Raw genomic sequence first — 142,457 nt, 5'->3', positions numbered from 1 at the left:
AAGCCATTAAGTACAGACAAAAAAAAAGTGACTTTGTTACTTTTGTAATAAAAAAATCCCAATAACATATTTCTTAAAAACCTCTCTGATGCCTCTTGTAATTCTAGCATAAACTCTAAATTTCTCAGCACGGCATTCAGAGCCCTCTTACATCACCTGGGCCACACTTAGCAGACTCCTTCCTCCTCCCTGCACGTTGCTACAGCCACACTGAATGTCCATTGCTCCCAAGAACTCCCCACATCCGTGACTTTGTGCATTCTGGTTCCTCGTCCTAAATGCCCTTCCTGCTCCTCATCTCATCTCTACAGCTGCTACTCAAAAGTCATTTCCTAGAAGCCTTCCCTCCTGGCCCTGGGTAGTCACCCCTTTTCCTGCACCCTTGCTGCCTCCAGGCCTCTTTTAGAGCAGGCGCTGTGCCTCTGGTGGTTTATCTCATCTGTATTCACTTTTCCCTTTAGACCAGGAGCGTCTCAGGGGCAGGGACTGTCTCTCGTTGGTTCATGTCCTCCAGCACTCATGCTAACACCTGTTACACGGTAGGTACGTACGTAGTAGGAATGTGCCAGACGCTCTCTATGAGCATTGTCTTATTTAATTCACATCAGCCTATCAACAACCTCAGATATGCAGATGATACCACTCTAATGTCAGAAAGCGAAGAGGAACTAAAGAGTCTCTTGATGAGGGTAAAGGAGGAGAGTGAAAAAGCTGGCTTAAAACTTAACATTCAAAAAACTAAAATTATGACATACAGTCCCCATCATGGTGAATAGATGGGGGAAAAGTGGAAACAGTGACAGATCTTATTTTCTTGGGCTCCAAAATCACTATGGAAGGTGACTGCAGCCACAAAATTGAAAGACACTTGCTTCTTAGAAGAAAAGCTATGACAAACCTAGACAGCATATTAAAAAGCAGAGATATCACTTTGCCGACAAAGGTCTGTATAGTCAAAGCTATGGTTTTTCCAGCAGTCATGTATGGATGTGAGAACTGAACTATAAAGAAGGCTGAGCAATGAAGAATTGACACTTTCACACTGTGGTGTCTGGAGAAGATTCTTGAGAGTCCCTTGGACAGCAAGGAGATCAAACCAGTCAATGCTAAAGGAAGTCAATCCTGAATATTCATTGGAAAGGCTGATGCTGAAGCTGAAGCTTCAATACTCTGGTCAACTGATGCAAAGAGCTGACTCATTGGAAAAGACCTTGATGCTGGGAAAGAATGAAAGCAGGAGGAGAAGGGGATGACAGAGGATGAGATGGTTGGATGGCATCACTGACTCAATGGACATGAGTTTGAGCAAACGCTGAGAGATAGTGGAGGACAGGGAAGCCTGGCCTGCTGCAGTCCATGGGGTCACCAAGAGTCAGATACAACTCAGTGACTGTACAACCCTGTCAGGTCAGTGCCATCATTCCCCATTTTACAGGAATGGGTGGAATGCTGTGTAGTGGTCATAGACCAGGAGCCTGCCTGGATGCAGGTAATAACACTGAAGCAAATTTCTTTTCTTCTCTTAAAAATGTATTTATTTGACTGTGTTGGGTCTCAGTTGCAGCACATGAGATTTTTGATCTTTGTTTCAGCACACAGGATCTTTAGTTGCAGCATGTGGGATCTAGTTCCCTGACCAGGGATTGAACCTGGGATCTCTGCCTTAGGAGTGCCATGTCTAAACCACTAAACCACCAGGAAACTCCCACAAATTTCTCTCTAAAGCCTCAGTTCCACATCTGTAAACTGGAGTTCATGATACCTGGTGGCACTCAACAAATGGTGGTGATTATTGACTGTCTGATGTCTGAGGCCACAATCTTTCTCTCCTCCCTTCTTCCTGTCTTTAGCCCTCCTCTAGTCAGGAGGAGTCACGCTGCTCACATTCTTTGCCCAGACCTGCGACCAGGTCCAGGACAGGTCAGGTCAGCCCCAGCCTAATGTCCCACCAGCCCCAATGTGGAAGCTGGAGGAACAAGGGGAGAAGGAGGAGGACAGAAGTGTGATGTCCCTCGAGTGGTCTCAGCCTCCTCCAGCTCGTCTTAGAGCACAGCTCTCTGGGCAGAGCATCTTTGCTGCTGCCTTTGGTTCCCTTTCACCTCCGGGACCTTGAGTTACCCTCCTGGGAATGGGGTGAGGCACTGGGGCACCTGCGGTTCTCCAGGACCCTGAAGAGAACAGATATCCGAGACTCTTACCCTGTGACCCCCAGTGCCAGTCAATGCCCACCTTGGCAGCTAACCCCTACAGCCTCTGACCTGGCTGCCCTCACCCCCATCCTTGGGCACCCATTCCCTGCTCTGCCACCCCAGGAGGAGAAATCACCTGAACTCTAGGGAAGGACTTCCCTGGTCACTCAGACAGTAAAGTGTCTGCCTACAATACAAGAGACCCGGGTTTGATCCCTGGGTAGGGAAGATCCTCTGGAGAAGGAAATGGCAACCCATTCCAGTATTGTTGCCTGGAAAATCTCGTGGATGGAGGAGACTGGTAGGCTACAATCCATGGGGTTGCAAAGAGTTGGACACGACTGAGCGACTTCACTTTCACTTTCACTTTCTAGGGAAGGGACACACAGAGGCTCCCCATTTGTTGTTCAGTTTTCAAGTCGTGTCTGACTCTTTGTGACCCCATGGACTGCAGCACGCCCTCACCATCTCCTGGAGTTTGCCCAAGTTCACATCCATTGAATCAGTGATGCCATCCAATCATCTCATCCTCTGTCACTTCCAACGCAGAGGAACAAGGTTCTATTCTACTCCTGGGAACCCTGGGAATCCAGCCTGTAGATGACCCTAACTGAGCTTCACACACACACACACACATCAGCAGTGACACCCCTGGGGACCCTACAGCTCCTCCACAGTGTCCCGTGATCAGAGGGCATCAAGCCTCTCACCCTCTCCCCGTAAATAGAAGCCTTGAGAAAATGTCTGCCCCTCCTTTTCCTCTGGCTTCTGCTGTGTCTAGAATCAGCGTCTCATTCAGTGAGACCTTCTGGACTGAGTCAGGTGGCAGTCGGCAATCTGTTGAACCAGGCCCCAACACTGGTCACCGCCCCCCACGCCCACACCCACACCCCAGACCTGAGTGGAAGTGTTTGGGAGGCAGGAGGTCGGGGACTGAGCGCGGGGGACTCTGGAAGGATTCTCCATGCACCTCCTCGGGTGCCTAGTGGGCTCTGAGGCTGAGTCCTGCGAGGGCAGGAGGGGGCTCCTTCTCCTCTCAGGGTTTGGGAGGGGAGTCACTGGGCAGTGGCCCTTACTAGGCTGACCAGGACACTTCAGGGTTCTGGGTTCCAAAGCCCCTGCTGCCATGTGTCACCCCCCCTTTTTTTTTTTTTTTTTGCCACTCATTTCCCTGCTTCTGAGACTGCCTATTTTTTTTCTTTTTGGCCTCACTGGGAGTCTTGTGGGATCTTAGCTCCCCGACCAGGAATTGAACCTGTGGCCCTTGCCGTGGAAGCACAAAGTCCTAACCAACGGACCTGCAGAGAAGTCCCCCTGAGACTGTGTCTTAGGGCAGGCTCCTAACTGTCCTCTAGTCTCCTCCCTCAGACGGGCTGGGTGAGCTAGGTATAGAAACCTCAGCCTCTTTTACCAGAAAAGGGCCTCCTGAAGGCCAGAACTGCGACCTCCAGCAGATGAGGAACTGGCAAAAAGCTGGGAGAGGACCCGCCTCCCGCCACGCGGGGGAGGGGGGCGGTCTCAGTCCCTGAGGTTGAACTCCAGCCTCAGGGGCGCTCAGTTGGGGAGGGGTGGCTGGGGGAGAGGAGGCAGGCGGAGCCCAGTGTCTCTGCCCTCTGCCCCCCTCCCCCCTCCCCAAACTGCCTCCTTCACCTTTCCCAGGTTGTGTTTACCTTGGCCTCCTCCTCTGCCCTGTTCTCCCAGCCGATCTGATTGCTGTAATTAGTTAATCAGTAACTGGCATAATTTCCCCCTGATTAATGCAGGAATAATCACCCGCCAGGGCTGCCAGCAATTTGCTTATCAGAGTCACTTTGAAACAGCTTTGAAAATGAGCGATTGGCACCTTCCTCAGGGTTAAAATTAGAGCCAGAGGAGGCCGCCCTCAGCCTTAGGCGTCTGGGATGTTGGGAGGGGCCGGCAGGGGAGCCCCCACCCCGCTCCCTGTGTCCGGGCCTCCGACGGCCTGTAGAGCAGACTTGGGGCGCCCCAGGTCTCCTGGCCTCCCTCAACCCTGAGCAGTCACGGCTGCTTTCCAGGCTCAGGTTGGCACTGGGCTCCGCTACGCCCCAGGCGGCCTGCGGCCTCTGGAGCCGGCTGCGGGTTCCCACGGCGTCTGGCTCCACAAATATTTGCTGAATGGATGGAGGAGAGATGCGGTTCCTGTCTCCTATGCGCCGAGTACGCGGGGCTCCGGGGGACACCCGGAGACAGGGCACACATACTCACGTCATTTACAGCCAGGAGGTCGTTTCAAGGGCGACGGCAGTGCTGAGGAACTCTCTGGGATGGAGCTCCTGTGTGGAAGCCAGGACTGGAATCCTGTCCAGAAGTAGGAGTCTGTGGATCAGGGCGGCAGGAGGGGCCTGCTCTTCAGTTCAGTTCAGTCGCTGAGCCGTGTCTGACTCTTTGCGACCTCATGAATCACAGCACACCAGGCCTCCCTGTCCATCACCATCTCCCGGAGTTCACTCAGACTCACGTCCATCGAGTCAGTGATGCCATCCAGCCATCTCATCCTCTGTCATCCCCTTCTCTTCCTGCCCCCAATCCCTCGCAGCATCACAGTCTTTTCCAATGAGTCAACTCTTCTCATGAGGTGGCCAAAGTACTGGAGTTTCAGCTTTAGCATCATTCCCTCCAAAGAACACCCAGGGCTGATCTCCTTCAGAATGGACTGGTTGGATCTCCTTGCAGTCCAAGGGACTCTCAAGAGTCTTCTCCAACACCACAGTTCAAAAGCATCAATTCTTCAGCACTCAGCCTTCTTCACAGTCCAACTCTCACATCCATACATGACCACTGGAAAAACCCTAGCCTTGACTCGACCGAACTTTGTTGGCAAAGTAATGTCTCTGCTCTTCAATATGCTATCTAGGTTGGTCATAACTTTCCTTCCAAGGAGTAAGAGTCTTTTAATTTCATGGCTTCAGTCACCATCTGCAGTGATTTGGAGCCCCCAAAAATAAAGTCTGACACTGTTTCCACTGTTTCCCCATCTATTTCTCATGAAGTGATGGGACCAGATGCCATGATCTTCGTTTTCTGAATGTTGAGCTTTAAGCCAACTTTTTCGCTCTCCTCTTTCACTTTCATCAAGAGGCTTTTGAGTTCCTCTTCACTTTCTGCCATAAGGGTGGTGTCCTCTGCATATCTGAAGTTATTGATATTTCTCCCGGCAATCTTGATTTCAGCTTGTGCTTCTTCCAGCCCAGCATTTCTCATGATGTACTCTGCTAATAATAATAGTAGCAGTAGCAAACCACAGCCTGCCCGCCCTTTTCTAGAGTGTAGGAATTATACTAGGTTCTTTACATCCATTATCTCATTTAATCCTATGGGATAATAATAAACACTTAACACCCTTAATAAACATGCAGTATATGCCCTTTCTACTTCTTTATAATTTTACTTTTAATTATGGCAATTTCCAAACAAACATAAAGAGAGAGTTGCAATGATAAACTTTTCTGTACACAGTATCCAGGTTCTACAACTTACTGGTTTTCTAAATTTGCTCTATCTATTCTACCCTCCCTTCTTGTGCTTGTTTGAGGATCTTAGAAGCAATCCCAGACGTTGTATCATTTCACCTGCAAAATGAGATGCAGATTGCAAGAGAATAATTCTCACAGGGTTGTTGAAGGATTGAAGGACACCATAGTCTTAGGACACATATCACTTGAGAGATATTGGTAATTATTACAGAAGTGGGAGATTTATTATTACAAATCTTCTCTATATCTGCAGGGTCTAGAGGAGAAACAAAAGGCGGAGCTAGGGGTGTGAAAGCCTTCAGGTGCTGGGAAGGGGTCTCTCAGACAGGTTTTGGGGGTGTGAGGCAGGGGAGGCTGGAGTGATTGTTAATAACATTTCCCATGAGGGACTTTCCTGGTGGTCCACGCTCTCAATGCATAGGGCCCAGGTTCCATCCTTGGTCAGGGAACTTGGTCTCGGAACTTGGTCTCATATGCCACAATAAAGATCCCACATGCTGCATGTAAGACCAGGCATAGCCACATACATAAATTAAATTAAATTAATATTAAAAACATTTCCTATGAGTGTGAGTCCCGTATGGAGCTGTGACTGGGGACTGAGATCGTAAGGGATGCTGTGGCCTTATAGCTGAGCCAGGGTCCCTGCATGTTGACTTGGCTCATCCGGTACATGCTTCTCTCTCCAGCTCTCCTTTAGTGGCTGAAAGAGCTGAGAGAAAGAGGCAGACAGGTAAGCAGGGGCTCTCAAGGACCAGCTCTAACTGTCTCAGAGGTGAGCATCGTAGCATCCAGTTAGGGAACTCCAAGGGGTCCTTTGAGGACCTCCGTGTGCTGGGGGCTGTGGATGCTCTGTTGTTGGACTTGCTCCTAAGTACACCACTGGGTAATGGGAAAGAGGTGGTGGACACCGCTGCCCCTGGCCACGAGGAGGCTGCAGGCTGGCTGGAGCACAGCGAGTTAAGCCATGATTTCTAACAAGACACACACTGTCACATGGTGGGGCATGATAGTCCTAATCAGTTCCCAGGCCTGACCTCCTGGGGCCCTGACCCCGAGCAGGGGGATGTCCATGTGTGCACACACTGGACTCACACTCCTGACGCATAAATTCCCTGTCTCGCACACGCATTGTCAAGGCACACCTGTCCCAGAAGCTTTTGTCAGTATGAGAAATAACATGTTCATTTAGAAACATTTCTTTGCCAAATAGGTGAGACTGTGTGATAAGTTGCATTAGGAAAATAATTTAAACTCCACAAAAAAATTAAAAAACAGGCTTTCTTTTTAAAGAACCAAGCTGTTTTCCATGCTAGGGCAGCTGCCTTCAGCCAGTCTGCAGAGAGTGCAGGAAATAAGCTTGATGGATTACGCATGGCAGGGGGTGTTTGCATTTCTCAAGGTGAGACTGCTCCCCTCCCCTTCCCCACATCCCACAATGTCACCGTGGGTAGGTCCCACTTTCTGCCAGCAGGTCTTCCTACTCCCTTTTCACAACATTGATGCTTGGTGTCCATCTACTTCCTTCGTTGAACTCTCTCTCCATTTTGCTGACACTGAACTCATTCCCTTCTCCTCCTACTTCTTAGGCGACTCCTTCTCCTCCACTCATCCTCTCTCTGTCTTCCCCTTAAGCACAATCAGCTGCTCTGAGACATCATCACCAGTGGAGATCGCTTCTGGCACCACAGCCCCCTGATCCTGCCCTGATCTCGTCAACCCTCTTGTCTTCGACTCTTTTATCTCCACCAACCAGACTCCCCAATATATCCCTACCCCTCGTCCTGATATTTCTCCAAGGACGCCTGGCCGGCAGTTCCTCTTGTGTCCTGGACACTTCCACTAGATGCTCATTCTGGAACCTCAAATTCAATTTGTCTGTATCGATTTGTCAGAATCTTCGTCTGCAAATTAAATTATCCTCTGCAAATCCCAAACCTTCAACCGGCACTGCAGCCCCTTCAGTCCCTTTATCCAGAAACTTGGGAGCTACACCCAGACCATAACCATGTGGATCCAGGGGGTTCCACCCTGAATATCTCTTCCTTTTACTTTCTCCTCATCATTCTCACTGACCGCCCCTTGGGCTGAGCCTCCTCCCTCTCACAGGGGTCTCTTATCTTGCTCTATCTCCCACCCACCCTCCAAACTCTAACCAGAGTATAAAGGTGGCTCAGGAAGGCATATGTGAACTCACCATGATTGTTCCCAACCAACTTCTTCCCCTTCACCTCCCTGTGCTCACTTCCCTTCCCTGAATGCTTTGTGCAAACATCACCCTGGGTGTGACAGCTTTCTCAGAAGATACCAGGCACTCACATACATTTGTCCCTCACCCGGGAAGGCCCTACCCTGCCCATTTCTGATTTTTACTCATTCTATTTCTATTCACTTTTCTTGTAGGACCTTAATTCCGTTCCCAGGGATTGAACCTGCACCCTCGGCAGTGAAAGCATTGAGTCCTAATCACTGGACCACCAGGGAATTCCCCTTTCTTTATTGGTCAACATTAGGCTTAGCTTCAAATCACAGGTGTGTGCTCAGTCACTCCTGAAGTAATAATAGACTCAAACAAGATAGCTGTTATTTCTCTTTCCTGCAGAAGTTCAGGTGGAGCTCTGCTCCATAAAGTTCTCAGGGACCCAGACTCATTCCAGTTTATTGATTTGTCAGAATCTTTGTCTGCAAGTTAGATTTTTGCTGTTATAGTCACTCAGTCATGCCCAACTCTTTGCGATCCCATGGACTGCAGCACGCCAGGATTCCCTGTCCTCCACTATCTCCCAGAGTTTGCTCAAACTCATGTCCATTGACTCAGTGAAGCCAGCCAACCATCTCATCCTCTGTTGCCCCCTTCTCAGCCTGCCCTCAATCTTTCCCAGCATCAGGGTCTTTTCCAATGAGTCGGTACTTCACATCAGGTGGCCAAAGTATTGGAGCTTCAACTATAGCATCAGTCCTTCCAATGAGTATTCAGGCTTTATTTCCTTTAGAATTTACTAGTTTGATCTCCTTGCTGTCCAGGGGACTCTCAAAAGTCTTCTCCAACACCACAGTTTCAAAGCATCAGTCCTTTGGCACTTAGCCTTCTTTATGGTTGAACTCTCACATCTGAACATGACTACTGGAAAAACCATAGCTTTGACTATATGAATGTTTATCAGCAAAGGGATGTCTCTGCTTTATAATACACTGTCAAGGTTTGTCATAGCCTTTCTTCCAAAGAGCAAGTATCTTTTAATTTCATGGCGGCAATCAGTATATGCTGTGATTTTGGAGCCCAAGAAAATCTGAAGATCCTAAACCTTAAACCTGCACCATAGCTCCTTCAATCACTTTATCCAGAAACTTGGGACTGCCAACCCAAGACTGTGATCCCCATCCTCATGATCTAAGATGACAGCTAGAGTTCCAGCCATCACCTCTGTGTTCCAGGCAGCAAAGAGGGCCAAAGGTATGTGTGACTGCTTCTAAGGAAGGCTTCTAGACTGCATCTCCACTCATCTCCCATTGGCCAGCTGCAAGGGAGGATAGGAAATTTAGTCTTTATTTTGAATCATGTGCCTGGCTAAAAATCTAGTCTCGAAGAAAGAGGATATTGGAGAATAGCTGTAAGTCTCTGATGCCTTCAGACAGAGGCCCATTTAAATGCCTCTCCCTTTAAGTGCCCTCCCAGAGCCCCAGATGGAATTAACCACATTTTCCCCGGGCCCCTGACTATAGTACTTACCAGAAATTCCCTCTGCCATCTCTTACAGTTAGTTCTGGAGTTGTCTTCCCTCCCAGACTGTGAGCCCCTGGGGGCAGGGGCAGAGTGTTCTACAACCTTGAGCCTCCTTATGGCCAGACTCAGGTAGGACAGAGAAGGTGCTTGGTGAGTATGTTTCGAGCAAATTAAGCCCTTGAGCACCTCGGATTCTTTCTCCCTGGGGACTTAAGCCTTCGGAGGTGACTAGTCACTGTTGGGATCGCTGTTGACAGCTGGTGCACTTGGGGAACTACCTTGTGGCTGTGATGGGTTTGCTTTTATGTAACAGGGTTTTATTGAGGTCTGTATACATATAGAGGTATATGTACCATTACTGAGGTATATATACCATAAGTGCCCTAATCTTAAGTCTCAGTCAATAACTTCGAGTCATGATGTATCACCACTCAGAGCAAGAGAGAGAATGCTAATATATCTCCCTTTACCTCCTGTAAAGGGACCTTGGCTTATCCTGTAGTGTGGATATCCTTATCCTCTAATAATAGAGTTTCCCAAACTTTCTTTTATTAAAATTTATTCATTTTTTTAATTGAAGGATAATTGCTTTACAGAATTGTGTTGGTTTCTGTCAAACATCGACATGAATCCCAAACTTTCTTGACTCATGGTATCCTTAATGTCTTAATTTTTTTTCACGATTCCCCTAAATGAAAAGAAATGTTAACACTTCCATTTATTAAGCAGTTATATCCAAACAGCTTAATCAGCATCAATGTCCTAACAACTTAGCAGCTGTTAGAAGAAATAACACACATACATTAGAAAAAAGAAAAATTTCACTTTACTCTTAACCACAATTTCTTACTTGTGGGGTGTGTATACCCGTTGGGCACCGCACAACTTCCCAAACCTTGACATCAGAGTGGAAAACACCAGCCTCTTCCTCGGCTCCTGTTCCACGCTGATTTTCACATGGAGGAAAACCTAGCTTCACAAAGATATGACGTTGAAAAAGAATTGCAGCACAATCTAGCGTTTAGTTGAATGAGAACTATTCAAACTAGTCGCTTGTATGTTACACAATAGAGGTTGTGTTTGCTTTGAAAATTTTAAATATCCCACAGTGCCTCTGTGAATTCACCGAGGTATCCCAGGGCACCTTGACTCACAGCTTAGAAACCCTGAGCCTGATACATGGAAGGGACTCAACAAATGGTCATTAACTGAATAACTGGCTGCTTGGGTGAATGAATGAACCATGACGGGATGGGAAGCCCAGGAAGACCCCAGGGAGCTCTGAGTGGAAAAGCCCCTCACTTCTCCCCCAGCTCAGTGGCTCCAGAAGGCGATCAGAGTCCAAACAGGAAAGCAAAAGCCTCTTTCAAACAGTAGGAACTCAATACAGGGGATTGGTTTTACAAGTGGTGCAAGAATAGAGAAGCTGAACAAAAGATGGTGGGGTGACTCAGAGGTTAGTGAGAGCAAGATCTGCTATTACCCCTGGTTTGTAAAGAGGAAGGGAGGAAGTTATTTCTCAGGCGTCAGGGGAAACACAGTTGCCCTGTTGAGCAGGACTTGCTGCCTGGAAAGAGATGTGAAAGCTGCTAAAAATGTCAACAGAGGCACAGAGAGAAGGGGCAAAAATTCCCTGGCATTTCCCTCCTTCTTGCCTTCCAGTCTCTCACCAATGCTTTCTGTAAGTCCCAAAGAGCAGGAAATGGGTTGGCCTAGAGCCTGATAAATATAGCCTGCAGGGTCAGTCCGTTATAGAAAAGAGTTGGGGGAAGGATGGGTTGAAAAACAGACCCAGGATATGCTCAAGACTGGTCAAAAGAATTGTTTACCTATGAAACAGAGACTGGACTGGGAGGAGCGTCACTTCACCCAGGCCCTTACCCTGACTTGGGAACAAGCCAGCATGTCTAGGACTGGGCAAAAGTGGACATCCTGTGTTCCCCTAGACACTGGGGAGACTCTTCCTCATCAAACTGGAACTGAGGCCAAGCCCACAGAGCTTTGGAGACAGTCTGACAGTGATTTCCATCAGGTCACTCAACCATTCTGAATTCTGGTCTCCTTACTGTAAAACAAGGGCTTGGGCAAGATGATCTATTGCTTTCCTCCTATCGTCAGCATCTTTCAATGAATGAGTAAGCCGGACTTTGAAGGGGGAAGATGTCCCAAAGGGCAGCCTGAAGATGGAGGAGTGGGTGGGCAAGAAGGTGGAGACAGACTCTATCCATTTATCAAGTAAAGCAGGGGCGGGAGACAGGTCACCAGCAGATTCGTGCATCTGAACCTTCTGGCAGGATCTGGGGAGTTGTCTTCTCCCTGGAGGCACTGCGCAGGCCCAGGAGTTTTCTTCAGAGGGAGAAGAGACTCAGAAGAGTCTACACCTTGGCCTCACCTCTTAAAGGGTGGAGAGAGCTTGGCATCTGGGAGAAGGGATCGTCTAACTCTGGAGGCATCTGCAGTGATCCCAGGGAGGGAAATAGAGTTTGTGAGAAAGATTCAAGGAACCCGGAAAAGCTGGAAAAGGGATGGGGAGGAGAGAACTGGACCCGAAGCTGTCAAATGGCTCATAGAACTGGAGAGGTTCAAAACCAGAATATGGCTGACATATTATCTGCTGCAGTCCTGTCACTTTACCCACAAGGAAACTGAGGCCTGGAGAGAGACAGCAACTTGCCCAAGACCTCCTCACATGTTCCAGCCAGTCTTCCAAATCTCAGCCTGGTTCTTTCCTGAGCTGCAGCCGTCTTCCTCATCACCAAGAACAAAACCGACTGGATGTGCGTCCTATTACCTAAGGGCTCTGCTCTGGGCTTTCTGTTGCTCCAGAAAGTGAACTGAGTGGTGAGTCTTTATTAAAACATGAGTCTAATATGTGGTCCTACTAGAATATCAGCACCAAAGACAGATGTTATCTGCTTTGTTTCCCGCTGTGTCCCCAGCACTTAGAACAGCATCTGACAGTGAACACGCTTACGAAATAGACGACTAATAAGAATCTACTGTCTGGTGCAGGGGACTCTACTCAACACTTTGTGATGGCCTATATGGGAAAAGAATCTAAAAGAGTGGATATATATACACATATATATGATTCACTTTGTTGTATACTTGAAACTAACACGGTATTATAAATCAACTATACTCCGAGAAAATTTTTAAAAAGAACAGTGCCTAGCATGTTATAAGAACTATCTTATCAATCCCACTCTGAAATTATAGTCTACTGGGGATGATATTCCAGGTACAAAGAGCCCCAAATGGTGGACTTTTCAGGCTTTGGTTGGGGGGAGCTATATGAGATTTTTGTTTTCCCCTGAACACCTGCCCTATTGGCCCCTGGGGAGACAGTTTTATCCTTCTTCAGCCCCCTCTGCCTCAATATTCCCATCTTAGGATTTCTTCCATTGGATCTGCTCTATCACAGAGTCTCTCCCCTCTCTTTCACTTCCTTCTTCAAAACCTCTTGTGGAACTTCATGCAGGAGATTAGGAGGACAGCACATAAGACCCTCCCTCCCTCTTGGCCCCAGCCTGGAAGACGTCAGTTCCAAGCTCCAAGCCCACATTCTCAAACTCTCACTAGGCCTCTCCTCCTGGATGGTTGTTGTAGGTGGAATTGTGTTCCCTAAAAAGATATGCTGGGGATACCCATGAATGTGGTCTTATTCAGAAATAAGGTATCTGCAGATGTGAACAATGCTAGTCCCTAAATCCAATAACTGGCATCCTTATAGAGGGAAATTTGCACACAGACACAGAGAGAACGCCATATGGGGACCTAGTAGCTATGCCTGGCCACCTGCTTTGATGGCAGATGAGTCCACATTTGTAGGGGCAAAGGATGCTGAGAATTTCTCATAAGGCATCTGGGAGCCAACTGGGATTGGTCTGTAGTCTTTCCAAAGGAATGGACCAGCAGATGCCCAGAGATTGATGGCAGATGAAATGGTAGCTGGAGGGTGCCACATGCACCTCAGGGAACGATGACAGGTGAGAAAGCCCAGCAGTGAGCTGGGTTGGGGTGGGGGGAGTGCCTTTAAAGAACCTATGAAGGTCCCCTTGTGAGGAGGAGGCAGCTGAGCCCTAGGAGACCTCCACTAGAGTATGAGACAGTACCAGGCAAGTAACACCTTTCCTGCTCCCCTCATCCCCAGACTTTGGGGGGGCAGAGTGGCCTGGTGATTGGGGAAAGAAAGTGGGGCTCTCATGGGGAAAGAGACTAGAAGCAAGTGAAACACGTCAATCCCCTTCTCACAGCAGCGGGCTGGCCACCTTGGGTGGGCAGCTATGAAGAGCCTTCCAGTTTGTATGAATGTGCCGCTCTGGAAAGACGTAAACTGGACTTTAAACAGACTTTATTATGGAAAAGTCTAAACGTATCCTCAAGTGGAGAAAATTCTGTAATGGTCTCCTGTGGTCCATTGCTCAGCTTCAGCTGTTCTCAGCACATGGCCAGTTTTGTTTCATCTGCACTCCCGCCCCCTTTTTACCCCCTTAATGGACTGGACGTTTTAGTTACCAAACGAGACACTTTTTGTTTCGTAAGCAAAATGAGAACTTTTCACTTGCAGTTGTTTCTGCAAGGAGATCAAATGAGTCAATCCACAGGAAATCAGTCCTGAATATCCATTGGGAGGATTGAGGCTGAAGGTAAAGCTCCAATACTTTGGCCACCTGATGCAAAGAACTGACTCACTGGAGAAGACCCTGCTGCTGGGAAAGATTGAAGGTAGGAAGAGAAGGGAATGACAGAGGATGAGATGGTTGGATGGTATCAATGACTCGATGGACATGAGTTTGAGCAAGCTCCGGGAGATGGTGATAGACAGGGAAGCCTGGTGTGCTGCAGTTCATGGGGTTACAAAGAGTTGGACATGACTGAGCGACTGAAATGAACTGAAGACTTGTTTTGGTACTGTTTAGTCTTGTGATTTGGAGAAGGCAATGGCAACCCACTCCAGTATTCTTGCCTGGGAAATCTCATGGATGGAGGAGACTGGTAGACTGCAGTCCATGGGTGGTGAAGAGTAGGACACGACGGAGGGACTTCACTTTCACTTTCATGCACTGGAGAAGGAAATGGCAACCCACTCCAGTGTTCTTGCCTGGAGAATCCCAGGGAATGGGGAGCCTGGTGGGTTACCATCTATGGGGTCACACAGAGTCAGACACGACTGATGCAATTTAGCAGCAGCAGCAGCAGTCTTGTGATTGACATCTCCCCTGTCTGTGCTGTAATTATTGCAAGGTCATGATCCCTGTCATTCTGACCTCATGTAAGATGCTGAACCATGGAGGGCTTCTGGGAATGATCACTGGGTGGATGGGAGATGGTGATGATGGCAATGAGGATTAGCAGGATCAGAGAGTAAGTGGATGGTAGGACTTCCCTGGTGGTCCATTGCCAAGACTCTGAGCTCCCAATGCAGGGGCCCTGGGTTCCATCCCTGGTCAGGGAACTAGATTCCATGTGCCCCAACTAAAAGATTCCACACGTTGCAACTAAAAGAAAATGACTGCTGCAACTAAGACCCAGTACAGCCAAGTACATAAAATAAATATTAAAGAAAAGAAAGTAGATGGCATGCACGTGGTTGGAGTCTGGGTGACATGCAACTGGCATGTAGTGGCATGTGGTGGTATGTGGGTGGAATGTGCGACATGTGTGTTACGGTGTGGCGCACGGTACCTAGGTGGGAAATTGGGTGATGTGTGGTTGGCACGTAGCCGAGGAGTGAGCTGTGGGTGTTGGCTGGTTCACTCCGGGCTCAGAGCGTGTAATGATTTATCTGATTCGCCCTCCCTTGTGCCTCCCCTCCGGGCGGCTGACTGCATCTCATACATACCAAGGTTCTTATCACATCAAGAATTCATAATCATCCCAAAATATTCAATGGGGATATGAAATATTTACACACAAGGCGCCAGACGATGAAATGAATTGAGCCCATCCCCAGACCCCAGCAGAAACCTCTCTCCTGCAGGGATAGCAAAGGGGCTGAGAAGTGGGGGTGTCTCCATGGGTCCCATCCCGCCTCCCAGAGCTCTGGGGCCCTCAGGGCACATACTATGAGTCCTTGTTTGATGGGGAAGGAGCAGATCTCCAGACTCTTCCTTGCTGTCTGTTTAGGCACCCCTCCCCCACTCTCCCTAGGAAGGTAAGGGCCTTGTCCTATATTCTTCGAACCCAAATCTTGAAAATGGAAACAATCACAGAATTCATTCATTCTTCTCTCCACCAGATGCAGCAGGAAACCTTACTTATCTGTTTGCTTAACTCCACCAACAGGGAGCTCATTACCCTTATTTAATAACATGTGGTCAGAAAGCTCTTGTATTGAAATGCCTCCCAATTCCACTCTCCAGCTCTCCTCAGCCTAATGACCCTTCAGCTCCCTCTGAAGGTCACCTCGTTCATCCCCTTGCAGTCTGGATCCTCAGTGTCTTGAGGCCCCCAGCCCTGCCAGCCACCCAGGGATACCCCGGAGCACAGATGGGCTCCTGAGCAGCCGTAATGGCCTCGTCTGTTTAATTAGCATGCGATTAGCCTAATGCATATTTTAACATCACATCGGAACTGCTCATCAATCACCTGCATCTGGGGACAGACAGACAGACAGACAGTCAACCTGGAGAGCCAGGAGGAAGGTCTTCTCAGTGAATTTTCAGGGAAACAGCATCCCCAGAGGGTTACAGGGCAGCCCAGAGGGCTGTGTCATGTTAAAAGGCTCAAAGTCCTTCTCTCCAGCTTCCAGGGCAGGAAGATGATGCCCAGGCCTCAGTTTCCCAAGTTGCAGATCTACCCTTGCCTGGCCAGCAGAATCAACTGTGGCTTCCTGCTCATAATGGTGAGTCCTCAAGGACACTGTCTCCCCCATCAGGCTGGAAATCCTCTGAGGATGAGAACCCTGTCTTCTCTCTTCTTTCTTGCCTGTCTTCTCACTCCATCTGGAATTCCCAGATAAGAACTAGGATCCGGAACAGAAAGAGCCCAGGACTGGGACTCACTGAACGCACGTGTTGTGTTGCCCAAGTCATGTCTTCTGTCACAATCTGTCTTCTGGCAGAGTCAGTTTTCATCAGACAAGAGAACAGAGGCTTGTAAGGCAGATCAGTGTTACCTTTCAGCCCTGCCAGAGGCTAGCTGGGTGACCTCAGGAAAATGTCTTAACCTCTCTGAGCCTCCGTTTCCTCAAATGCAAATGAACTGTAATAATACCTACCTTATAGTGTTGGTGGGTGGAGAAGGCAATGGCATCCCACTCCAGTACTCTTGCCTGGAAAATCCCATGGACAGGGGAGCCTGGTGGGCTGTAGTCCATGGGGTCGCTAAGAGTCGGACACGACTGAGCGACTTCACTTTCAATTTTCACTTTCATGCATTGGAAAAGGAAATGGCAACCCACTCCAGCATTCTTGCCTGGAGAATCCTAGGGAAGGGGGAGCCTGGTGGGCTGCCGTCTATGGGGTCGCACAGAGTCAGACACGACTGAAGCGACTTAGCAGCAGCAGTGTTGGTGGGAGAATTAAATGACTAAACACAGAGCCAGCTAACACACAATGCCTTCTTCCCCGCCCCACCTCCCTCTGTCCCTCTTCTCTTCCATCGCAAACTGAATTCACAGCTCCCTCTGTGGACTGATGACTTTGCTGGTGGCGAAGTGATACAGCAGATCCCTGGGGGACAAAAGAAGCTTTAATGTCAGTGCTGGGTGGAGCCCTGAGTGTGGAGAGCGGCAGTTTGCGCTGAGCGGAGTGTAGCCCTGGGTGTATGAGGCAGGGCGTTCCTGATTGACATATCTTCCATGAGGAGAAACCAGAATATGACACTGTTACTGTCAGACCCTGAGCAGCAGAACACGGAGGAGCCTAAATATTTCATAGTCGAATTCATCAATAATGGAGACAGAGACTAAATTACATAACTGTCACCTTTCTGTTAAATAATATTTTCTGCGGGGGCCTGGGAGGGGCAGTGGAGGCCTTTATTATAAGTCATGAATGATTTAGGCCAGGAAATAAAAGGGATCAGGAAGAGAGGAAGGGAGAGGGATTTTCTAGGATCACCCAACTCACCATCGGGGATGGCTGGAGGGAAATGAAAAGCGTGAGGGTTTTGGGGGAGAGGGTGCTGGACGTACCTATGGGAAGGCTTTGCAGGCTGAGGCATGACTTCCACAGCAGGACAGGGTGATTAGCATGCTAACCTCAGGCTCACTGTCAAATTGTTCCTCTTATATGGAGAAGGACAGACAGAAGCTCAGACAGCAAGAAATCAGAAATTTGGAGCTATGTGTCCCCATCAAATAGAGAGGTACCCAGAGTGCAGGAGCTTGTCTCTCCCATCAGACCAAGGGCTTCCTGGGTACAGCAACTGTGTCTCCCCATGAAACTGGGGGCTTCGAAGACCAGGGCCTATGCCTTCCTCATCAGAGAAGTCCCCAGGGCAAGCAGACTCCCTGTCCAACGGGCAGCGCTGTGCGGCTCCAACAGGCCCCCCCAATGGCATGGGCACGATGTGACGTCTGCCCTGATGTCAGAGCAGCAGTTCCTGGGGGGTAGGCCTCTGTGCCCCCCAGTCGGAGTGGGTCTCTGTAGGCAGGAACTATGTCTCTTCCATCAGCCTGGAGTCTTCCTGAGGTCTTGGCCTCTGCCTTTTCCAGTGGACTTGGGAGCCCTTGAGGACAGAGGCTGTGTCTCTCCTCTCAGACTGGATGCTTCCTGAGGGGGTCGCCTGACCCCTTTTCCCACACCTTTCTTTGCTCGGTGGAGGAGGGAAGGGCTGAGTCCCAGCCGCCTCCGGGTGTCCTGGGGCCTCGCTAGCAGCAGGAGGGCCCTCTCCTCTCCCCCCTCCCCTCCTGGGGAGGGAGCCCCAGCGGGCATGTGTGCAAACTCACCCTGCACCGTCAGCCCCGCCGTGGGAAGGGCGAGGGCTGGGAGTGCGGTGCCCGCTAAGTGTATAATTACACACTACTTGGGGTAATTTTCCTCTTCCTCAAGAAGCGCACGTTGGCCCTGATTTTCCTATCTGCAGATTGTAAGCTCGTAATTAGCAGCAAATTACCCACACAAGTGACAAATTTTTGTGCTTTCAAGTAAACAGACAAAATACCCACGGTTCATAAATTGCCTCTCGGTGCAACAGGCACCTGGCTCCCGGGATGCCCAGCCTGCCCACACATGGTGGGGAAAGGGGGCCGAGAGCGGCATGGGGCGGAGGCTGCAGTCACTGGATGAAGGGTGGACTGACTGGCTCGCCTTCAGAGTCAATCCTCCCTGCTCCCTGGCTGGCCCCACCAGGTCGGAATCCTTGGTCTGGGTCAGGTTCGCGATGCCTGACACAGATATGGACCACTAGGGCGGCATTACTGGACAAGAACTAGGTTCTCAAACCCTCATCTGTCACCCAGGTGCTCATTATAACCAGTCTCGTGTCTTTTCTCAGTTAGTATCCCCTCTTTGGGTACCACGCGCCAGCAGGGTGCCGCTTTTTACTTGCCTTTTTTCATTTTTCCGTTGCCCCTTGTAGCATGTGGAATCCTTGTTCACCGACCAGGGATTGAACCTGTGCCCCCTGCATCGGAAGCATGGAGTCCTAACCATTGGACCTCCAGAGAAGTCCCTCTTACTTATTTGCCTTTAAACAGGAGTTCTTAACCTTTTCTGGGCTATGGATCCTTGGGAGACAGGGCATTTAGGAGGTAATTAAGGCTGAATATGGGCTTCCCTAGTGGCTCAGATGGTAAAGCATCTGTCTGCAATGCAGGAGACCCAGGTTCGATCCCTGGGTTGGGAAGTTCCCCTGGAGAAGGAAATGACAGCCCACTCCAGCATTCTTGCCTGGAAAATCCCATGGATTGTGGAGCCTAGTGGGCTACCGTCCATGGGGTAGCAAAGAGTTGGACCCGACTGAGCGACTTCACTTTCTTTAAGGTTGAATGAGGTCTGGGACTTCCCTGGTGGTCCAGTGGCTAAGACTGTGAGCTCCCAATACAGGGAGCCCGGGTCTGATCCCTGGTCAGGGAGCTAGATCCCACTATGCTTCAACTAAATATCCTGCATTAAAGCAGCTAAAAGATGCCACATGCTGCAGTTAAGACCCAGTCAAATAAATAAATAGATACATTTTTTTAAAGCTTACATGAGGTCATAAGGGTGGGGCCCTAATCTGATAGAACTGGTGTCTTAATAAGCAGGGGAAGAGACACCAGCTCTCTCTCTCTCTTTTTCCCTCTTTCCCCAAGTGCACAGAGGGAAAGCCGTGGGAGGCTACACTGAGAAGGCTGCTGTCTGCAAGCCAGGAAGACAGGCCTCCTAACCAGAAACCAGCCCAGCTGATACCTTGATCCTAGACTTCAGCCTCCAGAATTGTGAGAAAATAAATTTCTGGTGTTTTAACCACCCGGTCTATGGAATTCTCCTAGGCAACCTGAGCAGATTAACACACCAGGTAACTCCTCTGGGCCAGTTCCCTCATAGGTAAGATGGGGGTAACCACGGAGCCTCCCGCACAGGATCGTAGGGGTTACATGAGATCAGGTATGAAATTCGTGTCAGTGTCCCTTGCACATTGTAAGTACTGGATGGCTGTGCTATATTTTAGGATTTCAGTGAATTACTCTCTTTGCCCTTCCTCTTCATGTTCATTCATGTCCTTTCCCATCACGTTCCCAAATTTGATGAATGCTCATTTAATAAAATTTGATTTCCTGTGCTCTCCAGTACGTTGTTTTTTTTTTTTTTTTTTTTTAATTTGGCTGTGCCAGGTCTTAGCTGCAGCACACATGATCTTCACTGTGGCATTGGGGATTTAGTTCCCTGACCAGGGATCAAACCTGGGCCCTCAGTAGTGAGAAAGTGGAGTCTTAACCACTGGACCACCAGGGAAGTCCTTCCCCAATGCTCTTGAACTCCCCACTACCAACCCCAAACCGCAATGCCTCTACCCTCCTGCAAAGGAGATGCCTCACTGTGGAGGCAAGTAGGATCTGAAGTTACATACGCTTATCACCCTCTCTGATCTCAGGGTCTTCACCTTTAAAGTGGGGTTAATAACACTTACTTCATCAAACTGAAAAAAGGTAATATGCGTAAGATGCTTGGCCCGAGCATCTGTTACCTGTGGCCACAAGGTAACAATAGCTGTCAACGGTATTATTGTCCCTTGTTATCTGTTACTGTGGTGGCTCCCACTGAAACACACCTCCAGGGATCATGGCCTATGTACTCCCCTCCCACATTGATTCTGGGCTGGCCAGAGATGTGCTTTAATCAATAGAATATGGTAGAACTGATTTGGGTCAATTCCGGGCCTAAACCTTAAGAAGGCCTGACAGCCCTGATGTGCTGAAGCTGGCTCGTATCTGCTTGCAAGGACTTATTGTTAAATTTTCAGGAATTTTATGAACTGATTGACATCAAGTTGGTAGCCTGAAATTAATCTTGATGGAAATATTTGCCGTATAGAAATTGGCAAATCCTATATACAAATTATGGAGAAGACAATGGCACCCCACTCCAGTACTCTTGCCTGGAAAATCCCATGGACAGAGGAGCCTGGTGGGCTGCAGTCCATGGGGATGATAAGAGTCGGACACGACTGAGCAACTTTCCTTTCACTTTTCACTTTCATGCATTGGAGAAGGAAATGGCAACCCACTCCAGTGTTCTTGCCTGGAGAATCCCAGGGGCAGGGGAGCCTGGTGGGATGCTGTCTATGGGGTCGCACAGAGTCGGACATGACTGAAGCGACTTAGCAGCAGCAGCAGCAGATACAAATTAGGGGCCTTCCTTCTTTTCTTCTTTCCCCTCCCCCTCTTCCTCCCTCCTTCCCCCTCTTCCTTCCTGCCCTCTCTCCATCCTTCTTGCCCCCTCCCCCCACTTCCTTGTCTCCTTTTCTTTTTCCTCCTGCAGGGCCAGTTGCCAGCACCCAACGACTTGACAGCTTCCACTTTTGAACTTTCGTGAACCTAAACCACCATGTAGGACTTTCAGCCAGTAGATAAAGAATCCGCCTGCAATGCAGGAGACACAGGAGATGCATTGGGAAGAGATGCATTCTCTGGGTTGGGAAGATCCCCTGGAGGATGAAATGGCAACCCACTCCAGTATTCTTGTCTGAAAAATCCCTTGAACAGAGGAGCCTGGTGGGCTACAGTCCATAAGGGTCAAAAAGAGTCAAGCTCTACGGAGTGACTAAGCAGGCACACATTTCAGGAAAGACCATCACTTGGAAAAGTCCCACAGGTAGAGACAGCCCCTGGGATTACATTGAGGAAAACCAAGGAACTCAGATAAATGACCTGGTAGAGCCACTCCAAGCACGCCGCAGCCTGCTGAGCCCTGCTCAACCCGTGAGTGAAGAGGCCATGGACAGTCCAGCCCCAGGAGACACCATCACATGGGTTGGAGATGAGTTGCCCTGATGTAACCTGTCTGAATTCCTGACCCACAGAGCTGTGAACATTTGAAAGATGTGCTGTGTTAAAACATTAAATCTCGGGACTTCAGGATGCATCAATAGATAGAAGCGCTGTCCACCCTGAGGCAAAGGGCCAGATACTCTCTTCGTTGTGTGCCTTTCATCCCCCTCTGCATTTCCTGGATCCCAGGAAGCTCAAAGGAGAGGTGCCCAGCTTGCCACACCGAATAAGGGAAGCCTTACTGGCCCCTGAACCACCCTGATCTTCCAGGGATCCTAGGGGGGCATACTGACTCACACCCCTCCCCCACCCTATATAAAGAGATGTCGGGGGAGGGACTCTGCTGGGCCATCTGATGTGGAGCTGAAATAGGAACCGGGCCCTTCCCTCCCCTGTTGACATTTAAAAAGGACAAAATCAGGAGGAAGGTAAATGTTACTTTTCTCTTCTCCTGAGGACCAGGGAAGAGAGAAGCTGACCCAGGGTATGCATTGTTTCAAGCTTGGTGAGGGCGCTGGAGTGCTGGGTGTGAGGTCACTGCAGACTGAAGGGGTGGTCACTGCTGGTGGACTTGACATCCTGCCCTGGAGGTTACTTGGCACTGGTGTGGGGTTCAACTGCCCTCTCAGTCTTGCTCCAGCACCCCTGCGGCTGGGTAAATCCAGTGATCCCATCCAGGGGTGAGTCCACTGGTCTGCAGTGTTCCCAAATTCCTGACAGGTACTAATTTGGTGGATTTGGAATTGGAATCCTGAGAATCCTTGGAAATTCCTGAAATCATGCTGTATTTTCTACTCTCTATAATACTATATGGAGAAGGCAATGGCACCCACTCCAGTACACTTGCCTGGAAAATCCCATGGACAGAGGAGCCTGGTGGGCTGTAGTCCATGGGGTCGCGAAGAGTTGAACACGACTGAGCGACTTCCCTTTCACTTTTCACTTTCCTGCATTGGAGAAGGAGGTGGCAACCCACTCCAGTGTTCTTGCCTGGAGAATCCCAGGGACGGGGGAGCCTGGTGGCCTTCCGTCTATGGGGTCGCACAGAGTCGGACACAACTGAAGCGACTTAGCAGCAGCAGCATAATACTATATTTGTGTGTTTTTTAAAAGTGAATGACCATAAATAATAGATGAATCATTTTTCTGTAATGAGGTTGTGTTAAAAGTCTCAGAGGTCTTTTATTAAAAACAGAAAAAAAACAACGTTGAACTTTCCTGGTGGTCCAGTGGTTAAGACTCTACACTCCCCATACAGAGTGAAGTCAGACAGAGAAGGAGAAATAGCATGTGGTCCCTTATATGTGTGATCTACAAAGAAATGGCACGGGTGAACTCACAAAACAGAAAGAGACTCACAGACTTAGAAAGCAAAGTTACAGTGGCCAGGGGAAAGGGAGAGTGAGGGAGCCTGGGATGGTCATGCACACACTGCTGTATTTAAAACGGATAACCAACAAGGACCTACCGTATAGTACATGGAACTCTGTTCAATGTTATGCGGCAGCCTGGATGGGAAGGGGGTCTAGCGGAGAGTGGATACATGTATACGTATGGTTGAGTCCCCTTGCTGTTCACCTGAAATTACTGCACCATTGTTAATCGGCTATATCCCAATACAAAAGTAAAAGTTAAAAGAAAAAGACTCCACACTCCCACTGCAGGGGGCTCAGGCTTGATCCCTGGTCACAAGACCCTGCATGCCATGTGGCACAGCCAAAACTATAAAATAAACACATTTCATTGTTAACACTGTTACTGCACACCTTGTTTTATTGTGCTTTGCTTTTTTGGTTTGTCCTGTTCACAAATACTGATTTTTTTTTTTTTTTTACAAATTGAAGGAAGATCTGTGGCAAGCTTGCGTCGAGCAAGTCTATCAGTGATATTTTTACAACAGCATTTGTTCACTTCATTTCTCTTTGCCACATTTTGGCAATTCTTGCAGTATTTCAAGATTTTTCATCATTATTATACTTGTTATGGGGATCTATAATCAGTGATCTTTTGATGTTACTACTATGACTCGATGAAGGCTCAGAAGATGTCGGCATTTTTTTAACAATAAAGTATTTTAACTTAAGGTATATACATTGTTTTTAGACATTTAATATTTATTGCACATTTAATAGACTATGGCACAGTAAGAACATTACTTTCATATGCACTGGGGAAACCAAATAATTTGTGACTTGCTTTATTGCAATATTTGCTTAATTGTGGTGATTTGGAACCAAACCTGTAATATCTCCAAGGTATTCCCATACTCTGAATCAACATATTTTGACAAGACTATGTATTTCAATAACATGTAAATTTGCTGCCTCCTAATGTAGATACATGAAAGAGAAAACATTAAAATAAAGGAGCATTAACACAAAATTAATGATTAAAGTCATTAAAAATGGAAAGACACAGGTATTTAATATTTTAAAAAATTTATGGGACTTCCCTGGCGGTCCAGTGGTTGAAACTTCATCTTCCGATGCAGGGGCCGTGGGTTCGATCCCTGGTCGGGGAGCTAAGATCCCACATGCCTCGTCGCCAAAAAACCAAAACATAAAACAGAAACAATACTGTAACAAATTTAATGCTCTTTACAAATGAATAAATAAAAATAAAAAATTTTAAACCCACAAGGCACCACTTGACCTGATCTTCGTTTTGTAACAAAAATTCCAGACATAGGAAAAAATAGAAACTTTTGTGTTGACATTGTTGGAATTGTCAGGCAAATGTCCAAAATTGCTTTCAATTTGATGGTTAGGACTCACATTGCTTCATCTAAGCTCATTTTTTGTTTAACAACAAAAATGCTTTGTCTGCTTTCCCTGATTTTCTTTTTGCCGCTAAAATTGATATTGCCTTTGCTCATACAGATTTTAGATCAGCTTCTGATTTGGGGTCTGGGAATTCTGCAGCCTTCTTATTTTCTTCTCTTTGCATTTCTCCCACAGCGAATATTCAAGCACTGGGAAATGTCAGTGATGGTGACTGGGTAGTACTTGAAGAATGTAGCATTCAGATGCCAGCAAGTTAACAGGACTACACATACCAAATTGCCAATTTAAGGGCTTATTTTGCTTCCAAAGCTTATTTCTTAGAATATCACTCAGAGGATTTGTATAAGATATACTATGCATATAAACTTATTAATATTTATTTTATCTGTAAGAATGACTCACCATTGGCAGCAGACAGGGCTCCCAACATACACTGATATAATAGCCACAGCTACAAGCAAGACTGACAGTTTAGACAGTAAAATTCCTACCTATGAGTGAGTGCTTGACCCAGTTCCCAGAGACACTGACCTTAACCTTCAACTCCACATATCAGGGTTTTCAGCTTTTGCTTTCAACTTGACATCTTCAGTTGATCCCTTCAAACCAGTCACATCTCTATGTTGATTATGAAGCTTTAACTCTTACAACTTTCTCCTGTTTTTCAGTTTTCTTGACTGACTTTTCTTGAGACTTGGGATTTGAGAAAGAGAATTTCTAGAAATGCAGGGAAGACGCTGTTGCACTGTAACACTGGGTCTACAGCATGGCTTGAGGGACGTAGGCTTTATCCAAGGAGCATGAACTCTTGACATGCCTGCCTTTGGATGGGATTTTGTTGCCCAAAAGTTCATTAAAGAGAGAGCTGGACTCTCAGTAGAAAGAACTCCCCACCTCGCTGGCTCCCCAGTTCTCTGCCTTCCCTGCTGAGCTCTTCTTACAAGGCAAGTTCCTCCCAGACACCTGTTTTTAGCTCTTGTCTTCACCTTCATGCTCATTTGGGGCACCCCCATCTATGATATTGGTTTCAATGCACTGATGAAACCCAGATTCATGTCTCTAACTCAGACCTCTCACTCTTTTACCTAAAGATCTATTTGTAAGATTTTTGCTTTCTAGCCTCATGTCTCCAGACTTCGCTGCTTCATGTATTTATTTTTGGCTGTTCTGGGTCTTCGTTGCTTTGCCCTGGCTTTCTCTAGATATGGTGAGTGGGGACTACTCTTCCGGTGTGCGGGCTTCTCACTGCGGTGGCTTCTCCTGTTGCGGAGCACGACCTCTAGAATGCGCAGGCTTCGGTAGGTGCGGCTCTGGGGCCCAAGAGTGCATGAGCTGTGCAGTTGAGGGCACAGGCTTAGCTGACCCGTGGCATGTGGAATCTTCCCAGACCAGGGATCCAGCCCATGTCCCCTGCATTGACGGGTGGATTCCTATCCACTGGACCATGAGGGAAGTCCCAGACTTTGCTACTTTAGAAGCAATAGGAGTATTTCTAGCAGGGGACAAAATGGTTTCATTGAACTGGAAGGTGGCTTTTTCATCAGTCCCTTTTGGTTTCTCATGCTAAAAGGGGGATTATCGTGTTGACTGAGGTGCTTGACCTTAAAAACCACTGGGGAAAAATGGGCAAGGAGGTATATGGGGTATCTCCTAGTAATTCTGGGTCAAGTGGTAAAAGTTAATGGAAGACCATGGTGACCCCAAACAGGCAACACCATCAAAAGCTCTGCCTTCTTCAGGTGAAAAATTAAGACTGTTCCACTACATAAACGACCCTGACCAACTGAGGTGTTTGTGAAGGGCAAAAGGGACGTGGGATGAAATGGTAAATACCAACTCTGGTCATGTGATCAGATGCAGAAACAAGAACTATAGTTTTACCCATCTTGCACCCCTTTATGATGAATATATCGATTTATTTTAATAAAATTTCTTTTTTAAACTCCTATCCCCATTCCCTATTATTTGTGCATAGGGATTTTTTGATTGTTATATTTGCAATTTTTTCAATGGGTTATAGAATATTATCATGGGATAATGATGGAATTAGAAAGAGAATGGACATCCCAGATATCCAGATATAATTACTGATATGAATTTGGACTGAACCCTGCTGGACAAAAGGGTAAGTTATCATTAGTGAGGAATAATGACACTGTTATCTAGAAGCAGGTTTTGGCGGTAGTCCTGGTCTTGGATGAGTTTAAGAACGGAAGAAGAGTATATGTTGACCTCATGCAGCCAAGAGGTGGATTGTTGTAGACATTTTTTATTCTTCTGAGCTGCCTTTTTCTTTCTTTCTTTATTTGGGACTTCATATCTTATATGTCTGCCTTCTTAGTAGGAACCAGAGTTCATTTTCCCAGGATGCCTTGCATCCTGTATAGAGAATAGTTAACCATTTATTGAGAACTTGGGTTGTACCAGACCCTGTGCTAAACACTTTTCCTTCTATATTTCAGTTCCCACGACTACTTTACATGGTAGGTTAACCTCATACTGGAGACAAGAAAGCTGAGAGTCAGAGAAATTAAGTGACTTGTCCAAAATCACACAGCTAATAAATGGTGGAGCTGAAATTAATCAGTAATTAATTAATCAGTAATTAATTAATCAGTAATGGCCTGGGGCCATCTGACCACAGTGACAATGCTAATTTTAACCATCTGCTCAAGGTGATATCTCTGTTTGTTGAACACACATATATGGTCATTATAATTTCAAGTATTAAAGGCATTACTTGAGAAGCATGGAGGAGAACTTAGTGGAGATCCAGGAAGACTACAGGGAAGAGATGTTGCCTGAGTCACTAGGGATGTGGGGAACTCGTTGGACAAAGGAGGATGGGCAGGACACTCCAGACTGTGATAAATGCAGGTGCAAAGCACCAGAGGAATGAACTGGCACGACCAGACGGCCCATGCTGCAGTATATGGGGGGAGCAGAGGGTGGGAAGTCAGACCCTGGTCCCTCAGAGAGCTGTGAGCTAAGCTGAAGGAGTCTGCACTTGATCCTGGAGTCTATGGTGAGTCACAGAGGGATTTTAAGTGGATTTGCAATTCGAAAATCTCTGGCAGAGCAGGATGATGGTTTGCAGGGTGCGTAGGCTGGAAGCAGGGAAGCCTTTGGCATAATCCAGGTGAGAAGCAAGCCGGCTCAAACTGCAGAAGCAGTGGTGATGGTGATGGGAGGAGGAAGTGGATGCAGGGGATGGATAGAAAGATGTGGAGGAGGCAGAAGTTGAAGGACTTGAATGTGGATTTAAAGAGGGAAGGAGGCCCGAGGGTTTGGTCCCAGGGGTCTGTCTGGGTGATGTGGAAATGGAGAGCCATTGGCTGAGAGAAGAAATGCAGGAGGAAGAATGAGGTTGTCAGAGTTAAGCAGAGAGGTGGGCAGTCTCAGGGCGCCTGAGGCTGAAGATGCAGCTAGTAACAGCTAACGATTACTAATCGCATGTAGCACACTGAGCCCGGGGCTAACAGCCAACGTTACAGGGACATTCAGAGATTATGTGAGTTAACACATGGCAGAGGTTCAGAACAGCGCCTCTCGCAAAGTAAGCGTTCTGGAAAAAACTGCTATTATTATTACTATTACCAGCCTTGTTTTACAGACAGGGGTGTTGGAACTTAAAGTGGGTAAGGTCCACAGGCAAGAAGCCGCAGCCTGACTCCAGGGCAGTGCCCCTGACGTCAGATCACCCTGTCTGTGGAGGAGGGGCCTAGATGAAGTCCCACAGCGATCACACAAAAGCAATAAAGACGGTGGGGCCGGGCCCAAGAGCCCAAGGAACATTGACAAATCTGTCCCCAAAGTTCCTTTGCCAATTGCATCCTCTGGGGGCCCCTCTGGAGCCCATGCTTTCATGCTCAGACTGCTTACCCTGGGAAAGTTTTTCAACAATACATTCCCAACATATCCCTGCGTCTTACCCAAGAAGCTCTGCTTCAGTGATTGTAGAGGAGTCAAGGTTCCTGGGCCGACCTTGAGAGAACCTAGTGCTCACTGTGAATTCTTTCAGCACGGGAACGATGCCAAGGGTCCTCCACTGAAAGATGTGGGTAAATGTGGAGGCTCCTCAAGGACTGTGGTGATAGATGAGATAATGCAGTACATGTGCTCCAGTGAGTTTAGTTATTATTATTATTGACTACCATTGTTATTGTTATTGGTGCTCATTTTCTAAAATAATTTTATTTATTTATTTGATTTTGGCTGTGCTGGGTCTTCATGCTGTGAGGGCTTTTCTCTAGTTGCGACAAATGGGGGCAAATCTCTAGTTGCCGTGCACAGGCTTCTCATTGTGGTGGCCTCTCTTGTCGTGGAGCATGGGCTCTAGGCGCGTGGGCTGAGTAGCTGCGGCTCCCGGGCTCTAGAGCACAGGCTCAATAGTTGGGGCACATGGGCTTTGTTGCTCCTCAGCATGTGGGATCTTCCCTGATCAGGGACTGAACCTGTGTCTCCTGCATTGGCAGGCAGATTCTTTACCGCTGAACCATGCAGGAAGCCCCTGGCACTCATTTTTCAGTCTCTAGGGGGTAGCACAGCATCTAGAACTCAGCGAGCTCCTGTGGGATGAACGCCTGAATCAGAACACCTCGGGTCTCTTTCGACCTTCTCTTTGGACAAATCACTTGGAGCCTCAGTTTCCTCGCCTGCAGACGGGAGACACTCATCCCTACCTCCCAGGGTTCCCGCGATGAAATGAGAGAACATGAATCTGTGTTTTGAGGACTGTGGAGTGTTCTACAAACGCAGTGCACAGTCAAGCTCTGCCTCCCCTCCCAGAACGCAGTTGGCAGCAGACCAGGGACGATGAGTGGGAGGCTGCCTCGGACTGGTGGGAAGTTCAGTTCCTTGTCAGACAAGTGGGGCGAGGTCGGCAGGGCGGCCAGGAGTTCATGGGCCAGGTGTGGGCCGCCAATGGCTCTCTGGGTCCAGGGGGGATCGTTAAGGCTAATGGACTGCAGCCTCCTCCATGCCTGTCTAATGGTTTGGTATCGACAAGGAAAGTATACACAGCACACAGTATATTCAGTGTCCTGAATGTATCCTTACTTCTGCACGTATGTGTGTGTATATACCTGGGAGAGGCTCAGCTATCTCTCAGAGTAAGGAAGTGGCAAATGTTACATCTTTGAGAAGCTTCCTCTTACGAGCAATGCAGATAGCTGGAGTACTGGGAACACTTGGCTTTGTTTGTGTATCCAGCCTGATGTCTGTAAGCCAACCTTGTGCACATGTGTCTGTCTGATGGGGCCAGTGGCGATAGTGAGGCCAGCCTATGGGTTACAGACCACAGCGAACACTGGTGGTAACATGGTGGTGTTGAGTGGGCTGATGGGGCCTCTTGGCTGCAGCTTCCACACACTGTACACCTTTTTTCCTGTAGATCAGACCCTCCCTTAAGAAGGACTGGAGGTGGAAGGAGGAGGGGTGTCTTCATTCCTCAGTACCCAGTGTTCAACCAGCAGCCTCTCCCTGACAATTCAGTGCTTGCAATATCAATTTTCCCTTCCAGAAAGCAGTTCACTTTTGCTATGTGATTGGGAAGGTAATAGGTGGGAGCAACTCCCTGCCACGGCATTTTTATTTAAGTGGAGTGAACGCATTCTGCCTGGCCCTTCCTCTGAACCTCTGCTCAGACTTCTCCCACCGTTCTGAATACCTTCATTCGAGCTGACATCTCACCTATCCCCAAAGGCTCGGCTCAAAGGCACCTTCTTTATTGTACCTTCTTACCTCGCCTCTCATGTGATAGATTGAATTCTCTGTTCTAGGTACTCCAGGTTGCAAAAACAACCGTGTAGGCATTCTGTATGGCTCCGAGGCCAGCAAATCTAAGGGGGCCTCTTACACTGGACATTGAGTCAATGTCCTTCCCAGGTTTAGGCTGTACGGTCTTGGGGTTCAGCTCTGTGTGGCCCAAGATTCTGAGGCCTGGTGCAGTGGTGGGTTAGTAAATGTTTAACAACCAACTCTCTAGGAGAAAGACCCTGACTTGTACCACACGCCAATTTCCGTGATATAAATACTCCCACCGTGGCTGACAAAGCTATAGAAATGGCACTAGTGAAGGAGCAGTTGAGAAGAGATGTGTGCATTCAGCTGTGAGCTCGTGTGAGCTGGTTCCAGGACATGATTGCTGATTCACGACTATGTTCCAGAGATGTTGACATGAGCTAGTGCCTGGCACACAGTAGGCCCTCGGTGCATGTTTGAAAGAATGAATGAATCGCTGGATACATAAATAAATAAATGGATGAAGAGTTGGATGAGTGGGTGGATGGGAATCAGGTTGCTTGGGCAGCAGTGACTCACGGTGGCTTTGGCCGGGGGAGGTGAGAAGAGAGAAGAGGTTGCTCTGTGCTGGGCAGGGCTGCTGGCGGCCAGCACCAGGCAAATCCGAAGTACCCCAGTTCCCCATCTGAAGGGACCTCCTGCCTCCCCCCGCCCCACCAGGCCTCCCCCAGTGCTGAAGCGGCTTTGCTTTCTCTCATAAATAACCCATAATGCCGTTGAACATGGTTTTCTTGTTGGGGCTTTTGTTCTTCAACCATGACAAAAGCCACACTAATGAGTTATTGGAAAACCCAAGCCCTGCCAGAGAGGCTGGGTGAGCACAGAGGGGGAGGTGTGGATCCGCCAGCCCAGGAGGCTGAGCAATTCCCTGAAGAGAGCTTGCCAGCTCTCGAGAGGGGCCTTAAAAAGTCCTGATGGTTCATATGTGTCCAGGGCTTTACACAGACCAACCATCTCAAGGAATCCTTCTCTGTGAGCCACTGGGCAGGTGTCATTAACATCCCCAAGCTCCCAGCTGTTTCCACCAAAGGGCTTTGGTACCCACTGTTCCCTGTGCCTGGAACACCCTTGTGGCCGGATATCCCCCTCTGTTCACTCAGGTCCTTGATCTGAACATTACCTCCACAGAGGGGCCGTCCCTGACTACCCTGTCCAAAAAGACACCTCTCCTTGTTCTCCATTCCCTTGTGCCATTTGAATTTTGTTTTGCTAGCATCAATCATAATCTCATGTCTCAGACTGGATGGCAGAAGGCAGATCCCAAGATAAGGATCTGAGGGCAAGTAGTATTCAGTGACTCCAGAAAACACCCATGGGAAGATGGGGACGTGATCCAGGGGAGGGAAGACAGCCAATGAAAGCTGCAGTGATTATTAGCTGTGGGGATCTGTGCCCCAACCCCGATGGGGAACTCTGGGAGCCAATGTAGGACACACACCTCGGAGACATTCTGCCCGAAGGGTGAGGGAGCCGGGGTGTTTATGCACCAGCCCGGTGAGTCACTGGCCGAGGGCTGCTCCCGGGGAGCTGAGAGTCTCTGGTTCTTCTGGCTGCTATGGAGGCAGGCACGAAGGCCTTGGGCAAAGGCAATTAGGAGTCGGCCTGAGGGCAGTGAAGTTGGTACAGTAAGATATGGGCTGAGCACCCATAGGCTCTTCCAGACCTGATATGACAACAATGTTATGTTGTCTTCCCCGCTAAATGAAAGGGAGGGACTTTGTTATGTTCACAGGTACAACCTCTGTGCCTGGAACACTGTCTGGTAATCATGACAAAGTTGTTGAATAAATGGATGCCCATTTTACTGATAAAGATGATGAGGCTCAGAGGTGTAAAGGACTGTGGCCACATTGGATCGTCCACAACAGGAAGTATTTACTGAGCACCCACTTTGGGTCTAGTTTCTGGGCTTCCCCCTAGTCATGTCCTCTCCCAGCCTGGGTCCCAGTGAAGGGGAGGTGTGACTTCCTGGACTCCATTCCACATCCCTGGCACATGAATGCTCCTCTGTTCTCAGTCTGACCTGGCCGGGACAAGTCTGAGAAGCCTTCAGTTGAAGTTCAGGTACAGCCAGGATCTATACTGAAATGTTATTTTGTTTCCCCATTTTGCTTGGAATAATGACTGACATTTCTACCTCCTTCATCCCAAGAAAGGATCCAAGGTAGGCACGGAGTCCAGGCTTTCTTGCCTCCGGGAGCTTTGGGTTTTGTTATCAATGCAGCAGGGACACCCCCACCCAGTTAGGGTAGGAGGTGGAAGTCTCTTGAGGGGGAGCGAAGAGAGAGTGGACTAGATAAGGGATGAGGAAAAAGCGAGTGACTAGGAGGGAGAAGGGCCTCTCAGCCCAGGAAGGAACAAAAATCTGGGGACTTTTGTTCGGGGCCTTGTGTCCCTCTGGCCTGCAGTGCCAGATGGGGATATCTGTGCAGGCTGGATGATAAGTGTGGAGGCCCTGAGGGTCTCCAGGGTCCACTGTGGTCACTTAGAGGGCTGCTGTGGAGACCTCTCAGAGCACGTCTAGGTCAGCCGGCCGACTGAGGCCTGGCCTAGGGTTCAGGAGCCAAGGCAACAAGAGTCAATTACCATGGCAACCACAAGGCCTGAGGCCCCTTCCTTGGGTCCTGGATTCTTCTATGACCTTGGAGACTCCCCTCAAACATAACTAAAGCAGATTTTTCAACACTCCGGCAATTGGAGGCTTGGGAGCTGAATTTATTTGACTTGAAAAAATAAAGCGATATGACATTTATTGTGTGTGGATGTTGCTGAGTAAATTCAAACCCACTCCAGTGCAGAGGGACCTGTGGGCCTGTGGACGAAGGCGACTGAGCTGAGAGGCACACCACCAGCCTCCAGTCTGTAAGTGGATCTGGCCAGGCAAAGCCAACCCCTGGGTCAGGCCTCCCAACTGCTTGGAGGGCACTGGAGACCATGGGGGAAACACTGGAGGAGCTTAATTTTTTAAAAAGTATATGAAAGTCACATTTGCTTATTTCTGATTATAAAAATAAATATACTGCTTGCAGAGATATAGGGATAATAGAAGCATACAAAGACAGACATGAAAATCACTCATAATCTCATCACCTACAATAATCATTAACATGAACTATCTGTTCTTCTCATCTTCAGTCTGTATAACAGCTTTTACATCATTGAGACCATATTAGTATTATTTATCTAATTTATATTCTATGTATAGAATATAGATAGGCGGCAAAGGCCCCTGAACTCTGAATGGTAAACAAATGAAAATCACAAACAGACACTCACGCGTCAACCTGCACAGACAGTGGAACACAGAGCAGGGGGCAGAATGCTGAAAAGTAATAAGTCCCCAGTCTGCTGCTAAACAGCATCATGACCCTGAAGAAGCCGCCTTACCCTCTCATGCCTCAGTTTCTTAATCTGTAAAATGGGGTTGATGAAACCTCATCTAACTACCTCCCAGTATTTTGGAGAGCATCATATGTGAAAGTCCTCTGTCAACTGTAGTGGTGCCATTAGGCCATGATAAAAGAACCAGGAGCTCTAGCTTTTGGCATTAAATTTTCTGTGTGACTTTGAATCAATTCCTTTGTTTCTCTGGTTCTTAGATACCTACTTAGTTAAATGAAGGACTGGACTAAGATTCCTAATAATAAAACTAATAATTTTTAGAATGCTCGCTATGTGTTAGGCACAGTATGGAGCACTTCATATGCATTTTCTTGTTTAATCCCCCTAATTTAGCAGTCCTATGAATTTGGCACTATTCTTATCACCATTTTTTGGACGCAGAGAGGTTAAGCAACCTCCCCACATTTGCTCAGACAGTAAGCAGTAGATATGGGGTGAAATTGGACTCCTGAGCATTGCTGTCAATGAAGCTGCTACCTCGATAGAAGAGTTCTGTATCTGCATTGGCCAGAACGGTAGCCACTGGCTCTGTGGGACTGTTGCGCACTTGACACTTGGCTAGTGTGACTGAGAAACTGAATCTGAAGTCTGACTTTATTTAAACTCAAATACTAGTATACATTGGCTATGTATTTGGCCAGCAGAGCTCTATTATGTCAGCTTTTGGTCCCTCTTCTTTGTAAGAGGGAGCATCAAGTAGTGGAGAAGAGTATAGCCTCTACAGTCTCTGGACCAAATTCTCTGACTGGAAAACCAGCTTTGCCACTTTTTAGCTGTGTGACCTTGGGGGAGTTATTGAACCTCTCTGTTCCTTAAATCCCCCTAAAACTGGGCGGATGTGAGGGCAAATAGCCTTTAGGCTGAGCATTTCACGGCTATGCTACTGTCTACATACTCCTTCAGAGAAGTCCTGGGTTAAAGGATGAAAACAAGAGTGAGGTGGGGCTAGACTGGCTTCAAAGGGCTGAGTGGGAGCCCCCCTTGGGGTCTTCTTTCCACGCTCCCTCAGGGGCCAGATGCGTCTCCTGAAGGCCCCCGGGACGGTGGGAGTGCGGGTTCCCCGAGGAGAGCCAGAGTTAATCGAAGAGGCAGCGAGTCCCCCGGGCTCATCGTGTGTTTGGAACAAGGAGCGTGTGGGGACCAGTCCTGGGACCCCTCCCATCCTCTAGCGCATCGGAGTGGCGTGGGGCGGGGGTGGTGGCTAAGCCTGGCGTGCTGGGGGTCAGAAGGGCTGGGGGCTGGGGTGGGATGGGAAGAGAAGGACGGGGAGCGGGGGACGGGGGGCTGAAGTACAGAGTGGATGACATCAGCTTGTCCTGGGGACGGGTCAGAGCAGATGGAGCTGCGAAGGGGCCACCACGTCGCACGCTGGGGGCGGGGGGTGGGCGCCGTTCCTGCCGTATTCTATGTGAATGGCGCCCCCTGGAGTTTATGCCACACAGCGATCCCGTCTGTGTGGGGGCCTGTAATCGTCCGGTTTCCTGCTCCCCGCCCCCCGGCCCCAGTCTCCCCTACCACTTTGCAGGGCTCACAGAGAGGTGATGGTTAAAGGAGAAAGAATTTTGCTGGAGAACTTAAAACTACAAGGGACCTGGAAGAATCGCGGGTCCAGTCCCCAGGCCCAGCCTTGGCCCCCTCTCCTCCAAGTTCCATTCACCCCTCTTCTCCCTTTCCTCCTTCCCCTCACATCCCGGCCTGTCTTTTCAAGCTTGAGAACATTTGATCCTGCTTCGAGAAAAAGCTGTCCTGGAGAAGGTGAGAAAGAACCAGCTCAGTGAAATTTGACACGCCTTACACTGGTGCCCTGGGGACAAAGGACAGAGAGCCACCCCCAGCCTGGCAGACCTCCCCACCCTCCTTTCAGGAAACTCACCTGACCAACACCTCCTCCCCTAGAGGGCACCCCAGAGTGAGGCAGCAGTGGAGGGTCTCGGCACCTGCCACTTGTGTACGCAGTGATTTTCCCAGAATGCTCTGTCCCTCACTTGCCTACTTCCCTTCCCCAAGAATTTGCTTCCCCTCAGCCTCTCCATAACTCAGACATTTCTTCTTATATATTTGCTGTTTGTCTGGCTCATTTGGGTCTCCCTTATCCTGGAGACTCAGGTCTTGTCCAGGGCTTACTTTTGTTCTGGGCAGTCAGGGTAACCAGAACTAGTTCATTGTGTTTGTCTAGTTTTGGCTGCACGGAGCCTTCGTTGCTGTGTGTGGGCTTTTCTCTCGTTGCAGCGACCGGTGGCTGCTCTCCAGTTGCGGTGCGTGGACTTATTGTGGTGGCTTCTCTTGTTGCGGAACACAGGCTCCAGAGTGCGCCGGCTTCACACTGTGAAGCAGTAACTGTGGCCCCGTGGCATGTGGACTCTTCCAGGACCAGGAATGGAACCCACGTCCCCTGCATTGGCAGGTGGATTCTTAACCACTGGACCACCGGGGAAGTCCTCAGTTCATTTTAATGAGCACACGAATGGCTGCCATCTGCTCAGTCCTGCACTGGGTGCTGTGAGTGATTCACACAGTATGAGGATAGCCCATCCTGCCTTGGAGCTCACAGCACACGTGCCACTCTCAGCCTAGGGTGGGGGGTGACATCCATGAGACCCGAGTGCCGGACGGGGCCTTCCAGGGAGGAGCTGGTCTCCAGATCCTCTGCAGCTGCCGGAGCCAGGTGTGTCTCCCTAAGGCCAGCGGAGTCAGGCAGGGATGGGACCTGGTCCCCAGAGAGGCTGGGTTTTCCTCCCGGGGGGTATTCTGCATGCCAGCTTCACAGTCTCATCTTCAAACGGGCCTGGTTCCCAGGAGCCCAGAGAGACATTTCTGTTGGGAGAAACACCCAAATAAAGCACCAAGCTGCTTCCTTTGCTCTGGGTTGAAACTCGGAAGGCTGCAGGCAACCAGGTTTAGACGCATGAAACAATCTTGCAGTAGAGCCAAGAAGTCAGAGTAACCACGCCCAAGCTGTCCTTGTTCCCCATCCCATTAACACTTACTCTCTGTGGGTTCTTTATTGCTGTCAACAGTTATCTGTTGCTGCTTCTTTTTTATACCAGAATCTATGAACCTGTAGTAGCAGTCTCCACACTGCCTGTGAGGGGCCTGAGGGCAGGGCTGTGTCTCCCTCCAGACTGGGGCTCCCTAAGGTGGGGCTGTATCTCCCCTCAGACTGAGGCTCCCTGAGGCGGGGCTGTATCTCCCCTCAGACTGAGGCTCCCTGAGGCGGGGCTGTATCTCCCCTCAGACTGAGGCTCCCTGAGGCGGGGCTGTGTCTCCCCTCAGACTGGGGCTCCCTGAGGCAGGGCTGTGTCCCCTCAGACTGGGGCTCCTTGAGGCAGGGCTGTGTCTCCCCCCAGACTGGGGCTCCCTGAGGGCAGGGCTGTGTCTCTCCTCAGACTGGGGCTCCCTGAGGCAGGGCTGTGTCCCCCCCTCAGACTGGGGCTCCCTGAGGCAGGGCTGTGTCTCTCCTCAGGCTGGGGCTCCCTGAGGCAGGGGTGTGTCTCCCCTCAGACTAGGGCTCCCTGAGGGTCTTTTCTTGTTGGACATCTCCACCAGGATGCTCAGTATGATGTAGGCACAATGCCTAACTTAATACATATGTATTCAATTAATGAATATTCAAGAGAACCTGGCTTTTCCACCCCATTCACCTGCTTCCCAGTCCCAGCAGCCAGCTGGGGAAGCAGAGTTGGGTAAATCAGTGCTCCTTACACCTCCTCAGAGTGGGAAGATCATGTGTTTTCAAACCAAATTACTTTTGATCCACTGAACTGTCAGCTCAAAAAAGTTAAACAAAAATGTCCCCTGTTCTAACGTTAGTGTGGACATAAGGAGCTTGGGACAACCCAGGCGACCCTCAATTGGGAAATGGTAGCATCCAGGTCTCAGACACAGCTCACAAGGCTCTAGAGTCGGGGCACATCAGCTCATCGTGGAAATGAGAGAGGGACGCTCTCACAGCGGGGCAAGGTGCAGTCATGAGACAGTGGCCAGAAAGAAGGGAAGAGACTCCTGTCTCTTTTGCACCTCCCCACCCCATCATTCTAGGGCTGGTATTTTAGTAACACACTGTTAAGCCAGTCAGTGAATGGCTCTTTGCCTCAGTTTTCACGTCTGTAAAATGGAGGGGGCCACATGTCTTAATTCACCTCACATTTTAAGGACCAAGAAGGAGAGTGGATGTAGAATTTCTTGGACAATTAAAATACGAGGGCACCCTTCGAGAGGGTTTTCAAGTAATTTACAAGAGAATATGAATAAATTAGCCTTGCAAAAGCGATCACAGTTCCCAGTCGCACAGTCTAGCCTCATCAATTTTCATTGACCGGTTCATATGGCAAGCATTTATTGAGCACCCACTAAGTGCCAGGCACAGTGCCAGGTGCTAGGGATGCTGTGGAACCACTCCCCTTCAATTAATTCCTCATGTAGAGCCAGAGCAAGTCTGATACACTACATTCAAATCCTGCCCCTCCTTTGTTCATAACTCTGCTATAGCTCCCATCTTGCTCAGACTAAAATCCAACATCCTGCAGTGAATGCAGAACTAGAATGATCTGTCCCCTTAAACCTCTCTGATCTCACTCCTGCTACTCTCCCCTCACATACTCAGCTCCAACCAAATCCTCCCTATCACCACAAGGCCTTTGCACTTTCCCCCCCTACCCCCCTGCAATACCCTTCTGTCAGACACTGGCACAGCTTGATCCCTCTCCCCTTTAAGGTCCTCAGATGTCAGTGGGGTCTTCTGCGGACACTCACTAACATTTCAGCTTTCACATTTCCGACTCCTCCTCCTAGCTTTAGTATCTCCCTTACTATCTAAGTACTATCGGGACTTTCCTGGCAGTCCGGTGGTTAAGACTTCGCCTTCCATTGGTGTGCAGGCTTGATCCCTGGTTGTGGAGAAACCAAAACACGAAACAGAAGCAATGCTGTAACAGATTCAATGAAGACTTAAAAAATGGCCCACATCAAAAAAATCTTTAAAAATTAGAATAAATACTATTGACCGACTATATCGTCTGTCCCTTCACCAGAATGTTACTTCCAGGAGAACAGGGGTTCTTGCCTGTGTTGTTCACGTTGAATCTGTAGTGCCTAGGGTAGTGCCTGCCACACAGCAAGAACCCATTAAATATATCTTACATGAATGAACATGTGGACAGTAGACAGGGTCCCTGCTCTGAATCCTGCATTCCACGAGCAGAGAGCCTGCTGGGGGTCTGGGGGAGGGGAGTAGAGAGGTCTACAGGACCTGGTGAGTGACCAAAGTCTCTATGGTCCTTCCTTTCCAAGGGTGTCATTGCAGGATTGCAATAGTACTAGTCTCGAGCAGCACGATTTATAATAGGAGTTAACTGCTTACTAATTAGCAGCTGGAACCATTAATTGGCTATTTGTTAGAGCCGGAATTAATAAACTGGTCTTTCAGCAGGGTCATAACTCTCCTCGTGTCTCACCCCTCCCAGCCAGCCCTCTCCTACCTGACCAGAAAGTGGCTTGCCCCTAAGATTGAATCAATACCTCCCGTTGCACGATTTTCCAAGACGGTTTCCCTTGCAAGGTGATGCTGCTCTCTCCCTGCAAAAACTCTTGTGCTGTCTCTCCCACTTTTTTCTTCCAGGCTCTGACTTGCTAGAAGCGAATGTTCGAATGATCAAGAGGCAGGAGGAGATGGGGGAAATTTCTAGTAACGCACTCTCACAACAAAAGCCCGAAGCGGCGCTGCTTGAGGGAGGTCTGGCGCTCCTGGTTGTCCGGCCTCTCACTCACACCCTCAGTCAGCAGCTACTTAGTCTTCCTGGAGCCCACAGACTGGGCTTTCTCTAGGGCAAAATGATGGAGTTTTTCTTAGAATGTCATGAGTGGAACCCAAGAGTTGGCAGTGAGTGTTGACCACCAGGCCCCCAGGTGGCTTCAGTCTCAACTTGTGCCCAGTGGCCTCCTTCACTGTTGAGCTAGACCACTGTCCAGTGGTCTAGCTTTCATGCCCCACCCCCAAGCACCCAATCTGGGGTTCAGCAGAATTATTCTCTATTCCAGAAGAGAATAGGAACACTTCTTGTGAAAATGTTTACTAAATACCTAGGAAAGAGCAAGCCTGAAGAGTCCACTTTAGCCACTTAGTAGCTGTGTGAATCACTAAACCTCTCTATGCTATTCTACGAGAATGACAGTCCTGTCTCACGTAGTTGTTGTGAGGGTTAAACAGTTAATGCACACGAAGGGCTTAGAACTGTGCTTGGCATGTGGTGTCAGCCATTACTATTATCACGCGTTTATCTCAACCGCTCTGTGAAATATGGATCCTACTCACTTTACAGCTGGGGAAACTAAGGCCTAGAGAGGTTAGGACTGGCGCTCAGGACCCATGGCTCCCAAGCTAACTGTTCCTTTCCTTCTCCTGTTTGCTTCTCATTGTCAGGCCCAGGGCTTTGTCAGAGGCAGCAAAGAGGGGCACACCTAGGGGAGGAGATGACTGAATTTATAGGCACAGACAAGCAGGCTGTCAAGATATTTACACTGCATACAATTAGCTGCTGAGTATTCACAATGGATTAGCTACAGCAAATGTTCAATCTCAGCCGGGGTAGAATTTGATCCTCTGCTCTCCCCTCCTTTTTGTCCCTGCCCCGTCATGAGTCTTCTCTCTCCTCCAGGCCAGGGTAGGTGTTCAGAGACAGTAAACTCAAGAGATGGTTAGCTGAGTCAGTGGAGTTCCTTGTCCACCAATAATACATCCCAAAGCCAAAAAGGAGCAATGGGGGAGCCTGGTGGGCTGCCGTCTATGGGGTCGCACAGAGTCGGACACGACTGAAGTGACTTAGCAGCAGCAGCAACTGAAAAATAGTAAAGCAGTTTCCCATGACATGGACAAGTGCCCATTCAACTTAAAATAGGCAAAGCCAAGGAGGGCAGGAATCACTGTGATCACTCCTTGAGAGCTTCCTGGAGGAGGTGATGATTTTCAAATAATGGGAAGAGGATGATAATAAAAGAAGGTACTTATCATGGCACCCTCAGTTGGTACCACTTCCTATCAGACTGGTGGGGAAGGTGGGTGGGAAGATACAGAACCTGATAACTCTGTATGTCTGTGGGGGCAGAAAATGGATTTTTCTCTTTGGTTGGGGATGGAGGGGAATAGATAAGATAGCGGCACTGAGGGTATCCTAGGTCGGTGGTCTGTGGTCTATGATGGGAATCATTCACTGGTTCATTTAACAGATCTTCAGCTGGCATCTGCTGGGTGCCCAGTGCTAAGTGGGTCTGGTTTCCCTTATTCAGCCATAGACCCACAGGAAAGCAAGGAGAGGAAAAAAGGAGAGGACGAAGGAGACTCAGTCAAGTGGAGGTGGGGTGCAGAATAAGAGTCTTCTGATGAAAGATTATGAAAAAGAATATATGTATAACGGAATCAGTTTGCTGTCCAGTAGAAATTAACACAACACTGTAAATCAATTATATTTCAATAAAATGGGGGGGGGCGGGGAGAGATTCTTCCGATGGTCTCAGACTTCCTGAGATGGACAGAAGGAAACGCGGAGGTGGGCACAGCCGCCCCTCCCTTCCTAGGCTGCCTGGAATTTCCCCAGAGGCCTGAGTCCTGCCGTCACACCCCTGAAGTCAGGGGCAGGTACTCCAGTGAGAGGCAGGAGAGGAGGGACCCAGCAGGAAATGGGTCTGGTAAAGGGGGTGACTTATCCTTTATTTCAAAATTTTGTTTTAATTTACATGCTGAAAAATTAAGTCTTTTATATGTTCTTTCAGTTTTGACAAATGCGTCGAGTCGTTTTAAACTCGATTATTAAACAGGTCCGGGGAGTAGGGGGGGGGCGGGGGGAAAGGTTTGTAATCTCGCCTCTTGCTAGTTGCGGTTTTCCGCGCTCCCACGGGTTGCCCTAACACAATCCTTGCGCACACGCCGAGATAAATAACGGCGACAGGTGGAGCAGGTGAGATTAGCCAGACCCGGGGAGGGGAAAGCGATCGGAGTGCGGGGGAGGCCGCCCGCCTCGCTTGCTCGCCTTTGCCTCTTCCTGCCGGCGTTTGGGAGGCGCGCTCTCCCCACCCCTGCTCCCGGAGGGCGGGTTTGAGGTAGTGGAGTTCGGGAGCGCGGGGACCACGTAGCGGGAGCCGGCCCCTGGCTAGGCTGCCGGAAGAGAGGGCGCGCCTGGGGCGCTTGGGGGCGCCTGAGGTCCTGAGCGGAGGCAGGACGGGGAGAAGGACAAGCTGCGGAGAACGGGGGTAGCCTGGGGGAATTTCAGCTGCGGGGTCCTGCGGACAGACCTGTTGGCAACCTGTGGGCCGCGCGCGGCGAGGGCTGGAGCTCTGATCGCGCCCTCTTCGCCCCGGGGCTCAGCCAGCGGCTCCCGCGGCGGCCCCCGCGCCGGACGCGGGGAGAGGCAGCGGCTGCCTGGAAAGAGGCGGGGCTCGGCCGGGGGCGGAGGGACTCCAGGGCCACGCAGACAGCCCTGCAGACCCACACAGCGGGCGACCGGCTCGCGCGCCTGCAGGACCCCGAGAGCCGCGGGCGCCCCGGTTCTTCCCCTTCGACCCCCGCTTCGGTCCCGCCCCCCAAAAGTGCAAAACATTTTACAAAGTGTGCCGTGCCCCGCGGGCTAGGTTAGAGTCCCGGGGGCGAACGGCCGTGCTTGCCCGGCGAGTGGACTGGGGTCCGTGCACCCGGCTCGAGCGGTGGGTCTGGGTGTGCGAGGGCAGGCGGAGAGCGAGCGCGAGCGCGCCGCAGAGCCCGCGCCGAAACCCGCGTCCCTTCGCCACTGTCCTCGGGATAGATGGATCCATTTCTGCTTTCTGACATTTTCCTGCTGGGGGGATGGGGGGCGGAGAGAGGGAGAGAAGGGGGGAAGGGCAGAAAGGGGTGGGGGGAGAGAGAGGGAGAGAGAGGGAGAGAGGCAGAAAGGCAGTCAGCTTCCCCCAGCCCTGTTTTGTTTTCTCTAATTGGTCCTGGGGGAGGCGAGGAAATTGGACAGAGGCTGGGCCCGGAGAGCTGGGCTGCCTTTAATTGGCTCCTTTTTTTAACTGGAGGGGAATCAAACAGGAGAGCGAGCGACAAAGGGTGGGAGAGCGAGAGACCGAACGAGGAGCCGCGAGGAGGAGGGAGGAGGGGAGGGGGAGGAGGGAGGAGGTGGGGGCAGGCCGGGGGAGGCGAGGGGGGGGCGCGGAATGAAAAGCTCGGGGTGGGGGGGAAAGCAGCACAGCGAAGCCCAAGTTGCCGAGCTAGGCGAGAGCTCCCACGGCCCGGAGCCCCGCGGCCGCCGCGCCCGGGAGCCCGGCTCGGCCCGGCCCCGCCTGCTTTGGGCCCCCGCCGGCAGAGGCCGCCGGGCGGGGGCGGGGACCACCAACTTGGGGCGCGGCGCAGCCCCGCTCTCCAGAGAGCTCCGAGCCCGGGAGCGCCGCCGCCGCGACCAGACGGCGGGAGCGGAGCGCGGCGAGCGGAGGCGGCGAGCGGCTCCAGCGCCGCAGCCCCGGCCTCGGCGAGAGCGCGAATATTTTTCAAACGACTCAAACTTTCCTTCTTTCCCCGCGTTCTGGGGCCTCTCTTGGATGGAATTGTTCTCCTGATTCCCGCGGGGCGCTGGGGCGCGATTCCTCCCCGGGGTTCCTCCGCGGCTCGGCTAACTTCGCGGACCCGGGGACCCGTGGCTCTCGCCCCTCGGCGGAGCCCAGCCCGCGCTTCTCCCCTGCTCTGGAGGCCCAGAGTCGGGGCTTTTCGCCTCCGAGAGGACGCCTAGCCCGGCCCCCTTGGATCGGGCCATTGAGCCCCCAGCACCGGCCGCAGAGCTGGAGACGGCGGATTAACGCGAGCCGAGCCCGGGCCTCCCCGCCCCCGCTCCACGGAGGGGCGTCCCCTGGGCGGGGAAACGGCAAGTTTGCCAGTCGTCGGTGGCCTGTTGGATCCAAAAGCCTCCGCCTCCGCGGAGGGGTCCCTGGAACCCAGAACCCCGAGCAGACAGCCCTGGGGACCCGGAGAGGCTCGGCGGCCGGGCTCTTTGGGCCGGGGCGCTGGCTGCGGCGCCGGGCGCGCCGAGGCACCCGGGGCCAGGCCAGCGCCCCCTGCGTCCCCACGCGGGCAGCGGCCCCGCCGGAGGAGAAACCCGGATCGCTGCCGCCGCCGCCGCCGCCGCCGCCTCCTCAGTCTCCTGATCGCCGCCGCCGCCCCCACCGTCGCCTCTCGGAGAAGGGGAAGACGCAAGGGGCACCGAGGGGCCCCGGCGGATGCGCCCCCCACTGCCTCTCGGGCTGCGCCGCCTCGCGGGGATGAAGCACGGGCCGTGAAGATGGAGGTGACCTGCCTTCTACTTCTGGCGCTGCTCCCCTTCCACTGCCGGGGACAAGGAGTCTACGGTAAGAGCCCGCGTCCCGCTGTAAGCCCGCTCAGCCCCGCGCGGAAACTTTGCAAGAGGCGCGAAGTGCGCGCTGCGCGGGTTTGATGGGTACCCTGGCTCGGACTCTGGAGTGGATGCCCGGGTCCCCGCCCTTTTCCAGAGCGCGAGGAAATAGAGCTAGCTGCTTCAGCGCACGGAAGCAGGTCGTAGGGTCTGGCGTTAAGCCGGGGATGCCAGGGGGAGGTAGTATCCACTTTCCCAAACCTTGCCTGGGGCGGGAATGAATCGGAAGCCTTGAGAGCATCCAGTTGGCCCGGGAGACCCTGACAGACCGCACACTGGGGACTGAGAAAGCGACTTGCACCGAAATCTTGTCCCACCCTAACTCGGCCTCTGGAGTGGAAGCCAAGCGCTGCACGATCTGGAGTTGCGCGCGGCTGGCGGGTGAGCTGGCTGCCAGCTCCGCGGCCCAGCGGCGGGCTCGCCTTCCCAGCTCTCTCGCTGGGCTTCGCTTCTTGACAGCCCAAGCGGCTGCAGGCATCCCCTAGATCCGGCTCCCACGACGCCAGGATCCCTTCTCGGACCTCTCCTGAGCCGGTTAGTTCTTCCTGTCCCCGGTTCTCAGCTACAAAACCCCAGCTCCACCTTCCTTCTCCCTGCGCGCACACAGACATTCAGCCACGGTCCCCGGGAAAGCAAACACGGCACGCGCCCGTCAGGTGACGTGTCCAAACTCTGCCTCCTGCCCACGCAGCTTTCCTCCCGCGTCCGCACGCCTGGCTCTCAGGCGCCAAGGGAACTTTGGCTACCCCCTTCTTCCTTCTCTCTCATGGGTTTTTTGGGGGAAAGATCCTGCGAGCCGGCATCATCCATTCAGGGTCACAAGGGCTCATCCCTCCCAGGAACCCCCCGTCTGAGTTCTAGCAGCCGGTAATGCCCTGACCCACAGCACAAAAAGTCTCTGGGGCCCGGTGGCCCTTGCCGTGCCTTCTCTTGACTGCAGGGTGGTCTGTGTGGGTCAGTTTTTTAATGTGGTGTAGCTGGAGTGGGGGCGATTCTCTTTCCTTAGGGTGGACGACCTGAGTATTCACCTCTAAATCAGGAGAGGGTTTGAGCTGTTCTGGGGAGGGGGTGGGAGCTGAGGTATTGTCCCCTCAGTTGCCATCCTCAAGTGCAGATGCTAAAAGCCTCTTTCTGGGGATGCCTGGCAAGAGGGAGGGGTGTCCTGGGGCGGGGGGGGGGTGGTATCTGTGAGATGACATCTTCCTGGCCCTACACAGCTAGCTAGCTTGGGTTTAATTCCCCCGGGAGGCTAGCTCAGGCATCTGGCCAAACTCTGCTTCTTAATTAGTTTGTGTCTCTTACTGCCTGGCCCTTTACATAGGCCAGAAAGGGAAAGAAGGGAGAGGAATGCAGCAGGGACTGAGAGAGGCTGGGCTGTGGAGAGGAGCCCACTGAGCGGGTTCCAGAGGACTCGGCCTCCCGGGGGCAGGGGAAGATATCCCGGTGTACTGAGCAGGTCCTGTTTCTTTTTTTCTCCTCGAGATTTCCCTACAGCTTCACTGCCTCCTTAAGAGGTGACCTCAGGAGGGACCAGCCAAGGCCTCTGCCTTCTCACCACACCCAGGGGCTCTGGAGAGCGATGGGGAGCCCTCTGCCTCTGCTGCTGCCTCTGCTGCTCTTCCCTCTCCATGCCCTTGGGCAGATCTGGCAGGCTCATCTCCTGGCCATCCGTCTCCTACATCCCTTCTAGCTTCTTGATCCTTCTCCAGGGCTGCATGAGACCCATCTCGAAGAGGCTCTCATGAGCCTAGCCTGGAAACCCCAGCCACGAGGGCAAGGGGAGGGGCGGTGGTCTCTGTGGACCCTCACTCATAGGACTCTGGGGCCAGGATTTAGCCATTGCCTTATAAGTCCCCCTTTCACTGTATTTTCTCCACTCCCTCGTGTGCCTGGGTTGTAGCTGCTCTCAGAGCAAATCAAGGTGGGCTTGGTGTACTGGGGCCAACCTGGAGCTCTTGGGTGACATTCTTTCCACTTGCCCTTTGAGTGTCTACCTCCAAGGAAGTCTGGGACCTCTGGGGAATTGCAGGGTGGATAGCCTTAATCGGGGTGGATGGAGAGAATGGAAGATCTCGTGTGAGGAGAAGGATGGCAAGAGGCTATGATGCTGGAAATTTGGCCAGCTCTAGCAGAAGGGACAGCTACTCTATCACTGGATCTGGGTTAAGAAACAGTATGGAGAGCTAGTTCTTCTGTGCCCCGCCCCCCACTCCAAAGCAGGTGAGAAAAGAGTAAGAGTGTGGGGGTGAGAGATGGTCACTCATGCCCATCCATCACTGTATGTTGGCACCCAGCGTGGTGCCTGGCACGGACAAACATTTGTTGCATGAATGAAGGGCCATTGCTGGGAGGAAGTTGAGGAAATACTTCCTGAAATTCTTTCTCCCCTAGAAGTCTGTCCAGGATGGTTTTCAGCAGGGTAGTGGGGGCTCTTTGAGAGTCTCTGCTTAGGGCGAGTCATGGAGTCCTAGGCTGGCAGCCAGAGGGCACCTTAGCTGCCGTGGCCGTGAGCGGGGAGGCAGAAGCTTTTACTCAAGGCACAAAAGATGAAAGTGTGCCTGGGCAAGGGAGTCCCTGCATCTTCACAGCCTGTGTGGCTAAGGGAGTGGCAGATTAATATGGAAGCTAAACTGAGAAGAGGGAGGAAGAACAGGACGTGGAGGGTAAAGCCATCAGGATCTTGCTTGGACCGTGGCTCTCTGCTGAGGCTGGTAGGAAGAAGGTGCCTGGAGCTCTATGCCCAGCTTCCCTCTGAGTGTCCACTTGTTGGCTCTGAGGCCCGCTGTCCACAATAGGCTTGGGGAGGTGCCTTCAGTCTGGTCAGGTGGCTTTGCTCTTGGGAGCACAGATGCTATGGCAGCTGAGTCCTGGAGCAGATGGTCCATTTGGAGCTGGTCTCCTCTTCCCTTCTGCCTCCCAATCTCCTGGGCCAGTTTGTTGTGCTCCGGGGTGGATCTTGTAATCTGCTTTCTGGCATGCCAGAGGGAGGTGGGCTGGCCACAGAGACCTCATTTTGGGGCGAAGATAGTAGCCAGGTGATAGAGGAGAAGTGTCCTGTGTGTGGTTAGCATCAGAGAACACCCTCTCCTCCACCCTGGCTTCCTCTCTTTCTCCCATAGCCGCTGGACTTCCAGCCAGCAGCAGGTCAGTGGGACTCCTCTGCCTTTCAAAAACACAACAAACCCCTGGATTATTTAATATGCAGGAGTGGGAATTGACATTATCCTTAAGACAGGTTGTTTGCAACTTACTGGTGGAAGTCAAAATATTTCACTAAAGGTGTCATCAGAAACTACTATCCTATGCTAATTTTTGTGGGAACATGAAGACAGATGTTGAATAATTTGACAAGAGCAACATAGCTTACAGAATTATCACCAAGTCAGGTTTTTTCCCCCTCTTCTGAGGGGTGCGGAAAGGGAAGTTGAGGAGGTGTGTCTCCCAGTGCCATCTTCTGGGTGTTGATCTGGGTGTGGGGACCCTTGGGAGTTGGCACTGATATTTCTACCCCATGCCTTGAAACTGGCTGCCTGCTGGTGAAGGAAGTCATAGCATATGAAAACTCTGGCCTCCCAGGACAAGAAGAAGGCTTGGGGTTTTCTAAGTATCCTTGAGAAGGTCCCTGCCTCTTGTCCCTTCTTCCTTCTCAGTTATGGAAACTACATGAGGGAGAAAGAGGACCTTGTGTTCACAAATCCAGGCTGTTTTGTTTGCTTTGTCAGCATTATCTGCACCCTCACCTCCCACCTTCCAAGTTTAAGTTGGCCCCTCAACTAGTCTGAGGGCTCCCAGGCCTCATTTCAGGCAGGAGAGTCCCCCCTTCAGGTCAAGATCCACATGACGTCCCACCCTATGCTGCAGATCTGTGCTTCCTGCCTGGAAGGGGGCTCTGGGAAATGAGGGTGGTTTAGAGAGGAGGAGTTTGTTTATTAGCCGGGAAAGCACCTCTTCTAGGGGCTGGCTGCGGACATGCTGAGAGCCTCCTTGTAATTGGCCAGACCTGACTGTGAGCTGCTGGGGCCAGGGTGGCAAAGCCTCATTTAGAGCCTGGTATTAGCTCTGCTTTGCTGGAACATGGAGGGACGGGGCGGGGGGCTCCACAGGGAGAATGGAGGGAGCTAATCACAGCCGCCAAGGCCAGCAAATGAATGATGCAGGAAATCAATACCTGGGGGCGGGGGTGGAAATCCGGGCAGTGGTAGCGGCCACTGCTTCTCCCCAGCTGCCCAGGAGGCACGAGCAGGACTGGGAGGAGTGAGACAGCCAGGAGTGTGAGGCCCTCCTCTCCCCCACATCCTCCCCCATCCCCACCCCACTCCCTTCCGTCTTCCTCTCCCCTACTCTTACCTGTTATCTCTTGGTGGCTGGGTTCACAGAGGTTGGGCCAGGAGATGCCCCATCAGGCAAAAACACGGAACCTAGGAAACAGGACCTTGGGTCGCTCAGTCCTGGATGAGCCCTCCCCGACTCTGACCTGCCTCTGGACTCTGGGGCCTGATGAGGGCTCAGGTGCCTGTGGACCCTGCCCTGTGCCACTGGCACTGCTGCTCCAGATGTGGCCAGCAGGGGGAGGGCTTGGCCATCACATTGCTTCTTGCCTTTCCTGGGCTCCCTTGGCCTCAAGCCTCCCAGTAGGATGAGAGTTATTCTAATTACTTAGCCTCCGTAGGGCCTTCTGAAGCTCCAGACTCCCCCCATTAGCTCCCGTGTTCCCACCCTAGCATCCAGGGCATTTGCCTTTGGTCAGAGCCACACTTCCGACACCCTAGGTTGGAGGAGAGCTTCCTGGTGGGGTTTGGCTGGGTTGGTTCCTGACCCTTGGGGCTGTGTGCAGAACAGGGGCTCATGCTCTGGCAGAGCTGCCTCTTTGAGAACCTGGGTATGGCCCCTCTTCTGCATCTTCCTCCCCACAGTCAGAAGACCCTGCTGGCCACTGGTACTGGGTGTTAAAGGGCCCCTTTTGCATTTAGATGATACGGGAGGCAAGAGCAATGCCTAACTCAAAGGAATGAACCTTTTTTTCTTAATGCAATCTCCCTTTTCACACGCCTATGAGTAACCTGTGTTTTCTGCAAAAACAATCAGAAAACATAAAAGTATATGGAAGAAAGCAAAACTCACTTGACATCTTGCACTGCATTCGATGATGATTCTTTCAGGCACCTTCTTGTACAGAGAGGACTGCACTTTTTATTTTGTTTTTTCATTTAGCCTCATCAGGTCTTCGCCGTGGCGCGTGGGATCTTTTGTTGTGGTGCGTGTGCTCAGTAGTTGCAGCGTTTGAGCTTAGTTGCTTCACGGCATGTGGGATCTTAGTTTCCTGGCCAGGGATGGAACCCGTGTCCCCTGCATTGCAAGGCAGATTCTTAACCACTAGCCTACCAGGGAAGTCCTAGGAGTGAATATTTTAGGGAGAATTGTTGGTTATAACAACAACATCTTATAGGTGTGTAAACGCCACATGCATTAACAAGCATTTTCACACCTCTGTCTGCTTTGGTTCCATAACATTCTGAGAGGTCAGAACGGTGGGTCCTATGGTCCCCATTTAATAGATGACGAAACCAAGGTTGTAAGAGTGTGAGGATTTGCTCAAGGTCACACAGCTGGTAGGAAGTGGCCTGGAGACTGGATCCCAGTGGGCCTTCTGATTTGGAAGTAGGGAAACATGGTGTCTGTCTCCTGTGTGCTCACTCAGTCATGTCCAACTCTTTGTGACCCTGTGGACTGTAGCCTGCCAGGGTTCTCTGTCCATGGGGTTCCTGAGTAAGAACACTGGAGTGGGTTGCCATGCACTCCTCCAGGGGATCTTCCCCACCCAGGGATTGAACCTGCATCTCTTATGTCTCTCTCATCCATCAGCAGGTGGATTCTTAACCACTAGTGCCACCTCGAACGCCTGGTGTGCCTCTCACTATCCATTAAATTACTGAGTACCGCCCTGATTAAGGCCCTGTTCTGAGCATTGACAGGGCTACTGAGATAAATAAGATGCAGGCTCTGCCCTCAAAGAGAAGGAGAGAGGAATCACATACAAGACGGTGGTTCCTGGGAGATCTTGATAAATGCCATGTGGCAAGGGCAGATAAAGGGCTGTGGGAATTCCAAGGGGGAGGAAATTACTTCCAAAGCCTTTTAGAGGAGGGGATATTTGAACTGGCCTTGACAAATAGAAGTAAGGAGCAAGAAGGGCATCCCTGGTGGATGGCTTATTATGGCAAAGGCAAGGAGGATGTGTATGTGTTGGAGGGGGGGGCGGGAGGGAGTAGTGAGTCATTCATTTGGGCTGGAACGTAGGTTGAAAGGGAGTCAGGGCAGTGAGAGTTGGAGCAGTAAAAGAAAAGCAATAAAAATTGCTACCATTAACTTCCCAAGATGAGATCAGGAATATGTATTGTCTTCTTTAATCCTTATCACAATCCCTTAAGGGAGAGTCATTCATCGGCCCATTTTATCAAAGAGTAAACTGAGGGCTCAGAAGGGTGAATTTACTTGTCCAAGTGGCAGAGCTGGGCTTGAACCCAGATTTGCTGATTATAAGGCCTGTGCCTAGAGGCAGTAGGCTGGACTCTTGGGTTTGAGGGATAGTATTGGGAGAGTCTTGAGCAGGTGAATGGGTTGATATGATCCCGGGAGCTCATATTAGGCTGGGTAGTCCTGTAGCTGTGTGTTTTGAGCAGGCTGTGGTTAAGAGGAGGAAGACTGGTCAGGAGATCTGGCAGTTGTTTGGCAGGGTTGTAGTGAGAGCTTGATCCAGGGTGGTGGCTATGAGAATGGACAGGAAGGAGTCAGTATAAGAACTGCTGCCAATCGACACACATTTGAGTTTGGCTCTGTGTGGAGCACCTGTGAATTTGGTAAGAAACACGCTCTTGTTCTCCTAGAGTTTAAGTTCAAGTTGAAGGGAGACAGGCAGTAAAGAAGTCAGTGAATAAGTATATAATGCATTCTCTGGTGATGGGTTCTACACAAAAAGGCAAAGCAGCCAAGTTCAAGTTCATATACATTAGTTAGGAGTAGGGGTGCTACCAGAGTGGGTCTCCCCTCCCCGAGCAGAGACCTGAACATGCCTGAGGAAGGAAGTCCCACAGACATCTGCAGGAAGTGTGATCCAGGCAGGAGAATAGCCAGTGCAAGGGCCCTGGGGTAGAAACATGCCTGGACTGTTTAGTAACAATGGGGAGTCCAGTATGGCTGCAGTGGAGTGAGCCATGGGGAGTAGGAGGTGGGATTAGAGAGTTAATGGGGCCAGATTGTTTGCAGCCAGGAAGGCTATAGAAGGTCTTTGGGCTCCCAGAGAAGTGTGAGCCCTGGGAGGATTTTGAACAAAGGAGGGGCATGAATTGACACCTTTTTAATAGAATCTCTCTGGCCACCATGGAGAGACTAGACTGTAGGAGGTTGGGGATGGGGGTGGGGAACAGATCCAGTAGAGACTGTTATAAAGGCGAGAAGTGAGACTGTCCAGTCACTATGTCCTGACAGTGTCTCAGGGCTCAGACAAGGGATAGGAGCTGTTTGGAGTTCGGAAGCTTGGCACACAATGGCAATGAGATAGAACAAAGACCACAGGAAGTCAGACAGGTTTGGCACAGTGGAGTAAAGTAGTTCAGCATCCGGACTTCTGGTAAGGAACCCGGGTTTGAACCAGCTGCGAGAGTCCGAGAAATTACATCTGCTTTTAAAGCTGTGGCTTCACTGCTTGTCAGATGGGTTTGTGATAAGCGTGCAATGAGCCATACCTGGGAAGCCCTGAGCACTGTGCCGGGCACTTAGCAAGTCCTCTGTGAATAGTTTTTGTTTTTTTTTTTTTTTTAAAGTCTTTATTGAATTTGTTACAATATTGGTTCTGTTTTACATTTTGATGTTTTGGCCCAGAGGCATGTGGGATCTTAGCTTCCTTACCAGGGATGGAACCCACACCCCCTGCACTGGAGGGTGAAGTCTTAACCACTGGACTCGCAGGGAAGTCCCCTGAGTGAATAGCTTTATTTGAATGACAGTGTCGGTGCAGTTTTGAACTTCATGCGATTCTGGCACTGGGAAGTCTGGGAGAGATGTGGATGGAGCAGGTGGACGTGGGTGGGGGGTGCTCAGGAGGGAGACATCTGTTCTGAGAGATGGACTCGCATATCTGGATTTATGTCCACACAACGATGTGGGCTGAGACCACGAGGTGGGATGAAATTGCCAAGGAAGTGTCCAGCAGAAACTAACCCAACGCTGTAAAGCAACTACACTCCAGTAAACATTTTCTAAAAAATGGCCAACAAAGGGATAGACTGAGAGGAGGCTGGGCTAAGACCAATGCCCTGGAGGGCGGGGGAGGAGACGGTGGAGACAGACCAGGTGGCCCCAGGGAGCTAGGAGACTCGAGAGAGGACGGGGATCAGAAAGCCAGGGAAGGGATGGAGTCCAGGGGAGAAAGGGCCATCTGAGATGGGAGAGGAGCTGGAGCAGGGCCATCTGGGGACTGGGAGGTTGGTGGGGAGATGGCTGCAGCATAGAGTGGGGTCTTCAAGGGTCAGTGGGAGGCCCCTGGGGATTTCTGATTCGGTGGGTCCGAGGCTGAGCAGAGACAATGCATTTCCAACAAACTCCTGGAGGATGCCGGTGCAGCTGGCCCAGGGGTTGCTCTTTGAGCAGCAAGAGTAGGCAGAAAAGAGGATTGGACTCAGATGGGACCACTTGGGTTGGCAGGCCAGGGGGGCAGCTCACTGAGGGCCCCTAACCCAGGAGTCTTGCCTCTCTGAGCTCAGCTTCCTTATCTGGAAGGCTGGTTCAGGCACGCCCACTTCTTGGGATTGCCGAGGAGCTGAGAGGGATAGCACTTTGTAAACTCTGAGGCGCACTATGAGGACTCTGTTTCACGAGAGCAGAGGGCTGGCGGGCAGATGGTAGGGAGCCCCGGGTATAGGTGGTGTACGGAAGCAGGAGGTGCGGGCCACAGGCCAGGGAGGGCTGGAACCCCAGTTTCCCTCGCCAAGCCGGGCCTTCTGCCCACGAGAAGCTGGAGCTGCAGTGGAAGGGGGAGGTGACCTCTGGGGGGGAAGGGTGACGTGTGTGGGCCTGGAGTTGCTGCTGGGCTGGCCTCGGAGGTTCCACCCCAGGCTCTTCTTGGTTCCTTTCCAGTCCCAGAAACTCAGCCGAGATTGACTTTGATGATCTGGAGGGTTGGAAGCTGTGCAGAGAAATGGTTCTCAGCCCGGGCAGCCTGTCAGAACCACCTGGAGAGCTTTTTCAACAACAGATGCCTGGCTCCGCCCCCAGACCTCCTGAATCAGAAACTCCGCAGGTGGTATCAAGGCAGCTGTGGTCGGAAGAGCCCTCCAGTTGATTCCTGGGCACAGCTGGTGTAGGCAGCGCATCTGAATGAGTCAGGCCCAAGCAGATGCCTTCTTCCCTTGGGTTTTCTGAGGGCATATCTGCGTTTTCCAGGTCACCGTCCAAGCTTTGTTTTTGCCATGATCATCTGGACACTTGGGTCTTAAAAAAAAAAAAAAAACCCTCACTATTTTTTAAATGATAAACCAGGGGACTTTCTAGTTTTGTGGTTCTAACTGGAGCATCTAGGTTAGGAGCCTAGGAGACTGGATTCTCTTGCCCTTCTTCTAGCCAGGGATTTTGCAGTCTCGAACCTAGAGAGACCCTAAGAAACTGCTCTAGGAATATCATTTTCAGTGATTTTCAATAGGCAAATTATGTTACCTTTTGGAAATGTGGCCTTTTTGTTCATTCTCTTCTCATTTTAATTTAGAGAAAATGAAAATTTCAGAGCTGGACCACATTGCAGCAGTTCAGTGTAAAGCAAGCAGATATTGAATGAGTATCTGCTGAGTATCTGGAGGGGCAGTCAGTGCTGTGGCTGCAGAGGTGAAGGCCACCTGCCCCCAGGAGCTCGCAGTGCAGCAGGAGAATGGAGTCTTTCCCAGCGTCCTCACCTTGCAGTTAGAAAAGCTGAGGCTCAGCTCAAGGGACTTGCCAAGGCCCAGCAGTTAGCAGGTCGTGGAGTCAGGATTTGAACTCAAGGCTGCCCAATGCCAAGTCTCATGCTTGGCTGAGTGTGACCTTCCTGAGGGCGAGAACTGACCATTGTTTTGTTCCCCAGCTTGTGCTGTGGGTGATGGGGTGCTGAGGAGGACCCTCAGTCCTATGTTGTTGTTGAGTCACTCAGTCATATCTGACTCTTTGCAGCCCCGTGGACTCAAACTCATGTCCATTGAGTCGGTGATGCCATCCAGCCATCTCATTCTCTGTCGTCCCCGTCTCCTCCTGCCCTCAATCTTTGCCAACATCAGGGTCTTTTCCACTGAGTCAGCTCTTCCCATCCGGCGGCCAAAGTATTGGAACTTCAGTTTCAGCAGCAGTCCTTCCAATGAATATTCAGGATTGATTTCCTTTAGGATTGACTAGTTTGATCTCCTTGCAGTCCAAGGGACTCTCAAGAGTCTTCTCTTGTCCTATACCAGTTAGGAATCACATTCGGAAGACTTCCCTGGCGGTCCAGTGGTTAAGAGTCTGCCCTTCCAGTACAAGAGGCATGGGTTTGATACCTGGTTGGAGAACTAAGATCCCACATGCCGTGCTGGGAGGCCAAAAAAAAAAAAAAAAAAAAAAGAGTCACATTTTGTTGCCAGAACCAAAGAACTGACTACAGAGTCTCAAACAAATTAAAGTGACTTTCTTAAGTCTAGAAGTAGGCTATGCACGACTGTGCTGGTGGCTCCTTGCTCCCTAGAGATCCAGGTCCCTTTCATCTTGCTCTTCTGATCTCCTTATAGTGGTGCTTCTCAAACCTCCTGCATATTAGAATTATCTGGGAGTGTTAACAAAAAAAAAGCGTTTAGGTCATATATCAAATAAATCAGAATGTCTGGGAGTGAGAACCAGGAATCAGCATTAAAAAAAAAAAAATCCCCAGGTGATTCTGATGTGCCAGCAAAGTTCAGGAACCTTTGCCTTAGAGCATTTTGCCTCAAAGTCGCCAAAGCGCTGCTGGGGCTCAGCCATCATGACACATTGCGGACAGGAAGAAGGAAGGAACACTTACAAGGGTGAGTCATTTACCCAGTCAGAAAAGTTGAGTCAGCTTTTCCAGGAGCCCCCTCCCAATGATGTCTGCTTACATCTTACTGGCCCTTCTTAGGTGAGGGAGGTTGAGAAATACAGCCTTTTAGATGGATTCTCACCTAAGAAAACGTCAGGGTTTATTTAGATAGAAGGGGAGGATGAAAGCTGGGTAGGTAATGAGCAGTCTTTACCACAAATCCCCACCTCGGGATCAGCTGGTGTTTCTTGAAATGAGCAGATTTAGATGGATGTGAACAGCTGTTCCTCTCCCCACCTCCCTGGACCCTGCCAGCCTAGTTCAGGTGGGTGGGTGGGTGGGTGGGGGGCTCTGGCTGCTCCAAGGACGCCCAGAGGAACCTTAGAGAAGACGAAGCCAGGGCAAGGAAGAGGCTTGCTAGCGCCCCCCGCCCGACTTTCCTATGAGGCCCAGCTGCCCATCTGCTAGAGCTCGTATCCTCCTCCTCCCAACACACTGTTCATTCATTTATCCTTCTGTGAGACTGTTCATTTCCCCTGGTTGGTACCTCTCTCCTCTAGCATGTGGTTCCTCAGTCTCAGCTGCAGGAGAGCTCTGTGGACACTTCTTATTCGAGGAGGCAAGAAACCGAGGGACTCTTCCAGAGGCCATGATCTACCCCATCTTTCTGCCCCTCAGTAGGCCCCACACCCACATGAGCCCGGGCCACCCCACTGCTGTTTGCTCAATGTCCGGTCCTTTGTAGGAAAGTTCTTCCGATTGTCTAACCTTATTTCAACTTGCTGTAGTATAACATCTTATCAGAAAGTTTCAGGTGACTTCCTTGGTGGTCCAGTGCCTTGGGAGTCCACGCTCCTGAGGCAGGGGGCCTGGGTTCAACCCCTGGTTAGGGAACTAGATCCCACATGCCACAATTAAAGATCGAGCACAGTCAAATAAATAAATGTGAAAGATTCAGGAGCTGAGGTCTTTGAGCTGAGCTTGAATATCTCCTTGGCTCTGAGACTTTCCCTCTGTAATTCTTAAGAAACTCTAAATGAAGGCACTTCTCCCACCTCTGAGAGGGACATCGGGAGGGTAGAGGTGAGGAGGGAGTTTGATTCTGGTGGCTTCCTCTACCTGGGTTTGGCTCTGGTGTTCCAGTAAAATGCAGGGGGCCTTTGATCCCCTGGAGAAGAGAACGGCAACCCACTCCAGTATTCTGGCCTGGAGAGTTCCATGGACTGTATAGCCCATGGGGTGGCAAAGAGTTGGACACGACTGAGTGACTTTGACTTGGGGAGGCCAGTTTATCTCCAGCAAAATACAGAAGCTCACAAGGCAAGCTGAAGGTCTGTGCTGTCACAAGACCTGGCTTTATTTGCCTTCCTGGAATAAGGCCACACAGTAGACACAGAGAAGGCCAGCTTGAGGGTGTGGCAAGAGCTCAGCTGCCAGCCAGTGGCCTTAAGTGACCCAGAGGCACTGGAATGTCAAAGATTCAGTGCAGGAAGAGACTGAGGCCAGAGGAGGTGAGGTCAAGGTCACACAGCAATTAGGTGCCAAGACTGAAGTTAGAAGTCACGTCCAGGGACTTTCCAGCTGGGTCTTTCTCGTTCTCTATTATTCTGCAGGCTCAGGAAAAGCCAGGACATGACTGCATGGCATTTATAAGCCCAGTTCATACCCACATCTCAAATAAAGCTCCCCTCATCCCTGTAAACTGCATGTCTTACTCCTGGGCCTCACTGCCTTGGGACTACAGGATCTGGGGCTCACCCTGAGTCCAGGCCTCCTGGTTAGGTGTTAGAATCCTTTAATGAGGTGTCAGGAAGGCCCTGCTCCTTGTGGGTGGAGGAGGCAGTCATCTTGGTAGATGAACTGGAGGTTGCTACCAATCTCCACCAGGCCCCACATCTCTGTCACATGGCCTAAGTTCCATCTTAAAGTCATTATTCATGTTAGCTGATGGAAACACAGTCACTGTTTCCAGAAGGTTGTCCTGGGAGTACCAAGCATCTTTCAAGCCTTTTCCAGTGATCCAGGTTGGTTGATCACATGAGTTGGATCTTGAAGCGCTGGGATTCAGGAAAGGAGGTTTCCAAGGAAGAGACATGTGAGGTAAGGGAGCGTGGTAGGGTATTTGGTGTGTGTTTGTATGTGTGTCTTAAGCAACATGAGAGCCCCAGGTACAGTCCATGTGAGAGGTTTAATAATGGACACCTTGATGGTCATAACTGGTTTGGATTCATTGTCTTAGCTTGAGTTCCCCAGAAGCGATCCTGAGACAAGGAGCCAAGTGCAGGTGGTTTATTTGGAAGATGAGCCCGGGAAGCTCTGATGGAGGAATGGGGATGAGAGACAGGGACATAAAGCAACCAATGGAAGGTGCATTGTCAAGCCAGTCACCACCGTGTCCTTTTGGGGCCCTCTGGGACACTGTGTAAAACATACTTAAGAGGCATCCCACCGTGGGGATGTGGGAACTGGGGCCTGAATACACTAATTCCCATCTGTTGTTGGGAGGGCTGCCCCAGGGAGTGTTAATTTCCTGGTACTCGGCCCACTGCACATGCACACGCTGGCAGCGTGAGCTCTAGTGAAGCTCACACTGAGAGAAGCAGTGCTGGCTGTTGTGCGTTGCAATGGTGAGCGGAGGGAATACGGGAGAAGAGGGGATATGGGTGACAGAGGACGAGATGGTTGGGTGGCATCACCGACTCGATGGACATGAGTTTGAGCAAACTCTGGGAGATGGGGTGAAGGACAGGGAAGCCTGGTGTGCTGCAGTGCATGGGGGTAGCAAAGAGTCGGACACGACTGAGCAACTGGACAACAACAATTGGCAGGGGGCACCTACAGCCTGTACTACCTCCTGGCTGAGCCATCAGTCTTGCTTTTTCAGATCCAGCCTGCTTTGCTGAACTCTTTGTTCTTAGAACTTGTCTTCTGTATGAATCATCTCCGAGTCCAGTCTGAAAACTCTCTCCTGTGGCCATGAGCTCCGTGAGCTGCTCATTTGCTTCCTAGGATCCTGGGAATAGAACCTCCAGCACATCGATTTCCCCAAGACCTTCCTGATAGAATCCAGACTCTCCCTGAAGGATTGAGGGGACCCTATAGTGGGGGAGGGCAGGGCAGAGGGTCACTGGGCACCAACTCAAGAGTCTATAGGTCCTTTGGGCATGCTACCAGAGGCATGACCGTTAGCTTCCCATCTGCTGAATTCAAGACTAAGAAAGAGATAGGAATGATCTCTGAGACTAGAAGACTGCCTCTTCTTTCTGCAGGCAGGATTCTGTGTGGGTTAGAAGGCTGATTGCATTCTGTCTACTCCCCTCTCCAGGCATCACACCTTCTCCCGTGGGCCAGGCTCACCTGCTTCCCTGGATGTCCTGGGGCCTATGGGGCAGGATCAGAACAACACCTCTGTCCTATTGTGAATTTCCCTCTGTCTTTCATTACCAGCGGGGACCTGCGATTAACTAATTAATTAATCAGATGTTTACTGAGCACCTCCTGTGTGCTAGACACTGTTCTAGGTGCTAAGAACACAACACAAAGCGATGATCTAGAATCACAGCCTTGTGGAATCAGAGCCAAGAAGAAACTTAGAACATATGTCATCGTTTGTCAGAAAAGAAACTTGAGGCTGAGAGAGGGCAAGAGAAGTTCTCAAATCACACAGCAAACAGACAGCCCAGCTTGAGAAATTGTGGAAAGCCAGAGGTAACGGACGTAGAGATCACCTAGCTGAACTGGTCAGTTTTTAGAGATTGAAGCCAGTGGTCAGAGGTGAAAGGTCACTCCAAGTTCTGCCTGCCAGTGAATGCAGCCTTCTCTCCTACTTCTATCTCCCAAGTCAGGTCTGGGCTCTAGGTTACTGAGAGGAGTATGTGTGTGCCTGTCATGGCTTCTCATGCCAAGGGCAGCAGGCAGGAGACACAAGAGACTTTCCCCACCTCCTTCTGGAGCATTCAGAGGCTGCAGCAAGCCCTCCCCTCCCCTCCTGCCTTTCCCCAGCTCCCTGTACAGCTGTGGCCCCTGGCGTTGCCCACTGGCACAGTGGCCTTGGGCGATGCTGGGAGAGCTCAGCACTGAGGGATGCCCTAAAGTGCCGGAAGCACTGCCACGCTGTCTGGCTCATTGCCTCCCTCACTTTCTCGGGAGCTGAGGGAGCAGGGGCTGTGGGGCTGTCTAGGCGAGGGTGGGTTGCACCCCCTAGTCTCTTCCCGCTCATTCATTGGAGCTGGGACCAGTGAAGGCAGTGGCTTCTTTGGGCTCCCCCTGCAGAATTATAGAGCCAGGCTGAGGGGTGAAAGGAGTGATTGATGGGGAGCTGTGGTTGCTGGTAGAGATCAGTGTGTGTGTCTGTCTGTCCGTCTGTCTGTCTGTCTGTATGTGGAAAACCATTGTCAGGAGATAAAATGCTCGCACTGGAAACTTCAACAGGAGCTGGAATGCACTCCCCAAGTCCTCTCGCCTCTGGGCATGTACACTTCATCAGTGTTTTTCATGAATATATAAATATACGTGGACACGCATGTGCTGAAGGTGTGCATATGTGTGGCGATACACACAAGAACATGGGTTTATGTGCAGGGAGTCCTGTATGTATGTGTGTGGAGGGCACTGCAGACCTCTTTGGGGGATTCTCTGGATCCGCCTTCATCCCACTGTTCCCCCACCCCCGGCGGCCCCTGGTTGTCCTTGCCTTGACTCCTAGGGCCGTCAGCCCAGCGCTCTGTCTGGCCTGCATTATAACTGCCTGCTACCTCTTCTAGGAGGCCTGGAGTGGGGGTAGGGACAGGCCGAGGCTGGCCTGAAGCTCCTGGCTAATTTTCCCGGCCTCCATCGATCCAGCAGCTTCTCCTGAGTCTATTAGCAGTCGGCGAGTGAAAATATCCCCCATCGCAAGCCCTGACCTGAGACAGGGAGGAATCCATAGCAATTTGTTCAAACAGAGGGAAGCATTTCCCTCTGATTTGTATTTCAATTTATTCCAAGCAGGGGTGGGGGGGTCAGGGTGGGGGTGGGGTGAGCCCTGGCATGGTGGCCAGAGTTGGGCCTCCAGGCTGTCCCCCTTGGCACCCCTGTGCCAGCTGGGGTGGCAGCTGGTACTCCCCATGGTTCCTGGGGGTGGGGGCTGCAGAGGGGAGGGTGGGGCCCAGCAAGGGGGACGGGAAGAGAGACCCGCCAGCCTTCCCAGCAGGCCCTCCTCGGCTGGAGAGCTCAGTTGTGGATTCGATTTTCACAAAATACAAAGCCGCCAGCTTGGAGCCTCTCTCCCAGGCACTGGGGCCTCTGCCAGGCGTGCGCTCACCCGTTGTGCCTGTGCCAGGGTGGGGGCTGGGCTGGGCGCATGGACCCAGTGGCCCCAGCTGGGTTGAGTGGCGGAGGGTGGGGTGGGGACTCTTATTCTCCTAAAGCCCTCCCCAGCCATCCTGCTAGGAACAGAACTGCTCAGGCTTGGAAGGGAGCTGGCACCTTGGAGAGTTCCCTGGCAGGGCGGAGAGCCCCTCACTGCGGGAGCCCTGAGCAGTGCTCACGTTTCATTCCTGGACTGAGCAGACCGGAGCTCACAGGTGTCCCAACCTAGGAAGTCTCTTTTGAGCACCTGTGATAACAATAGCTCTGGCTGACATTTATTAAGTACCAGCTGCTTGCTGGGCACCGGCAAGCACCCAGTTTTTGCAGGGTCCCAGCTTCCTCCTGGCCCTCATTCTCCTCAATCTTCTGCCACGACCCTCACCTATCCCTGCTGACTGTTTTCAGTTTCTCCTGGGAACGTCTCCTTTCCTCCTGAGGGTGGCCCTAATGCCTGATGTCTCTGCAGCTACCCCCGCCCGGCCCCCGCCGACCAGCTTTTCCATGGGACTCCACAAACCAGCTAGCTCCCTTTCTTCTGGGTCACTTTCTTTGGCTGCACCTTGCCTTCTCATCCCCACCAAGGTCCAGGCCTCTGCAGAGGTGGCTCCATGGCAACCAGAGAGGAGGATTCTGGGAAGGGTCAGCCAAATGGTCCTGCAGTTCCCCGCCTCCCCTGCCAACCCCTACCCTCTACCGTCTCTTTCCCTCATTCCTCAGTGCCCCAGGGAGGAGAGTAAGTGGAGAAGTTCTTCACACCGAGGTGTCAGTGACTGGCAGCTCTGAGGTCAGCTGTCTCACATGACTCGCCAGGCTCCCTGACACCACCAAGGTCTAATTTCAGAAGTATGCAACTAAATATATCAAAGTCGATGAATAATCATCTCGCTCACTCAGGTGGGAGTGTAGGGACGCAGTGTGGCCTGAAGGCTTATAGCAGAGGGTTCTGCAGTAGAACTGGGTTCAAGTCCAGCCTCAGCCACTCACTGGCTGTGCAGTCTTGGGCACAGCAGTTATACACGGCGCCTCAGTTCCCCCCGTGCACAAGCCAACGAGGATAATAGCATGCACCTCAGGGGGCTGCAGTGAAGAGCAAATGGGGAAAGGTGTGGCAAGCCATTCTGAGCCCAGTGCCTGGGCTGTTCAGAGGAGGCCCTGCTAAGTGAGTGACTTGCAGCGTCCCAGCCTGCTCAGGCCTGCTTGGTGAGTCACGGATCTGCCACCAGGGAGGGGACACGTGAGGCTGTACATACAGGCACGTACACAGCACTGGGGGAAAGAGGGAGCGGGACCCTGGCCCTGGAGAAAGGGTGGCAGGATTCCAGCCCTCCTCCCATCTCCCTCTTGGGGATGTTGACAGCCAGGATGTTCTCTCTGAGCTACTTTGTGCCTTGGGAGACAGCTGTGTTTTGTACCTTTACCACCACCCACATGGCTGCCCATTCCAGACCTCGCTTTCCTCCTAAGAGGCAGCTTCCCCCTCCCCCTGTTCTTAGCCCCTGCTGCTGCTAAGCGCTTCAGTCATGTCTGACTCTGTGCAACCCCATAGACGGCAGCCCACCAGGCTCCGCTGTCCCTGGGATTCTCCAGGCAAGAATGCTGGAGTGCGTTGCCATTTCCTTCTCCAATGCATGAAAGTGAAAAGTCAAAGTGAAGTCGCTCAGTCGTGTCCAACTCTTTGCAACCCCATGGACCGCAGCCTACCAGGCTCCTCTGTCCATGGGATTTTCCAGGCAAGAGTACTGGAGTGGGGTGCCATTGCCTTTTCCAGTCCTTAGCCCCTGCTGCTGCTGCTGCTAAGTTGCTTCAGTTGTGTCCGACTCTGTGCGACCCCATAGATGGCAGCCCACTAGGCTCCCCCGTCCCTGGGATTCTCCAGGCAAGAACACTGGAGTGGGTTGCCATTTCCTTCTCCAATGCATGAAAGTGAAAAGCAAAAGTGAAGTCGCTCAGTCATGTCCAACTAGTAGTGACTCCATGGACTGCAGCCTACCAGGCTCCTCTGTCCATGGGATTTTCCAGGCAAGATTACTAGAGTGGGGTGCCATTGCCTTCTCCAATGCATGAAAGTGAAAAGTGAAAGTGAAGTCGCTCAGTCGTGTCCGACTGTTAGTGACCCCATGGACTGCAGCCTTCCAGGCTCCTCCGTCCATGGGATTTTCCAGGCAAGAGAACTGGAGTGGGTTGCCATTGCCTTCTCCGGTCCTTAGCCCCTAGGAGCCTGCTAATGGCAATGACTTTTCTGTTCCTGGCTGTGATTGAACTTTAGGCCAATTGGCCTCCCCCATCCACAGGTCCTTTTTCCCCCCAACCGACTGGGTTTCAAGTCATTTACAAGTTGTTCAGAGGCTCAGCATTATAATCAGATCCTGCGGTGCATGCCACTTATGTGGTTTCTAAAATTTTAGCCAAAAAAGGAGAGAAACCCTTCCGTGATGGAAGAAAAAATAATCAGAATACTTAAGCGTGTGTGTGTGGGGGGGGAGGTATTATATTTCTTGATTTATAAATATACCTGATGTAAAGAAAATATGTTCCCAAACTTTATGCTTCTGGAATTGACTCCTGAAAAAAAAAAAAAACACCAAGATTATTCATCCCATTGTTAAAGCAGGAATTTAACCTGCTTTCCCTCCCAGGGATGTTGTCCTTTGAAAGGGACACAAGAGAATGAACAGGGACTGATCTGCCAGTGTTGACGGGTCATATGAAGAACCCACAAAGCAGGGAAGGGGGCCGAGAGTGATGGCGGTGGGGGCAGGAATGCTGTCTTAAAAAGCGTGGTCAGGGTAGACCTCGCTCATAAAAGAGCTGAAGGAAGTGATGGGGTAGCTCTGGAAATCTAGGGAACAGCAGTCTAGTAACAGAGCTGCAAGTGCAAAGGTCGTTGAGGCAGAAGTGGGCTTGGTCTGCTGGAAGAACAGCAAAGAGCAGTGTGACTGCAGTAGTGGGCAGTAAGATACAGGGGTGGGTGGGAGCAGGCATGGGGCATAGCAGGCTACTGAAAAAGCTGTGGCTCTGACGTGAAGTGAGATGGGAGTCATGGTCGGGTTTGAGCAGAGGAGAGATGGGATCAGACTTAGTATAAAGAGATCTCTCTGGCTGCTTGTGGAGAACAGACTGTACCAGGCAAGGAAGGAAGCAGTGTCAACCTCTTTGTTACAAAAATCCAGGCAGGGGATGGTGGTGGTGGCTCAGTCCAGTTTGGTATTTCAGGGGTTGGGTTCAGCATCAGTTCTGAAGATTGAGCTGGTGGCTTGGAAGTAGGGTGTGGGAGGAGAGAAGTCAGGGATGACTCCCAGGTTTCTTTCTTTTTTTAAACTTTATATATATATATATATTTTAAATTTACTTATTTGGCTGTGCTGGGTCTTATTTGCAGCAGGCAGGATCTTCAATCTTCACTGTGGCACGTGGGATCTAGCTCCTGACCAGCAATCAAACTGGGGCCCCCTCCATTGGGAGCTTAGAGTCTTAGCCACTGGACCACCACGGTAGCCCTGAGTCTCAGGTTTCTGGTTGATGGTGTGTTTTCAAGATGGAGGTGAGAATTGGCCCCCAGGCCTTGGGGTTGCTGAGTGGCACTAAGTGCTGTCCCCCTGATGTCATTGGATGTGGAGAGAGGCATAAAGTTAATCAGGCCCTTACATCTCTGCTCCTTGGTTTCTAAGCCTTCAGAGCTAATCCTCCTCCCTCCTCCTGAGCTGGGGTGAAGATCAAGCCCAGAGGAGCTTTGCAAGGGCTGTATGAAGAGGTTTCAAGCTGTCAGGTTGTGACACCCGTAATTTCACTCCAAAGCCAGGTAGGATGATGCCCAGGAACCCACAGTGGCCTGGCGTGGGGGTGGGGGCTCAGATTGCTAGCCCCAGCAGAGTGGAGGTGATAAGCTCTCCAGAAACACTGTCTTTCCCTCCCCTGCCCTCCTGTCCTGGGGTCTAACGCCCCACCTGCTCTCAAACTGCAAGATTGATTTTGCTTTCAGGGTTGTTACTGTTATTATTATCCACTTAAACAACTTCATAGGAAAAGAAAAGGAATCCAATGACTATCAAACATGAGCCATTCATTCTAAATTCCCTGCCCATACCTGTCAATATATTTTTACATAGCAGTAAACAGCGGTCCACTCTGCACTCTTGATGACTTTATCTCCTGTACACGTCTCCTGGTATTGACTGAGCCCTCAGGCCTGTCAGCTTAATGGCCGCAGGGCACCCCCTGCATCGATGTGCTGGAGTTTGGTCGCTGTTTCTCCAGTGCTGGGCATTTGGGCGGATGCCAATTTCTTCTTCTTCTAAAGAGCTCTGCTGTGAATATCCTTATGTGAGTTACTTTTTCCTTTTAAATTATTTCCTTGGGGCCTATTCCCCAAAGTGAGATTGTCTAGTAGGTCATAAGATAGGAACAGTTTTATGATTCTCCTTTTGCACTGCCAGGCTGTGTTACAAAAAGTTTGAGCTGGGCTTGTGCAGAGGCCAGCCATAGTGGATTTTATCATTTTAATTTATTTTCACTGGTGTCGTAGGTGCATTATGGCCTGCTTCTTTGGGTCTTTTCAATACCTAATAATAATAAGACCTGATCTGCACAGAACTTTACAGTTCACATGGCACTTGCTGGTATGTCATCTCACTTAATAAGACACGATGCGTCTAATAGTATTGGCTTCTGTTTTATATGGTGAATTGGGGGGTTTAGTCATGCCAAGTGCTGGAGTGGAGCTTTCAGTCTGTCCTTGCAGGTTGGGTTGGAAAGAACTCGTGTCCACTCGCCACCATCCCGTCCTTTCTGAGCATCCAGGGCCTCAGATGCCAACTTCAGCCCCCGTTCACTGCCTCAAGCCCCCTTGTCTCCCTCAGCTCCCACAGCCAGGCTTTTTGGGTCAGAGAGGGCTTTGGGGGTTCTTTGCTTTAGCAGAGCTGCTGCTCCCTCCACACCCTGACCCAGGGGTGGCCCAGGCTCTGCATTCTGGTTTGGGAGCCTGGACCTGGCAGTGCGTCTCTGGTCCCACCCAGGATGTGCTGGTCCAGGATGTGTCCCTAGTGCTGGTCACAGGAATGCTGGAGGCCTGGTGACTGAGCCTCGGGCTCCAATGAACAGGGTCCCGCAGGGGCCTGTCAGGCTCCACGACTGAAGCTGCAGCTCTCAGACGAGGGGGACCTTCTGATGCTGGACACACTCCGAGGTATGAGTATACAGGCTTAGTTTCTCCCTGGCATGTAGAACCTTCCCAGACCAGGGATCGGACCCACGTCCTCTGCATTGGCAGGCGGATTCTTAACCCTGTGCCACCAGGAAAGTCCTCAGTCCACACTGATATTCTGGTCTGTCAGGATTATGGCTCTTGGCATCCCCCCAAAGTAGGCCTTTTCATTCAGTTTTACATTTTCCTCTTGCAGGCCCTTGGAACAGGGTCCCAGGCCCTATGATCAAATGGAAAGGGAGCTGAGATTTATTGAGCAGTTACTAGATACCAGTGGTTATACTCTGTGTCCACATTGTCTTGTTTAATCCTCCCAACCTAGAAGTTACTTCTGCCAGAGCTGAGATATAGTATTATCCCCATTTTGCAGATGAAGGGACTGAGGCTTCGAGAAGTTAAATAATTTGCCCAAGGCTGTCTGTGGACAGCCCCTCAGACTTGCATTTACAGCCTCGGCTCAAGCAACGCCTGACTTGTAGCGACGCCTTTCTGCGTGTCCTGCCTACACTGGTTAGAATTGCCCTGTGTGCTGTGCCCTGTTAACTCTCTTCAGCTGTGTCCAGCTCTGTGCGACCCCATGGACTGTAGCCCACCAGGCTCTTCTGTCCTTGGGATTTCCCAGGCAACAATACTGGAGTATGTTGCCAAGCCCTCCTCCAGGGGATCTTCCTGAGCCAGGGAGTGAACCCACATCTCTTACATCTCCTGCACTGGCAGGCGGGTTCTTTACCAGTAGCACCACCTGGGAAGCCCAGAAATGCCCTAGGGCACCTTGTTGTTGAGAATTGATCTCCCTCCCCACAGAAAGAACGTCTTTTTATAGTTCCCCCAGGGGACCTCAGAGCCCTCGCTTAGAGGGCTTTCCCAGTGGCCTGTCCTGACATTCCAGAGTTCATTAGTCTTGTGCAGACTAGACTTCCACTGATACTCAGTGAAGATTCTGAGCAGAGCCCGGCACTCTCAAAACCTGTGTGCCTTCTGATGAAGCCAGGATGTAGGTGCAGTGGTGCCAAACCTTCCAAGGGATGGGGGTGTGGCTGGACTGCCCACCACTTTCAGCAGAGGAGGGTTGTCAGGAGTGCCAGGCTCTGCCAGAGGCAGCAAGCTCTGCAGACAGCATCAGGTCTTGAAAATAGAACCAGGCCTTATGCATCATAGCGGACTCTGTAAGCCATACCAGGCCCTGCCTCTGACTGTGAGAGCAGCGCTTGTCTTCACGCTCCGTCGTGGTGATAGGCTGGCAGCCTGTGCCCTGATCTTTCAGCTGTGGCTGCTTTCCACGCTCAGTGACAGTGCTCTTGGACCCGGAGGTCAGAGATATGTACAGTTGGGTTGGGGAGGGATTTTTGCAGTCAACGGGGAGGTCAGCTGAACGTGGATTTGGTTTTGATAAGCAAAAAAGCCCAGTTGCTGAGAGCAGACTTTAATAGAGTCTGTAGCAAGGGGAAGGCAGAGGTTCTTCGGGGAGGGAACCGTGCCTGATTGGTTCAGCATCCCAGAGCTGAGGGCAGGACAATAGGTGCTCAGGAAATGTTACAGAAGGGATCCAGGAATCAATGCAGATGAACAGGCGATGTGTGTGTGTTTGAAGGGTTGGGAGGCCAGGGAGCAAGAAGGAAGATGGAGAGGAAAGCATCCTGGACTGATGTCTAATGCCCTGGGGGAGTGACCAGCAGTGGATAGGGTCGGGGAGATGATGCTTCCCTTCAAGATGACAGGCACTAAGGTGAGGCCAGAGGAGATGGTACTGCTTCAAACTGGTTTTCCCAGCATGGAATTGGAGCCTCCCCAGACCCCAGCACTCCTGAGAAACCAGCTGGCCTGCCCCCAGGCCCGTGGCCCAGAGGCCAGGCTTTGGCCAGCTCTGCATACAGGTCTGTGCAGAGGGCAGAGTGAACCCTCACTGGGGAGTGCACAGAGCACAAGGTTAATTTCCCCGAGAGGTCCTTGTTCGATGGCCCGTGGTCCACGGGACAGGTGCGCGGCATCACATAGCATCACAAGGCCCAGGCGGCACCAGCCAAGTGCCTACCCTGAGAGCCTCATTTCAGACCCCGGCCGCCATTCTCTGAGCAGCTAATTAAAAGGGAAAAGCCTGTTAATATTTCAGCACTGTTAACTCTGCTAAATTATTAAGTGTCCATTTGCATTATGTACAAAAAGGGATCGATAAACATGTGGGTACCAGGAGCTGGGAGGATGAGGGAAGAAGAGTTCCTAAGGATGCGCCCTGGGACAAGCCCGACCAGTGACGTGGAGACTCTGTCCTACGCCTGGAGACTCTGTCCTCAGCTCTGTGTCAGGCACTTAGAAACTGGAGATGCGGAGGGCTTAGCACAAATGTCAGAGAGTCAGATGGACTCCAAACCAATAGGGTGCCCTTGGGCAAGTTACTTGCCCTTGCTAAGCCTCAGCTTCCTCATCTGATTAGTGGGAACAATAATAGGCTTGCTATGAGCAGTAAGCAACAGATATAAAACACTCAGTACAGCGCTGGCCCAGAGTAACTTATTATGTGTATGTTATGATGTTATTGTTATATGATGGTGATGGGGGGACACCTGAGACATAACCCCAGCTCACAGCAGTCCTTCCCTCCATGCTCCCTGTCGGCCTCTCAGCAGGCTTTTATCACAGCTCTTCTTGACTATCCACTTCCCCAGTTCAGGATCTGGGTGTTGTAGCTCTCACCAGCACCCAGCTCAGCACCTCACACTTATGAGGGTTTGTTGAGTGACGATCGGATAGAAGGCAGGACCAGAGCACAGATTCTATTTCCGTATTGCCTGGCCTGGAACACTTGGTGATGCTTTTAAGAAGTGGTTAGGGTGCTGGTACTTGGCCTGCCATCCAGTAACTGGGGCAGATGGAATCAGCTTCAGGTGGGGAAGTCTGTGGCCCCCACTTCTTTTCTCTCCTTGTCCTCCCCTCACTCTGCTCTGTTTGGAAGTTTCCTTCAGCCTGCAGACACACTCCCCATGAAAATCAGGAGTGGGGAGCAGGACACCAGCTCCCACTCGGTCATGATTAACCTTTTAAAATTTAGGATCGGCAAGTTCATTTGTGTATATATATATATTTTTTTTTCAGATTCCGCATTTAAGGGATGTTATATGATATTTTTCCTTCTCTGACTTACTCCACTCAGTAGAAAATGAACTTCTGGTTGCCGGGGGGAAAGGGATAGTTAGGGACTTTGAGAAGATCATGTACACACTGCTATATTTAAAATGGGTAGATGTTTTCTATTTACACAGAGACCTATTGTGTAGCACATGGAACCCTGCTCAACATTATGTGCCAGCCTGGATGGGAGGGGGGTTTGGGGGAGAATGGATACATGTATATGTATGGCTGAGTCCCTTCACTATTCACCTGAAACTGTTAACACAACACTGTTAATCGGCTATACCCCAATACAAAAATAAAAAGTTTAAAGTTTGGGAAAAATGCTGTTGCTGCTGCTGCTAAGTCGCTTCAGTTGTGTCCGACTCTGTGCAACTCCAGAGATGGCAGCCCACCAGGCTCCCCCGTCCCCGGGATTCCCCAGGCAAGAACACTGGAGTGGGTTGCCATTTCCTTCGCCAATGCATGAAAGTGAAAAGTGAAAGTGAAGTCTCTCAGTCGTGTCCGACTCTTAGCGACCCCATGGGCTGCAGCCTACCAGGCTCTTCCATCCATGGGATTTTCCAGGCAAGAGTACTGGAGTGGGTTGCCATTGCCTTCTCTGAAGAATAAATAAATAAACTTTAGGATGAAGAGGAAAGCTGAAGGAAAGCGATGGATGGGGCTTTTAATCAAGGAGTTTCATTTCCACTGCTGTCTGTCAGCCTTGTTTGGCCCCCCATCCTACTGTTGACTCCTCCTGCACTTGGCCAGCATTTGCACCCCCCCCCCCCCCCCCACCCCACCCCCGAACCCCTTGGCTAACATCCAGGGAGAAAATCCTCCCATGGGGGATGGGGATCTTTGATGAAATTCCCCTTCCAGGTTGCAGTGAGAATTCTCTTCAGTAGCCCAGGGGGCAAGCTGGAATTTGCCTTAAAATGAGTGTTTGAGAACTGGTGGCTTCCTCGCTGGGCCTCCTGGTGCTGGCAGTCCCTACCGCACCGGGGACTCAGGGTGTATGCTTTTGGAGGAAGGAAGGAGTGAGCTGGGAGCACCTGCCAGGGACTTGCCATTTCTGCTCAGCAGCCCTCCTTAGCACGCGGCCCCATCGGTGACAGCCCTCATGCTACTTGGCTCTTCTCAGCCAAGGGCCTGGGGAGGGGAATGTTCCTTGACTCCGTAGCCATTGTACTCTGTGAAGAAAGGGCTTTATGGTCAAATGGAAAGCACTGGAATAAACCAAGTTATGTGAATGTGTTTGCATGCGTGCCTGCGTGCTCAGTCACTTCAGTTGGGTCCGATTTGGCGACCCTGTGGACTGTAGCCCACCAGCCTCCTCTGTCCATGGGATTCTCCAGGCAAGAATACTGGAGTGGGTTGTTACGCCCTCCTCTGGGGGATCTTCCAGACTCAGGAATCAAACCCGTGTCTCCTGCAGCTCCTGCGTTGCAGGCAGGTTCTTTACACTGAGCCACTGTGTTTATTGCAGGCCTTTTCAGAGCCTTTAAGAGTATGTTCTTTTGTGCTGCGACTCAGAGGGAGAGAGAAGGTACAACATCCTTATCTGGCGATGGGCTCTGTGAGCCTTGTGTGGCACCCAGGTTAGGAGACACTGTTTTTTCTTTTCCTGGGGGGATTTGTTGATAAAGCTTAGAAAAGTGAAATATTATAGCAAAAGTCTCCTGGACCAAAAGCGGGGAAATAGTTCCAAAATCCTGTCCTAGTTTCTATCCACCAAAGTGGCACCAGAGAGAAGCAAATCCAGCAGTACCTCTGAAATTCCCAGGGAGTTTGTTACAAATATGGACTCTGAAGAGTCAGGCTGGTGGTTCTGCACAGGGCCTGGGAATCTGCATTGCAAAGGGCTCGCCACCAGTCCCCTACAGGGTGACACAGGGGAGGGGGCAGGGAGTCCATGGAGGGCAGAGAACTGAATTCCATGCTAGCAGACAGAAAGTCTGGGTTCGAGCCCCAGCTCTGCTAGTGCCTGTAACCCTGAGTGGAAAGAGCGCTCCCTTCTCCAGGCCTCCGTCTCTTTCGCTACCAAAGGAGGCTAAATAGGACTTTAGAAATAATGCCCTTTCTGGCTCTTAGAAATAAGGCCAGGAGCCTGCAAATATACAGTGGACCCCAGGAATGTATCAGGCCTCACCATCTGCAGTAGATAAGACAGCATCCTTTCATGCAAAGCCCTTGCAGGCCCTGGGGAGATGGCGTTTTGAGAGGAGTGCAGATCACGTACAGAATAATAACACTGGCTGGCGTGCTTGGGGGCTTACTGTGAACCAAACAGTTTTAAACACTTCACCTACATTTACTTACTTATTCCTTCCTGCAACAATCCCATTTTACAAATGAGAAAACTAAGGCTTGGATAACTTGCTGAAAGTCTTAACTTTCTGAAAGTTGAGTGTATAAAAGGGCTCCATCCCGCCCCTCTGGTTTTCTGACCCCTCTAAAGTCCCTCACAGCCCTCAATATGAATTTGGAACAAATTCGTGAGACATCCCTAACGGTTTAGTGTCTGCTTCGAGTCCCTCCACCCCTGGGATATGACGTGGGCCACAGAGGCTGGTCTCCCATCCCCATCTCTTGGTCCTGTTTAATCATCTCAAGAGCTGTCACTTCTTGGCAGAACATATACTGTTTGGGATTTCCCTGGTGGTCCAGTGGCTAAGGCTCTGCACTCCCAGTGCAGGGGCCCCAGGTTTGATCCCTGGTTAGGCAACTAGAAGTCACATGCCGCTACCAAGAGTTCACATGCTCCAACTAAAGATCCCGGATGCCACAGAGAGGATCGAAGATCCCGAGTGCTGCGGCTAAGACCAGTTGCACTCAAAAAAAAAAAAAAAAAAAAGAGAGAGAGAGAAACACATACTGTTTGGCCAGGTGTTTTACATATATTGTATTTAAGCCTCACACCAGCCCTGGGAGAAGGCATTATTGTTTGCATCTCTTGCTCCTGAGACTGAGGCTCAGAGAGGTGAAGTAACTTGCCCGGTGTCACCCAGCTAGAGGGCAGCAGAGCCAGAAATGAGCCCCAGATTGTCTGCTCTTTCCATGTCTCTCCAGCAGACCCCTCCTCCGCCCAGTTTCTTTGGTCACGACCCCCGCCCCCCCGCCCCCCACTTCAGGGTCATCCTAGCAATAACCACACTCTGAAACCATCCTGTTCACTTCTGTTTCCTTCTTTGCCGTCCGTCTCCCCAAGAGTGCTCTTTCAGAACTGGTCCTCGTTTGCTTTTTGTGACAGTCTCTTGAGTATCCAGCGCTGCGGCCGGCTGGGAGCATTTGCCGTTCGAGAGACTGAATGAGGGGATTATGTCACAGTGCCTCTTGACTCAGGCCCCGGCCTGGCTGCCTTTGGAATGAGAAGATGCTGTTTGCTGGCAGTGCCTCCCGGGCGTGTGTGGAGCAAGAGGCTGAGACTCAGTGGGACACAACCCCTTGTGGGGGGATTGTAACTTGGTGGGGTCTCTGTTGGTTTAGGGTCAGACACATAGTTCTAGCCATCCTGTGGGTAAGTGGAGTTGGGGAGGCTGGCTCATGTTAATGAAACAGTGGGGGTGATGAGCAAATTGGAATGCCTAGGCCAAGGGGGCCTACGTACGTGTGCATGTGCTAAGTCGCTTCAGCCGTGTCCTGTGCTTTGTGACCCCATAGACTATAGCCCGCCAAGCTCCTCTGCCCATGGGATTCTCCAGGCAAGAATACTGGGGTGGGTTGTCATTTCCTCCTCCAGGAGATCTTCCCACCCAGGGATGGAACCCGTGTCTCTGACGTCTCCTGCATTGGCATTTGATTCTTTACCACTAGCACCACCAGGGAAGCCCAAAGGGCCCTGGGTGCCTTGCAACTAGCCAGCATTTGCTCCAGAAGGAACATCTACCCTGGGAAGAAGTCGGTCATGGGAAGCAGCTCGTCAAGAAGGACTTGGAATAAAGGGAGAGGGTGATTGAGGAAACTGGATAACCTCAGTGCACAGTGTCATCAAAGGGAGGTGGGTGGATGCTTTCTTTATCTAATAAAAGTGATATAGTAGAATCTTAAGCAAATACCTTGGTGCCTTTTCACATGTGCATCCACCCTTATAACAACCACTCAGATTAGGACTATGAATATTCCCATCTCATTAGATGGGATCCCATCTCCTCCCCAGAAAGCTTCTCTTGTACCTTCTTAGTAAATAATCCCTCACCTCCACCCAAGGGCAACCACGGCTTAGACCTCTGTTACTGTAAGACTGGTTTTTTTTCAAGTTCTGAATTTCAAATATATGAAACCGTACACTGTTTCCTCTTTTATGTCTGAGTTCTTTTCACTCAAATTGTGCTGTGAGATTCAACAGCATTGTTGTGTCTATCCATAGTTCTTTTTTTCACTTCTGTGTAATATTCCATTGTATGAATATGTGAGAATTAATTTACCCTTGTTGCTCTTGATGGACATGGGGATTGTTTCTTGTTTTTAGTTGTAATGAATAAACCTGTTGTGAATATTCTTGGACCTATTGTTTGGTTGTCATAGGCACGAATTTCTACTGGGTACATACCTAGAAATGGGATTCCTGTGTCCTGGGGTATATACTTGTTTAACCTGAGTTGTGTTTGTTCCGTTGCTCTGTTGTGTCTGACTCATTGCAACAGCATGTATGGCAGCACGCCAGGCTTCCCTGTCCTTCACCATCTCCCAAAGTTTGCTCAAACTCATGTCACTTAGCTGGTGATGCCATCCAACCATCTCATCCTCTCTCGCCCCCTTCTCCTCTTACCCTCAGTCTTTCCCAGCATCAGGGTCTTTTCCAATGAGTTGGCTCTTTGTATCAGGTGACCAAAGTATTGGAGCTTCAGCTTCCACAGCAGTCTTTAGCCTGTGCAAGGGCTGCCAAAATCTCTTCCAAAGAGGTTCTACCATTTGAGAGTTGGATAGTCTTAGTGGTTAATATCATTAAAGGAAGTTGGGTAATCTTAGTGATGTCATCATCCATGATGCCAGCTCGTAGCCCCATGGCCAGTGAAGAAGCGAACCTGTCAGGTAGTCAGAAGCCTTGTGTCTGCGGGTCAGGCCCCATCTTTCCCAGCTTGTGCTGTCCAGGCCCTGAGAAAGTTCAGCTCTCTAACTCACTTTCAGAATTCCTTATCAGTCACCAAAGCATCTGTCATTACAACACAGCCTGGCTATGGGCAAGCCATGCTGTCCAAAATTACAGTTTATCTTCCACTGTGGCCTGTTAAATCAATGTCTTCCTTGTTGAGAGGCACCCCGGGCCTCTTGCAGACATCCAGGCAGCCTCTGGTCTTACCAGCAACTGGCACACGCATCATACATTGGTGGGTTGTTTCCTGATGAGATTGCCTGAGGACCTTGGCCGCAAATGGCTATCTCTTCCAGTGCATTTCCACTTCAGGGGGCAACAGTTTCAGACTTGTTCCCCAGATTCCAGGGTGCACCTTGCACAGGGACTGCATGCTATTGATAAAATTCATAGAAAGTATGAGTTGAAAAAAGATGTCAGAAGTTATCTAGCACACTCACCTCCTACAGGTGGGGAAACTGAGGTCCTTGAGGTCTGACTTGCCCCAGGCCACACAGCTTGTCTCCTGACCACTAGCCTAGGTTCATTGCTCCAGGGCAGCCAGACTGGACACTCAGACTCTAGGTTGGTGGCAGCTGCCACTGTTTGCAGAACCTGCTGCTGTTTGCAGAGACTCTTGTGGTTAAACCCAACCTACGTCACTCCCAATGGTTGTGCACCTGCCCCCCGCCCCCACCCTCTGCTAGCTTCTTGACCTATGGCCAGGCTGCCTCTGTGGACCTATCTCTGTCATGAGTTCATGACTGTCCTGTCGCTGTTGGTTGGAGAGACTCTGTTAATTAAAGTACAACTTGTAACAACAGTAAGAGCACATCAAAGTTCCACTAAGCACTTCTCATTTATCCTGTGTCATCATCACTCCTGAGGGCTTCCCAGCTGAAGCTAATGGTAAAGAGCCCAGCTGCCAGTGCAGGAGATGTAAGAGATGTGGGTTTGATCCCTGGGTCAGGAAGATCCCCTGGAGGAGGGCTTGGCAACCCACTCCAGTATTCTTGCCTGGAGAATCCCATGGGCAGAGGAGCCTGGCTGCAGTCCATAGCGTCGCAAAGAGTCGGACGTGACTGAGGCAACTTAGCATGCACCTATCATCACTTCCACCCTTGTAAGTTGTCAGGGTTGGTAGCATTCTCTCATCTAAGAGATGAGAAAATGAAGGTCCAGAGGTCACTAGTGTTTTACCCTCGGTAATATGGAATATTAGACTGCCCTGTCAACCTGCAGGAAGACCCCTATTCCTTGAGGACTGGTTCAAAAGCCTCCTCTTCCACAGTCTTCTGTGAGTCTTCCTCCAGCAGTGATGTCTCTCTCCCCTGACCTCCTAGGGCTTTCTTTACCTCTTTTACAATGCTTAGCACCTTCACCACGGAATATTCCTATACATTCATTCATTCAGTGTTCACTGAGTACCTGCTGTATTCAAGGCTGGGGATACCAATGTAAGCTCATGGTTGGGTAGGCAGAAAGATGAGAATCCTGAGTTTGATAGTCACACAGACTGATGCTTTGTTGCTGTGCTGGAAAAGTGATGGATGCCGAAGTGGGGAGGATGTAAGTCAATCATGGAATGCTTGCTGGAGGACGTTACACATTGTATGAACAGGTTTTATCTCCCTGCACCTCTTTAGGGCAAGGACTCAAGTTTTCACCCTTTGTGTCCCTCGTACCCTGGATCGGCTCTCCTACCTCCACCTCGTCCACCCTTATCTGTGAACAGACATGTTTGAACTTGAGGTCTTGCCCTCTTTCCCAGAGCCCAAGTACTGGTGGGCTGGGGGCTGGTTTGCTTTCAGGACAGTGGGGTTAAGACACCAAAGGAAGGCTGCGAACTTCTCTGGTTGCATCATTTTCCCTTTGGTCCCCCAGCCATATCTGAGCTTGGTCCCCCAGCCCTGGCCAGACCCCAGCCCCCAGGCACTGTGAGAGGGTCAAGGAGGGCATGTAGTCTTAGGAGAATTTCCAGGTCCCCTGGTGAAGACTTCTGTCCCTTGGAGGGGAGGCTGGCACAGGTTCCGTGAGCAATGAGGGAACGGTAACAGGCCTTTGGGTGAGGTGAGTGATGTGTGGTGTGTGGGGCTGGGGGATATCTTGGTCAGGTTCACTGAAAGTTGAGCCTGGAGTGGTTGGTGGGAGTGAGTTCAGGCAAGTGATTTGCTGAGAAAATGCTCCCAGGACAAGCTGAAAGGGGACGAGGGAAACAGCTGGGTGACAATGTGGTTTAGTTGACTTAGTCTCAGCCAGTTCCCGGGGTGGGGGCAGAAGGGCTCTGGAGCGTGAACGGAACCATAGTCACCTCACTTAAGGCAACACGGCTGAGCCTTTGCATCGTGTCCATCAGGTCACTGGTGTGTGTATGTGCGTGGATGGTACCAATGGGCAAGGGATGACCTCCTAGGCATGTTTGGTCCAGGCAGTGCTCACTGTCTGAAGGCAATTCCTTGGGGCAGGTGAGCTCTGCGTGCCTCGCAGCTGACACCAAAGCTGGGAATGGAGGCACCTGCCAGATGTGGAGAGCAGCCTCCACGACTGGGGTCTAAGACATGATGCTCATTGAGTGATAACCAATTTGCACAGATTACCAAGCCTCCTCACAATCCTTGGCTCATCGAAAAGCACCTCTCTCTCTCTCTTTTAAAAAATATCGTTATTTATTTTTTGACTGTGCCGGGCCTTAGTGCAGCACACGGGATCTTCCGTCTTCGTTGCAGCATGTGGACTCTTAGCTGCGGCCTGAGGGATCGAACCCCAGTCCCCTGCATTGGGAGCATGGAGTCTTAGCCACTGGACCACCAGGGAGGCCCCAAAGAGCACAGATCTCTTGCAAGAGCAGTGGGGTGGGAAGGAGTTGCCCCTTTCCTGAGTCCTTGACCCTTCTGGTTCTGGCCTAGGGGCCCCAGGAGGAGCTCAACGGGATGAGGCCTCTGAGGGATATGCTGGGGAGTTCTGGGTGTCACACTCGGGAGGGAGCCTTAGACCTCCTCTGGCCTCCGAGCCTCCTGTCTCAACCTCCCCGTCTCCCGCCAGCTCCAGCCCAGGCTCAGATCGTGCACGCGGGCCAGGCGTGTGTGGTGAAGGAGGACAACATCAGCGAGCGCGTCTACACCATCCGGGAGGGGGACACCCTCGTGCTGCAGTGCCTTGTCACTGGGCACCCTCGGCCCCAGGTAAGCCCCCGCCCTGGCCTGTGGGTGTCCCCCTGCCCTCGCCTGCTCACTCCCCGCCCCACTCCAGGATCAGAAGAGGCAGTGGGGCCTGCGACTGGAGGCAGATGGTAGCAGGCCAGCAGAAGACAGGAGCCTGGGGCTGGGGAAATGGCTGGAAAATAGACTCTGTGGGGAAGGGCTAGACTGTGGGCTTATTCGCCTGGAAACACTGACAACTGAATGTCAGCTCCATTGCACTCCATGCCCTGTGCCTGCTGAGCGAACACTCCTGCAGATACACCTTCAGCCACTGTGAAGTCAGACCATGAGCCAAGCGCCGTGCTAGGTGCTTTCCCCAGTGTTTCCTCCTTGAAGCCTCACAGCCAGGCTGAGGAAGGCATTAGGGCCTCCATTGTGAGCTGAGGAAATCGAGGATCAGAGAGGTTGGGTAAACTCCCAAGGTCACCCAGCACTTGTGAGGGCAGAAGCAGAATTTGAATCCAGAACCAGCATTCTCTATGGCTTAGCACACTTCCTCTTTCGGTTGGGGGACCCAGGAGTTACCAACAACATATAACACAATTGCAAACAAACAACAACAAGCAAACAAAAAAAACACATAACCACTACTTCAGGAGGTTTCCAGTATGCAAACCCCACAGAAGATGGGTATCTGGAAAAGCCAGGTGTGAATTTTGTCCCAGACCCACTGTATGTTTCAGGCAGGAAGTGTTGGCTGGTTATCACAGAGCTGGCAGGAAGAGGTAGGAGGATGGGCTGAAGGGACGGGTGGAATTTGCTGGTGAGCTACTGTGACCTTTAAAAGCAGCAGAAAAGGTTTTGGTTGGCTCCTAGGAAGCACAGTGATTGCAAAGTTCTTTTTTGGAGGGGGGATAATATTGGAAACAGGGACAGCTTTAGTAGGTTTGACCTTAAGACAAGCAGATGGACAAGAAACGCCCAAAGGTTTTAGTCTGAAACTGCAATCATCACTGCTTGCTCCTTCTTAAGGATTTGTTTGGAAGTGAAAACAATGCTGCCAGTCTTCAGGATGCTTCCTGTCTAGGTGTGACTTTAGGGGTGGTCCTCTCTAAAGCCTAACCCTAAGAGAGAGAAGGCAATGGCACCTGACTCCAGTACTCTTGCCTGGAAAATCCCATGGATGGAGGAGCCTGGTAGGCTGCAGTCCATGGGGTCACGAAGAGTCGGACAGGACTGAGCGACTTCCCTTTCACTTTTCACTTTTGTGCATTGGAGAAGGAAATGGCAACCCACTCCAGTGTTCTTGTCTGGAGAATCCCAGGGACGGGGGAGCCTGGTGGGCTGCTGTCTGTGGAGTCTCACAGAGTCGGACACGACTGAAGCGACTTAGCAGCAGCAGCAGCAAACTCTCCCTAAGGCTGCACTGACCACCTGTGGGTGTCCCCCCTGTGCATCACATGTAAGAGTCATTCATGGGTATGACTGTGTGTCCATACACCTGTGTTATATTCCTGTTTATAGTTTCATTGTTCTTCCTGCTACCTAGGTTCAATCCCTTGGGCTCATATTTGACTCAGCCCCATATCAGTCTCCACCTGCAGCCAGGCTCTGAGGCCTATCTTTTTATGTCTCTTGCATGGATCTCCTTCTATTCCTCATTACCCATTGAGGTCAGACCTTCTGTCCTGTCCCTTGGCCTATGGCAGTAGACTCTGACTGGCCTCCCATTCTCCCATCCCCTCTCCCAATCCATTCCTGCACCCTGTTCGCAGAGTCATCACCCTCAGACCTGCTAGCTACATCGTATCACTCCCCTGCCCACATGGATCCCCATTACCTACCAGACCCAGTTCAGGCTCCTAGGGGTGGAATGGAAGATCTCCCACAGCCCAGCCCCCACCTACCTGTCCTGTCTGATCTCCCACCGCCATCCTCCTCACACCCTGTCTTCAGTAAACCTGTCCAGAAATACCCTGTTCACTCTTGCTGTAGCCACTGCTCATCTTCTCTCTTTTTTTGACTACACCATGTGGCTTATGGGATCTTAGTTCCCTGACCAGAGATCCAACCTGTGCCCCTGTACTGGAAGCATGGAGTCTTAACCACTAGGCTACCAGGGAAGCCCCTGGCCGCCACTCTTTACCTCTTCTGAAATGCCTTCCAGTGCTTTTTTTGCTCATTTCCTTGCAATAAATATTGAGCACCTGCTATGTGCCAAGTATTATGATGGGTCCTGAGGCTACAGCTGCAGTTCCCACCGCCATGAAGCATCCACATTCTCGGGGTGGAGCAAGTACCATCCATCTCATGACCTGCTCTGTGGTCTCATCGGGGAATGAGTGCGCCTGAATTCCCTACTCCCAGCTAACAGCAAGAGAGAGGGGATGTCTATGGCCAAAAGGAAGAAGAACTCTACAGCAACGACAGTGAGCAAAAGCTGAAGAACCTGGTCCTTGGAGGGACTTAACCACATACTCACTTCAGAGACAGTAGTATTAATACACACGTGGGTGGTATGAGCTGAGGGCCACAGGCTCATCTATGACTAGAGCTGGAGCTGGACCCTCTACCTAAAACTGGAAGCTTAATACGAGTGATACCACCTATGAATGGGGACCAGATCTCTGCCCCACAGCCCAGAGTCACAGCAGGGAGCAGACTTTTGTTTCAGGTGTGGGTGCAAGCAGAGTCCCCTTTGAGGGAATAACCCTAATCCAGTCTGTGTCTTGCACTATCCAAGTGGTAAGGAAACCTTAAGCTGCGAAACATAAAAACTGGTTTGATTTTAAAAAAAACCAAAAAACTGGTTTGAACCTCTGTGTCTTGCACTATCCAAGTGGTAAGGAAACCTTAAGCTGCGAAACATATAAAAACTGGTTTGATTAAAAAAAAAAAAAAAACTGGTTTGAACCTGTGAATCCATGTATCTTGGGTGTAGGCAGCCACATAGTTACACCCCAGATGGGCATGTCAGGGCCCAAGTGGGACTTTTGAGGTAATTCCTACTGAATACAAGCCCATGGGGGTGAAATCTTAAAACACAGTGCTGGGAGAGCCAGTCCATAGACCCCCAAATAATTGAACAACTCACATCTGGGAAAACAGAGATCATAGAGCAATCTGGAGGGAATCCTTAAAATAAACATGTTTAAAATGTTTAAAGAGATAATGGAAGGAATAGAATCCACAAGGCAGGAGATTATAAAACCTGATCAGTTAAGGATATGGAAAAAAGCAAACAGAAATCCTAGAAGTAAAAAATGATGCAGTCTTTAGAAAAATTTGGCCTCAAAGCCGTAGAAGTAGCTAAAGAAGAAACTGGTGAATTGGACGATAGGTCCAGACAATGCAGTCTGGAGAAGACAGAGGGATGCCAAGTGTGAAAAGGAAGTTGGGAGAATGAGAAGCTATAACATAAATCAAGGCATTCTAGAAGGACTAAAGAAAACTTAGAGGCGGCAATCTTTAAAGAGATAGAGGCTGAGAGTTTTGTAGAACTCAAGAATGCTATAAATTCTTTGATGGATAAACCAGGCCCTAAGCAGTTTGTAAACAAACCCCATCTAGGTAAATCATGGTGAAACTGCAAAATGTCAAGTACAAAAAGAAAAAAGTCTTTTTCATGGTCTTGTTCTTTCTCCCAAACACCCTCTGATCAACGCCTGAATGGCCTGAAGCTGCTGTAGCCCTCCCAAAGTTTTGTAACCCCTGGGTCTATCAGAGTAGAGTGCGGGTGGTGAGATGAGAGTCTCAGAGACACCATCACTCCTGCCAAATTCTGCTGGTCACACCGAACATTCCTGGTACAAAGTGGGAGGGAACTACAGAAAGGTGTGACCATCGGGAGGTAGAGACCACTGAGGGCCATCCATGGTAGAGGCTGGCTACCACATGGACCTCTTTCATACAGGAGAAGTCTGAAACTAGGAGATGAGTAAACTACCCATGCCACTAAGCTAAAAAAATGGGATAATAAAAATTTAATCAAAGTCTTACTCTTCCAGGCACTAACTATATACTCCTTTAGTTTTCCCAATAAGCCCAGGAAGGTAGTAATATTTCCATTTTAGAGACGCAGAAAGGAAGGCAGGAGAGGTTGGGTAACTTGTCCACAAATCGATTCTCTTAACAGCTGCCCATTCTGCCTTTATAGAGACCTCCTCCCTCCGCTCCTAGATTGCCCAGGCTCTTCACTGAGGAGGTCCCACCTCCAGTGTGCGTTTCTTCCAGGCTGTTTGCGTTAGCTTCCCAGGCCTGCGTATAGCCCGCGTGCACGTGGGAAAAGAACGGGAGTGGGCGGGGAGCGCTGCGCCGGGTCCGATTGTGTCCTGCCTGGCTGGCCCAGGTGCGTTGGACTAAGACAGCTGGGAGCGCTTCGGACAAGTTCCAGGAGACCTCGGTGTTCAATGAGACGCTTCGCATCGAGCGCATTGCGCGCACGCAGGGTGGCCGCTACTACTGCAAGGCTGAGAACGGCGTGGGCGTACCCGCCATCAAGTCCATCCGGGTGGACGTGCAGTGTGAGTTGGGTCCCCTCTCAGTACCCAGGGTCAGGGGCCTGCTCCTGGGGGCTCAGGCTGGGAAGAAGGAGTGGGGAGGAGGGTGGAGACGTGGCAGTTCCATGGAAAACAATGGTAGAGACTCTCTGCCGGGTTAGAGAAGGGCATCTTTGATGTTCCTTCGATTTGCACTACCCTGACGCATTCCCAGAGAAGGCAATGGCACCCCACTCCAGTACTCTTGCCTGGAAAAATCCCATGGATGGAGGAGCCTGGTAGGCTGCAGTCCGTGGGGTCACTAAGAGTCTGACATGACTGAGCGACTTCACTTTGACTTTTCACTTTCATGCATTGGAGAAGGAAATGGCACCCCACTCCAGTGTTCTTGCCTGGAGAATCCCAGGGATGGGGGAGCCTGGTGGGCTGCCGTCTATAGGGCCACACAGAGTCAGATACGACTGAAGTGACTTAGCAGCAGCAGCAGCAGCAGACCTATTCCCATCATAATCAAATATGAACCTTGGACCATCCCTGTAAAGTGGTCAGGGAGGCCAGGAGAGGTTGGATTATACCCATTCCACAGATGAAGAAACTGAGACCAAAGGCTTGTGACTTGCTCACTGCCTAGGTCTCTTGACTATGGTCCAGTGCCCTTCCCACCACACCTCATATCTCTGCTTTTGTCCCAGGGCAGCTCTAAAACTTCCCTACCCCAACATTTGCAGGACCAGGCACCCCTCAGTCCTTGCTGCTGGCTGAATGAGAAGCCTCCAATCCCTGCCTGCCCTCCATGGATTTCCCCTTGACCCCAGGAGGCTATCTGCCTGCTTACCACCCACCTCTGTGCCTGTTCAGGCTGACTAGGTACCCAGAAGCTATGGGGCCAGGCCCAATGGTCTATCTGCCACCGTCTTAGTACCTACAATCAACCTACCTATTAAATACACCCCCTGCCCCCCAGATGGGACCTGATAGAGTGGTGAGCAATGGAACCCCAGGCCCTCTCTCTTATCCCCTATCAGCCACCCAGGAGTCTGCCAAGCTTTGGGGCCAAGGGTCATTTCTCAAGTTATTGCAGCGGGAAGGAGCTGGCAGGCATGGCCTGATTTCCAGTCTCAGCTGATTCCTCCATCCCATGATAGGAGGGTGAAGACAGACAGTCCCCCCACCCCCACTGCCCCCCAGTGCAGGTCCCTGGGGAGGGATAGCTGAAAAGCCCCCAAGTCCAGTCCCCTGTCTCTGACGGGTTGGTCAAACTTGCAGGGCTGGCAGAGCATGTGGTTCTCTGGAAGCATCCCATGAGGGTGGCTTAACTTTCCCTGAGGGCTGCCAGGGGCTCAAGGCAACCCCCCGCCCCCCGCAACCTAGGGGTCACGCAGCGCTGACTCCACCGGGACTGTGCCCTTGCAGACCTGGATGAGCCCGTGCTGACGGTGCACCAGACAGTGAGCGATGTCCGAGGCAACTTCTACCAGGAGAAGACGGTGTTCCTGCGCTGTACGGTCAGCTCCAACCCGCCGGCCCGCTTCATCTGGAAGCGGGGCTCCGACACCCTGTCTCACAGCCAGGACAACGGGGTTGACATCTACGAGCCCCTCTACACCCAGGTCAGGATGGGCGGCAGCTGGCCTGCTCTCCTCATGGCTTACCCCACACTCTTCCTTCTGGACCCCACAAAGGAGGGGTGCAGGGGGGCTGAGGTCTCACCACCTGGAACTCTAGGGACTGCCCTGACTCCAACAATTTTCTTCTGACATCAGAAGCAAGCATTCTGATTGGGCTTCAGACAGCCTGGGGAAGACAGAACCAAGACAGAAAGGTCAGGGAGCAGTGATGACAGGAGAGCCCTTTAAGAACATCGCCAATTAGGAAAGCATTCCCGGGGGGCAGACAAGTCACCCCCACCTGTCGCTGGCTGGCAGGGCCTTGGGAACCCATGGCAGGCACAGGAGGGGTTGGGATAAAGATGACTCACTCCCCAAGGGTCTCCTGCCATCCCAGGAGATGGTGATGAAGCCGTCCTTCAGGGGAGAGCTTTCAGAGGCAGCTTTCCTAGCTGTCAAGACTCCACACGTGGCCATGGCCTGCAGGGCCAGCCCTGTATTTGTATGGATTGTGAGACAGAGTGGGATTCCCGCCTTACCCTTCCATTTCCTCAAATGGGGAAACTGAGGCCGGGTCCTGGCCATTGTGTACCAGGACACCCTCGGACCCATGCAAGCTCAGGGTATGGGGAATGTGGCATCGAGTCCAGGCTCAGTCCTGAATAGGAATTTGCTTTAGCCTCTGGTGCTTGGTGAATATGTGTGAGAGCCCTCGAGACCCAAGCAGGCCCCTCACCCTAGTGGTCGCTGCCCAGGGGGAGACCAAGGTCCTGAAGCTGAAGAACCTGCGGCCCCAGGACTATGCCAGCTACAGCTGCCAGGTATCTGTACGCAACGTGTGTGGCATCCCGGACAAGGCTGTCAGCTTCCGGCTCACCAACACCACGGGTACAGACCCCCCCCCCCCGGCCCGTCCCTTGCCCGCCTGTGCTATGTCCTCAACCAGGACTCTAGGCACATCACCACGAGTCTGTGCCCTCCTCCCTCCTGCCTGCTCCCTCCTCCCCCGCACCCCCGGAGGCCTTCTCTCCTTGCCTCTGCTCCCTCACATCTAGCTCTGCCTCAGTCCCCTGAGACCCCATTCTTGTCCTCCCAGCACCACCAGCCCTGAAGCTGTCTGTGAACGAAACTCTGGTGGTGAACCCTGGGGAGAATGTGACGGTACAGTGCCTGCTGACCGGTGGTGATCCCCTCCCCCAACTGCAGTGGTCCCATGGGCCAGGCCCGCTGCCCCTGGGTGCCCTGGCCCAGGGTGGCACCCTCAGCATCCCTTCAGTGCAGGCCCGAGACTCTGGCTACTACAACTGCACAGCTACCAACAATGTGGGCAACCCTGCCAAGAAGACTGTCAACCTCCTGGTGCGATGTACGTGGCTTTGGGGGTGGGGGGGGCATGGGGGAGGGAACTTGGGAAGCAGACGGGGTTCCTGTTGCTCAGGAACTGGAAGGGGAAAGGGGCCTGTCTTCTTTTCCTTGGTAGGAGGGAGAGGCTGAGGAAGAAGGTTCCAGGCACTTTAGTTTCCCTGCAATTCAGGTGTCTGCCAGCAGATGGCAGGACTAAAATTTGTATAAAGGTTTTTTTTTTTTTTTACTTTTTATTGAAAGTGAAAGTGAAAGTGAAGTCGCTCAGTCGTGTCCGACTCTTTGAGACCCCATGGACTAGTAGCCTACCAGGCTCCTCCCTCCATGGGATTCTCCAAGCAAGAGTACTGGAGTGGGTTGCCATTTCCTTCTCCAGGGGATCTTCCTGACCCAGGGATGGAACCCGGGTCTCCCGCATTCCAGGCAGACGCTTTAACCTCTGAGCCACATTGGGGTATAGCCAATTAACAATATGAGGTATAGAGTTTTATTTACAGCTTACAATCTACATTTTCAAATATAACCTCAGCAAGCCAAGATGTGGGAAGGGCTGGTATTGATCACTTTGAATTTTTTTAGATTGGGAAACTGAGGCTGCCTGAGGCTAAATTTGGACATTCTAGTCTCTAACAGAGAAGGCAATGGCACCCTACTCCAGTACTCTTGCCTGGACAATCCCATGGACGGAGGAGCCCGGTAGGCTGCAGTCCATGGGGTCGCTAAGAGTTGGACACTACTGAGTGACTTCACTTTGACTTTTCACTTTCAAGCATTGGAGAAGGAAATGGCAACCCACTCCAGTGTTCTTGCCTGGAGAATCCCAGGCACAGAGGAGCCTGGTAGGAGGCCATCTATGGGGTCGCAGAGAGACGGACACTACTGAAGCGACTTAGCAGTCTCTAACAGAAATTTCCTGACTTCCTCCCTGTACAACGGTTTCTACAAGATTAATAGAATCAAAGTGAAAATAAAACACATTTGCACATGCTTCCTATGTAAATCTTTATTAGCAAAGCATTTCAGTAAGTATGAAGATAATTACTAAATGTAAAAATGATTAAAACTTGGAGCACAATCTAAAGAAGTACAGATACTTTCCTAACTAGATTTCAGCCTCAGTAATGATCATTAGCTGCTTGATAAGATCTTGATTTTACTGCTTTGCTATAAGGAGAAACCTTTAAATTCTTCTGCTTGTACAGCTTTAGGTTACTGTTTTAAAATTTATTTTTAAAGATTTTTTTAAAAAGATCCAGACTTGTTTCCAGCTTTTTAGCATTTGAAAGTAAAATACAGCTTTTGTCAAATTCAATTGAGAATCTTCTGATGAGATGAACACTCTTCTTCGTTCAGCTCTCCCTGACCAGTCTCTCCCTGATTCTCCTCACAGAAAAGAAGCTGGCACTCTATGACTTTTTACTTAATTCTGATTAAGTAGTGAGAAAGATAATAGTCAAACTGTGGTTATCTAATGACTACTTTTCCCTTTGATGGTACTTTTCCCATCAGAAGATTGTTTTTCTCCACCTGATTCCATTTGACCTTTAAAACCTGGCTTGATAAGATTGCGATTTACATCAAATACTTGTGGTCACCTCTTGGGGTGAAATGCAGGCTGTTTCACTCAGCCCAGTTCTGATTTATAGCTGCTACAGAGTCCTTTCCAATGAGCACCTAATATTAAGCATGCTATCTCTTGGCATACATTAAACAATATTCAGATTTCTAAAAGAGGCCAGACCATTTTCTTTCTAAACTCTGTATTTTTATGTAATTGCACGTAAGATGATTGTATTAGTCTTTTTTTTTTTTAATGACACAAACTGTTGCAAAGAACTAAATAGCATAAAAGGGCAAGTTAGAAGTCTCGCCTCAGTCCCCTTCAGTCCCACTCAGTATAACCAGTATTACATTCTAGTGCTTTCTTCCAAAATTTGAATTTTGTATATTCCAGGTTTAAAACAACAAAAAATATAAAGCAGCACAGTAGCTAACAACATAGGCTCTGAGTGTGAATTCAAGGTTGGCTATTTACTTCTTTGAGCAAGTGGATTAAACTGTCTGAGCCTCAGTTCTCTCCTTTGTAAAACAGGGACAATAAAATGCCTCCCTCACAGATTGTGGGGTGGGCTAAATGAAGAAATACATTTTAGGTGCTTAGAACAGGGCCTTCCATAGTGTATGGTCAACCGTGGCTGTATTGATTACTAGAACTGACTTTTCTACAGCCAGCTTTTTTTGAACTTTTGGAAACACATCTGAGCAAGCAGAACAATTTCCAAGCAGAAAATGTGATGGTTCCTCCTGGGAATGGGGTTGTAGACCCCGACCTCCAGGAAGGCCAGCTGGAAGCGAGGAGCCGCATCTGGATGGCGGTGGTGAGACAGGGAACCCTGGCTTTGGGCCAGCCCCAGCCACCCTTCCCTTCCCTTCCACCCATAGCCATGAAGAATGCCACATTCCAGATCACCCCAGATGTGATCAAAGAGAGCGAGAACATACAGCTGGGCCAGGATCTGAAGGTGTCGTGCCACGTGGACGCAGTGCCCCAGGAGAAGGTGACCTACCAGTGGTTCAAGAACGGCAAGCCAGCACGCATGTCTAAGAGGCTGCTGGTGACTCGCAATGACCCTGAGTTGCCTGCCGTCACCAGCAGCCTAGAGCTCATTGACCTGCACTTCAGTGACTACGGCACCTACCTGTGCGTGGCTTCCTTCCCGGGGGCACCTGTGCCCGACCTGAGTGTCGAGGTCAACATCTCCTCTGAGACAGGTGGGCAGCTGGAGGTGGGGCAACAGGGAGGATGGAAGGGGCTGGAGAGCCCCACAGAGAGGAGGGGGCAGCAGCTTGAGAAAGGGAGGCCACAGTGAGGAGGACACCATCTGTTCATGCCGCATGCATCGTATGCACATATATGCATTATATGCCAGGCACTGTGCCAGGCACTGCAGGGAAGTGGTAGGCAAAACAGGTTCTGCCCTCACTGGACTTACTAGCAAATGTGTTTCAGATTATCCCACACATAGAGATATCACTGCAAACTGTGATGCATGAGAGTCAGGAAAGGGTTTCCTAAGATAGCTTTGATCTAGATCTGAGGGAGGGGCAGGATTTTAGTAGGCACAAGAGAGCAAGAGAGGTAGAAGAGAAAAGCAGGCCAAGGAATCAGCATGTGCAAAGGCACTGAGGCAGGAAAGTCCATGAACCATTTGGAGCCCTGAAAGAAGGAGAGTGTAGCTGGCAGAATGGAGTCAGATGAGAGTGGAGAGGTTGGCAGGGGCCAGATTTTGCAGAGAATTTGGGTCTTTATACCAATGATAAAAAAAAATGATAATGAAATAATAGCCAACATTTAGTGAGTGTTCACTGTATGTTCTGATGATTTTGTATTTATCTCATTCACGTTCAAGATTTACTATGTGGGGTAGATGGTTCATCTTCAGGTTTTAGAGATGAAGAAACTTAGGCTCAGAGAGTTTCACACATCAGCAGGTGGTGGAGCTGGGATTCAAACCCAGGCAGCCTGACTTCAGATCTTGCTCTCGGCCACCCCTGAAAGGTTTACACTTGGAAAAAGAGTTTGGAGGGAGTGACTCTGAACAAAGTCTCTGGAATTTCATCTCCAGCCCCCACTACCTTGCACTGAGTTGCTGGCTGACTTTGGCTAAACCTCTTTGACTCTCTGGGCCTCAGTCTCTCGTCTATGAGACACTGGACCAGATGGCCTTGGAGGCCCTTCCCATGCTGATACCTGAACAGGGAGGAGCCAGGTGAAGCTGGAGGCATCAGGAAAGGCTTCCAGAAGGAGATAGACCTGAGCTGGGCTTGGGAGTGAACTAGGCTCCATGGATTCCACAAATCCATTTCTTAAATCCTGAGCCATGTCCTGGGTGAGGAGCTGGGGAACCGAGCCATGAACACCACAGCCCCATTCTCAGAGCTCACTGCCTAGCCAGGGAGATAGGCCTGTTGTGGAGGGGTCAGGCAAGGTGCAGGAAAAGGAAGAACAAACCTTAGATAAGACTCAGGAGCTAAACGTGGGGCCTGCAGAGCATCCTGGGGACATGAGAGAAGGACCAGGCTGCCTGGGGTCATCAGGGGAGACGACTTCTTAGAGGAGCCAAGTTCCATGTGAGCATTTGCTAAGTGTAGGGAACAAGCCCAGGAGAGGAGGGACAGGGAGCCCCCAAGGTATATGAGACTTGCTGTATCCAGGAAGTATGTTCCTTACAAGTGGATCCCACAGCTGGGACTCAGGATGGGAAAGGGAAGATGAAGCTGAGGGTTGAGAGAGGTAAGAGCCTTGTTTCAGAGCCAAGGGGTTTGAGTTTTAAACTCAACAGTTTGAGGACAGTATGGCCTCAAAAAGGGGGTACAGCCCTTTAGCTTGTGGGGCATAACAGGGTTGGGAGCTGGGATGTTTTAGAAACAGGGAAATCAATGAGGGTACAGGGCCATTTCCTTCGTTTGGCTTATAAGCTTGATGCCTAGGGGATGGAAGCTTTTAAAGAACCTACAGAAATGGAGTAGAATTGGAAAAATAAATTAATTGGCTCCAAAATACAAAAAGAAAACTACAGAATTAAAGTCAATAAATGTATAAATGTTTATAGAGCATAAATTATGCCAACTAGATAACTGGACCTCAACTTGCTTTGTAGAGTTATTTACAATTTATATTTAATGAAGACATTTTAACTTGTTTGATGTGATATGAGATGGGACCCATGGAAGTCTTTTTTTTTAAATTGGAGTATAATTGTTTTACAATGTTGTGTTTCTGCTGCACAGCAAAGTGAACACACAGTGTATACACAGGTATATGTATACAAATATCCTCTCTCTGGAAGTCTTTAAAGACTCTTCATTTGGGCAGCGTGTTGAGTTGGATTAGGTTTGGCTGTGAATGACAGAAAAAGTCTAAATAATAGTGGCTTTAAATGAGCTACATATGTATTTCTTCTTCTTGTAAAAGTGAGCAGTCCAGGCTGGAATAGTAGCTCTGCTCCATCAAGTCCTCAGAGCCCCAGGCTCCATCTCATCTTGCTATTCTGTTCTCCTTAGCATGTGCCACCTCTTCCACAATGGCAGTGCCAGCTGCAGCCATCAGTCTGCATTCCAGCCTGCAGGAAGGAGGAAGAGAGGCACAGCCTCTCCCTTAAAGACCCCACCGCCTTGGCCAGAATTTAGTCACATGACCACAGCCAGCCATAAGGCAGGCTGGGAAGTAGTCTTCATTCTGGCTGTGTGCCCTGCAAAAGCCCAGATAGTCTATCACTTTGGAAGGAAGGGTGAGGATGCTGGGGGACCGACTATGGATCTGTGATAACACTCCAGAAAGAGAAGATGGAAGCTTTCACTAGAGCAGGGCGGGTGGGCTGGAGAGAGGGGATTAAGGGAGAAGCTATTCAGCAGAACTATTTAAAAAGTGGAACCCCCCCATCCCCCAAATAAATGAATAAAAAATGGAATCCCCCAAACTTGGTAATGTTGGGGTTAGGAGATAAAAGGAATCGGCCTGGACGACTTCAGTACTCTTTCTGAGTTGGGAGACCTTGAGAGGCCCAGGAAGTGGAGAGGGTTTGGGGGAGGGGAGTTCTACTTTGGAGAAACTGCAGGGTCTGTGGGTGCTCTGGGATGGGACAGGGAGGTTCGAACGTAGCGGGAGGGAAGCAGACGCCCCAGAGCAGAGGTCTGGGTTGGGGTGGGGTCGGGGGAAGCTCTAACCTGGTTCCTATCTCTCCCTGGCCCCACAGTGCCGCCCACCATCAGCGTGCCCAAGGGCAGGGCCGTGGTGACTGTGCGCGAGGGCTCGCCAGCTGAGCTGCAGTGTGAAGTGCGGGGCAAGCCTCGGCCGCCTGTGCTGTGGTCCCGCGTGGACAAGGAGGCCGCGTTGCTGCCATCGGGGCTGCCCCTGGAGGAGACCCCTGACGGGAAGCTGCGGCTGGAGCGCGTGAGCCGCGACATGAGTGGGACCTACCGCTGCCAGACCGCTCGCTATAATGGCTTCAACGTGCGCCCGCGCGAGGCCCAGGTGCAGCTGAACGTCCAGTGTGAGTCCCACCGCCCCACCCAGACTACCGTCCGAGCTGTCCCTCCCGGTCTCCTTCACCCCCACCCTCCACGTCCGACCAAACCCCTCCGCCTACTGCTGGTACCCCAACCCCTCCTTGACCCCCGTGCTGTAGGACATGGAGGCCCATGACCCTTGCGGCACTTGTACCCCATCTTCATTCCCGGGGACACAGTGAGCAAAGGACTGATTTTGACAAGGGGAAATGAGAGTTTGAAGGAAGAAGGACCTTCAAGGGAACACACTGCCTCAGTGTGATGATGAGAGTTGACCTGCGCTGTGTGCTTAGTCGCTCAGTCGTGTCCAACTCTTTGCGACCCCATGGACTGTAGCCCGCCAGGCTCCTCTGTCCATAGGGATTCTCCAGGCAGGAATACTGGAGTGGGTTGCCACACCCTCCTCCAGGGGATCTTCCCAACCCAGGGATGGAAGCCAGGTCTCCTGTATTGAAGGTGGATTCTTTATTCTCCGAGCCACCAGGGAAGCCCTAGAGTTAACCTGCCGTGTGTCAAGCACTGTTCTGAGTATCTTAATGCACTGACTCATCTAGTCCTTCACAGCTCTCTGTTTAGATTCCATTATTCACCCATTTTTACAAATAGGGAAACTGGGTCACACAGACATTAAGATACTTTCCTCAGATCTCACAGCTGTTTAGAGGCAGAGCTGGGCTTTGAACCTAAGCCATCTTGCTCCGGGGATCATGCTCTAAACCCTGACGTTGTGTTGCTTTTCATCACACGGGGTGAGGGGACCATTTGAGGCACGAATAGAGGCCCCGTCTGGGAAGCTCGGCTGGAAGTTACGGCAGGGAGGAGTAGGCATCTGCAGGTCGGGAGGTGTGGCTGTTGGGTACGCTGTGCGTGTCCGCCCTGAGACCCTTCCAGGCTGGGGGTGGGGGTGGTGGGGAGGGCGCGGGCGTAGGGGTGAATGCGTCGCCTCCCCGTGGGGCAGCTCCTCAGATCTTACCCGGTGGGGAGAGGCCCCGCTGACCGCCGCCCCCGCCCCCAGTCCCGCCGGAGGTGGAGCCCGGCTCCCAGGACGTGCGCCAGGCGCTGGGCCGGCCGGTGCTCCTGCGCTGCTCGCTGCTTCGAGGCAGCCCCCAGCGCATCGCCTCGGCTGTGTGGCGCTTCAAGGGGCAGCTGCTGCCTCCGCCGCCCGCCGTCCCCGTCGCCGCCGAAGCCCCCGACCACTCCGAGCTACGCCTGGACGCCGTCACCCGCGAGAGCAGTGGCAGCTACGAGTGCAGCGTCTCCAACGACGTGGGCTCGGCCGCCTGCCTCTTCCAGGTCTCGGGTGAGCATCCCGGCGGCCCCGCCCACCTGGGCCCAGACTCCACCCACCTGGGTCTAGACCCCGCCTACCTCCAGCCCCGCCCACACTGACCTGGAGCCCCGCCCCTTCCGCCCACGTGCACCCGGTTTGTGCACCGGGTTTAGGCCCCGTGCCTTGCCAGGACCCACCGATGCCTGGTGTAGCCTTCGCGCAGGCCTCTCGGATCTAACAGGGACCTCTTCTTGCCCCCCTCCCCACTCCGCACGTCCATGCTAGCCTTCCCGTTTCAAGGCCCATTCAGACCTGGCCTCTGACAGCCCCACCCCTTCTCAAGCCTTCACCAGGCCTAGGCTTCGTGCCTCCAGAGCCCTTGGATACTAGCCCTTGCCGGTTCTCACCACGCTCACGCCCAGCCTGTATGAGGCATACGCTTCACCCCTTCCAGCTCTCTGCTTACGCTTGTTCGGGTAGCAGGCAGCGCGGTCTTTCCAGCTGGGTCCACAGTTAGATTTAGACTCACCCACTCAAGCCCTGGGTACCACCCCATCTCAGCCATCACTCTTCAAGGCCCTCTTTCTTTGTCCTTGGCCCCCAAAGCTGCATATAGGGAATCTGTTCCGGACTGCAGGCCTGGTGTGAGGGGCCTGAGCCGTAGCTTGGGGGGAATGGAGAAGACGTGCCCCCCTCGACAGCTTCCCTGGAACATGGAGGGTGGCGCTGGGCCAGCCAGCACACAGTTCCTGAACTGTCACTCTAGATGTTCCGGCCTCCGGCGCCCAGAAATCCCTTTCAGCCCTATGTCTTCAAGTCATTGGAGAGGGCACTTTGAGGCTGCAGCTGGGCAGAAAGGGGTGGGGGTCATGGTGAGAGCAGAGGGTAAAGGAAGGGAGCTGATAGGATTGCCGAATCACCCCATCTCCACCTCCTGTGGGGAAAGCCAGCTCCCTGCCAGAAGCAGCGCCCCGAGGAGAGCCCGGATGTTCCTGTCCCCGATTTTACTGCACCCTGGTTCTCCCCACAGCCCCTGACTGGCCTGGTATCCCTTTAGCTCTTTTCTGGATCTCCTCACCCAACAGTGGGGGCTAGGACCGCAGGTCACCAGCCGCCTCCCCAGTCCTTCCCCACCCCGCCCAGCCCTGCCAGCCAGAGGCCCCTGTGACATCTCCCACCTCCCTCCCCCTCTCTCCTGTTCTCCCACACTTTCCTTGTCTCCCCACCTCTTGGTCTCTATCTCTCTTCCCTTCCTTCTGCCTCAAAATCTTTGACCCTTCTTGGCGTCTTCTCCCCATTGCTCGTCCCCTGTGTCTTCTCTAACATCTCTTCTCTGTGTCTCTGCATATCTCTTTTCTGGCCTTTCCTTGGCCTTTCCACTCCATCCTCACCGACACCACCTCTTGGATTCCCAACCTCCCTTTCCTCCTTCTGCAACCTTCCCTCCCGCCCTCATTCTCCCCAATCTCCTCTTCTCCCACCGCCTCCTCTCCTCACAATATTCCTTGTTTTTGTCTCCCCCCATCCTGCTCTCTGTTCCACCCATCCTCTCCTGTCTCCCTCTCCCATACCTCCTCTCTCTGTGTCTCTCCCCAACCCCACCCTTCATGGCCCCGTGCCCCGCTCCCCACCCTCTCAGCCAAAGCCTACAGCCCGGAGTTTTACTTCGACACCCCCAACCCCACCCGCAGCCACAAGCTGTCCAAGAACTACTCCTACGTGCTGCAGTGGACCCAGAGGGAGCCTGACGCTGTTGACCCCGTGCTCAACTACAGACTCAGTGTCCGCCAGGTGGGCCAAGGGGGACAGGAGCCCAGGTGCAGGCCGGCCCTGGGAGTGCTTGTCAAGCCAGGGGAAGGGGTTGAAGACACATTGACCCTCTTATAGAAGGCTCTTCTGAGCCAGAGCCACAGTGTTCTGGACACAGCAGCAGGAGCTGGGAGGCTCTAGGGACCTATCCCTGCTGAACCCGTGCTGTGCACACAGCCCTGGGAATTAGGCAGGAGTCTGCTGGGTTCATGTGGGGGAAGGGAGCAGAGCCGTTTCTGCTCACAAAACACAGAGTCTGCTCTTAACATCAGAAGCTTAAAGTAGGAGCTTAAGTCTCACCTGCAGGGTCTCTAGGATGCAGGGCCAGAGCCACCCTGCTGGTCTCGTTCCATGTGGTTCCACCCAGCTAAGGGGGAGTTGGGTGGAGGGTAAGAGTGTGACCCCGGGGCAGACTGCCTAAGCTAAACATCAGTTCTGTTTTAATTTGAGCAGGCTACATCTGTTTGGCCTCAGTTTCTTCCCTTGTGAAATGGGGTTAGTTATAATATTCCACCTGATAGGGCTGTTATCTTGAGGATTAAACAAGTTAAAAATCACATCGTATTTGGAGCAGTGCCTAGCACACATTAGTTGTTCAATACTTGTTCATGTGTGTGCTCAGTTGTGCCTGACTCCTGCGACCCCATGGACTGTGGCCCACCAGGCTCCTCTGTCCATGGGATTCTCCAGGCAAGAATACTGGAGTGGGTTGCCATTTCTTCCTCCCGACCCAGGGATTGAACATCTCTTATATCTCCTGCATTGGCAGGCGCATTCTTTACCATTGCCCCAGGACAGCCCGGGAGGGGGGCCATGGAAGGGGCGATTGCTCTGTCTTACAGATGAGGAAACTGAGGGCCTGGCTTCCTAGTCCTTTGCTCTTTCTGCCTGTCAAATGCTGCCCCTGCAAAGTCACACCAGGGTCTGGGCAGGTGCTCAGGTGGAGGGCATGGCTTGTTGGGCATCTGGAACTCCCTGTATCTACAGTTGAATCAGCACAACGCCCTGGTGAAGGCCATCCCGGTGCGGCGTGTGGAGAAGGGGCAGCTGCTGGAGTACATCCTGACCGACCTCCAAGTGCCCCACAGCTACGAGGTCCGCCTCACGCCCTACACCACTTTTGGGGCTGGAGATATGGCCTCCCGCATCATCCACTACACGGAGCGTAGGTGGTGGTGGCGGTGGTGGCGGTGGGATAGGTGGGCCCATCTCATGCTCAGGGGACCCCTCCATATTTCCCGCATGGTTCCTGAGCTTGGGGTTCCCCAATCTGCAGTGTCCTACTCTGTTACTACAGGCCAGGTGCCTCTGGCCCCCAGTCCTGCTCTGGGGACCCTGTTTCCTGGTCCTAAGCCCAGGCACCCTCTGCACAGCCCTACACCTTGGTTCTGACTTGGTTTTCCTGCTTGCTTTCTCAGCCATCAGCTCTCCCAATTTGTCAGGTGAGATACCCCTGCCTACTTCTCCTTCCTTTAGGGTCACAAAGGTTCCCCAGTGGGGGGAAGGGACCCCCAAGAGATACCCAGAGAGAAAATAGCGTGGAGGCTCGCCATTGGCAGGAGAAGCAGGAGGGAGCAGGGCTGGGTTTGGAGATATTTGCATCCGGGATTTATTTTGGGGCTTAAAGGCTTGAAGGGAGGGTGGAGTCAAGCGGACATCTCTAACTCAGGGTCCTTTGTCCTCACTCAGCACTGTTCACTGTCCCCAGAAGAAAAATGGAAAGATCAGGTTAATCCACCTTCTCTGTTCCCTGGGGCAGGGGTCCTTAATCTGAGATCCATGAACTGACTGCCCCCCCAAATGATCAGGGTGGGCCCATGAAACTGCAACCAGGAAGGGCCTACAAGTATTTCTTTATTTTCCCTGACTTCTCACAGAAATTTAACATCCCCTTCAATGATGCATGTAGGAATATGGTCACCTGATTGACATTGTCACCAGTGGAAATCCAGTGTTCTTACACCACTTAAAAGTTGTTGCAGCCATCTGTAAACGTCATTTCCATTCATTAGTATTTCAAAACTACCGTACTTAGACCTAACACTAGATCTGATGATTTAGTTAGAGAAGCCCACTTATTATTATATCCAGCATTTGTTTTTTGATGATTGTATTTCAGCATAATATGATTTCCTTTGTAACCCTATGCTTTTCATTTTATGCACCTAAATAATCTGCAGTGGGCTCCTTAACTTGATTAGACGTCAGAAGGGTTTGTGGCACCAAAAAGGTTAAGAAGTCCTGATCCAGGAACAGATGTGTCAGGGGCCCTGTTGCCTGGTTTCTGGAGCCTTGGGATCCTGGGTCCACTACTTGGATGTTTGGGAGCTGCCTCGGGGGTGACCAGGAAGTTAAAACTGGATGAGGGGACCCGAGCAGGCTGACCCTCTTTGTCTCACTCCCTCCCCACCCTGCCCTGACTGCAGACAACACCTGCCACTTTGAGGATGAGAAGATCTGTGGCTACACCCAGGACCTGACAGACAATTTTGACTGGACCCGGCAGAATGCCCTCACCCAGAACCCCAAGCGCTCCCCCAACACTGGTCCCCCCACTGACATAAGTGGCACCCCTGAGGGTGAGGAGATGGCCTGCTGCTTGGAATGGAGAACTGCTTCAGGGAGAGGTCTAGCGCTGGGGAGCCCTGGTCTGAGGGGAGACACAGCCCCTCCTCAGGGAGCCCCAGTCTGAGGGGAGACACAGCCTGTCCTCAGGGAGCCCCAGTCTGAGGGGAGCCCCAGTCTGAGGGGAGACACAGCCCTGCCTCAGGGAGCCCCAGTCTGAGGAGAGACACAGCCCCTCCTCAGGGAGCCCCAGTCTGAGGGGAGCCCCAGTCTGAGGGGAGACACAGCCCTGCCTCAGGGAACCCCAGTCTGAGGGGAGCCCCAGTCTGAGGGGAGACACAGCCCTGCCTCAGGGAGCCCCAGTCTGAGGGGAGCCCCAGTCTGAGGGGAGACACAGCACAGCCCTGCCTCAGGGAGCCCCAGTCTGAGGGGAGACACAGCCTGTCCTCAGGGAGCCCTGGTCTGAGGGGACACCCAGTCTGAGGGGAGACACAGCCCTCCCCTCAGGAAGCCCCAGTCTGAGGGGAGACACAGTCCTGACTTGCTAGAGGATTGGGAAGAAGAGAAGCTGCCGCAGAGCTAAAAACTCACAAGTCCTGGCCCAGACTCCTGTGTTGTGCTGAGGCAGGGGGTGGTGTGAGGCACCTGGGATTCAGATAGCTGATACAAGGGCAGAAAAGGAGTCAGGTGGAAAGAGGGCTGGGAAGGCTGAGGAGGAGAGTGTTGGTACATCTCCACTTCTCTGCAGGCTACTACATGTTCATTGAGACGTCAAGGCCGCGGGAGCTGGGGGACCGCGCGAGGTTGGTGAGTCCCCTGTACAACGCCAGCGCCAAGTTCTACTGTGTCTCCTTCTTCTATCACATGTACGGAAAGCACATCGGTGAGTTGAAGGACCAGCGAACCTGCCCGAGTGAGTGCTGCTGCTGGGAGGGGGCAGGGGTCCACAGGAAGCTGGGGACTGGTCTGCTTAAGGCCTGGGCTTCCCAACTCGGCCAGATCACAGGGAGTGTGATTGTAGAGCGTGTGAGCAGAATCTGGGCAAGAGGAAGGTCCAGAGAGCCAGCTTGTCTGAGGTCTTGAGATAATCAAGTCTTCCTGAGTCTGCAAAGAAAATGGCTTCAGCAGGATGAGGTGGAAGTCTTAGAGGGGATGGAGAAGTCAGCTAAGAGGCTGCATGTGTTGACTTTCTGGATGCTCTGCATCTGTGGTCTCATTAACAGTCACAGCCACTGAATGAGTGAGGTGTTACCATACAAACCAGAGAGGTTAAGCATATGCCCAAGATCACACAGCAGCCCAATTCTGCTGACTCTCCCAAGCCCTAAACACAGGGTTGGAAGGGAGCTGATTTGTGAGCAATGAGAGGAAGTCCTACTTCCTATACACAACCGTGAACCCAAGGGGTGTGCCCGTTGGGAAGAGACAGCTCTGGTAGGAGCATCACATTAGTCAGTGAACTTGTCAGTTCAGCCGTCACCTCCAGACGTCCTGCTCTGTGCCTGGCTTCAGGTGCTTCAGAGAGCAGGATGGACAGGTTCCTCATCCACTTGGCACCTGCAGTCAAGTGGGAGAGACAGACATGAAATAACTCATTGCGCTAGGCAGAATTTAGCGACCACTGTGATGTGTCTGCAGTGGCAGGATGGGGGTCAACACAGCTGATAACAGGGAGACTTGACTGACGCTGGGGACCTGAGTATGGAAGACTGCTGAGGAAGTGACAATTTTAATTTTAATTTTGTTTGTTTACATATTTATGGAAAAGGAAATGTCTTTGCACAAGTCAGAGGGTACAAAAGGTACCTGATGAGAGCCCCCTTCCCATCCCAGTCCTCCTGCCACCCAGAGCGCCTCTCCAGAGGCAATCAAGGTACTAGATTTGGGGGGGGAGCAGCACACTTCCAGAAATGCTTAATGTGTATAGAAGCCAGTACACATGTATCCTCTTTCCCCGCATTTTATGTACAGTGTTCTGTGCCTTGCTTTTCCCTCAAAACTGTACCTCTTGATGATCATGCCCTAAGAGGTCGCAGAAATCTTCACTGTTCTTCTTGGCTGCGCAGCAGAGGAAGTGACTTTAACCAAGTGCAGACCTAAAGGCTCACTGTGAAGTGTCACAGCTGGAGCAATGGGTCAGGCTAAACTGATGAACCAGAATGAGGTGGGGATGGGACCTTCTGCAGCCGCTGGAGCCCTCCAGGCTGTCTACACAGGCCAGTTCACTCGTGGCTGGGTCTGGACTTTGTGAGAAGCTTCCTGTGAGATAGGTGGGGGTGGGGATGAGCGGGACCACACTGTCCAGCTAGTACTCTGGGCAGTTCAAACCAATCCTGCTTTGCCCCAGCCTTTCCCACTTTTAGCACTAGAAGTCCCACATCCCAGGCAAACCAGGACAGGTGGTCATTTTGTCCTCAGTTCAGGAGGAGCACGGGGAACCCAGCTGGCAAGAAGAGCATGTTGGATACAGGAAGGCCCTGGGAGATTTAAGCTTTAAGAGCTGGGGTGCCTGGGAGCAGAGAAAGCCCTGAGGCAGCTGTCTGTTTTCCAGAGCTTGCTAGGTGTCCCCCAGTAGGTGGGACAAACACCAATCATTGAAAACTTCTGGGAGGCAGACCTGAATTCCACCTGAGGAAGATGCTATAATCATCAGATCTGCCCAGCAAAGGAGTCTGCTATTCTGTCCCCGGGTAGGAGGAGAGTCTAGCAGGGGTGCTGTGGAGGGGACCCCTGTGCTGGGTAATATTACTCTCCTGCTCAGCCTTCTTCCCTCACTGTCTTCTCCAGGCCTCCCAGACCTGGCCCACCCCTGCCTGCTTCTCTGATCTCATTTTCTGCTGCTCTCCCATGACTCCACTCAGCTCAAGCACACTGATCTCCTTGCTTTTCTTCATATATTTGAGGCAGGTTCCTTCATGCCTTAGAGGCCTTTGCTTGTGATGTTTTCCCTGACCTGGAATGTTCTCCCCCAACCTCATTCAGGTCTCCTTGGAGAGGTCCCTGACAGCCCCACGTAAAACACTTTTCCATCCCTTTCCTGCATTATATTCTTTATTGTGCTTTCCACCCAAAGAGCATAAGCTCCAGGAGGCAGGGTTCTTTGTCTTATTCATGGATGTGTCCCTGGTGTCTAGAACAGAGCCTGCTCAATTAGGTGAATGAGTGAATAAAAGGGAGGTAGTGGAGCCTGGATTTGATGACCCCTGAGGTAACTTCTAACTCTGAGATGCTATGAAAGTCCCTTTTCAATCCTGATGACAGTCATTGAGCATTCAAATACTGAGAGCAGGTAGCAGTTTGATGAGGGCTTTCCCTGTGGAGTCAAATGAGAGAAGATGAGAATCCCAGTAACTACCACTCCACAGAGCGGGGAGTACTCTGGGCAAGGGGAACTACAGTTTAAGGTCTCAGAATTTACAACTAGCACAGAGGGCTCCCAGCTCCAACCTGGGAAGACTTCCTGGAAGAGGTGGTGTTTCAGAGAGACCCTGAAGCACAAAAGGGATTTGGTCAGGGGAACATAGTAGGGGAGGGCATCTCAAGCAGTGGGAACAGACCCTGGCCAAACCCAGGGTCTGCAAAGCTGGACTATGTCCAGGCTGCAGCTTGTAGCTCAGTTCAGCTCCGGAGGTGACAAAGAAGAACATAGTGAGCAGGTGCCCTTAGGGCTCTGGCTGACCCTGGGAAAGGCTGTCAGGAAGAGGGGAGATCTTGGAGCTGGTGGAATGACCAGAGAAGGGGGAAGAACTTCAGTTTTGGTTTGAGCAGTGGAAAGGTGGGGTTTTCCCATTTGAGTCCTTGGAACAGGGTGGTGGAGGAGGAAGGAAAGGTTTGATGATTGAGGTTAGACCCTGGGGATTTGGGGATTTGGATAGGAGAAAAATCTCCAAGAAGGGGGAAGAGAGGGAGGTCCCCTTGGGGGCTGGTGAGAAGCCCAAAAGGCACTGCGGCTTGGGCCCTGCCTCTGCCAGTGTGGCTCCTCCCGGCCCTCTGGGTGCTGGCTGCAGCCCTCTGAGGGCCCCGTCTGCTGACAAGGGTCCTCACAGGCCTGGGATCTTTGGAGTGTTCCTCCCCCAGGCCCAGGCCTGCTGCTGGGGAAGGGTGGGCATTTCCTGCTGTCCTGGTCCTTCCCCTCCCCACCCCTCTCACCCTACCTGGCAGCTCCGGGCACCAGCTGTCCCCAGACCTTGCATCTCTCTGGCTCTCCTTGGTCCAAGCCAACTCCTTTGCTCTCAGGCAGGTAACATTTGGTGCCCCTCTCCCACCGGGGGTCTGTCTATCTGGTGTCACAGATGGGGTAGCATTGTCTGTGGGCAGTGCCATGAAAATGCCAGGCACCAGGTGCCACCTAAGATTGATTCCCCTTCCCTCTGAGCCAGGTCTTCATGTCACAGGGGGCTCGAGATAGGCTGGCAGCGCCAGTGAAGGGGCACGCCCTTGCCTGGGTGCTCCTTGCCAAGGCTGGATCCACTCCTCCTTTTTCCATTGCCTGTCAGCACCTCTACAATCCCAGGCCCCTGGGTCTGTGGGCAGAGGGGCTCAGCACCCCCTAGGTTAATACTTTCAAAATTTCACATTTTACCACAGCTATGTAGTACATACACTAATATTTTTCTTCAAGTCACCTCCTTTTTCTTAGCTTTGTCCTAAGCATCAATACTAGAGAAGCTGTGGATTTGAAGGGCTCACTTTATTCACCTCTTAAAACATAAGTATTACATTTTTATTGAGGTATAATTGACATTATATTAGTTCCAGATGTACAACATAATGATTTGGCATTTGTGTATATTGCAAAATAATTGCTACGGTAAGTCTAGTTAATATCCATCACCAGAGGTTTTTTTTTTTTCCTTATGATAAGAACTTTTAAGATCTACTCTCTTGGCAACTTTCAAATGTGCAATACAGTATTAGTAACTGTATGGTGACTACAGTCACCATTACATTATACCCCCAGGACTTATTTTATAATTGGAAGTTCAACCTTTTTTAGTTTCTTCACCCATCTCACCCACCCGCCACCCTTCAAGTGTTAAATTTTTAAACTTGGTTCCTGGACCTTCAGGGGATTCACTGGTGGTGCTAGTGGTAAAGAACCCGCCTGCCAATCCAGGAGACATAAGAGACGTGGGTTCAATTGCTGTGTTGGGAAGATCCTCTGGAGAAGGTAATGGCAACCCACTCCAGTATTCTTCTTGCCTGGAGAATCCCCACAGACAGAGGAGCCTGGCGGGCTACAGTCCATGGGGTTGCAAAGAGTCAGACATGACTGAAGCGACTCAGCATAGCATAATGACTGGTATCTACCATTATGTGGACAGAGGAGTCGTTGGGGTCGCAAAGAATCAGGGGCGACTGAAGCAACTTAGCACACACTTACCTCCAGAAATTGCAGTAGTGTTGTGTGCCACCGAGTGTGTGCACTGCATGCTTTAGGAATCTTGCTTTGTGTTCAGACTTGGGCCCCAGTGTCCTAGGACAACTCTGCTGCCTAGAGGAGGAAGGGTGGGGGTGTGTGTGGGTGTGTTCCAGGGTTGGGGGGCGTTACTGATTAGGAAGGAAGGAAAGACATGAAAGAAACTTTGCAAATTGTCCTGGTGAACGGAAGCCCTGCTGCTGTGCTCTTTCCCACGCTGAGGTCCCCTCTGGGATGACAGGATGCTGGCCAGTCTGCAGTGGGGAGAAGGTCCCGTCCAGTGGGGGCAGTGCTGTGAGCCCTGGTAGGGAGTCGAAGGTGGTGAATGGGGAAAGCAGGGAGTGGCCCCTCACAGCCGCCTCTCCTCATGCCCGACACAGGCTCTCTCAACCTCCTGGTGCGGTCCCGGAACAAAGGGGCCCTGGACACGCACGCCTGGTCCCTCAGCGGCAATAAGGGCAACGTGTGGCAGCAGGCGCATGTGCCCATCAACCCGAGCGGGCCCTTCCAGGTGAGTCGCCTGGGCCCACCTCTGCTTATAGCTCTCCCGGCCTGGGGCCGGCTCCCCAGGAGCTGAAGAGGGAAGCATGCAGGGATGGGGGGACCTTCCTGGGAGACGGAGGGTAAAGGCTGGGAGCAGAATCTCCCTCACCACGCTCCCTGCTCTCTGATCCCACCCCAGATTATTTTTGAGGGTGTCCGAGGCTCAGGCTACCTGGGGGATATCGCCATAGATGACGTCACCCTGAAGAAGGGGGAGTGTCCCAGGAAGCAGATGGATCCCAATAAAGGTGCAGGGCAGAAAGTGGGTGGGGGGTGCCTGTGTCAGGGGAGGTGGTGTTGATGTCTGAATTGGGGTTCCCAGTGGCAAGGTGATGGGGTGCATGTGTTGGTAGCTGTGGAAACAGGTGCTGGTGTGTTTGGTACCCACCCTGGGCCCCACCCTGGTTCAGGCTGTGGGCTGCATGGACAGTGAGACGACCAGACCCTCCTGTGAACTAAGCATACGGTAGCAGCATCTGTGTCTGGGAACATCTCTCTGTATGTATATGTGTGTGTCCAAGTGTGAGCCTGTACCCCTTCCCACACTGGGGGCCGGGTATTTGCAATAATGCCAGTTCGAGGTTACCAAGAAATTACTACGTATCAGGCAAGGTACAGACACCTGTATATGTATGATCTCATTCATTCCTCACCACAGTCCTCCAGAGTGGCTCTTCCACTCATTTCATTTTATTTTTACTTTATTTGTTTTCATCATTCCCCATTTTTTTTCTTTTTTTTTTTTTTAGCCACACCACAAGGCATGTGGGATCCCTAGCTTCCCAACCAGGGATCGAACCCCTGCCTCCTGCAGTGGAAGCATGGAGTCTGATCCGCTGGGTGACCAGGAAATTTCCCTGTTAGACTCATTTTATAGATGAGGAAGCTGAGGTCCCTGAGGTCAAATGAATTGCTCTGTGTCTTTCTTAGTGAGCCACGGGCCAGGATTTGGACCCAGCAGGCAGAGTTAACCCCCACCTCATGTCCTGCGAGTGTGTCTGTGTGCACAGAGTGGGGGCAGGGGAACGACCCTCGCGTGGCCTGCCCACCCGCCCGCTCCTCCCTGGCCCTGCCGAGCTGACCAGAGCCCCGGCCTGTGTCCCTTCTCTCTCCCGTCACAGTGGTGGTGATGCCGGGCAGTGGAGCCCCCCGCCAGCCCCTCCCACAGCTCTGGGGGCCTGTGGCCACCTTCCTCTTGGCGTTGCAGAGATGATGAGAGCTGCGTGGCCCGCCTCCCCCGCCCCCCCGGCACACCAAAGTGTCCGCATCGTACCAAAGACTGACCCCACGCCAGCCGGGGTGCCCAGGGGCAGGGCCGCCCGCCAGGGAGGGGGCCGGCGTCGGCCGCGAGGAGGAGCGGAGAACAAGGACAAAGGCCCAGCACTGAGGCCCTGGAGACGGTTGTTCGACACACACACACCCCCACACTCACACACACAGAGATATATTAAAGCACAAGTTTCTATCCAAGCTGCCAGCACCTTCTTTACTGCAGAGCCAGGGGACTCGCCTGAATGGCGCCCGCCCCCCAGGGATCTCGGCGCCACGTGGTCCTTGTTGGGGCTGCAGCCGCGGTGTGTCTCTGCCCTTCCCCTGGCCCCGACTCCAGGCTCAGCTCAGCCCAGTGGCTTCCCCAGCAGGAGCCAGAAGGGGAGCGGGCATAGGAGCTGTGCCCTGGGCGGGACTCTGGAACTCCCTGGGACAGAGGAGGCCGGGGTCGGAGGGGCCCCGAGGAACTCTGTGAGTTGTGTGGACAACACGCAAGATGAGGCACTGGCTGCATGGAACCCTGTTCCCAGAGTGAAGGCCAGACGCTGGAGAGCCCAGGTCCCCCCCAGCGCCTGGCCCGTTCACTCCTGATGTGTCATATCCACGACCCCCCCCACCCCCCGCACCATTGTACCCACTTTGAAGGGAGCCGGTACAGAGTCTTGGGCCTGGGCAGTCTGAGGACTGACCCCTCCCTTCCTTCCCCTCCCGCTGCACCCCCACCCCACAAGCAGCTGGCTTCCTGAGAGCACAGCCCCCGACCCTGGTCATGGGCCTAACCTCAGCCTCCCCCCGCCAGCCCCCGCTGCATCCCCAGAAGCCAGGGGAGGGGTGGTGGCCAAGCCATTTTCTGGGCTGAGGTTTGACTTTGAGAGGAGCAGAGAAGTTCTGCCTTTATGATTTCATGCCCGCATGTCGGGTGCTGATTTAGGGGTAGAGTGAATCTTCTCTGTTTCTTATATCCCTGCCATGAAGGAGTGCTCTGGGCTGGGTGTGTTGGGGGCTGCCCTGTCCTCCTCCACCACAAAGCAGGATCTGGCTGTCTCTTCCTTCTCCACCCAGGGTCAGTGAAGGAGCAGGGTTTGTCGATGGCCTGAGGGGACAGTTGCTGGTCACCATATTCCCTGGGAGCTGAGGCTCATGCCCCCAAACTGAAAAGAGGCTCCGTGCCCTTGGTCTTGAGTTGGGGGGCTGAGATGGGCATGAGGGGACCTAGATCTCCCCCTCACCGTCACCCCTGAGCCCGCATCCCAGCTGTCCATGGGATAGGGGAGGCCCAGCCCTTTCCAGGGTGGATTGTTACGCGTGTGTGCGTGTGTGTGCACACGTGAGCACGTGTGGACCCATCTGTTGTCTGTGTATCACTGTGGTGGGCACATCTCTGGCAGGAGTGTGTGCAGATATACATCTATGGGTGCAGTTATCTGTATGTGAGGCGAGGTCTCACCCCACTCTGTGAGTGCCTGTGGATGTCAGCACGTCTGTCTTTGTGAACGAATGTTCCTGGAGCGTTGGCCAAGTATGCCACTTTATCCCTATTGTGTAGTCCCGAGCGCCCTGCCGCCGCCTGAAGTTCTGCCTTTTGTCCCCGACGGGAGATGAAGCTTACAGATGACCCTGTGGAAATGAAGGCCACTTTGGTGGAGGAGTCACGGGGCTCCTCTCGGAGCATTTGGTGGGAACAGCTGCAGACGAGAGGCAGCAGTGCAGTGCCAGGAGGCAGGCAGGAAACCAAAGCAAACGTGCCCATCTCCTCTCTGCCAGGCCTGAGTTATCATCATCACCAACAGCGGGTGGGTGGCCAGGCCAGGGCTGGAGCGGGGCCTCCTGATACCCGGCCAGCACGGCTGCCTGCCTGGCCCCGCCAAGGCCTGTCTTAGATGAGTGTCTCCAGGTTCCCAGAGCGTGCTTGCATCGCGTCTCTGGGTGTTGTTTAATGGTCCCATCTGTGCAGGGTCTGCTGCCCCAACTAGACTGTGAGCTCCTCCTCTGAGCCTGCCAGCCCTCCCCTGACCCATCCCCACCTCATACCCAGCACAAGTGGGCCTGTTATGAAATCTCTCAGCTTTGCCCAGCGGGATGGATTATGGAAATCAGTGGTTCCCAGCCTGGCTGCAGAATAGCGTCATCAGAGGGTCTTTTAGGAATCGCCAGCGCTCAGGGTCCCCTCCAGAGGTGCCAGTTTAATTGGACTGGAGTGCAGCCTGGCATCAGGAATGTTTCAGAGCTCCTCAGGAGAACCCCAGAGTGGGAACCACCGACCCGTCACCTGCCAGGTGCCTCCTCTGTGCCCTGGCCGGGGTGGGTGCCAAACATTCGGAGCACTTCCTCCTCGGGGTTCCATGCCGCCCCGTGGCTGCAGCCCTCGGATGACTTTTGAAGACATCTGTCCCCGGCTCTGATTGCTCCATGATGGGGAGCTGGTCTCCCTCACCTCCACATCTGTAGAGCTGAATACAGAAAAGGGACTTGCTGTATGTCAGCTGAGCTGAGCCTCCCACTCATGGCCCCCGAGTTCAGGTCTGTCTGGAGAGAGGGGACATCTGGGTCACACGGACAGAGAGTGCAGCGGGGGCAAGAAACGGGGAGCCGCAGAGGGAGGTCGAGGTGGACCATGGGCACCCTGACTGGAGGGTGGCTTGACCTGGGCTCACAGAGCGCCCCAGGGGGCCGCTGAGGTCCTTGGTCCTCGCATGTCTGCGGGTCCCAGCAGATCTGTAGGGGATGTGGGTGTTCGTGTGTGCTGACGTGAGCAGTGTGTGATGTGTGCGCCGAGGGGTGTGCTAGCCTCTGTGCATGTGCGTGTGTGTGCGTGTGCGTACATGTGAGGGTCTGCCAGGAATGAATGTCGGCGCGTGTCCCTGGGGAACTTGTGAGTCAGCGCCTCTGTGTCAGCGTCACCTGTGGCGCGTGTGTCTTTGTGTGCCAGTGAGTGTCAGCATCTGTGTGTTGGTAGGTGGCCCATGAGGACCCCCAGCCTAGGGGAGACCAGACTGGCTGGATCCAGTGCATCTCCCCAGTGGCAGTCTCGCCCTCTGGGTCAGGGTGGCTGAGGTATTTTGTGGCCTTAAAATGGGGAGTCCAGGATCTGTCCTCAGGGTGTTGGGGTCCTTGACCCCTGTCCCCTCCAGGTTGGTGTCTGGGGGACTGAGGGACTCCTGGGGCCAGGTGCAGTCTGGGTGGGAGAGAGGGAGTCTCAGCTTGGCTGGCCTGCCCTTGGGACCACAGACGGCCTCCCGGGGCGTGGAGCTAAGCCTGCTGACCAAGCCCCGTCCTGCTGGGACACACCGTCCGCCTCTGCTCTCTCTGGGACGCCCTGACTGCTCTTTCTGATTCACTTTCCCTTCTCTCTGTGCTCAGTGAAAGCCCCCGGCTCAGGCCGTCAGTGCTGGGAAGGGCCTTAGGGGTCCAAACTCCTCACGGGGCAAATGAGAGTGAAGCCCAGGGCAGGTGGGGAGGACTTGGCCCAGCTCACACAGCCAGCTGAGGTGGAGCCAGCCTTGGAAGCCAGGCACCGCAGCCCTGGGGCTGTCACACCTGTGGCTGCTGCCCTGCCAGGCAGCCAGGAGGAGCTTGGTCAGACAGCCCTGTCTCCGGGTGCTGCCGCAGATGTTACAGCTGTTACTGGGCCCTGCACTGGGAGAGGGACTGCCTCCCTGCCCTAATTCTGGTCTCACATCCCAGGCCACAGCCTCTCCTGCCCCAGGTCAGGCCTGGGTGCCACATGGAGGCTGCCACCACCCCTGCCCACACTGGGTATAGCTGCTGCCCCCCCCCCCGCCTGCCCGCCAGGCTCCCACATAAAGGGGCTCTGTCTCCCTTCCCTTCTGTCTTCACATGACCCTGGGCTGGGAATGAAAGTCCGTGTGTCCAGGTATCCTCGTCCTGTTGACTTTCCCCCTAAGGATCAGGGGAGCGTAGGGGAGCAGGGATAATCCTTGTGTTTTCTTTGGACAGCTCAAGGGGGAGAGGGGGTACTTCCAGGGTCTTTCTTCAGGAATGGGATGGCCGAGCCTGCCCTGGAGAGTTGCCACTTGTTGAGTTTCTGGGTTCAGGGACGCCCTCCTCAATTCCAAAGGCAGGCTTGTACCCCCTTTCTGTTGTCTCAGTGCTGCTGTGTGTACCCCTACGAGAGGATGTGTATGTGTGTGAGAGGGTGTGTAAGAGTGTGTGTATATGTGAGGTTGTGTGTTGGGGCAGAAGGATCCCACTTTTCCTGGGGATCCCTTGACCCTTAGAGCTGGAAGGGACCTTAGGAGCCACTTAATCCAGTGCCCCCACTGAACAGGTGAGAAAGCTGAGGTCCAGAAAGATGGCCCTTGCCCCCTCCACCCCCTCTCCTCCTGTCTCATGCCTTCATTTCCAAGGGGCCCCCCTGGGAATGCTGTGCCTCCTGGCACGCCACCCCCCAGCCACCCACATAATCACCATCTCAGTCCAACTCTGCTGGCCCTTCTGCCCTGGTGGCCTCTGAGCATCCTTCCTGCCCCAGGGCAGGCAGCTCACCCAGGCCTTTATCCCCAACCCAGGAGAAAGCGCAGGGGAAGGAGGGGACTGCCCCAGCCCTGAGGCCTCAAAGACTCGGGAGAAAGCCAGCCCCTCCGTGCCCAGGCCCACCCCCACCACCACGGTAAAAGCACAACTGGAGACCCTCTTTCACGGGTGCAACGGATCGGGGTTGTTTCAGTCACACGACCCCATCCTCACCCCTTTGCCTTGCTCTCTGTCTCCACCCCAGCCTCTGCCCCCATTTTGTTCCCGTTCACCCCATGCCCCTCCCCCCCCCAAATGTAACCTCTAGTGGCGGACGCGGTTGTCTCAATCAATAAAGCTGCAGTGTTCCAGCATCTGGGCTCAGGCTGTGCGTGTTGGTGGCGGGTGAGCCAGGCCTGGAGCAGGTGTGGGTGGGAGGCCAGGGATCCCGCTCAGGCCCCTTCTTCTCTTTGGCATCTGATTTCATGGACCCTGCTCTGTGGTCTGGACAGTGGGGGCCTGCTCCTTGGTCTCTAGCCCAGTTAACTCGGGTGCCCTTGTTCACTAATTCCTTCCACAAATGCTAGCTAAATGCTACCTTTGTGGGAGCTCCTATTTAGTGGGGAGACAGACAATAAGCTCATAATTAAATACACTGGAAAATGTATCCTTATGAACACAATTAGGGCTGTGACGGGAACTGGTGCTGTGAAAAAAAGGTAAGAGGGGGTGTTATTTGGGTTAGAGCTTGAGAGAAGACTTCTCTGGAGAAGAGACACTTAGAAGACACCTAAAGAAGGATAGGAGTTTGCATCTGGAGGCAGAGGGGATCTTCCAAGGAGAGGAAACAGAATATGCACAGACCAGGAGGGGTGAGAAAACTTAGAAGACTCAGAACTTGCCTGGTGGTCCAGTGGTTGAGAGTCCTCCTGCCAGTTCAGGGGACACAGATTCGATCCCTGGTCTGGAAACTAAGATCCACATGCTGCAAGGCAACTAAGCCTGCGAGCCACAACTACTGCAGCCTGTGTGCTCTGTAACAAGAGAAGACACCACAGTGAGAAACCCGAGCATCGCGAGGAAGAGTGGCCTCCGCTTGCTGCAACTAGAGAAAGCCTGCGCTCAGCAACAAAGACCCAGCACAGCCAAAAGAAAAAAACCCCAGACTTAGAAGGGTCAAGGAAAGGGAAAGAAGCCAAAGAAAGAAATAAACTTGCCCCACTATCTGTACCAACGCTGCCCTTTCCCTGCCTGACACCCAACCCCACCACCCTTCCTACAGGCTCCTCCTCCCCACCCCCAATCTCTGTGTCCTGTCCTGCCCCAAAGCCCCACTCTGTACTCTATCTGGGATTGCCTCCCTTATTCACCACCAGTTAACTGCCTCGTCCCTCAAATAATTTTGTGCCAACCTTCCTTTTTGGGGGGCTTTCCTTGTGGCTCAGCTGGTAAAAAATCCGTCTGCAATGTGGGAGACCTGGGTTCGATTCCTAGGTTGGGAAGATTCCCTGGAGAAGGGAAAGGCTACCCACTCTGGTATTCTGGCCTGGAGAATTCCAAGGACGGTATAGTACATAGGGTTGCAAAGAGTCAGACACACCAAGCGACTTTCACTTCACTTCCTTTTTTTCCAGACCCCTCAGAATCCTAAAAATCTTATGCCTTCCTTGAGAGAAACAGGCTTGCCAAGATCACGGGGGCAGGCAGGGACAAGGAGAATTCACTCTTCCGTGAAGGTTTGTGAAGTGACCCCAAATCAAGGGCACATGCGTCATGAGATGACATACTAGAAGATAAAGCAAATGGCAGGAAGAGAGGTGGTCATGCTGCTCGGTAGTAACAGGCAGACAGAACAGAGAGATTCATTTCCATGTTTCAGATGGGGAAACTGAGGCTCAGAAAAGTGACAAGATGGTGGGCTCCATGCCCCAGCCTTATCAGCTTACACCTTGGGTAACCTCTTGCTGCCATACCTGGGATTACTCTTCCAGAGCTTGGAGGCCAGCACTGCTTGGGGTTGGCTCATTAGGTACAAAGAGAGACTCACTGAAGCCCATTCACGTTCAGGAGCATTACTGTGAGACTCTGTAGCAAACGGGACAGACACGCTCAGAAAGCTGAACACAAGAGCTGTTGGTGGGGTGGATTTCTTCAACCAGATGGGTATTCTGGATTCACGGTAGTTTTGGGAGATTATATACTCCTCACCTGGCACGGTAGGTGAAATTGAAAGTGACATTGTTAGACACTCAGTGTGACCCCATGGACTGTAGCCTACCAGACTCTGTCCAAGAGATCCTCCAGGCAAGAATACTGGAGTGGATTGCCATTCCCTTCTCTAGGGGATCTTCCCCACCCAGGGATCAAACCTGGGTCTCCTGCATCGCAGGCAGATTCTTTACTATCAGAGCCACCGAGGAATGCCTGCAAATCCTTTGTTATCCCACCTACTGGGAAGGTGACCCCAGCTCCCTTCCCCTCAAATCTGGATTGGCCTTAGTGACTTGTGTCGCCCATAGAACGTGCCACTCTGAGTTGAAGATGCCTTGCAGCATCAGCTCAGGCCTCCTGGAATGTTCTCTCTGGGAGCCCTGAACCGCCTTGTAGGACACCCAGCTCTCCCAAGACTGACACCCTGGAGGGACTGAGTGAGGGGCACCAGTTGACCATCTCAGACCAGTTGAGACATCCAGCCATCTCCTGCAAAGCACTCGGCGTGAGAGTGAAGTTGCCTTGGACCCTCCAGACCAGCCCATCCACGAACTGAATACCTCTGTCGATGCCACAGGGGACAGAAGAATATGGCCCAGCCCCAGCTTACCTGAGTTCCTGACCCACGGAGTCATGGGGTAGAATAAAATAAAATAACTGTTGTTTTAAGACTCTGAGGCTAGGGGTGGTTTGTTAGAACAGAAATCGAAAACCACCCTGGCATGGCTCTGCCACTTCCCAGCATCTGCATCTTTTTACCCACACGGCTCTGTCCTGACTCATAGTGTCGACTCCTTCATGACTACCGCTTTGCAGGCATCGTGACCTCTCCAGCTCACCGCCTTCCAGGGACAGCTCCCAGCCTTCACGGACTCAGCTTCTCTACAGAAAGAGCCCACTGGACTGGCTCCTTATTTTGTGCCCAGTTGTACTTACCTCACTGGACAACCTGCTGATTGGTTGCCCTTGGGTGAAGTGCACCCCTGATCTAATCAGCTGGATTGGAGGAAGGGGCCATGAATATTAAAAAACGTGGCCACTTGGGGGCCATGGTGGACCCACTTCAGAGGGCAGGGAGCTGGCAGGCACCATGAGTATACTTTCCTGGTTCTTCCCTCTTTCACTTCTCCTCTAAGGACAGCCTGTTCCCAGGGGCACACTTATGAAGCAAGAACACAGCTATGAAGCGTGTGCATCATGAAGTTGACCCCATCCAAGTGCAGATCTCAATGCAAATTGCACAAGCGGGTCAGGTAACTGAGATAACAACAGATAACCCAGGAACAGAGTCTTATGTTACCCACTTCCAGTGACTCAGATATTTCTCTTCTTAAGTGTTTGTTTACTTGGCTGCACCCACCAGGTCTTAGCATGAGGGATCTTAGTTTCCTGACCAGGGATCGAACCCCGACCCCCTGCAATTGGAAGCATGGAGTCTTTGTCACTGGACCACCAGGGAAGTCCCTGAGATATTTTTATTTTCCTGTTTGCAGATGAGAAAACTGAGGCTCATAAAGATGCTGTGGTTACCCAAACTCATATCGTTCACAAAGGGGAAGAACCTGGAGATGAATCTAGACTTTTTGCTTTGGGTGCAGTGTTTGTTCATGTCAGCCAGACCCTCTCCTTCTCTTCCTCCCCTTTGGGATCACTCTGCTTTCTCTCAGCTCATCCCCAGGAACTGGGAGAAGCATGGCCCTTTTCCTGTGTGGCCCTCCACTTCATATGGAAATTGTCCCTGGGCCTGATTTTCTATTTCTAGCTGCCTGACCTTTTTGCATATGTCCTTTGTGGAAAGCTACTATAACACCTTTTAAGAAAGAGGTTGGGTATAAATAAGTCCAAGAAAAAAGTCGAAACCCTTCTCCTTGAATTCACCACAACCCCAGTTGGAGGCATGCTTCTTGAACTGCCTGCTCCCAAATCCATCTTCCTTGAGTACATAGCCCCATCAGACCCAGAAGGGGTCCCTGCTCTGAGCTCAGTTTGGCAGGACCCCCCCTCCCCCAGTGAAAAATCCTACAACTGGATCCATTACCCTGTCTCTCTAGTACTTTTGGTCTTTAAAAAAATTTGTTTTGCTTTTGGCTGCATTGCATGGCATATAGGATCCTAGTTCCCCAACCAGGGATGGAACCCACTCTTCCTGCATTGGAGGTGTGGAGTCTTGAACCATGGACTGACAGGGAAGTCCTTCTTTAAACATGTTTTGAGTTTCCCGTTTCTCTCCGGCCTCATGAGGCCAAAGTTCAGCCGAATGGATTCAGCACTTTGTAGGGCCCTGTTCTGTCTACACATGCTGTGCTAAGTAGAGACCCACTCTCAGCAACTGCCCCCCACCAGGACACCCACCAATTCACTCTCTACTGCAAGGCGGTGAGAAGTAGAGTAAATGATGAGTCAGAGAGGCTGAAAGTGCCCAATGTCCCCACAGCGGGAGTTGCTGCTGCCATTTAGAGATGTCTGTAATATATTGTTGAGAGAGAAAGGCAGATCAGAAAAGAGCATGCCTATTGCTCTGGCATTTTTTATTGAAAAATATATGTGTGTATTTGTGTGGGTGTGTGCATTTTTTTCAAGTCCTGAAGAATATTCACTGGGTTATCTGTTGTTATCTCAGTGGTGAAATTTCAGATGCTTCTGACTTGTATCTTTAGACTTTTCTGTTATTGTCTGAATACTTTTACATGAACATGTATTATTTTTAATAGCCAAGAAAAAAAAATCTATTTTCTCGAGAAAAGAAAAGCCAGAAGTCATCAAGGACTATAGATTAGAAATAAAGGTCACTTTCTATTCTTAGCACTATTTTTATAACTATACATCACAAAGATGGGGAAAGGGCTTTGAACTTAGGCCTTAAAAATCTTTTTCCTGCTGATTTATTCAAATGAAAACACTCAGACAGTTGGGAGGAAAGGGAGAAGAATTGGTCTGCGCTGATTTGGAGTGAGGAGGTGGGATGTTAAGCTGAGTTTTGACTAAGAGAAATCCCAAGGAGAAAGGATAACACTCCTTGCAGCAACAAACACTAACATTTGAGGTGTGCCCAAGCCCCGTGCATGTGTGAGTGTGTGCACGTGTGCATAGGGCTGGCACACGGGTGAGTGCATGTGTGTGTCCTGTTTCGGACGCTGTGGCATTGGCAGCTCCCGTTCAGCGCTGGCATCCCCCTCTCTCTCATGAATGCAGGGCCATGTACTGAGCCCTCACTCTAGCCAAGGTGAGTGTGTGGGCAAACACACCCCACTGGGAGGGAAGTGGGGGGGCCAGCCTGTAGGAAACAGGCAAGAACTGCCTTTGGTCTCTTGGCAGGCTCCTTTCTGACCCCGACAGCAGAAACCTCCTTGGAAACTCTCACTTGACTGGAATCATCCAGGCCTCTGCTGACATTTGCCTCAAGACTAGGGTGGGAGAAGGGGTCCTGATTCCACGAGGGAGGGAGAAAGAGGGGTGGAGGGGACGTGGAGAGAGACAGAGCCCAGGGAGTGGAAAGAGCCCCGGGAGGAGGGACAGGGATGCTGGGCCCCAGTTCTGGCTTGTGACCTCCAATAAGGTAGCCCCATCTGGGCCTCCATTTCCCTGTAAATTGGGGGACAGAATGGCGGGGTTTGAGTTCGAACAGTCTTCCAGCTCTGGGATTGAAGGAAGTGAGGGGGGTGTGGTGTTCCTGAGCAATGCAGGGAAAAGAGTCTCCTCCACAGGGGTTAATGGGAACACAGAGACAGAGTCCTCTTTAGGGTGGGACTGAGCATCTGTCTGTCACTGTCTCCCTCCCCAACACTGGGGACCCCCTTAGCCAGGCCCACCCTCAGTCTCTGAGCTGGGCCCCATCTCCCCAGGAGGCAGGCAGGAGTCTTTGCGGGCACTGAGCAGGCAGGCGGCGGGCTCCGTGCTCAGGGCTGGGCCGCCTACTGAGCGCCAGTGGCGTGGCTGGAGGTGAGCGGGACCCACCGTGTCTGGCCGAGTGAGCCCTGAAGCAGGGGGTCTTCTCAGGGTGGGGTGGACAACAGGATCGCTGCAGGGCTGAGCCACAGGCAGAAGAGGAAAGAGGAACGCCCCTCAGGGAGGACGGCTCCAGAGCGGGAGGGGGCTGCAGGTGGACCCTGGAGGGTTGCGAGGGTGGCAGCTACTAAGATGGGGGAAGGAAATCCTCCCCCAGTGGCTCCCCAGCGATATCAGAAAAGCCCTCTCCAGCCCAAGCTCTCTGCTCTAGTGGCAGAGGCAGCCTAGTGAACCAGAAGTTCTCCAGGAGGCCGTTGGCCAGCCCTGGACATCCTATCCTGGAATGAGAGTGCAAGCGGGTGGGAGGCAGGGCCTGACTGGGTCTCAGAGATGTTCCTTCACCTCTTAACCCTGGGTCCAGAAATGGGGACGAGAGGGAGGAGGAGCAGGCTGGAGTGAAAATTCCCGATTTCCTGTCCCCCTAAGACGGGAATCTGAGGCCCTTTCCTTTGTCTAAAGGGCTTCCCCCAGTGGCTCAGTGGTCAAGAATCTGCCTGCAGTGCAGGAGCCGCAGGAGACACGGGTTCGATCCCTGGCTCAGGAAGATCCCCTGGAGGAGGGCATGGCAACCCACTCCAGTATTCTTGCCTGGAGAATCCCATGGACAGAGGAGCCTGGCGGGCTACTGTCCACAGGGTCACAGAGAGTCGGACACGACTGAAGTAACTTAGCACGCACGCAGCATTTGTCTAAAACTTGAAAAACAGAGAAGGTTCCGGATGGGTCAGTCCCCCATCCCCGCCTCCACACACACACACACACACACACACACACACACACAGACACACAGACACACACACACACACACAAAGAGGCTGCTGGAGACTCTGGCGGGAGGCGGGCGCAGCGTCCTGGTGACTTCCGGCCTGAGAAGTAGTGACGGTGGGGTTGGGGTGGGAGTCCTGGTCTCCGTCCCTGGGTCCAGACCCCCAGTCTCCGAGGAAGCGGAGCCCCCTCCTCTGTGGGCCTGAAGCGCACCCTGCCTTCAGGGCCTGCTCGGCACAGGGCCACACCTCTAGAGGCCTCCGTGCATCGCTCCCCTTGCCTCACTCTCACCTGCCAGTCACCATGGGAACAGCCTCCAGGGCTGGCAGAGGTGTCTGCTGCTTCCAGACCTGAGCAGGGCCTTGGCTGTGAGAGCCGAGTCAGTGTGGGGATTTCAGCACTACAGAGAATCTCAGATCACCCCCACCATGGCTAGCCAGAGTCATCCCTCCAATATCCCTTCAGTCCTGCTTGAGCTGTTCTAGTGACCAGGAGCTCAGCACTTTGCAGGCACAGCACTCCCTCTTGGCCAGCTATTGTCCCCTCGGCATCTTGTGTGATGGTGAGGGGAGGCCGTGGCAGGATGGAGGTGAGGGCTTGCTTCTCCACGCCAACATTTCAGAGTGGGCTGGGGAAGCCCAGTCTGTCTGCCTTGAGTCGCTCCTTGGAGGCTGTGGCTCTGCCTTGAGAAATGGTGTAATGTACTTGGGACGGGCTGAGCCTGGGATCCTGGCGTCTGGGTTCTCTTCTGGGCTCTGCCATGCACTTTTTTTCAGTTCCTATCTCTGAGCCTCAACCTTCCCACCTGTAAAATGGAAGGAGTTTGGACTGAGTGATTTCCTTATTCTCCTAGATCTCTGGCTTCCAGTGTTCATTTGCTATTAGGGCAAAGAATTGGGGAAGGCAAAGGCAACCCACTCCAGTACTCTTGCCTGGAAAATCCCATGGACAGAGGAGCCTGGTAGGCTGCAGTCCATGGGGTCGCTAAGAGTCGGACACGACTGAACAACTTCACTTTGACTTTTCACTTTCATGCATTGGAGAAGGAAATGGCAACCCACTCCAGTGTTCTTGCCTGGAGAATTCCGGGGACGGGGGAGCCTGGTGGGCTGCCGTCTATGGGGTCACACAGAGGTGGACATGACTGAAGCAACTTGGCAGCAGCAGCAGCAGGGTAAAGAACTGGGCTTTCCTGGTGGCTCAGCAGTGAAGAATCTGCCTGTAATGCAAGAAATGCAGGTCCAGTCCCTGGGTGGGGAAGATACTTTGAAGAAAGAAATGGCAACCAACTCTAGTATTCTTGCCTGGAAAATCCCATGGACAGAGGAGCCTGGTAGACTACAGTCCATGGGGTCACAAAGAGTTGGATACAACTTGGCGACTAAACACCACCAAAGAACTGGGTGTGAGAAATCATCACTAATAGCCCAAATCAGTGATTATTTGTATCTCTGGGTTGGCAGAGGATGGACTCCTCACATTTAATCTGAGGGCCACAGCCCACAGCCCAGACCTGGTGCCATTATCTGTCCCCCAGGCTCTGTCCAGGTTCTTGGGTTTGACTGAGTCGTGCTCCCTTTTCCAGGAACGGAATCATCTCCAGGCCAGGGTGTATTGCTCTTTCTGCCCTGTTGTCCTATGGGTCATCTGCCCAGCTACCAGGTTTCCTGTCCACTCTGGGCTCATCCAGTCAATTCTGAGCCTACTTTTCTCTCCACCTGCTCTGCCTCCAGAAACTCTGACCTGCTTGTTGCCTCTAAGCCCCTGGAGAATTTCCATTCCTTTCCCTCCATTGTCTGCTTCTCCCTGCTTAGATTCTGACCCTGGAGGACATAGTAGCATTTTTCACTATCAGTATTTTTTCATTTATTCATTCATTCACCTACTTAGTCACTGTGGCAGATGGGAGGCACAGACATTGCTGGTTACTGATGCTGTGTGCATGTTAAGTCGCTTCAGTCATGTCCAGCTCTTTACGACTCTATGGACTGTAGCCTGCCAGGCTCCTCTGTCCATGGGGATTCTCCAGGCAAGAATATGGAGCGGGTTGCCATGCCTTCTTCCAGGGGATCTTCTTGACCCAGGGATTGAACCCATGTCTCCTGCGTCTCTTGCATTGGCAGGCGCATTCTTTACCACTGCACTATCTGGGAAGCCCCAGAGATGCCACAGTCTCTCCCTTTATTCTTTTGCCCACCTCCCATCACAGAGTTTGAAAAACCAAGGTACTCATTTCTCAGCCTCCCTTGCAGCTAGCTGGCTTATTGACACAAATATGACCAATAAGATAAAAACGGAAGTCCACTGGGAGCTGTTGGGAAAGGTTTTCCTCCCTACTGTAAGAAGGAAACTTGGGAGAATAATCCTATCTTACCACCCTGGCCCTTGCCCTGCTTCCTGCTCATGGGCATGATTGTGTGGAGTCATGACGCCTGGAGCAGTGGCAGCCATATGGTCACCACGAGGCAACAGGTGGAAGGATAAAACCCAACACTTTGAAGAGGGTGGAGTGGAAAGGTAGAATGAGCCTGGGGTCTTTAATGTTTGAGTTGTTGAATTATTCATGAAACTATCCTTTCATACTTCTTGTTAAATAAACAAGTGTTATAACGGTTAAAGCTTTATAAATAAGAAACCACTATTATTACTATTTTGCTGTCACCATGAAATGAAGTGAGAGTCACTCAATCGTGTCTGACTCTCTGCGACCCCACGGACTGCATAATCCATGGAATTTTCCAGCCCAGAATACTGGAGTGGGTAGCCTATCCCTTCTCCAGCAGATCTTCCTGACCCAGGAATTGAACCGGGGTCTCCTGCATCCCAGGTGGATTCTTTACCAACTGAGCTATGAGGGAAGCCCAACAACAACAATTTAGACATTCATTCAGCTGGTCATTTACTTACTCATGAATTCACTCATGCATGTATTCACCTTTTTGCTGAATTAATTAGGATAGTGGATGTTCTAACAGAGACCCCACATTACAATGGCTACCTTAAATAGGAATTTATTTCTCTCACACATAATAGTCTGAGTGTAAGTAGTCAAGGGCTGGGGTGGCAGCTCTGAGAATTCATGGACCCAGGTTCCTTCTAGCTTGTTGCTTCACCAGCCCTGGGGTATTCTCTTGTCCACATGCTCCAAGATGTCCCCACCGCATCACATCTCAGCTTGAGGGAAGGGAGAAAGGCAAGAGTCTCTGGTTCTTTCTTTCAAAGTTCTCTCTGGAAGTTAACATACCTCACATTTTTGTTCACATCTCTTTGGCCAGAACTAGCTACAAAGTTCTGGCCATTCCTAACCAGAAAGGAGACTGGGAAATGCATGCGGATCAGGAAGCAACACTTAGAACCCTCTATGGAACAACTGATTTGTTCAGATCAAAAAAGGAGTACGACAGGGCTGTCTGCTGTCACTCTGTTTGTTTAACCTATACACTGCGCACATCATGAGAAATGCTGGGCTGGATGAGTTACAAGCTGCAATCAAGATAGACGGGAGAAACATCAGCAACCTCAGATATGTGGATGGTACCACTGTAATGGCAGAAAGTGAAGAGGAACTGAAGAGCCTCTTGATGAGCGTGAAAGAGGAGAGTGAAAGAGCCACCTTAAGAGTAAACATGTAAAAAACTAAGATCGTGGCATTCAGCCCCGTTGCTGCTAAGTCACTTCAGTCATGTCTGACTCTGTGTGACCCCATAGACGGCAGCCCACTAGGCTCCCCCGTCCCTGGGATTCTCTAGGCAAGAATACTGGAGTGGGTTACCATTTCCTTCTCCAATGTATAAAAGTGAAAAGTCAAAGTGAAGTTGCTCAGTCGTGTCTGACTCTTAGCGACCCCATGGATTGCAGCCTACCAGGCTCCTCCGTCCATGGGATTTTCCAGGCAAGAGTACTGGAGTGGCATGCCATTGCCTTCTCCCCGGCCCCATTACTACATGGCAAATAGAAGGGGAAAAGGTGGAAATAGTGACAGATTTCCTCTTCCTGGGCTCCAAAATCACTGCAGACAGTGACAGCAGCCATGAAATTATAAAATGATTGCTTCTTGGCAGGAAAGCGATGGCAAACCTAGACAGTGTGTTGAAAGGCAGAGACATTACTCTGCTGACAAAGCTTCACACCATATAGTCAAGGCTATGGTCTTCCCAGTGGCCACACAGGTTCTTGAGAGTTGGACTGCAAAGAAGACAGAATGCCAAAGCATTGATGCTTTCAAACTGTGGTGCTGGAGAAAACTCCTGAAAGTCCCTTGGACAGCAAGGAGATCAAACCAGTCAATCTTCAGGGAGATCAGCCCTGGACATTCACTGGAAGGAGTGAAGCTGAAGCTGAAATTTCCATTTGATGTGAAGAGATGACTCATTGAAAAGTCCCTGAAGCTGGGAAAGATTGAGGGCAGAAGGAGAAGAGGGCGTCACAGAATAAGATGGCTGGATAGCATCACCAATGCAATGAACACGAACTTGGGCAAACTACGGAAGATGGTGAGGGACAGGGAGCCCTGGCATGCTGCCGTCCATGGGGTCGCAAAGAGTCACATGACTGGGCAACTGAACAACAAGCTACAAAGTTCTGGCCATTCCTAACCGCAAAGGAGACTGGGACATGCATGCTGTATTCTAGGTTGCTGTGTGTCTAGCAATAAATTATAATTCTTGTTTTACTGTGAAAGAAAGTAAGAACAGATGGTGGTGGGCAATTGGCAGTCCTATTGATTTTTTCATTCATTCATTCATTCACTCATTCATTCATCAAACATGTATAAACGCATACTTTGTAGAAAGCACTGGGCCATGTGCCAAGGCCCCAGATCTCAGGACCTAGTAGGAGAATTGGGCAAGTCTAGACATTCGCCATCCAACAGACTTCTGTGTGCACCTGCCCTGCCCAGACATGCGTCTGAACCAAAAGGCAAAGAGCACCAATGGCATCTCATTTGGGGGCCACGTGTTGGCCCACCTGCCCTCGTGTGGGCTACCCCTCCTGAGCCCAGGAATATGGGACGAAGGAAGGGAGGACAGTGACGATGGCAAATGAGAGCATGTCCCTTAGAACAGATCTGTGCTTAGAAAAATCCTCCTGAGATTCTAATGAGAATCCTGCCTGCTGAAACTTGTGCTCTCTCTTTGTTCTTGGGTGTGACAGGCATCAGTACTGGCATCTCCCTGGGGTCCTCTCCTGATGCCTCTGAAGACAGACTGTCAGTCTCCCACCCTTGGGGCAGCGAGGTGACTCACCTCCTTTGGAAAGCAGAGACTCTGTGTGCACTGCCCACGCTCTGTGCTTGGCCCTCCTGGGTGCCACAGGACTTTGGTAAATGGATGAAGAATCAGGGATGTGTGCTAGATCATATTTTCCAAAATTGACTTCAGCGATACTTCTTCCAGAACCTGACCACACCTCATTAAAAGTGAATCTATTGTCTCTCGTCTTCAAATCGGGCAGATTGTGACTGCCTCTGCCGAGAGAATGCAACACAGCTCTGTCTGGGTCTGTCTGTCTGCCCCTCTCATTCTGTCTGTCTCTTAATACTCTCTCTGGGAACTCATCTCCACATTGGGAGAAAGCACAGCGCAGGCAGAGACCCCATATCGGTGTCCTGGACAGCAGCCCCAGGTGAGGTCCCAGCTGAGAGCCACTCAGTCACCCTGAGTGAGTGAGTGGGTTTCAGATCGCTTCACCACCATCCTTCAAGCCACCCTGCCTGAAGTGCCGGGTGCAATGAGGTGATCCGTCCTCACAAACCCTGCCCAAATCGAAGATGCACAAGCATCATTGTTTTAAGCCACCAAGTTTTAGAGAGGTTTGTTATGCAGCAATAGATAACCATATTTCGTTGTTGCTGTTGTTCTGTCACTAAGTTTTGTCCAACTGTTTTGTGACCCCATGGACTGTAGCCCTCCAGGCTTTTCTGTTCATGGGATTTCCCAGGTAAGAATACTGGAATAGTCGGCCATTTCCTTCTCCAGGGGATCATCCCAACCCAGGGATTGAACCCGCATCTCCTGCTTTGCAGGCGGATTCTTTCCTGATGAGCCACCCACAAATGCTTTGCACCTCCTCTGATCAAGAGTTGGAGACTACTTCCCCCACCCTTGAATCTGGGCTGGCTTTGCCCAGTAGAACACAGCAGAAGTCATGGGCAATGACCAAGCCTAGGCCTCAAGGGCCTTGCACATTCTCTTCTCACTTCTTGCTGTGCTAAAATGCCATGAGAAGTAGCTGGGCTAACCTGCTAGATGCTGGAGACAAGGCCCAGCTGATGGGCAGCACCAACTTCAAGACATGTGGAAGTGAGTTCACCTGAAAGCCTTTTGTCCCAGTCGGACCACTGACTGTAGCCACGTGAGCAATCCCTGGCAAGAACCCATCCCAGACCGCTGACCCCCAGATTGAGAGTAAATTTTCTTGTTTTAAGCCCTTGATTGTGTTACATACCCATTCAGTTCAGTTCGGTTCAGTCGCTCAGTCGTGTCCGACTCTTTGTGACCCCGTGAACCACAGCACGCCAGGCCTCCCTGTCCATCACCAATTTCTGGAGTCCACCCAAACCCATGTCCTTTGAGTAGGTGATGCCATCCAACCATCTCATCCTCTGTCGTCCCCTTCTCCTCCTGCCCTCAATCTTTCCCAGAGTCAAGGTCTTCTCAAATGAGTCAGCTCTTTGCATCAGGTGGCCAAAGTATTGGAGTTTCAGCTTCAACATCATTCCTTCCAATGAACACCCAGGACTGATCTCCTTTAGAATGACCTGGTTGGATCTCCTTGCAGTCCAAGGGACTCTCAAGAATCTTTTCCAACACCGCAGTTCAAAAGCATCAATTCTTTGGCGCTCAGCTTTCTTCACAGTCCACTCTCACATCCATACATGACTACTGGAAAAACCATAGCCTTGACTAGATGGACCTTTGTTGACATATTAAAAAGCAAATTCTCTGCTTTTTAATATGCTGTCTAGGTTGGTCATAACTTTCCTTCCAAGGAGAAAGCATCTTTTCATTTCATGGCTTTAATCACCATCTGTAGTGATTTTGGAGCCCAAAAAACACAGTCAGCCACTGTTTCCCCATCTATTTGACATGAAGTGATGGGACCGGATGCCATGATCTTCGTTTTCTGAATGTTGAGCTTTAAGCCAACTTTTTCACTCTCCTCTTTCACCTTCATCAAGAGGCTTTTTAGTTCCTTTTCACTCTCTGCCATAAGGGTGGTGTCATCTGCATATCTGAGGTTATTGATATTTCTCCCAGCAATCTTGATTCCAGCTTGTGCTTCATTCAGCCCAGAGTTTCTCATGATGTACTCTGCATAGAAGTTAAATAAGCAGGGTGACAATATATAGCCTTGACGTACTCCTTTTCCAATTTGGGACCAGTCTATTGTTCCATGTCCAGTTCTAACTGTTGCTTCCTGACCTGCATACAGGTTTCTCAAGAGGCAGGTCAGGTGGTCTAATATCTACATCCCCGAAGATACCTGATAATATCACTTTCCTGTTTCCGAATGAACCTATGAACTGAGAGGTATTTTGAGAGCCCAGTGCTGTACCAGGTGTGGCACAGGTGAGATAGGTGAGATTGTTGGCCCCAGGAACTGATTGCCTGGTGGAATTGCAGGGAGAATGAAGTCTCACTGGAGTTAGATTGCTAGCTGACAACTCAAACCATTCTGCCCCAGTCATGGTGAGGGGATGGTAGCCCAGCAGCACAGGGGCTGCTTAGTTGCCAATTGCTCTCAACCTCCCTTGCATCCGTGAACCACGGGACTAAGCTCTCTTCATGGGACACCGGAGGAAGTGACTGAGGTCACCAGACTAAAAGCCTATAGGACAGTTGGGCTGCTTTTCACCCCGAGGGGTTTGAAGGAGCCAGGGTCTCCACGTCCCTTTTGGAGAAGAGCTTCTTACCACTCTGACACTCAAACTGCACCAAGGAAGCTATGATTCTCCTATTTGCATTTTGGGTTCTCTCTTGTAGGAGTTCAGTTTTTAAATCTTTTATTCAACCAGCTTCTGCTGCAAGGTGGCCTGCAGTGGCCCAGGTCTAAAGACTTGGAACTGGACGTTGGGAGAAAGTGGGCATTGTTTATTCTTAATAGACTGTAAGCTCCATGAGGGCAAGGTGTTTGTTCTTTTGGTTCAGCCTTATTTCTCCAATCCAGTGCTGGGAAGGGAGTATGACTCAAAGGTAGATGCTCCAGAAGTATTTGTCGAACAGGTCAGTAATCCTGGGAAAAATAGCATTTCCACATCCGAGGACGGTGCTTATGTCTCCTCTTCAGATGGGGGCTCCTGGAGGGCATGACTGTGACTTCCCCTTAGACTGGGGCTTGCCAAGGACAGCTCTGTTTCTAACTTTAGACTGGGGCTCCCTGAGGGCAGAACTGTGTCTCTCCACAGACTCAGGCTCCCTGAAAGCAGGGCTGCGTCTCCCCCTGGATGGGGGCTTCTCAAGGATAGGTCCGTGTCTCCTCTCAGACTGAAAGAGAGTGAAAGTGTGAGTCTCTGAGTCATGTCCGACCCTTTGTGACCCCATGGGGTTCTCCAGGCAAGAGTACTAGAGTGGGTTGCCATGCCCTCCTCCGGGGATCTTCCCGACCCAGGGATTGAACACGGGCCTCCTACATTGCAGGCAGATTCTTTACCCTCTGGGCCAACAGGACTGTGTCTCCACTCACACTGAGGCTTCCTGAAAGCAGGGCTAGGTCCCCCTTCAAACTGATGCTCCCTAGCTGGCTGTGTCTTCACTCACACTGGGGCTCCCCAAGGCAGGGCTGTGTCTGCCCTCAGACTGGGGCTCCCCAAGGACCTGAATGTGTGTGTCTGTTCTGACTGGGGCTCTTGAGAGCTGGGCTATGTCCGCCTGTCAGACTACGGGTCCCTGAGGGCTCACAGGGACTTCTTGGGCAGGGATGCTTTTCTCCCTCTGACTGGACTCCTGGCTGCAGACCTGGGTCTCCTGTCAGATCGGGTCTCCCTGAAAGCAGGGCTGTGTTTCCCTTCAAACTGGGGCTGCCTGGGTCAGGGCTGTGTCCCCTACCCTGTCTGAAACTCCCTGAGGGCAGGGTTCTATCTCTCCTTCATACTGGGGCTTTCTGAGGGTTGGGCTGTAACCCCCCAGCTCTAGACTGGGTCTTTTCTGAGGCAAGGCTGTCTCTTCTGCTCAGCTCCGTTAATCTGGAATCCCCTGAGGGCAGGTCTCCTGGTCCCTTGATTTTCTCAGGGCCAGAGCAGTGCCTGGCTTCTGATACCAAGGCAGGCAGGAATATTTGGTGTTCCTCTTCTGCTCCCAGCCTCCTCTAATTTGGGCAGTGACTGTAGCAGGGGCTGCAGATGGCATCCAATGATGGCAGAGGGTGGTTAAGCACCCTTGGAATGAAGCTTAGCCTCATTACAGCTTGTTTGAGAGAAGAGCCAATTAGGAAGGCAATTTTCCTTAAGCAGTCTGGAGAACGGAGTGAAACGATACCAGACAGGAAAACAGCAGGCTCACCTAGGCTGGCTCCATGGAGGCCCCTGCCCACCCCCCTCACCTCCAAGGAGCCCCCCAGCCACATGGATGTGGCCAGTGGGTAGAGAGGAACAGTGAAGCCCCACTTGAGGTCAAGGTTCCATAATTCTACATGTCCAGCTCATCCCCCAGGCTGCTCTCCACCAACTTAACATCTCAAGGGAATAAATAAACACCCCCAGCTTCTGAGCTTCATGCTCATGGCATTGGGAAATTTTTCTTGATCCCTAATCAGCCTTCTTTGGGGCTGCAGTTTCTTTCTGTTATATCCTTTGTGAGGAAGGAAAACAGGAAGCATTCTCAGGAGAGGCTCGGAGGCCCTCTCGCCTCCCCGTCTTCATTCACAAAGTCCCGTCTCTTTTGTTCTCCGGCAGATTCAGGGGCGATGGTTTCCCGGGAGTTCTGTGTTGGCCGGGACTGCATGGGGAACAAACTAAAGAAACCCAGCTTAAATGACCGAACTAAGGGTGGGGGGAAGGAGGGGCTGGGGGACTTAGGGGAAGGATTCAGAATACCTTTCATAATCAAAGGAAGGGCGGGAGGAGCAGGCAGGAGAGCCTTGGGAACAGCTGCATGCCAGGACTCAAATGCTCACACCGCACTCTCTCATTCCTCTCTGGTTTCTACCCGCCTGCCTGAATTCACTTAGATCCTCTACCTGGGAGGCACTGTGGCTTTCTCTCTTTTTGTCTCATAGCATCTCCGTCAGGGAGGAAGGGACCCTCTCCCGGCTTCCATTTGAAGAATTCCCGGGGAGAACTCCGACTGGCCCAGCTTTGGCTCACTCCTCACCTGGTCATCTATGGCCAGTGGTGGGGGATGGTGCATAACACACTCCCTCTACTAGGATCCCAGAGCTGGACAAGTTGGGTGTGTCCCCTAGAAGATGGGGAAGGAATGCCGATCCCAGGAGAGGGGAGGGGGCTGGGAAGACCATAAAAGAGTACTCAATTATGGGGGCACAGCTGTCTCCTTCCCTCACAGTGTGGCAACCTGTCAAATAGTTTATCTGTCTCCTTCATTGAAACCAGCATAAAATAAATTCCTATTATTACCACTCATGGTACGAAGATGAGGAAACCAAGGCTCAGTAAAGCTAAATAACTTGTCCCAGCTCACACATGGCTGCTAAGTGAGAGAGCCGTAACTTGAACCTCAAACTCTGGGTGGCACAGATCTGGGAGGAAGGCGAATTCAGTCTATAAGATGAGCTGAAGTTGGACATGTGAAATAGAACTCCTAATATCAGGCAGATTGTGCCACATGTCAGCAGGGTTTACATAGAGCTGAAGGGAGCGATTCCAGGCGGCAGAGTTGAGCAGCCTCCAGCAATCAGGACACACTCCCCAGGGCTGTGCTGTGCTCAGGCACTCAGTCATGTCCGACTCTCTTGCAACCCCATGGACGGTAGCCCTTCAGGCTCCTCTGTTCACGGGATTTTCCAGGCAAGAGTACTGGGGTGCGTTGGGATTTTTCCTCCTTCGCGGGACCTCCTGACCCAGGGGTGAAACCTGCCCCAGGCTTCCCAACTTGTCCAGCTCTGGGATCCTAGTAGAGGGAGTGTATTATGCACCATCCCCCACCACTGGCCGTAGATGACCAGGTGAGGAGTGAGCCCAGAGGAGGTGTCATTTGCGAGCGTAGTGGGGTGGTTTGGGCTGCTCCAGAGAGAGGAAACAGGCAAAGAGCCACAGGTGCTGGCAGTTGGGAGTCGAGTGGTGCCCATCCTTGTGGCAGCGCACGAATTAGACTTGGGAGTGACCCCTTTAACTAGCTGAGCCACACTGGAGGCGCAGCGCCGAGCACACAGTAGGCGCTCGACAAGGGGTGGTAACTATTACCCAGCTTAGGTGCTGACCACACTGCCAGGATTCCTGTGTCAGCCTGATGATCGACGGAGGCTGTGAGAGAGAACATTCTCGACTACTGAGCACCTACTGTGTGCTGTGCACTTTACCACATTCTGCAGAAGGTCACTCCCGAGAGCAGGGATTTTGCATGTTTGTTCTGTATGTGTCCTGTGCACAGTAGGGCTCACTGTATATCTGATGAATCTGCAAAGTAGGCCTCATAACCCTCATTTTACAAATGGAGAAACTGAGGCTCAGAGAATTAAAGGGAACTTGTCCAAGGTCATGTGGCTAGAAAATGAAGGTTCTGTTGATTTCCCAGAGCTATTTTTTTTTTCGGTGAGCAACCCCAGCTGCCTCCTTGGGGAGAGGTGGTTTCCAGGTAGAGAAGGTGGGGTTGGGGTCCTGCCTCCCCCGTCAGACTCTCTGATAAGAGGTGTGTTTCACTCTCCCTCTGCCCTTGCTGGGCCCTGCTCAGAGTTTAAGCTCTTCAGACCTGGATGAGCGGCAGAGGAAAGAGGGGACTGGCAGAGGCTTGAATGGTCTGGCGCCTGGGGGTGTACCAGCTGCTGCCTGGGGAGTCTGGGGGAGGCGGCCTTAGCAGCAGTGCTGCCTGCTAATTAGGACACGGTTTTTATGACTCACTACTCCAAGATGTCATTTTCCAGGCTTGGGGTTGGGGGTGGGAGTGGAGAAGGCACACACGCAGTTGTTTTTAATTACATTTGGTTTGCTAATTTCTGATAGAAAATAAATATTTACCAGGAGCCATATTTCTTCATTTCACGCCGGCTGACTTCTGAGTTTATCGGGAGCCCAAACTGGCACCTCCAGCTCACCTCCTGCCCCCACCCCCCGCCTCCCACTGGAGTCACACACTCAGGCTCCAGCTCCAGCTCTGAAGATGGCCTGGGAAGGGGGAAGGTTGGGAGGAGATGGAGAGATGGGAGGAGATGGAGAGATGGAGGGGATGGAGAGATGGGAGGGGATGGAGAGATGGAGGAGATGGAGTGATGGAGGGGATGGAGAGATGGGAGGGGATGGAGAGATGGAGAGATGGGAGGGGATGGAGAGATGGGAGGGGATGGAGAGATGGAGGGGATGGAGAGATGGGAGGGGATGGAGAGATGGAGGGGATGGAGAGATGGAGGGGATGGAGAGATGGAGGGGATGGAGAGATGGAGGGGATGGAGGGGATGGAGAGATGGAGGGGATGGAGAGATGGGAGGGGATGGAGAGATGGAGGGGATGGAGAGATGGAGGGGATGGAGTGGAGGGAAGAGATGGAGAGGTTGGAGGAGACAGAGAGGCGGGGGCGAGGGTGGGTTGTAGGGGAGGCCCCGCTTCCGCGTGTGGCAGATCCACTATTAGATGTGGACAGAGGGGAAGGGGTCCTGAGGACGGGTGCCCCTCACTCCTGTAGCACAGTGGCTGGAGCAGGGGCAGGGGGTCTGGAGGCGGCTGGCCCCAGCCAGGAACTTGCCCTCTCTTTCCACCTGTCAGGATGATCTTTAAGGGCACTTCTGGCTCCCACATCCTAACAGGTGATGATGGATCTCTCCAAGGACTGGCCTTGGAGGGCTCTTTTGAGAGATGGGAATGCCAGAGAGTTTTGAGAGGTCATTCTGTCCATTCTTCAGCCTCCAGATAGGCCCTGGGCTTGGGAGTTTGGAGCGAGGGATTGAAGAAGAGGAAGGGGAGAAGGGAAAAGCTGCAGGAAGAGAGGAAGAAAGTCAGGGTGAATTCCCCTAGTAGGGAGATAAGTGGTGCCCACAAAGTAAGGACATCTGCCCTTCTCTCTGTTGAGGGTGAAGGTCTTAGAGTTTACATAAAATTCTGAAGGGGACACATAAAGGGGGGGCCCTCTCTGATGCTGAATATGGGAGAGGAAACTAGAGGCCCCTTAGCTGAAGGCTGAGCTGAGGCAGGGTGGAGAGCTAGAGTAGGGCAGCATTAGCACCATTAGCTTCTGGGGCTGAATAATTCCTTGCTGGGACGTGGGGTGGGGAGGGGACGGTCCTATGCATGTGTCCTGGGTCTCCACCTCCCAGGTGCCAGTGGCCCTGCCCCACCACCCACTGTGACAGTCAAACATGTCTCCAGACATTGGCAAATGTCCCTTGAGGTGTGTATGTGTGCAAAATTGCCCCGATTGAGAAGCACTGTCTAGGATGCCTGGGGGTGAGGGTGGGGAGAGGGAGGAGCTTCAGGAAGATAAAGAGGAGCTCATGGGGACTCAGGGCTGAGAGGTGATGGGGTCCCCTGAGAGATGGGGAAGAGAGAAGGAGATTTGGGGGCTAGAAAGTAGAGAGGCCCCTGCCCCCAGCCTGGTTTCTAAATCCATGTTAAGCCATGATTGTGTTGTTTTTTTCTTTTCCAATTACATTTCAATTTAGCTCAATTACTTTTCCATTATTGTTCAAGCGACTCGGTTTTAATTGAAGCTGCTGGTTCTTATCTCTCTCATTCTCCCACATAGAAGAGGGGGAGGGAGGGGGACGGCTGGGGTTAGAGGAAGCCCAGAGTGGTGGTGTTCTGGGGGGCAGTGGGCATCTTTAGCTGAAGGGCCAAGGCCTTGAGAGGTGGGACACAGCCAGGAGCTCTCTGGGGTACCCCGAGTGCTGCCGGAGGAGAAAGGGAGAGCCGTGATAGTAACAATGATCAAGTACTGGACATTTTTATAGCTAAAACCAATAAGATAACTACTACTATCAAACCCATTTTATAGGTGAGAAAATTAAGGCACAGGGACATTTAAAAATGCCCCGATTCACTTACCTGATAAGTAGCAGTGATGGAGGGCAGCCCAGCCCTTTGCTCCTGAGTTTCGGTGCTTAGCCTCAGGCTCTACTTCTTCTCCCTTGTGGCTGTACCCACTGACGCCCTCTCAGCTCCTGCCCCGTCTCCCTGACCCTCCCTCCTGCCCAAGCTCTGAGGCTTGCTCTAACTCAGTCCCCTCAAGGGTGTTTGACTTTTTGTTGTTGTTCAGTCACTAAGTTAAATCAGTCAGTCCTACAGGAAGTCAACTCTGAATATTCATGGAACATTCATTGGAACATTCATTCAGCATCAGTTGATGTTGAAGCTGAAACTCCAATACTTTGGCCACCTGATGCAAACAGCTGACTCCATTGGGAAAGACTTTGATGATGGGAAAGACTGAGGACAAGAGGAGAAGGAGGCAACAGAGGAAGAGATGATTGGATGGCACCACCAACCCAAAGGACATGAGTTTGAGCAAACTCCGGGAGACAGTGAAGGACAGGGCAGCCTGGCAGGCTGCAGTCCATGGGGTGGCAAAGAGCTGGACATGACTGGGTGGCTGAACAACAACAGTCACTAAGTTGTATCTGTTTCCATGTCTGTAAACTGAGTATTAATAACACAGGATGTAGGTGGGATAAAGTAAAAGAGATAGAATGCATGGAGTAAAAGGCTTAAGAAGGATAAGGAGTTTTCTCAGGCAACCTTACTGTCAGTCCTGAGCCGCAGGGAGAGCAGGGATCAACCTCCCTGCTTCACAGAGCAAATGAGCCCTAGAAATGCATTCAAATCCTGAAGGAGGTGGAGCAGAGACTGGGACTGGGATCCCCCTCTTAATTTTGACTTTAGCAACCCTGCGGCAACTGAGATGAAATTTGAGTATAAACAACTGTTAGCTTCCTGAGCCTAGGAGGGTGAGGAATTTGGTTTTTTACTCTCCCACCTTCCTGTTCCTCCTGAGAACCCAGAGAATTCACAAAGGGGCTGTCCCTGAAGCCCTGAGGATGGGTAAGAAATGGAGGTGAGAGCAGGCAAGCCCGCCTGTCATTCGATTGCGTATACTCGGCTTTCTCCGGTAAGAGAGATGACTTCCATTAGAAAGAATAGAATATTAGACTGAAAGTGACTTTAAATGGTTTTTCTCAAAGAGCAAAAACTCTGGAAGTGTGTGGTTCCAAGGCTGGTCAATCACTGGGCTCTTCGCAGATTCCTCTGCTCTACCACCTTCAACGTGTTCACAATACCCACCCGACGGGCACAAGATGGCGGCTAGGGCACCACATCACAGCTTTCCAAGACAGCATCCTGAGCTGCAGGAAAGGAGGGAGAAGAAGGAGACTCTCCTCTTTAACCTCTCTTTCCTCAGTAAGAAAAGCCATTCCCAGAAGCCGTCCCACACATTTCCTCTGCGTCTCATTGGTTACAGAACTGAGTCACGCACACAGTTGTCTCACGCTGCAAGGGAGTATGGGAAACTCAGCCTCTAGTACATTTCCCCAGGAGCCCCGGCCTCCTGGAAGCTCCTCCTACCTGGGCCGTGGCAGACCTTGACCTCTGTGCTCCTCATCTGGAGCCTCCCCTAAACCAAAGCCCAGTGAGGAGAGTCTACAAAGAACCTCAGGATAAGCAGTGTTGGTGCCTACCTCTCTGGTTATGAGACTTCATCTCCAAATTAGCTCGGTATTTCCCACTGTCTTTTCATCTTTTTGGAAGCATTCAAGTTTGGTTCTTAAAATATATTTTCCCCAGTGCTTTTTGCTGTTTTTAAAAGGAAGCTTGATCTAAAAGACCTAGCAAGTCGTTGCCTGGAACAGGAACTGCAGTGTCTCACAAAGAGGAGTGGGCTGTCACACTAGACTAGTGACTCACCCTCAAGCCTGAGCACACTGCTGAGCCCCAGGAGAATTGGGGTCTTCTGAGAGAAGGAGAAGGGGGAGTGGTTGGCGTGTGGGTCATCCACAGCCCACACCACAGCAGTGATAATTATTGTTGAAATCCCAGGGGCAGGGCCCAGGAGACACAGACACAGCTTGCCTGTGAAATACATCTTTTCCCCATACTTTGAGATTTATTGACATTTTCCTCCAACAAGTATTTTATTTTTTAGTTTGAGACAACCACAAACTCACAGAAGGGTTGGAAGTATGTTACAAAGAGCTATTTGTTTACCGAATCATTTGAGAATAAGTTGCAGACCTGCTGTCCAACCACTTCCAAATGCATTAGTATGGCCTATATACAACAGCGTTCTCCTGCAGTGCCGCAACACAGCCATCAAAACCAGGAAATTAAAATTGATACATTACTACCTTCTGAGCCTGACACTCTGCTCAGGTTTTGACAACTGTCCCTCTAATATGTTTTGTAGCAAAGACCGCAGCTTCTTGCTATAAAGAGTCATGTACTGTGTTTAGTTCTCATGTTTCTGTCAGGTGAATTTTCCTTCCCTCCAAAACCATTCTTTTAGTTTTCCTTGACTTTTATAGCCTCAACATGTTTAAAGATTACAGGCCAGTTATTTTCTGCAATGTCCCTTAGGTTCCATGTGTTTCCTCATAATCAGTTTCAAGCTACATATCTTTAAAAAATAAAAATCGAAGAAGTGATTGTGCGCTCTTCTTATTGCATCCTAACAGCCTTCAATGTGTCATTTCTGATGGCGCTCACTGCCAATGAGCGGTTTTTGAACATATGTATATAAATCATGTTTTGGATTTCTCGGCGTCCTGTAACTGCTGTCTGAACCATCACTGATAAAGCAAACTGAGGGCCAAGACTACCCCTGTGCCAAATTGCCTGTTTGGGGCAATTCAGGGAAGAAAGCAATCAGGGAGAGCTTCAAGGAAGAGATTACCTATGGCCTCCAAGAATGGGGAGGATTTGGCAGGGACGGAAGGAAAGCACTCCAAGGTACATGCAAAGCCTCAGAGATAAGGGAAGTAAGGCATGTGGGCCTGTTATTGCTACGAACCCCCATGTGACTGCAGACTGCGACCTGGATGACAGAAACAGAGGCATGGGAGACTTCAGGACCTTGAGCAAGACCCTCAGGGCAAAGGAGACAAGATGAGTCCAGGTAGGAAAATGGTACACCACCCTCAGAATGATGCAAAACTCCTAGTTAATTCCATGTGAACCCCATGATGCCCCAGAGAGGCCTAACAGTCTGCATGGGGGGTGTGCTGCCTAAGGCCCCAGGGGGAAAAGAAGACCAAGAATACTGAACAGCTGAAACAAATAGTCCTCAGTTCAAATCCTAGGTTCTCCATTTTACTTGTTAAGTGATTTAGTTAAGTATGTCTCTTAACCTACTTGTGCATGCTAAGTCACTTCAGTCCTGTATGACTCTGTGACCCCATGGACTGTAGCCCACCAGGCTCCTCTGTCCATGGGATTCTCCAGGCAAGAATACTGGGGTGGGTTGCCATTTCCTTCTCCAGGGGATCTTCCCAGCCCAGGGATCTAACCAATGTCTCTTACGTCTCCTGCATTGGCAGGGAGATTTTTTACCACTAGCACCAAAAAGATCTTAATGACCCAGATAACCATGATGGTGTGATCACTCACCTTGAGCCAGACATCTTGGAGTGCAAAGTCAAGTGGGCCTTAGGAAGCATATTCTGAACAAACCTAGTGGAGGTGATGGAACTCCAGCTGAGCTATTTCAAATCCTAAAAGATGATGCTGTGAAAGTGCTACACTCCATATGCCAGCAAATTTGGAAAACTCAGCAGTGGCCACAGGACTGGAAAAGGTCAGTTTTCATTCCAATCCCGAAGAAAAGCAATGCCAAAGAATACTCAAACTGCCACACAATTGTACTCATTTCACATGTTAGCGAGGTAATGCTCAAAATTCTCCAAGCCAGGCTTCAATAGTACATGAACAGAGAACTTACAGATGTTCAAACTGGACTTACAAAAGGCAGAGGAACCAGAAACCAAATTGCCAATATCCAATGAATCAAAGACAAAGCAAGAAAATTCCAGAAAATGTTTTGGAATCTACTTCTGCTTCATTAATTATGCTAAAGCCTTTGACTGTGGGGACCACAAAAAACTGTGGAAAATTCTTCAAAAGATGGAAATACCAGACCATCTTTCCTGCCTCCTTAGAATCCTGTGTGCAGGTCAAGAAGCAACAGTTAGAGCCAGACATGGAACAATGGACTGGTTCAAAACTGGGAAAGGAGTACAACAAGGCTGTATATTGTCACCCTCTTATTTAACTTCTATGCAAAGTACATCATGTGAAATGCCAGGCTGGATGAAGCACAAGCTGGAGTCAAAATTTCCAGGAGAAATATCAATAACCTCAGATATGCAAATACTACCACCCTTATGGCAGAAAGCAAAGAGGAACTAAAGAGCCTCTTGATGAAGGTGAAAGAGGAAAGTGAAAAGCCTGGCTTAAAACTCAACATTCAATAAACTAAGATCATTGCATCTGGTCCCATCACTTCATGGCAAATAGATGGGGAAACAATGGAAACAGTGACAAACTTTATTTTCTTGGGCTTCAAAGTCACTGCAGATAGTGACTGCAGCCATGAAATTAAAGATGCTTGCTCCTTGGAAGGAAAACTATGACAAACCTAGACAGTGTATTAAAAAGCAGAGACATTACTTTGCTGACAAAAGTCGGTCTAGTCAAAACCAGTAGTCATGTATGGGTGTGAGAGTTGGACCATAAAGAAGGCTGAGCACTGAAGAACTGATGCTTTTGAAATGTGGTGTTGGAGAAGACTCTTGAGAGTCCCTTGGACTCCAAGGAAACCAAACCAGTCAATTCTAAAGGAAATCAACCTTGAATATTCACTGGAAGGACTGATGCTGAAGCTCCAATACTTTGGCCATCTGATGCGAAGAATCGACTCATTAGAAAAGACCCTGATGCTGGGAAAGGTTGTATAGGCAGGAGGAGAAGGGGTTGACAAAGGACCAGATGGTTGGATGGCATCACTGACTCAATGGACATGAGTTTGAGCAAGCTCTGGGAGATGGTGAAGGACAGGGAAGCCCGGCGTGCTGCAGTCCATGGGGTCTCAAAGAGCTGGACATGACTGAGTGAACAGCAGCAACAAGCACCACCTGGAAAGCCCAAGTTTTTAGTTAAAAAGAATGATACAACCTCCCCCATTGGGAAATTAAATGAGATGTTAAATGTAAAATGTATGGCATTGAGGATGCCCAACAAATGGTAAACTAATTTAGCCCCTGAGAGGCAAGAAAGGGGACCAGGGGGAAAGATCGTAACATCATTCATTCATTCATTTACACAACCACTGATCATCTCTTTATTGACATGCTAGGCACAGTGCTGGACTGTGGAGATAAACAGAGAACAAGGCCCTGGCCCATCTGAAGGAGTTCTCCAGCCATAACGACAGACAGGTAAACAGGTGATTAAATCATGATGGAGTGGAAAGCCCTGCCTCACAGGCTCAGCCAGGTTTACAGCTTTGTCTTCCTCCTCCCCAGGAGAGTGGCAGGAGCTCTCCAAGGTCCTGGCTTGGGTCCACCACTCCTGCCGTGTGGGCCCTGCCAGCCATCAGTCAGGGAGAGTCGTTAGCAGGGGGAGAATTCTCCTCTTCTGTCTGAAAGTGAGGAAAACTTGCACTTTAAGCACACAGGAAAAGGTTAGGAAGGGCCTGAGTGGGGGCTAGGAGAGAGCCGGGTGCTTGCAGCAGACTGTGCCTTGGGTTGTCCCGGGATATAGATTGGGTAGAGGTAACACAGTTCTTAGAGGTAAACCGGCAAAATGATTGCTATTGTGATGGGCTTCTCTGATGGTGGAATTTCAGACATCAGGCAAGGAGATGAGTTTTCCCTTTTATAAAAATAATAATTTGGGTGCTAGTTCTGAGGAGATGGAGTAAGCATATCCCAATCTTGTCTCCCACTGCCTAAAACGATAAAGCTTGGTCATGGAGCAGGTATCAGAGGATCCAAAAAATAAATGGTGATAGGTGGATTAAGTAAGAATTAGAAGTTTCACCTGTCTGATAATGCCCATCCTAGATTTAAAAGCAGCCTGAAACTCAGAAGTGCTCATTGGGTGTGGACAGAAAGAGATCCCAAGAGAAGCTTCTATTTCTGGACCAGGGAGTGGGAAAGGGGGCCCCATATGGGTTACCAAGAGCAGGAGACATCCCATGATGCTTTTATGTCACCCCTTTTTTTCTGGCCACAGCCCCCAGGCAACACTGTGGTGGCAGGAGTGACGGTTACCCACTGATGGAGATTTAGTCAGCAGAGCAGGTGTCCCTCTCTGAGCTTATCCCTCACCAGAGTAGCTGTGATCCCAAGAGCATAGGGCAGACCCGCTCCCCCCACCCCAGATTTCTGTCTGTAACTCTGGGAAGGGAGGCTGCAGGGATTTGAAAGTGTCAGGTGGATCATGGAGAAGAGGGAGGAATCCCATAACAGTATGTATGAATTCCAGGCCTCACTTCTGGGCTGTGTGTGTTTGGATCTGATCCTAAACAGTTTATCCAGGCTTTGAGAACTGAGCTAACATTGCAGGTCACCACCTAGACTTCAGACTGGCCACACATGGGACTGTCCCTCAAAGCACTGCAAACATTTAAAAAACTAAACTGATATTGGAACCACAACATACAGGAGGCGGAACAGAACTGAACTTGCAGCCTAAACTTAACTTGGTTGATTACCTGCTAACAATAAAAGCCCCCGACACACTTCTTAGGATTTAAGTAAGACCCAGAATATCTAGGATAAAAAAAAAAACAAAATTGCTTGGCGTGTTAAGAACAAAGAAAATCTTAACTCACAAGGAAAGAGAAAAGCAACAAATGTCAATCCCAAGATGACACAGATGTTGGATTATCAGAAAAAGATTTTAAAGCAGCTCCAACAAGTTAGTGTGAACACTCTTGAAATAGAAAGTTAGAAAGACTCAGCAAAGAAACAGAAGATATAAAGAAGAATAACCAAACAGAAATTTTAGAACTAAAAAAAAAAGAACAAAAACTGAATTAAAAATTCACTGAATGGGTCCAATACAGTATGAAAACGACAGAGGAAAGAATGAATGAACTTGGGTGATAGTTATGTAATTTGAACATCAGACAGAAAAAAGACTTGGAATAAAAGATGAACAGAATTTCAGGGATCTGTCTCTGGGGTCGCATGGAGTTGGACACGACTGAAGTGACTTAGCAGCAGCAGCAGTGGTGGGACAATAACAAGAGCTGAACATTTGCATTAACAAATTTTTAGGAGTTGAATTCAAGGTATGTTTTCTGACCATAGTGAATTAAACTAAAAATCAATAACTGAAAGGTAACTGAAATATCTCCAAACACTTTGAAATTAGCATACTTCTAAGTAACTCATGAATCAAAGAGGAAATCTTAGAGAGAGAATATTTTGAGCTGCGTGAAAGTGAAAAATACCAAAATGTGTAGTATCAGTTGAAGAAATGCTTGGAGAAAAAGTTATTATTTTATATATTTTTATGTATTTATTAAATACTTATATTAATAAAGAAGAAAGGTCTCAAAACCAATAATCTCAGCTTTTTTCTAAAGAAACTGAGGTGGAGTGGGAAAGTACAAAATAAACTCAAAGTAAGCAGAAAGAGTAAATAAAAAAGATCAGAACAGAAATCAATGAAATTGAAACCAGGAAGAAAATAGAAAAGAATCAATTAAACTAAAACCCAATACTTTTAAAAGATCACTAAAATTGATAAACCTATAGCTAGACTGACAAAGGAAAAAGAGAAAAGACACAAGTTACCAATATCAGAAATGAAAGAGGGAATGTCACTACCCACCTCACAGACATTAAAAAGAAAATACTGCAAACATCTCTATGTCCTGAAGTTTAACAACCTTAGTGAAAGGTCAGCAAATCAAGGCCCATGGATCAAATCTGTCTCACCATCTATTTTTGTAACTGAAGTTTTCTTGGAACATGGTTCTACTGCTCTGAATATTACCCCCCTCCCCATTCATGTCTACTTAGAAACTCAGACTGTGACCTTATTTGGAACTAGGGGTTTTACAAACGTAGTTAGTTAAGACGAGGTCTTACTGGATGAGGATGGGCCCTAAAGCAAACATGACTGATGTCTTCATCAGAAGAGGAGCAAAAAATCTGAATACAGAGATACAGAGGACACCGAGGGAAGAAGGCCAGGTGAAGACTGAATTTAAGAGGGGAGTTATGCTGCCACAGAGATTCTTCTGGGGCTGAAGAAGCATGGGAGGATTCTTCCCTAGAGTCTTTAGAGCGAGCATAGCCCAGCTAACACTTTGATTTTGGACTTCTAACCTCCCAAACTGTGAGAGAATAAATTTCTGTTGTTTTGAGCATCCCCAGGAAATGCTAAAATACAATTAATTATGTAGACTTAATCATTCACTCTGTCTGCAATGAAAAAGATGCAGGTTCTATCCCAGGCTTGGGAAGATCCCTTAGGGAAGGAAATGGCAACCCACTCCAGTATTTTTGCCTAGAGAATGCCATGGACAGAGGAGCCTGATGGGTTACAGTCCATGGGGTTGCAAAGACTTGGATACGACTGAGTGACTACACTTTCGCTTTCAGGAAACCAATACCACAGCATGCTCATTCATTTATATTGTCTATGGGTTTCCCAGGTGGTGCTAGTGGTAAAGAACTCACCTCCTAGTGCAGGAGACGTAAGACTTGGGTTTGATCCCTGGGTCAGGAATATCCGCTGGAGGAGGACATGGCCACCCACTCCAGTATTCTTGCCTAGAGAATCCCATGGACAGAGGAGCCTGGTGGGCTACAGTCCACAGGGTCGCAAAGAATCAGACACGACTGAAGCGACTTAGCCAGCATGGTTGCTTTTACACTATAACAACAGAGTTGAATAATTGTGACAGAGTCTGTGGCCCAACGGCCAACATTTTCTATCTACCCCTTTACAGAAAAACTTTGATGACCTTATATGTAGATGAAATAAATCAAGTCCTTAAAAGTCACTAACTATCAAAATGTACCCAATAAAAATAACCAAAATAATCCCATACCTATTAAAGAAGTGGATTTGCAGTTTAAAAACCTCCAAAAAATCTCCTGGCCTGGATGATTTCTCTAGTGAATTCTAACAGACATTTAAAGAAGAAGTAACACCAATTCTACACAGTCCCTGCCAGAAAACAGAGAAGGGAAAACTCCCCAGTTCATTTTACAAGGTAAGCATTACCCTGTGCACAAGCCAGATGAAGAAGAAAACTACAGACCAATATCCCTCATGAACATAGAAGCGAAAATCTTAAACAAGATACTAAAAAATTGAATGCAGCAATATGTATATTATGAAGAATACCCCATGACCCAGCGGAGTTTATTCCAAGAACGACAAACTGATTCTACATTCAAAAATTGTTCGATGTAATCCATCATATTAACAGACCAAAGTAGAAAATCCACATGATCATTTCCAACTGAGATAATAGATGTATGTGGTTTTAAGCTGCTAAGTTTTGTGATAATTTTATACTCAGAAATAGATAATTAATATTAGCAACACAGTTAATACTAATATTAGCAGCTCATCTATCCCCCCTTTATTTCTTCCCCTACCCATCTCATTCTCCAAGAGAAAATATTTTGGTAACCTCAGACTAAGGTCCGTCTAGTCAAGGCTATGGCTTTTCCAGTAGTCATGTATGGATGTGAGAGTTGGACTGTGAAGAAGGCTGAGCGCCGAAGAATTGATGCGTTTGAACTGTGGTGTTGGAGAAGACTCTTGAGAGTCCCTTGGACTGAAAGGAGATCCAACCAGTCCATTCTAAAGGAGATCAGCTCTGGGATTTCTTTGGAAGGAATGATGCTAAAGCTGAAACTCCAGTACTTTGGCCACCTCATGCGGAGAGTTGACTCATTGGAAAAGACTCTGATGTTGGGAGGGATTGGGGGCAGGAGGAGAAGGGGACGACAGAGGATGAGATGGCTGGATGGCACTGACTCGATGGACATGAGTCTGAGTGAATTCCAGGAGTTGGTGATGGACAGGGAGGGCTGGCGAGCTGCGATTCATGGGGTCGCAAAGAGTTGGACACGACTGAGCGACTGAACTGAACTGAACTGAGGGAACCACTAACCTGAGTGTGTTATCTGTCTTGGGTTTTTAAAAATATCAGTACTTTTACTTAAATGTATACATGTCCAAGGAGAAGGAAATGGCAACCCACTCCAGTGTTCTTGCCTGGAGAATCCCAGGGACGGCGGAGCCGGGTGGGCTGCCATCTATGGGATCGCACAGAGTCGGACACGACTGAAGCGACTTAGCAGCAGCAGCAGCATACATGTCCAAACTATACATGGTATATTTTAATGTTTTCATATATAAATGGTATCACATTGGGTGCAGTTCTTCTGTTAAGTACTCTTCTCTTAATATTGTGCTATGATATCCATCCATGCTCTGTGTGTAGATCTTATTCATTCACCTTTTATTCTTATAGTATTCTGCTGCAGGATTATGCCACAGTTTATCCATTCTTCTGTTCATGGACATTTAATTTGTACCCCCAGCCTTTTTTTTTTTTTTTTTTTTTTTTTGCCTTTTCCACTGTTGTTGCAAACCTCCTGGTATATGTCTCTCTGTGTATATTTCTCTAGCGGGCGGGGGGTGGGGGGAAGCTTGGTCTAATCCCTTGGTGTTAAGGCTTCTCCCAGAGTTCATAATGAAGTGGTCACAGTCCCAGTGTGTGACGAGTGTGCGTGTTTGTGAGGGTCTGGGACAAAGAGTCACACTGTAACAATAAACGACAATGACTGGAAGATATTGAGCCTCATCTCTGTAGCTGAACCACGCACTTGAAGTATTTAAAGAGGCATAAAATGTCTCTTTCAAGAGGATTTAGATGCTATTTATCACACTTCCTGAGAACCTCTGATACTCTCTCAACTCCTGCCTTGCCTGCGTAGCTTCTTCCTCGCTCACTTTCCCCATCCTGACCCTGCAACTTTTGTCAGGAGCTCAAGAGCAGGGGTTAGGGGCAGGTGCGGAAGGGAAAGAGAGCCGCATGCCCAATCTCTGCCATGATGAGGGGCTGGGAGCTGCCAGTGAGACAGACAGAATGAAGAAAGGGCACCAAGTGGGAGAGAAAAAGGAGAGGCAGAAACAGGGGGACGCGGCATGGAGGTGAGGGAAGACGCCCTCTTCCTCCACAGAGCTCAGCTTCTGTCTGGACCAGCTTCACCCAAAGTGTATGTGAGCATCATGGGTTCCCTGAGATGCCACAACACGTGCACACTCACAACATACACTCACCCAGATAAGCAAGCATACACACCATGCACGCACAACAAGCGCACACACCATGCACACAGATACGTATCGAAACCCATGTCCAACACATACCCCCGTGTACACAGCAAAAGATACATGCATGTAGTGATACACAAAAGACGCCTACGAATATCTCGTGTGTGCACACACACTCTCTCTCTCTCTTTCTCTTGGTTAAATGATACCAAGAAATGTTCTATCCCCTAACCCTCTCGCATAGATTCCCAGTGCACATCAGAATATCAAGGGCTTCAGGAACTTGGACGTGAGATAATCCCACTCTCTCCTGAGTAGGACCCTTCATTTGTTTCTTATCATTTACTTCCTAATTGTGACTTTTGTATTGCCATTTTTTTTTCAACATAGAAATGGTTTGCGTTTCTTTTTAATTAGGAAAATAATGAATGCCCAATTGCAAAAAAAAAAATTGATAAATCATTAGAGCAAACACAGAGTAGAAAGCGCAGAGGGGGAACTATATTTTAGTATCTATCTTTCCAGTATTTTTCTCATAAACATGCACATGCTTTCCTCTTTTTCATACATTTTTATATCTTTTTAAATTTGATAGTATACATTAAAATCTCTAAACGATTACATGGCATTCCACATTATACGTTGTGGCAGATTGTATTTACCAAAGATGGCTGGAACACTATCTCTCATCTCAGAAGCTCACTTTGATAAATGGAGTCTGAGTTCTGTCCCCTGGAACCTGGGCCAACTTTTGTGACTGCCTTGAGTACTCAACACTCTAAGGTTAGTCAAAAACATTTCCACCTTGTGCTTTTGGAATTCTGGCTTTCAGAACCAGCCACAGTGCTATCAGGAAGTCCATGAAGAGGTTCCTGAGAGAAGCAGAGGCCCCAGGGCTACAGTCTCAGCTGAACTCTTGCTTGGCAGTCAGGACCAACTTGCCAGCCAGGTGAAGAAGTCACTTTGAAGTGACTCATCCAGCCTTAACCGAGTTGTCCCAGCTGGTGCCACATAGAACACACGTCTGCCTGGCTAAGCCCGGCCCAGATAGCAGATATGTGGGAAAATAACTGATTATTGCTGTCTTAAGCCACTAACTTTTGGGGTAATTAATTACCCAGCAACAGATAACTGTAACATGGGTATATCATACTTCTTGTATGCATCGCACTATAGATGCATATTTAAGTTGTTATCGATGTCCAGCTTTCTTCATTCTGTCCTGTCTCCCGATTGGCTGCAGCCCCTTCTTCTTTTTTTTTAAATTCATTTATTTTTATTTGTTTATTTGACTGTCCCAGGTCATAGTTGCAGGACGCGGGATCTTCCCTCTTCATTGCAGCATATGGGATCTAATTCCCCGACCAGGGGTCAAACTGAGCCCCCTGCATTGGGAGTGTGGAGTCTGATGTGCAAAGTCTGAGAGTGCAAAGTCATACGCTGGACCACCGGTGAAGTCCCTGCAGCCCAAGGGACCCAGTACTGGGTCGGATGCATGCACAGGGACTCAGGGTGTGCTCACTACAGGGGCTGGTGAACGGAAATGGAGGATCTCATGAGGTTCTTCCCAGTCCTCTGCTCCTGGACTGCAGCCTGCTGTCTGCTCCTGCTAGAGTTCCTCTCTCACTGCACTTAGCACGGGCCACCACGGGTCCCTGGGAAGGACAGGCAAGCATAACACAGGGGGACAAAGGGGACCTGGGGGGGTGATAGAGAGTGGTTTTCCTCCAAGGCAGCAGAAACAAAGCTGACAGCCCACAGACTTCCTCTGGAGCCTGGTCTCCTGGAGAGAGCTGAGGGCTGAGTGGTGCAGAGCCAGGCTGGTAGTGCAGAGGCTGCAGCTGTGGGCAAGGATGCCCGTAGACCTGCTGAGGGGTCTTCCCTCCTCAAAGACAGTGACCCTCTCCTTACAAACACACCCTGTCACAGGAAGGCGGGGGCACTCTGAGCTGGCCTGGGGGGTGGGCAGCGCCTCTGGCTATTCTGGGTCTTCTGGCGGCCAGGCAAAAGGGCTCTGGGTCTGCGCTGAACTGCTAAAGCGGGAGGT

At 51.0% G+C, this 142,457-nt stretch overlaps 1 protein-coding gene across 2 annotated transcripts; it reads left to right on the top strand.

Moving 5' to 3' along the window:
* The first annotated feature begins 43,731 nt into the window (after positions 1–43,731).
* MDGA1 (MAM domain containing glycosylphosphatidylinositol anchor 1) lies at positions 43,732–103,752 on the top strand. 2 transcript variants are annotated; one of them, XM_027958490.3, is made up of 17 exons: positions 43,732–44,177; positions 77,042–77,181; positions 81,488–81,662; positions 83,052–83,248; positions 84,001–84,133; positions 84,342–84,611; positions 87,050–87,379; positions 90,364–90,660; positions 91,692–91,976; positions 93,586–93,737; positions 94,743–94,920; positions 95,174–95,197; positions 96,182–96,334; positions 97,069–97,203; positions 102,120–102,250; positions 102,422–102,530; positions 103,404–103,752. In XM_027958490.3, exons 1-17 carry the CDS (start codon positions 44,111–44,113, stop codon positions 103,493–103,495), a joined length of 2,868 nt encoding a protein of 955 aa, XP_027814291.2. In that variant the 5' UTR covers positions 43,732–44,110; the 3' UTR covers positions 103,496–103,752. The 2 variants fall into 2 exon arrangements, with proteins under 2 accessions (XP_027814291.2, XP_060259582.1); XM_060403599.1 differs by lacking the exon at positions 95,174–95,197.
* The last annotated feature ends 38,705 nt before the right edge of the window (positions 103,753–142,457 follow it).

This window comes from Ovis aries, chromosome 20 (genome assembly GCF_016772045.2).
Source record: "Ovis aries strain OAR_USU_Benz2616 breed Rambouillet chromosome 20, ARS-UI_Ramb_v3.0, whole genome shotgun sequence".
Classification (NCBI taxonomy): Eukaryota; Metazoa; Chordata; class Mammalia; order Artiodactyla; family Bovidae; genus Ovis; species Ovis aries.
This window is presented reverse-complemented; position numbering and strand designations above follow the sequence as displayed.

Coding starts and splice junctions, on each gene's coding strand:
- MDGA1 (XM_027958490.3), top strand. CDS start 44,111: ATGGAGGTGACCTGCCTTCTACTTCTGGCGCTGCTCCCCTTCCACTGC. Junction 84,134..84,341: donor CCGGCTCACCAACACCACGG/GTACAGACCCCC, acceptor TTGTCCTCCCAG/CACCACCAGCCCTGAAGCTG. Junction 102,251..102,421: donor ACCCGAGCGGGCCCTTCCAG/GTGAGTCGCCTG, acceptor ATCCCACCCCAG/ATTATTTTTGAGGGTGTCCG.